Below are 144,179 nucleotides of genomic sequence, written 5' to 3' on the forward strand. Positions count from 1 at the left end.
GGAGACTCTCCTCCTGCGGGCGTGCTTCCTAAGGCCAGTGCTTTAGCCGCCTGGTCGATAGTTTTGCGCACATAGCCATTCCAATTGACTTCATGCAGGGTATGAGCCGCTACGTTCTCCAGCACAGGCACACTGATTCAGTGCATCAATGCGTTGTAGTGCTGGCTAGAGAAAAGCGCATGTACCAGTTTTGCCTGCAATCTGGTTTCTGCATTAGGGATGTCTTGAATGTTGATGCCGTCGTTTGTCAGCACGTCTTCCTTTCTCATCCTCAGCATGGTGTACACATCTCTCTTCAGCTTCTTTTCTATTTTTGGCTCCAGTCCCAACGCCTTCTGGCATTTTCCAGGTTCTTGTGAGAATCTTTCCAGGTACTTGGGAAGTTGCATTTTTCAACGACTCTCCTGGCCGCCTCCTCCTTGGCCACCAAACCTTCTATGTTGTGAATGGTTCGGAACTTTAGCTGGTTGTAGGCGCGGCTCTCCAGAGTGATGCTGTACTGTGCTCTTTCCTCTTCCGTGAATGGAAGTCGGTGGGCACGGTCTTGTTGCGACATCTTTCGTTCCTATCATAAACCCTAGTTTCCATTAGTGCTTCCAAATTTACAATTCACAAAAGAAATCATAGATTAAGAAGGAAAGACTCTATGTGTTTATTGAATGAAAGCCTTAAAATCTGATCCAATGTGGAGCCTTCCCTTTCGGCTTTAACTTTTTGCGTTTTATTTTAAAGTTCTCTTGACATCTTCCTACCTCGCTTGTTGTCTATGCGCTTATGCGTTTTGCTTGATTTTCACTAGTTTTAATTGATCTCTTGATTCACCTTACTGCCCTCCCCTTCCTAGCTTGAGAAGAATCCGTACTAGGATTGAAGGTGTGGGAGGTTGAGGACCTTTGGCAATGGGTCTTAGGAGTCACTGGAGTAGGAACCAAGTGTAAAAATCGGGGTTGTACTCTAACTGAGGCGCGCAATCAAGATCAAAAGGGCGAGTGCCAACATGTGTTATGTAAGTGATAACATCTATTAGGAAGTCGCCGGAGGCACCGCGACACTAGCAATGTGTAGCTCCTCCTCAGTCAGTAGGCGATCGAGGTAAGGATGTCCCTTGATGTGCTCTTCCAGGGGGCGGTTGCGAAGAGTGGTTAACACTCTGTACGAGGTTGGCGCAATATAAGTAGGGTCATACTCCGTTGTTTTGATTGCGCAACGCTGCTCTGCGTTGGTCACAACTTGGCATCCCTCTACTTCCCATTGCAACCTAAGAGTGTACCGGTGCCGCAAGAATGGGGATTCAGCCCCCGCAAGTTAGGATAATTTTGCAATTTCTTGGTCGGTGATGGCAGAAGTGGTTCGCTGATCGTATAACGTTATGAGGTGATGTTTGAGGGCTTGCTCTTTAGAAACCTCGCTGTTGAGCAATACAGTGGTGGAGTTTGCTACCTTTGCGAAGGCAAGTTTGAATGTATCCCAAGAACAAGGCATTGTGAGAATTTTGATTGCAAAAGTCTCGGGCAACAAGCCTAAGTCCAAGCGGTCATAGCTTAGAGCTAGCTCTCTGAAGGTGGCATCGAGCCGCTTAATGCAATCAACCACGTCTTCCCCTGTATCTTTGGCTAGATCTGAGGCCAGTGTCAAAAATGACTTCCGCTGGTAGGAGGGTTTAAGACGTGCTGGTGGTTGGGGTTTGATAGCACTAGAGCCTTCGACAGTGGATAGTTGTGGTTGCGGGTGTGCCTTAGATTGCGGTTGGGCTTCCTGGCTTGGGGCTGGGGGATGGACTGCTACCTTCAGAGTGGATCATTATAGCCGGATGGACTCTAGTGGGTGATGGGTCATGCAATGGTGTATGTCGCTTGGGCCGGTAGGCTTGCTCGAGTCTCTCGGGCATATGTGTAGATGGGCTTAATGGATGTGGGCTTGGGGAGCACTGCAGCTCATGGTTTTGAGGTTTGATGGGGTTGAGGGTGATCAGGCTTGGGGGTAGCATACGAGTGGCGGTCTTGGCCAAGTGGGCTTTGGGGATATATAACCACGTCTTTCCCTCATAGTAGCCTTGCACATGCAAGAGGGCTTTGGAGACCCACCTTTGTTGGATCATGCCCTGATTTCTGTAACTGCGCCTTGGCATCCTAGGTTTAGTGCTTTGGGTCTTATGAGGTCATGTGCGACGACTCCGGAACGGCGGTTGCAACTATTTAGGCTTCCATTGGAACCTAGGCTGTTGAGCCTTAGCTTTTGTTACCACGAGTAGTGGTTCTTGAGAGGTGGTGGGTGGTGGTTGGGCATTACCCTTCTCCTTAGATTCGTATGCTAATAGTCCTATCAGTGTTCGTGCAAACTGTTCCATCGCACGACCCTTGCTGAAAGGTGTATCCATGTAGATGTTGCCTATGGCGAGGTGAATGCGCAGCAACTCATAATCGACGTGGCAACGAGTTTGCTTCTTGAAGGTTCGCCCTAGCAGCGTCCCCGTGCCTGCGTCTTTGGTGTTTGGCAGCACGTAGAAGATCATTGGTACAGTTTCACTCTCAATAGAAACGGCGGCCTTGCACTTGTCGAGAAGTGCATAGGAGCAGCCCCCATATGGATTAAACCTGGCATTAGTGGGTAGTAGTGACTGTTTGCCAAGTTGGGCCCAATGATCGTGAGTCAAGACATTGAAATCCGCTCCCTCGCCAATTAAGGCATTGAAGATGCATGTTTGCCTACCAGTGACCATGATGTGCATGTATGTAGGTTCAACGATTTCCTCATCCATGTCATCGATTTCGGTGATAGTGGCCACCCAGACGTTGACTAGTGGTTCCAACATTGGTGGTTCATGCAAAGGATGAGTGGGGGGATAGTATTTCTTGACGTGGCTGCCATTGAAGAAGCTTATCCTTTCACCGGCTAGAGTCTCGAGCTTGACTTTGCCGGTTTGACTGATCGCACAGACCCTGAAAGGTCCAAGACCCCGAAACTTCATTTTTTGCTTGTGCCCCTTGATTGAGTATAGGAGCACTAGGTCACCTTGCTCGAAGTCGCGTTGCTTGGCATGCTTGTTAAACCAGCTCTTGCGTCGTGCCTTCTCGCATATGAGTGCATGAGTGGCTAGAAGACGAGTCTCCGGGAGGCGTTCGAGCTCTACTAGGCCTTGCATCCATGCTTCCTATCCGTCCCATCGCTCCTGAAGCGCAAATTGTAGGCTAGGCACGAAGAATTCTACGGGGAGAATTACTTCGGTTCCGTAGATCAGCCTAAAAGGGGTCTATCCGACGGCCGTTTTGTAAGCTGTGCGGTAAGCCCACAAGGCCGCCATCAACTTGTTATCGTAGTCGTTGCGTGAGGCCAAGACTACCTTGGTTAGGACATTGACAAGAATCTTATTTGTGGATTCCACCTGGCCGTTTGCTTGAGGGTAGTATGGAGAGGATTTCTGATGGATAATTAGGAAGGTGGATAGGAGACGAGTTATCACTTCATTGATGAAGTGTGTCCCCTGGTCACTGACTAGTTCGATGGGGCATCTAAATCATGAGATCACGTGCTCCCATAGGAACTTGGCAGTTGTTCAAGCATCGTTCTTTCGGGTTGCTCTCGCCTCTGCCCACTTCCTTAGGTAGTCTGTGGCCACAATGATGTATTTGGCTTGAGAATACTGTGCAGCAGAGCTAATGGGTCCCATGAAGTCGATCCCCCATTTTTCGAAGGGTTGTCGTGCAATGACTAGGGTCAACTCCATCTGATCCTTGCGAATCAGGACCTTCGTCCACTGACATTCGTCACAATGCTTAACAAGTCGCGCGGCATCACAAAACAGTGTTGGCCACCATAGTTGAGATTGCAACACCTTGCAGGCCATTGTGTCTCCACAAAAGTGTCCACCAGTAATCCCACTGTGTGCCTCCGAGAGCACATCATGCATCTCATGTTCGCACACGCATTTGCGCATCAATCCATCTTGCCCTAAGCAATATAGGTGGCCTACTATCAATTGGTAGGGTTGGATTTTGAGAATAAGTCGCCTCAGTCTTGCATTCTCTATTGGTCGTTCAGGCAGTCCATGCTCAAGTAGTTGGACTATGTCATCTGCCAATATAGTGTTAGATCGGCCTTGAATAAATCCCTCCCGTTGGAGAGGTTAAAGAGGTGGGTGTCTGGCAATTCATCGGTAATGCCTTCTCCAGCGGATTCCCCTGTGAGGATGCGTGACATATGATCAGCAATGTAGTGTTGTTTCCCCTTCCGTACAACCACAGAGAAGTCAAACTCCAAAAGCAGAAGGAGCCATCGAGCTATGCGTCCTGTAGCGCAAGGTTTGTTCACTAGGTATAGCAAGGCTTGATGGTCTACAAAGAAGGTAAAGGGCGTAGCCAATAGATAATGCCGAAACTTCTTCATAGCAAACACCATGGCCAAGCCCTCTCTTTCCGTCGTCGAGTAATTCATTTCTGTCTCCGTGAGTTGTCTGCTAGCAAAGCTCACTGGATAATCTAGGTTGTGCTCGCCAGGTTGGCACAACACTGGGACTGGAGTGTCACTCGGTGGATGGGTCACATAGGGACCGGGCGGTCTAGGTATACCTGTAGGGTTTATGTCCATCCTGGGGACAACCGGCTTCATGTTGTTAGGCACAGGAAGGGCCAATGGGGCTCCCCTTCCAAAAAGTGGATGCAGTCTATTTGCTAGGTAAGGCTGACCATATGGTTGGGAGTACGAAAGTCTCCTGGGCATTCTGCAATGCATAGTGTCGTGACTGAACCTGCCGCAGTTAGCGCAAGGTCTCGATCGAGGGTCTTGACACTCTGTTGGCAAATGATTTTCTCCATAATACACACATTGGATGTGTGGCCGCGTTGGTTGTCTCCATAGCTCTTGCAACTTGACTATCTCCATCTTGACATGAGCCAAAGTCATGGTTCGTCTCGGTGGCCTTCCCCTTATCTTGGGATGATGGTACTGGTCGCTTACCAGAGGTTGGTGCTCTTTCCAAACCTTGCGAGATGGTTTCTTCTGAGTTGGAATTCCTGGAGCTCCTCTCTTTCAGTTGATCGTCAACTCTGATAGCTTCCTCAAAAACCCTAGCTAGCATGTCTCGCTACAAGCTCAAGTTGGCTACCAAAGCCTTATATAATTCCTCGTTTTGAATCCCGCTGATGAGCACAGTTGAAACTACCCTTTCAGTCAGTCGTTCGCCTGTAGGGATTCTCTTGAAGAGGCTCCTTACGTGGGGTACGTAATCATGAATGTCCTCCTTCTCTTTCTGCTTAACATTCATCAGTCGCACTAGCAGATTGTCGGAGTATCCAGGCTCGGCAAATCTCTTAATGAAGAGATACTTGAGGCTATTGAAGTTTGCCCACTCTGCAGCATCTAAGCTTGTATACCAGGTCCTGCCCTTGTCACCTGAGCAAAGTCCAAACGCTTGAGAACGCTGAGTCAGGTTGCTGAGGCCGTTGGCTTCGTAGACTTGCTCGAACTGCTCTACAAAGTTGTATGGGTCGTCATGGGGTTGGTACTTGTCGAGCTGCTTTGCGACTAACGAGATTTTAGACTGGATCTTAGAGCCTTGGGTTGCTCCTAACCCTGCCAGCAGTGAGGTCGCTAATGCTGCGGCACTTTGCTCTGCTGCGATGTTGTCTAACAATCACTTCATAAGAAGTTCACTCAGCGTTAAGTCTCCTTCTAGGGCTCTCTCATGATCCGTTTGGTTTCTGCCGGCTAAGTTCAGCACTCGTTGTACCTCACGCAACTTCGTGCTTTGCCTTTGATTCCTGACCTGTTGGTCTCTACTATACGCGGCTATGCCTTGCAACGCCTTATGGGCTAGCTTCCTCTCTTCTTCTAAGTCTGTGATGATAGCATTTGCTATTCGACCGCGGTGCTCATATCAGGCGTGCGCATCGTAGCTGCTGACCAATTGTTGAATAGCCTCTAGGAAGACGCCCAAGTCGAGTTCCTCGTTGGACGTGCGGTCCGAGCTTTCCTCCACCATAGTGGGTTCTCGTGCTTCATCAAGCTATCGATCGAATTGAGTGGGTTTGTCAAATCCCCCTTGTTTGTGCCACTTGCTTGATCCTACTTTGTGTGTTGATGGTTTGTCTCCGTCCGCGAGTTCTCTCCTATTCCTGGGTTCCTTGAGTGGCTTATCTTAGTGAGTTCCTTGACTTATTAAATATAGTCCTCAAGTTATCTCCACTCCATGTGTGTGTTCTTTCTGGTGCATGTGTGTTCAATCAGGCTTTCAATTTTTCTTAAGTGCACTTCAAGTGCGGAAATTCAAGGTAAGTGCGGCAAACAGCCTCTAAGTATCTCATGCACCCTCGGGCCTGATAGGCTTTGTAGATCAATTCTCTAGCCGTCTAGGCGAGATTTAGGGCCTTTCGACTAAGTTGCCTTGCCGTTTTTTTTTGGCTCGATCATGGTTTTATGGCTCGTGGGTCACCTTCTAGGTCTCTGATTTTCTAGGTATCGCAACAACCCACTCAAACTGTTAAGCGGCCATGCCTTTCAATTTTGTCTACTCGGTGCGTCAGAATCAGGCTCTAATCGTCAAGAGGGCTCACGACAAGTTGCGCTACGGAGCTCCAGTTGGGTCAAGTCAAATCTCTGAGTCTGAGTTAGGCACACACTCGGCCCAACTGGTGCGAATTGCAGGGCCCGAGCGAGTGACTTGGACGGGCCAAATTGCGCCTGTCCGAGTGCAAAAAGTTTTTTTTTGTAGGCCGAAGTCCGAGTGGAGTGACTTGGACATGCCAAGCCAAATGATGGGCCGAGGGCCGAGTCGGGTCCTGGGCCAAGTGGACCTCGAGCTGAGTGGACTTCGAGCCAAATGTAGGTTTGGTCAAAGGGCCAAGTGGAGTGACTTGGACGGGCTGAGTGGAGTATCGGGTTTGAGGGCCAATTAGGGTTTTCGGGTCGAGGTCCGAATGGGCGGGTCTGAGGGCCGAATCTAGGACTCGGCCTAACAAGGGCCATTCGGACGGGCCAAACGCGGCGCGACGAATACCGTGCAATGACGATTTCGATCAAATCTCCCTAGTTAGGCAATCATCCCTTGCATAAACTTCCAAATCCTAGCTAAGGCACCAAGGGAAGTGATTGGTATACTTGGGGTGAGCGGTAGGCTCTCCGACGACGTGATCGAATCAAATCTTTGCAGGGGCTCTCTCTCTCTCTCTCTCTCTCTCTCTCATTGCAATGGTTGCAAATGAGCTCTCCCTTGGCCTCCTGGCCCTTAAACCCCTTCTCGGGTAGGGCTTTGACACTCTCAATCACTCACTTGCCGACATTAAGCATCCCAAACTAGCTTTTTACCATTTTTTGCATGTTTTATGCCCTGTTTTGCCCTGTTTGCAACAGTAAACCCTACCCTTTCCCAGTTCGATTTCCTAATGCTATCCTACACTAAATGCAAGGAGAATCTAAAGCAACAAACTGACATGATCTCTCCCTATTTTCCAATCATTAAACAAACTAACTAACCCAAAATACTTACTTGTTTCAAGGATCAAAACACCCAACTTAGCTTTGGAGATCTCTTGGGTGTCCTTGCTCCTTTTCCATCTTCTTTCTACTTTTTCATTTGTCCTTCCGCCTTCTCGGCTTGGTGCTAACACTTAGCAAGTTTACACTTTGTGACTACATGTACAGGTATTGTGGTACTTTCATATTAATCTGTTATAATGTTGTAGACTTGATTCTTTTGAGTGGAAGAAGAAGAAGATTTCAACCCTATCTATTTGTATTCTTAAGTCGCCATTGCTTTTGTGTATGGATCCTGGGTTCTTCATCTCTCTTAGCTAGGTAGGAGATAATGCAATCAACTTTATTGAAGCTCTTGAATTAATAAGACTTCCATTAAGTCTTGTAGTTGAGTAAAGAGGCCAACAATTTAGGTTAGGAGTTGAATAAAAGATCCAACTAACAGGACAAAGGTTTTAGAAACTTTTTCAAGGAAGAGAAACTTCACTTTCACTTGAAAGAATGTTTTCTTTGTATCCCTATCATTTGGCAATATGCACTCTATCTCCATTGATGTTTTTGTTTCTTGTTTGCTTATGGCGTTGGTTGAAATATTATGTTCTTTGAATAGATGTAATATGCTATGCAAACATTTTCTTCTTTGCCATCGATATAAAATCCAAAGAGGTGTTGTTGACTTTTGTAATATTGCATCAATGGCCCTTTGCAATTTGACTATCACCTTACTATGTTTTATAAAAGGTACATTACTACTGTACTTCTACTTTATTGTTTCATTCAAACCAACATAATTTATCATATGGAGACAATAAAAATAATGGTAGGTTCAACATTGTCGTCACTGTGATAGTTTTAATCTCCAGATAGCTTTAGCCTATTTTTGGATGTGCTTTATACATTCTCCTTTTATGCTTTAATGTGTGAATGTAAACACACATGCTATGTAAGTGTGATTACAAAGATGTTGGCATGAGGAAAGCACGATTGCCACATGATAATGCAAAGTTTTCTTGCAGGGCAACATAACATTTGTTGCACACACATGAGGTAGTATGTCATTGTGACAAACGAAGTGTGCCCCCTTGATCTTTTGTTGCGAATGAAAAGGAAAATAGTCTATAAAATGAGTGAGATGTAGCCTCATGAGCTTCACAAGGCTACTAAGATGTGTGGCCAATTAGGAGTTATAGATATGAATATAGAAAATTGTATAGGCTATAGTTTGTAGCATTTGTAGAAATCAACCATAGACTACATACTATAGACTAAACTATAAGCCTTACCTTTGTATATATGGACTATAAACTAAGAGCCTTAGCTTTGGAATATCTCAACTAAACATACAAGAGGCACTATGTTGTAAATATCTCATGCACTTTATAGTCCATATTTGTAATCGATGTGTAACTCCTATACTATCCTCTAATTTATAATCTATATCTAAAATCTATAAAATCTAAAAGTTATAACTTATGGTGAAATCCTACTAGCTCAAATGGCAAAGAGATGGTGTGGTAAAGCCAAAGTCAAGGGTTTAATTTTCATGAGTAGTGTTAAAGGCACTTTGTACAATATGAAGAAAAGAGAGACTATGGTTCCACTAACTAGTCATTAGGATGGATGTTGTAATGGGACCAACTGTTAAGTTTATAGTCCAAAGTGTCTAGGTACCCCTTAATTTGAAGTTTTGATGTAAACCTTGTCATTAAATTAATACAAATCCTTAGAGCCTCTAAAACTTATACTCGACGGATCTACCAAAGCTAACTCCCAAGCCTACATGGTGGCCACATAGATAATCCCAAATTCCCTATGTTGAAAAATGAAAATTTATGACTTTATTTTATGAAAAAAAGTGTTTCCCTAATTGCTTCTCTCTCTCTCTCTCTCTCTCTCTCTCTCTCTCTCTCTCTCTCTCTCTCTCTCTCTCTCTCTCTCTCTCTCTCTCTCTCTCTCTCTCTCTCTCTCTCTCTCTCTCTCTCTCTCTTCATGCATTGAAAATAGAGTATAACTTGGTGCCTTTTCACTACCATCCATGGAGCTTACTCTCTTGCACACTCAAGATAGAGTTTGGCAGAGGTGCATGACTGCAATTGGATAGGTGAGCTTCAAGTATGTAAGGGTTCAATGGTCCACCCTCCTCTCGTTTCAAACATACCTATGAACAAGGTAGCTTGTCACGCACAAGAACAATTTGATATTGTACACCAACTTGGTGGCAACCTTACTCCAATGGAGATTCTTGCACATCAATAGGGATGAGGATGGGAAGATGGGCACCATGAGAGGCATCATGGGCTTGGGTGTTCATTTGGTCAGTGAGACGGAGGCCATTCCCATTGCCATCATTGCACTCACATCTCTTTTCACTTTGCCCTTTGCCAAGGTCAAGATAGCTATGCATGTGTCCAAATCCTACATGAATAACACCATCTTTATGCTCATTGGCTCCTTCATCTTGGCTGATGCAATGGAGCATTACAACCTCCATAAGAGATGGCCCTTATGATGATAGTTGTGTTGGGAGGAAAGAAGAAGGCCATGGATCCATGGTTGCTCCTCCTTGGCTTCAGCATTGGTCATGTATTCATGAGTACATGGATCCAAAATACCACCATCACTGTGATGATGATGCCAATTGGTCTTAGCGTGCTCCAAAATACACGCTCTAGCAGCTCCCACACTGTGGCTATCTCACATTTTTTAAATCTAAGTATATAAAGTGTGAATCCCAATACAATCATCCTTGGGTTATGGTTATATGAGTGTGTACCTGTATGCATGTTGGTATGAGTGTATTTCATGATGCGAGAATGAAGCAGGTCTCAATGAAGCACTTACACCATTCACGATTTTGAAGTAAGAGATCCATTAATAGGTTCTTTGTTTGATTTCCTTTGAGTTTGTTCTAAATCCATACTTTCATGGATACACTACCCCTACCCCTTTGCATGTCTAAAAGCAAGCACTACCTCGTGGGCCTTACCTAACTCAACTCCCTCAATCACTTGAAGGCCTATTTGATGAAGCACGTGAACTCTCTCTTAAGTTACTCTCAACTCTACACCCTTTGCCACCTCCACCTCCAAGCACTACCCTTCATCCACCTTTGTTGCACTATCGACCTCCTTATGTCCATCCATAAGCTCACATCATATTATGTGGGATATTTACATGAGTAAATTTGTAATTGTTCACTTGAATGAAATGAGACTAATAACACCTAATGTTCTTTGTGTGGATTTTATGAGTGTAATTGAAATTTAAATAATTATATTTTCATTTTATTGAACATCACCATGAAAGTAGAATCCTCTAGCTCCAATAAACCACAAGTTTTGATATAGGGTTATCTCATATATAATGCTATATGTAGATTTTACGAGTTCTCATATTCTTAGCCTTTGTTTAAGATACGATTTCCAATGAAGCAATAGCTCTTTATAGTTAGAATGTTTAATAAAGCTCATTAGCAACAAATTCGGAAGTAGATTGAGGCTGATCTAGCACATATGCTTTGAGTGCTCATTTATTGTAGAGACTTCTTCGCACATTCATAGGCTCTTAGAGTTACTCTCAAGGCTTACAAATCCACATGATGTGTGATATGGGCTATGCCATATGTAAGGAGAAAACTTTGCATTATGCCATATTCAATGAAAGAACTAAGACACGACCTAATATGCCTAATATGAGGGAGAGAGAGAGAGAGAGAGAGTGAGCTCCATTATTAGGGTTTTTAAATGTAAAAAGCTCGAGGCACCCACTCCAACTTGGATGCCATAAACCTTAACAATATTCTCCTACAATTGCTTATATTCCATGAAAGAAACATGTTTGAAAAGTATTATTTTGAGAAAATTTTTTGCCCTGCAAAATTCAAAGCAAGGGATAATTCACACCGCGCAAAGTACGAAAGTGGGCATGCCAGCTAGTAGCTCCTAATTTAACATCGCTGAAGCAAAAATCCTATCCTTGACATTCAATTAGTTCAAATCCTTTTGAATATCATTCGACATCGGAGAAGCCAGGAAAGTTTGAATGTTTCCACCAAGATCTTGGCCATGGCGACGTTGACGGACGTTCCTAGGCTTGCCATTTTGATCATCATCTCCACCGCCATCGTGGAGTGCTGCCAGGCCAGTGCTGGTGACCAAGATCCAATTTTCAGGTAAACTTGGCTTTTTGCAATCGTTGTCGGTTGCATTACGTAGTATCACCAGCCGCGTTGAGTTGTTACACTCTGTTTCACGAGATTTGCACTTCACACGAGAGACGGTCTTTTGTGTCAAATATACATATGCCGAAGTGCGGCCACAAGAATTGCTTAAGATGTATCGTTGACATTAAGGAATATGCCCATCTGGCTTGAAAGCTGAGCTCTACACAAGGAATCTCTTTGGGGCAACTTTCTACACAATTTTCACATAAGAAGTCAGCACTGAACCTGGAAGAATGGCAATTTTGCTCAAACAATGTTAGGGTGGAGATGTTGGCCTGTGCCTTTGTTGATGGTTGGGCTGTTAGATTTGGGCCCATAGAAATGTTAGAAGAGCAAAACAAGTAGTGGAATAAAGAGAGACACATTATTGATGAAAGAGCTGATCCACAAAATGTAACCATGAATAGAAAGCCACTATGATAATCAACTAAATCAAGCATATAATGGTCGAGCACCAACTAACACACTCTAGAAGCTCCCTCTCTCCACACCAAGAACATACAAAGATATAAGACTATTTTTACACTCCCTACTTTTATGGACAAAAATATCTGTTTTCAATGCTAGATATTGGGTGGCCTGCACATAGTCTATTGCTAGCATTTTTGCCTTTAGATTAGGCTAGTCGGCCAGTTTTATGCTAGCATGTGAAGATATGGACTGGACTAAAACAACACAAGCTTACCCAATCACTCGAGGATGTTGATGATGAGGGAAAGGTGATGAAGTATCATGTGAAGAAGGTTGGTTGTGTAATCTGCTAGTGAAAAGAGCTTAGGATCTGTCTAGTGGTGCTCTATACAATGGGATGCATAGTATGCTATATGTTGGAGAATGCCCATGCAGCGGTGCCACTTGGACATTATTTCTCTTGGAAAGATGATGAAATCATGCAATGCACAGGGAAAGATACAACAGGGGGGGAAGGCCAATGTCGAAGACAAGTGCCGAAACTTGTAGAATACTAAGAAGGGAAGGAACCCCCTCTCAACTTGGATGTTGATGCCGAAGAAGGAAGAGGAGCTTGAGGATGTCGGCCTTCGTGTGGTGCCAAGAACCATGTGGATGAAAATGGTGAAGCATCCCTACTAGAAGAGCAAGGATAGAAGACACCACCACGACAATATCAAGAGAGATGCTGCACGATCCGCCGCGGGAGGGGAAGCTGTCATGTTGATAGAAGAGCAAAACTTCAAGTAGATGGAACCATGAAAGGAATGACAGGCATCTCTTGTTTCCAGTTTAGGAAAGATGGGTGCAAACTTGCATGTGAGTCCTTCACTGAAATACAAAACCTTGCACAAGAGGTCAAAATATGCAAGCACAGAGCTGAGTAGTGAGATGCTCTAAAAAACAAAACTAAAAATAAAAGAAAGCAAAGTTAGGTGCAATATGAGTATGTATGTATACAACGGAAGTCTAAAAAGAGAAAGGCTAAGTGTGTGGCCACCATTGCATACGGTAAGGTGGAAAAGTGGTCCTAGAAGACGCAGTGAATACCCTAGGATTGGAGCATAAAGTACAATAGGCGAGTCACTAAGAGACCAATCAACTATTTATTGAGGAGTGGTGAAGAAGATAGGTTGTTGAGGCTATCCATGTGCCACATGTTCAATAGCCGTTGGGGCAGATGGAGTTGATGGTCTAGCAGCAAAATACGTAGCCCCACTAGACTAGCCAGTTGGAGTGGAGGTAGTTGCAACAGTCTGCTGTGGTTTTCTAGGAGGAAGACCCTAGGTCTTGGTACGACATTCCTCATCCATATGACCAGTTGATCTCTAGCAATGTGTGCAAAACCTATTTTTCTTAGGAATTTATTGCCCAAGGGGTTGTGTTTCTTTGGTTCCGTCAGAGGAAGTGGTGTCACCCTTGTTTTGGCTTGCCTTCATATCTTGCGAGTTCTTGCCATTGATTGGTTTCCTCCCAAGGAAGAGGCAACTAACCCTCACTCCTTTGAATGGATGTGTGTAGAGGACTTCTTATGGACTTGATCGTGCAGTCTTGCGTAACATAAGAACTAACACTCAAACTCGTAGAAGGTTGGCAATCTAGGGAGTGAGATAATGTGTTGGATAAAATGGAAGTATTTGTTTGGTAACTTGTTCAAGAAGAATGTAACTTGATTGTCGTCTAACTTCAAGAAGCCAGTAGTGGCAAACTCGGCGAGTAACCATTGAGATTTGGCCAACTTGACTTTTATATCATCTCCTTCCTTCATGGAAAATTCGTGAAGCTCAAAATTGAGATTGATATGTCGAGTGCGATCTCGAGCCACATAGTGGTCAATGAGATGACTGCAACGCTCAAATGCAAGGGAAAAATGCTATAATTGAGAGTGGAACTCGAGAAGCAACCCTTGCATTGACTCAACATTGGGCGTAGCATTGTAGGCTCTCCGTTGACGGATGTGATTAGGGTGAGCTAATCGAGGATTTGGGCATAGGTTCGGTACCAACAACGAGATCTTAGAGTCTCCGAGATTCAAGCATTTGTTGCATGAAGTTTGACCAAGTGGTGAAATTCGACGTGTTAAAGCGAGTCTTATTTGTGAAGGCATTCTTGGCCATGGCAATAGGAGTAGTAGTGCTAGGAGATAGAGAAGGTGTGTAATGGAGGTAGGGTGGATAAGGGGATAAGGTGGGGTAGTGGAGTATACTTGGAAAGCAATCCCAGAGTGTCCACCATGTATACGAGAAGTGTGCACGGTGGCGCCAAAGGTGGGCATGGTCGGACTAGGTATGGGTGTAGTAATCGCATGAGGAGCCCAATGTGGAGGGATAGGGATACAGGGAGCAGAGGATGGAAATACTTGTGTAGGAGTGACCCAAGGGATGTGTGACGACAATCCATAAGCAAAGGAGGGATATCCTTGTGTCTAAAAGGTCGTATGGGGGGTTTGTGAGTGTTTAGGGGTAGTAAGGGGGATACCCATCACAGTCATCCTAGAGTGAAAAGATGTGGTAAAGTGGAGTAGGTGGAAGGTAGAGTGTTAAAGGGTAGCATTCCTCCTAACGATGCACCAAGAGGTGGAGTGAATGGAGGGTAGGTAGATGGTGGAATGGTGAATGAGAAGGTGCTAGGACTGGAGATGGAAGATCCAATCCCTAGTGTGCTTTGAGCGGGAGTGGAATGTAATCCAAGATTTTGGAATTAAGATATGAGTAGATCAGAATGTGGAGAAGATAGTGGTGGGATGGGATGGGAGGAAGTTGAGAAGTATGGTTTACTTGCTTATATGAAATAGATGGTAAAGATATACCTGATAGAGAATATTTGCTTTGAGAGCCTCCTCTATTAAAGTTAATATATTGAAAATCATCTAGATCTTGCACAACAAGAGAAGAAATAGAAGAGGGTTTTGGCTCATACAACTCAAAAGGCTTGGCTGAGATAAAGAAGATGGATCGCTACACACTGAATGTCGCGGTCCCTCCAAGATTTAGAGAGGTGGATAGTCTCACCAATTGGTCTAGATGGAGTAGTAGCACTCGTTGGAGGATTGTAAACCAAATTGTACGTGATGCGCAAGTACTCCTTAAACTCTTCATTTGTAAGGTGATCAAAACGAGGAGAAGAAGACGGTAAAGGTGAAGGTGTATCTACCTTCTCCTTGACACCATAATACGTTCTTGGAGCCTCCAATGATGGAGAAAAGCCTGACAGGGCGTCAAAGGATCCTTAGAAGAAGGTGCATGAGACATTATGAGTTAGAATCAAGTCGCGTGTGAGTCTTGCACAAAGACTAGCCTCCACAATCACCGTTGGATTCTCTTAGAAGAGCATTGGCTTTGATGCCATGTGAAGATATGCTAAGGTTTGCATTGAGGAAACACAACATGTACGACCAAGGTCGAAACACAAAGGCTCAAATAGATACAAGCAGAACTCAAACCCTAAATGCAAAACGCAAAACACAAAAACTCAAGATGCAAACAGGGAGACAAACACAAAGAGAAGAAACTCTGAAGTGAATGAATGCTGTAAATGAATGTAAGAGTGTACAGAATGCCCAAGGGTAAAGCAATGTAGTGTCGGAGAGTGATGTCCACTGGAGATGGGTCCCAAGTGCAGTAACCACCAGTTGGAGATGAGAGAGTGCTGAGTAATGAAGGGCAACAGGCTAGTCACCAAAACACGAGTTGGAGGCTGGAATCTAGTAAATGCAGCAGTATACCACGAGAGGAAGGTTGAAAAGTGATCACCTGAGGCAGAGAACTGTCAGCCAATAATAGGAGAGGTGTTTGTTGATGTAGATGGCCTTCTGGACAGCAAAAACATAGGTACTGCAGCAGTTGCTCGGTGGGAGAGATGGCAGCAGCCTATCGCCTGTTGGCACAAGATGCTGAAAACGCAGGCTGATCAAGTGCTATGGTGATGCAACAGATGGAGACATCCAAACAGCAGGGCGATGGTGGAGAACAGGTTGCCTAGGGCTGGATAGGGATGGGCTGCAGTCGGTGATGGCTGGATAGCAGATGGTAGGTAGCTGATGGCTGAAATCTGCGCGGTAGAGTGAGAAACGTGTACCAAAGGATGAGGTTGAATGGTGGGCAGCGTGTCCATTTATAGATGTTGAAGGTTGCCCCAAAAAATTAGGGTTTTGGGGGACCATTGAAACTCTCTTGAACTGCACACCAAATTTGCATTTTTCATTAATTAAGCATGTTTGAGGCTATTTAAAAATGCTAATCAGTTGTAAAGTGTATTTCACCTCAAAATGGCCGATTGCATTACTTTATTCATCATATTTGGGGTAGTCAATTCTAGTCATTTTCAACTATATATATATATATATATATATATATATATATATATATATATATATATATATATATATATATATATATATATATATATATATATATATATATTGGGCAGGTTGGAGGCAACATTCATTCATCATTCTTCTATAGGTTCAGCACACTCTTTCGTCACGAGCTTGATTCGGTGCCCTCACTGACACCTTGGGCTGTGTGTAGGGAGGACTAATTAATCGGCCATTGTGTTAAGTTTCCATTCAGATTCAGTGAAGATTATCACTTCATTCTTTTCTTTCTTGCTATCTCTCTCCTTTATTTGTGTTTGTTTTTCTATTTCGTTGCGCACTCTCAGATGGTATCGTTGCCTACGTGTGGATGTGGAGGCTTCCACAAGAGGAGACCATATCTAGGTGGGTTGTTTGAAGCAAATTTGTTGTGGAGAATGTGATCCTCTTGCTTTTTACAGTCCTTCTACTAAGCGTGTGGGACATCTACAATCTTCCTTTGCAATATGTAGCTGATTTTCCCTCCGTTTGAGTATCCAACACCAAAACACAAATTTTCTAGTGCGATTTCAGGTCTATCACAAAGATGGAGTACCACTGGTTCAATGCATTTGATGACTCTTATTAGGAGACCATATTTTCCTTTGAAGGTAGGCGTTCTCACTAGGTAGAACATGGTGAAGAGCAATGTGAAGAATGGAGATTAGAGTCTCTTTCTGAAAGGGAGTATCATTTTGATAGGTCTCAAAGATAGGAGTGGCTTTGTCCTCCTACTTCTTTACATGTCTCACATAGGGCCCATCCTTTTAGCCCTTATATTGCCATGATGATGACACCCTATGTAGAGGCACGGGTTCTTCCTTCCTTACTCGAAGAAGATTGACTTGATGGGTTGAACTATTCCCTTTGGTCATGCAAAGTGGAGTGCATCCTCAATGCTTTTGATCCATGGGATTTCATCACTACTATTCCTCACCCCGTCGAGGATCCCACCATTGGTTCTACTATGGACCAAGCAACTCTATGGGATCAACTCAACTCTCGAGGTAGGTCCTTTTATGAATGAGTCTACAAGATGCTGCCCTTGTTCATGTATATAGATTGTGGATAGCCATGAAGGTGTGGATGAAGCTCTCTTCTCTCTACCATTAGAAGAACTTTGCCCATTGTTACTCATATTACTCTTGAAAAGAAACTCAAAATGCTCTGTTGTGACGACTTTCCTTCTATGAAGGATTGTATCAACAAGATGGAGAATATATGGACGAGCTTGCTTTCTTAGGATGGAGGACATCTTTGGAGGATATGACAATGGTTCTTATTATCTAGTTGCCATCTCCTAAGTATGATGCTGAAACCAGCTTTCCTTCTCGGATAGAGTGGTAAATAACCTAATTAATCATTTAATTATAGCAATTAACAAATTCACAAAATTGAAATGCACACTTTACAATATAATCTTGGATATTGGACAGCTTGTTGGTCCCAAGGCTAGCATCCGTTGTAGTATGTTTTTAACTTTTATTGCAAATGGATGGAGTACAAATGAGATGCTTTGACCTCCTCTGCTAATCCAAGTGTCTCTTTGCTGTCGAAATTGATGAGCAAGCCTCCAAACCAATTTGCCCCTTGCTTTGGTATTCACCTTGCTCCTTGAAAGACAAATTCAGCCCAAAATCTGATATTGGGTGGCTGGTTTTTTGAATCTCTTTGAAATTCCTCAACTTTAGCTGTTGGAATTCATGTCCTAGGCCCCAGTTTTGAGTATGCATCTCAAAGCTACTGTCAAAACTTTAATTTTTGCTGTAAATTAGGATTTACAGTAGAGATTGATTGAAATCTCTTCCTCTAATAGCTCAAACTATTGGAAAATGCTGAGATAATTTAAGAGATGACTGGGGGATGAGAGAAAATGTTGTAGAGAGAAATTTCAAAGTTTCATCATGAGAAACACTGAAAAGCTACTGTTGCCCTGCTCAAATAGCCATGGAAGCTGTCACCTAAAGCTTAGGACCACCAAAAAGAGGCTTGCCTCCTCCTATATGCTGTCATCTGCACCAAAAGGACCTTGGACTGCTGTTACTTACTCTTGGAGGGCTTCAAATTGCTGTCACATGCTATAGGATTGATCCATGGTGGCTGCAAATCACATCGGTTGTCTTTTCTTGCTCTCTAATAGCCTCATTTTCTCTCACAATGGTTGGAACAAACTTGCACCAGCTCCTAAAAACGTTTTTTTCACTTGCACGGGCAACTTTTGCCAAGTGGCAGCCTTTTAATCCCATTTTTCAGTATTATTTAGCTTATTAAATTAATTTTTAGAATATTAATCTTGAAAATTAATGTAATAATTATTCTAGTGTTAAAAAAATAATTTCACCAGCTAATAATTAAATTGGCTAGGCCAATTTGTCTTCCAAGTATCCTTGAGCAGTTATTAGCCCTTGGATTGCATTAATTAAATAATTAATGCCTAGTCTCTAATGTTACCATTGACATTAGTGGCTAATAAATCTGTCTAGATTGACACTGGATACCACCTAGTACCTATTAGGCATAACTTATTATAACTTTTGACTTTGACACCAAATTGATATCTCGGGGTCGTGGGTTACACATTATGAAATAATTAATTTGCACCTCATATGTGCAAGTCACATTAGCACATTTGATTAACTTTTAATCAAATGCGAAGCAAAGCAATAAAATTTCATGTCCTTGTGATAGATGCTTTTTACACGAGTTTGCTTACCTCTAGGGTACATGAGACTTTTCTTCGGAAGGAGTTAGCTCCACTTGTCTTGGAGCATGACGAGTAACTCAAAGAGATAGGAGCTAGTATATCCGGTTTTACTAAGGCCTTTACTATAGGTATAGGAATTGCTCAAATGAAAATTCTATTTACTAGTAGAATATACAAGAGAAGGGTGATGTCTCTCTTATGGAGAAAAAGGATACATGGTTGGTTGATACTCTACTAAGGCAAATAAGGAAAATCAATCTCGAAAGGCATCTCAGGTGAATGTTATACCTAATAAATCCTTATAGATAGAACTCGATCAGAGAAAAGTAAGCTTTTTATGGCTTGGAGTAAGATTGCTAATCAGCCCGTTCTCATTCATTTTGGTGCTACATATCATTATATCTATGCTTGGATTGTTGAAGCTTTACATCTACCAAAGGAGAGATTTGGAACACCAGAAATCTTAGGTGTTTTTTTCAAGAAATGGAATCTTATGTTACTTCCATTTTTGGAAAATTGCGGATTGAGATAGGAGATTATGTAGATCATGAGGGTTTTGTCATGGGAGATCTTGGTCATTGTGATGTTGTATTAGGAATACCTTTGTATAGAACAGTAGACCTAGCTATTGATTGGAATCAAAATAGATTTAGATTTCCTTGAAAGGGCAAAAATATATCTTTTGATATGGGAGTGAAAGGAAACTCCAATTCCATCTTATCCCATGTACAAATTCGTAAAGCAATGAAAAAGTCCATTTTCTCGTACTTGATTTTTGTAAGATTCTAACAAAGAGTCCAGAATTGAAGAGTCCATCTCAAATATGAATGATGAGCGAAGAAATTTCTTAAAGGAGTATGGAGATTGTTTTGTAGACACTTTATTTGATGAGTTACTATGAGAGAGGCGAGAAGATCATCGCATTGATCTCATTCTTGGGAGCTTACCTCAAATAGACCACCCTATTATGTGAGTCCAACACAATAAGAGGAGATTATGAGCCAGGCGAATGAGCTCTTGGAGAAGGGTCTTATAATTCCTCACCTTTTTGTTCTCCAATCCTCTTAGTGTAGAAGAAAGATGGATCTTGGTGCATGTGTGTGAACTATAGGGCCCTCAACAAAATCATAATTAGGAATAGGTTTCCCATTCCAAGAATTGATGATATCTTAGATATGCCCGATGAATCCAAAATATTCAACTAGATTGACTTGAAGAGCAGCTACCATTATATAATGATTGCTCCTCAATACATAGTTTTTATCATATGCATATGATTGCCAATGTAGATGTATGAAATCTAGAGTATGATATCCTGTTTTAGATTTGACATTTTTTTTGAGGGGGAGGGAGGTATGTGCGCATGGGAACTACTAAAAAAGACACAAAACTTGACAATTTTATGGACTGTGTATAGACAACATCATATGTTAGCGGCCTACTAGTAGTGCTTTTGATTGTGACTTGACTCAAATGACTGAAAATCAAAGTCTGAATTTTCTTTGGCAAATTAATGGTGTGTCTTGATTATACCAGAATCTAAAGTTATTGAAGTATTGGAATTTTAATTTTTCATTCAACTTATTATTTTAGTTACTCTAGATACATTTTTACTATTTTTCAAAATTAGGGCTTTGAATCATACTCCAATCATACGTTCATACTCGTCTGTGTATAATGTATGATTGCCATATGAAAAACTATGCCTCAAGATGTTCATAAAACAACATTTAGGACAACTTGACCGTCATCGAATTTTGGAGAGAAGGCTTGAGGATGAGCTTTAAGCCCCTCGCCTACATCGAAGTTTGCATCGTTGCGAGTCGCTATAAAGATTAGCTTTAAGCTTCTCGCCTATTTTTAAGGTTGTCATCGAGTTCCTTGAAGTGACTTTTGAATTCGAGCTTGGTGCTCCTCACCTTCCTCAAAATTCTTCCCATAAAATCTGATTTTCTCGATTCCACCTTCTTCTTTTCTTTCTCGGTTTGAATTGGATCATATCCGAAAGTCTTTTGAACATGTATCTTACCTATATCTTAATTCAAGAATTTGTTTTCTCATTCGACTTGAAACTAAACTCTTCTAGATAATTATTTTATGTTGAGTTCTCCCATCTCAAAGTGTCACTGCGCGACGAGCGACTTTCACAAACCCCCGCGCGAATCCCGTGCAACATCTGGTGAACCCAACATGAAAGCGTCGCTTCTGATCATCAAGATGGGAGATTCTTCAAACAATCCACCTTTATCATCAACTACTTCTTCTTTTTCGACTGATGAGATGAAGACTTTATTGCAAACTCCTTCTTTAGCCATTATGATACAGAATCAACAGATGCAGTTATCTATGCAAAAGCAGCAGTAGTTACATCAACAGCAATTGGATCAACAACGAATGATGCATCGAGAACAAGAGCATACGCATGGTGAGACCAAGGCGATTGAGGTTGTGGTTAGTGAGCGCAAATTATTTGATGGCCAGAATGTTTCAGCCTATATCAAAACCTTTGAAAGCCAGATGTGCTTCTTCGGAGTTCCAACCAATTCGAGCAATTATTTCTTATAGCTTGTTACTCCTGCTTTGCAGGTTAGAGTGATAGATTTGTTTGTGCAAGACTCTAACTGGAATGTTTTCAAGAAAGCACTCAAAGATGAATATTTCTTGGAGGATTATGGTATTGCTATGTGGAAGACATTCAAAGAGTGGGTCTATCAGCCCAACAAAGGTCTTGTTGCTTCTAAGTTGTTGCGGGAGTTTGAAGAGCGATATAACCAGTTGGATGGACTAGAGCAAAGAGCTCTAAACTCATAGAAAGTAGAGTTATTCTTGCAAGCGGCTGATCTTGTACTTCAGAATGAGTTGGGAGAGCTTCTTGAAGATCGTATGCAGCCCATGGGATTGAAGACAGATTGGGAGGATGCTGTCGATGCGGTCTCTATACTGACAAAGAGGCGGAGATGGAAGACTCGCTTGCAGAACGGAATGTAAACACCATCAGCAATGTCTTCTCCTACCACGACCTCTCCTACTTCTCCTATTGTACCATCCACTACTTTTCCTATTTCTCATCCTATGTCTTTGTCTACTTCTATGCCTATGCCTATGCCTATACCTATTCTTGCTGTGGTTGTCAGACCATCTGCAAAACCGACTATCAAAGATATGGTGGAAGAAATTTCAAAGAACTTAAAGGACCTTCAAATTAAGATGACTAGAATGGAGCAGCAGCCACTTAGTCTAGCTCCAAGTTCAGCCCTAACGTCTTCTACTCCTACAAATTCTTCGAGGAATGATCGTGTTCGCCGTTGCATGTGGTGTGATAGTCTAGAGTAGAAGGGCTATCAAGATTTTGAAGAGGCGAAAAGGCTAAAGTTAGTAGTCTGGAAGGACAATATGATATGTTTTGGCGATACAAAGCAGTCGATTAAACCAAAATTTGGTAAAGGTGGTATGAAGAAATAGTTGGAGGAGCCTCTTTTGCACTCTTCTTATGTGATGCGAGAGGTGGCAAGAGAAGCTGTTGACTATGGTCTTCAGTTGGAGCAGTTGCCGAAGGACAAATCTCCTTTATGGTCCTCTGCATTGCACACAGAGAAGAAGGGAAAAGCTTCATCATCTAAACTTTCAGCCATAGGTGATGTGATCAGAAAAGGGATTGGATGGAATGATCGAGTTTATGTCTTTTCCATCTATGCTTATATGGCGAAATCTCAAGGATTTGAAGCACTTGTTGAAGAGAAGTGAAAAAAAAGACAATGATCAGCCTAAAGGATCGAAGAGGGTATCTAGGAGGAGTGATGCAGTTCTTCAGCCTTCTTCTTCAGGACCGGAGCAGAGTATGACTGATGTTCAGAAGCCGAAAGTATAAGAAGATCAGAAAGCCCAAAAGACAAAGGATCCAAGGCAAAAAAAGCAACCTGGATTCAAGTTGCTTTCCAACATTGAGACAACTACGGACTTGAAAAAGGTACTTGAGGATCGGATTCTTAACTATAAAATTGAATCTACTCTTAGAGAAGTCTTGGGGATTGCCAAAAGATAATTTCATGATGTTATCATCGACATCATTAAAATAAAACAATAGGTTATTGAAGAGCTGACACAGGGTATGATCCATTGAGAGTATTTAGCTATTGCCGAGGCTATTCTCTATGGGTTGCGGATTGAGGAGATTGATTTTGATGAGGAGATTATTGAGGAGTCTACAAATGGAGCCCGTACAGTATGTTGAGAGTAAAGATGCACCTAGATTGGTGCCTTGTAGCTATTTTTCTAGTAGCCGTTGGGTACGGAGAGTGTAGTCAAGCTTGGTGAGACAAAGACTTCCCGTGTTGCTCTTTTGGATCATGGCTTCGAGATCAATGTCATAGTGCAAGGTTTATATGATACTGGTAGATGGCCAGTTGATGTGGATCATGGTTGGCGCATGCGTGCGGTCAACAACACTACAGGAGATTTGTATGATGCTTGGCAACTTGAAGATTTCTATTGGAGATGTGGGTGAGTCTTATCATTTCTTTGTATAGAACTCTTGTTCTTATCCTATTATCTTGGGGTAGCCATTTATTATTGAGTCTCGGATGGAGACTAAGGTTTTGGATGATGGGTCTGCCTATGCTCGGATCCAAAGCAAGGATGGAAAGAGGGTTGTCCAGTTCATGACAATTTGTGTCAACTATTAGCGGAATAAGGATTCTTTGAGGGATTCCCCTCTTCTAGCAAAAGAGCCGAATTTTTGTTAGGTACCATTGTCTTGCGAGACCATAGTGGTACCAGCCGGGGAAAGCTCTTGCCTCCTGGCAGTGGCAATTTTTCCTCATGTGTTTATGGTGTATCCACTGAAAGTACTTTGTGTTTTCAGCATATTTCTAATATGCCTAGAGCTGCTAGGTAGTATGTGAAAAGAAAAGAAAAAGAATTGAAACTTGCAAGTGTTTTACAGGAAGAAGATAGGGTAGATGGTCTCTATTATGGACTTTCATGCTTGAATACTATGGAAGATCTTTCAACATTGCTGAAAACTAATAATCAAGAGTTGCCATTCTCTGGTGATGTATTGCGAAATTGCTGATTTCATACTTCAAAAGAATTTGGGTGCTGAGGATTCTATGCAAAAAGTATTCTTTGCTGAAATATTTCAGCAAAAAGAGTTGGATGCTTCTATTTATACATAGCAAAAATTGTGTTTACTAGGGTATTTACAACAAGGGCTCAAATTTACAAGTTGTAGCAATGAAACCAGAGTTCAGACAAAATATAAGACAGTTGACAAGAAGGTTAGACCACTTGCAAGACCGCTTTCTTTGGACAGTGATGAGATGATTATGAGAGCTGCTATGCAACCTCCTTTACGAGATTCTGTCGGCATTGGTTACGCATTTTTAGCTGAGACACTGAAAGAGATGAAGATTGGTGGGACTGAAGATTTTCTACTTCCAGAAGAGGTGAGATGTTTTGAAGAGATGTTGTGCAGACATGGGAAAGCTTTTTCTTTTTTCCCACATGAGATTGGATGCGTTGATCCTAGGGTTGTGACACCTATAGTTATTTTTACTATCCCGCATGTCCCTTGTTTCTGTCTTTTACATTTTATTCTTTCCATGCCTTCAATTCTTCTGCAACAAGTTATTGCAGAGTCATTAAGCTCAGCTGCGACAGCGTCGGCGTTGCCCTGGGGAGGCGGTTGCACAGTTTACATCGTTATCGAGGCATCTTGGAACTTCATCCTCCTCCCCATACTCATCATGGACGAAAGTCCACATAGAAATCTATGTATCATAGACTGCCTTCATCATTTTAAAAAAATCCCCTACATGAGGTATTAATGCTCATTTGCATTAACAAGAGTATAATTTCGTTCTTGGCACCTGTTGTAACACCATCGCCATTTTCTTCTACTACGCTTCCCACGCCGGGACCTTCTCATTTGCCATGTTACAAAGAAGAGTTCGTCAAAGAAGTTAGTGAATGGAGCATGAACGGCTATGGCTCCATGAACAGCCTCATTCTAGTGAGATCAGACATGAAAAGTGATTACTCAACGTGGCGAGACAGCCTCATCCTCGCATGCGCAATTTGTGCAACAATTAGAGCACAGGCTTGAGCCATTTTGAGATGGCGTATCCCTCTGTTGTTTTTCATGCATTCACGGCGGCATCCACAGGCTGTAGCAAAATTCAAAGCACAAGTGCATATGTGGCCCCGCCACAGCTAAACCTAATAACAACACAGGAGCACTCATGGCAAGCTTTGAAAATGTAATACTAAAAAACATGAAAAATAGAAAAGCTAAGGCATAAAAGCCTTAAGATTTTTTAGAAAAGCTAAAAGCATATCAATGCATGAGTTTCTTGGAAAACTATAAGAGGGTGCTCTTAGGGAGATTGGATCATCATCACAAGTGTGAAAGGCTTGAGGTTGAGAGTGAATCCCTCGGCTTCTTCGAAGACCGTCATTAAATTTCGGAGTGAAAGCTTGAGGATGAGCTTTAAGCCCCTCGCCTACATCGAAGATACCATCATCGCGAGTCGCTATGAAGGTTGGCTTGAGATAAGCTTAAAGCTTCTCGCCTACTTTTGAAGATCATCATCGAGTTTCATGAAGTGGCTTGCGAGTCGAGCTATGAGTTCCTTGCCCTCTTTGAAATTCTCAACATAATTTCTACGAGTGGCTTGAGTTCGAGCTTGGTGCTCCTCGCCTTCCTTGAAGATCTTTCCATAAAACTTGACATTCCACCTTCTTCTCTTCTCTCTCAATTCGAGATTTCGCCCTTGTCTTTCTCGAGATTTTTTTGATCATATTCAAGAATCTTTTGATCTTGTATCTTGTCTATCAAAGAATTTGTTTTCTCATTCATCTTGAAACTAAAATTCTTTTGGTTAAGTATTTTACGTTGAATTCTCCCATTGCAAAGCGTCCCTGTGGCGAGCAACTTTCACAAACCCCTCACGTGATTCTCGTTCGTGAACTCCTCACGCGATTCCCGTATGACATCTGGTAAACCTGATGTGAAAGTGTTGCTTTTGATCATCAAGATGGGAGACTCTTCGAATAATCCACCCACTTCATCCACTGCTTTTTCCTTTTCGATTGATGAGATGAAGACTTAATTACAAACTCTTTCTTCAGCCATTATGATGCAGAATCAACAGATGCAGTTATCTATGCAGTAGCAACAACAATTACATCAGCAAGCAATTGGATCAACAATGAATGTTGCATCAAGAACAAGAGCAGATGCTCAGTGCGATCGGCGCCATCAGATGATCAAAGAAATGGGAGCTTTTGGTGTGTTAATGGCGGTGATGTTGAAGCCGCAAATGATGTTGATAATGCCATACGATGGGTCAAAAAGTAGAAAAAGAGGAAGTCGGCTCATCTGCAGCAGGAGGCCAATTGTCGAGGATTTATGTAGGCGCCTACGAGAGACGAAGCGCTTCCTTGTCAAAGCGGTTGTCAAGAGGCTAGGCATGGACACCATGCAGAACCTCGTAACCGAGGTAGAGGTAAAAGAGAGACACGGTGGCCAGCTGACCAGTGAGTATCACGATAAGGCCGGCAGCATTACTGTCTGATCGCGTCGATGCCGCACTCTTGAGGGAGTCCTTTGGAATGTGCTCAAGTCTCGCTCGCCCCAGGACTACAAGGTTGTCATGGCCATTGAGAAAACCCTCAAGAAGCAGTAATTATTATCCAAGAGGAAGCTGGATGCTGACGATATTATTCATAGCAGCCCCACGGGATTAGAATACATCAAAGGAGCCCCCCCCACCCCCCTCGTGATGAATACAAAAGGCGAAGGAAAAATAGAGGGCTTTCATAGCCACTGTGAAGCCAATCAAGAGTGAGGCCTTCTATATGTTGAATCATAAGATGGCGAACTGATTCGGCGAAGAAAGCATGTGGACGAGAAAAGCGGGAAACGATAAGTTTAATAGCTTTAAGACTATTAAAGTAAAAAGGCTTTTGATTTGGCGCATTAACGTCTTAGGCTGTATTGAAAGCAAAAAGCAAACGTAACGTGAATACTTGAAAAAACTATATAAGAGAGGGGTAAGTGGTGAAAAGGAGGGGGACCCTACTTTCTTGAATTCATATATATCAACTTGAAGGGAGAGAGGCTAGAGGGCGAGGGATTCGGCTAGAGGTCGAGCTTGAATTCCTCGCCCTCTTCGTCGAAGATCTTGCCAATAAGTTCGAGAGAAGGGCCATCAACCAAGTGTGTAAGGCATAATCCACAATCTAGTTGTCCATCCACATTGGAAGCCATTGAACTTGAGGAGTAAGAACCTACGGACGAAGAAGACAAAAATGACATTGACATCAACTCAATTAACTATGATATCAATGGCCAAATAATAGAGCATATATTGTCATCGAGTAATCTAGAAGTAGTAGAATTGATACGGAGTCGATACCCTAAAGAGAGTCCCCCCTCAAGATTCAGCTGTAAGTGGTGTGGTGGCCAAATATGATGGTAGATCACTATCGGGCTAGTTAGGTGAACGGGGGTTGTGATAGCTGCGACGACCAGGCGACAGGACACAAGTTTCTTGTGCTACCATTTGGTTTCACAAACACTTCCACAACCTTTAATAGAATGATGGAAAGTATCCTTAGAGCACAACAGAAGTTTACACGTATCTTCTTTGATGATATTTTGGTTTAATCTAAAAGATGAAGAAGAGTATGCGACACTTGAACATAGGGTTTTAAGAACTCTGTAAACACAAACTTTATGTGAATGGAAAAGTGATTGAATTTTTTTGAGAAGAGATTCACTACTTGGGCTATATTCTATTCAAAGATGGGATTCATATGGATCTAGAAAAGATCAAGGCTATTGTAGAATGGCTAGAATTGTCTTGCGTTAATGAAAATTGAAGTTTCTTGGGATTATGCTCTTATTACAAGATATTCATTAAATGATTTGCAGTAGTTGCTAGACCATTGTATGATTTGACCAAGAAAGCAATGGCATTTCGGTGGACCAAACTAGAGAAGGAAGCTTTTGAAGCTCCAAAGTTCTATATCAGCAAAGGACTTATTTTGATTATACTTAATTTGTCAAACCTTTCCTTTTTGGGATGTGATGCTTCAAGAGATTGCATTGGACTTCCCATGAGCTTGGGCTTCTTAATAAGAGTTGCAGACATGCCTAGAAGAGTTTACAATAGTTTAAGGGCTGTTTCAGCTAGATAACATCATATTCGGAGTGTTTCATTAGTGGAGATAGCTTTGATGGCTGTCTAGACAGCGCAACATTTGATTTCTTTAATTTTCTCACGATGGAAGTGTGAACTTTCTCTTATTCTCTAGCCTATTTACATGCTCCCTAAGAAATTCCCAATAAAATCAACCATTGGAGGTGAAAATTTTGACTAATATGTGTTATAAGCTCTAATTTACAGCAAAACATAGGGTTTGATAGCTACCTTTGATGCGTGCTTAGAATTGAAGGCCTAAGACTTGAATTCTAGTGGTTGAAATTAAAGAATTTCAGGGAGATTCAAGAGGTCAGCTACCCAATTTCAATTTGGAGCTAAATTTGTCTTGCAAGAAGTAGGGTGAAGGTCAATTCCCCAAGCAAACCAAGGGGCAAATTAGTTCGAAGGCTTTTTGGTCATTAATGATAGCAAGTTATACTTGGATTAGTGGAGGAGACTAGTGAATCTTAGTTGTACTCCATCCATGTGTAATAGAAGATAAAGAAATACTGACAAGGTGCGTCAATTTTGGGGCCAACAGACTATGTATTGTCCAAGATTTAAGTGGTAAAGTGTACATTTCAATTTATGTGAATTGTTTACTTGTTGTAATCATTGTTAAATTAGGTTATTACCACCCTATTTGAGGAGGAAGGTTGGTTTCATGGTTTTGTTGCCGGGACACCATCAAATCCCTTGACTTGGTGGGCCCAAGGCACTTGGTTAAAGGTCAGAGGTTTTGCTCTAGTGCTGAAATTGTGTTTAGCTAAGCATTTATAGCAATTATGTCATCTTATAGTGAGAGGGAGAGGGATCAAGCAATGATGATGCATCTCATTCTGAAAATGGACATAATGAAGGGGAAAATGCAATGCCTAATCTTGGAACAAGATTACAACAATGGATAACAAGGAGAAAATGTGGCCGTTGACCAAGAAGCGGGTCCTTCAAGGCCACAAGGTGCTAATGACTAGCAGGATGAAGAATATGATGACCAGCTCAAGACTTAGTTGAAGGCAACAATTGACATCTTTGTTCAATTGGCCAAAGATCCATAGTTTGAGATATTTTTGAATTTTCCCAAAAAGGACAGCGAGGACAAGAAAAAGACATCCTCTTCCAAGGCCTTTGGGTAGCAAGAAGCTCCCAAAGGACAGCCACTGCAGCCAAAAGAGGCACCCAAGGTTGGGAATGAGCAAAAGTAGATGGTACCAGTTGGATTGAATACCCAAATGCAAGGCCATCTTGGTAGTGCCAATCCAATGGGTTTTGGACAGCCGGGCATGTATGCAATGATGGGGCAACCATGATATTTTGGTGGTGGCACTATTTTTCATGCTATGGTGGGTCAAGGATCGCATATGGAAATGTATGGCACAACTCCTTATGGTATGCAACAATCTATGCATGGTGTGCAAGGCCCAATGTATTCAGATATGGTTGGTAATATTCATAACCCCATGTATGGTAGCATTAGCATGATGCCTGGGTCACAAAGTGGTATGTTTGGTACTGTATTTGCCGCATTAGGTGCGTATGGGACTCAAGGAATGAGTGCTGGTCATGCAAATGCTTCTTTTGGTGTTGGTCATGATGCAAGTATAGCAATGCACCCTTTTTGTAGAAGCTAGTGTATGACAACTTGATTCCCAAAGGCTCAGCAAAAGACTATGATGAGGGTGGTAAAGGGGTGAAGTTTGAGTCCTTCAGTAGTGCACAAGAGATGTGTGTCCCAAAGGAGGTGATTGAGTAATAGATGGCCCAAAAGTCGCAAAGGTGTAGGATGGTTCACTAGGTGAGGACATATTGGCAAATTGTGTGGCACTCGGGAGATGGGAGAGTGGGATGGGGGTTAAAGCGCATGGGTGGGATACGTATGTACTACGCAGGGGTCCCCATGGATGGTTGGATTGGGGGATGAACCCCCGCCACCAATGCACCTTCGCGACTTGGCTGTGCAAAAGCAAAGGACCTAAAGGGATAGGATGTGCTTATGTTTGAAGATCTCCCAGTGTGGTGTGTGGTTGGACAAGTGGAGTCTGAAAGGGAAAAGTGAACGATTATGCAGTGGAAGAAGGGGGAGGGAAGGTGGAATCTGAAATGAATTTGTGGATGAAGTGGTTGGAAATCCAAATGATTAGATTCCTGTTGATCATTAGATGGATGGAATTGAAATGAAGAATGAGATGATTCACTAACTTCAAATTGACCTTGAGAAGAAAAAATTGAAGGAAGAAAGATGAAGGAAAACTTATAGCTTGTGGTAACAACTTTTTCATTTCCTCACCTTGTATTGTGTTCATGATATCTATTTTTTTCAAGACTGATGAACCAATATTTGCTTTGAAAAGTTACTTAATCATATGAGTCACCCAAATCTTGCCCAAAGGAGGAAGTATTTGCAAAAGATTGAGAAGTAAATGGCTGCGTACTTGGCTTTGGGGTAGATGACACGTGGCAATTTGGGCGCTGATGCAGATAGCAAAAGTGCAGGTCCTTTGCTGCTATTTTTGGTAGGCAACTGCAGCAAATCACCAAACACAGCCCTAGACAGCAGTGTAGGAGAGCGAACATAGTAAATGAGTAGTGGAAATTAGGCTGAGAAATGTTGTCAACAGCAGCAGAGGGCTGAATAGCAGGCACCTGATGAGGGATAACAGTGGGCAGCAGCTCTGGTTGAGATATCCTACGTGAACGGGGCGTGGACAACAGAGATATGGATAAAAATGTCCTGCAGTCTGCCAAGCTTAGATAACATACAACCAAGAGGATTGCACAATCTCTCTCCAAAGCTGCAATGGCTCCCTTTCTCCAGGGCCAAAATTTGCAAGCAGATGTGTGTATATGCCCATGTAAAAAGGAGTTGACAAAGAAAGATCAGTCGTATTATCATACTTTCTGAATGAAGCTCGATGTTGTACTTACTATCAGTGCATCGAAGTGTTTCTCAGCTGGCAGAAAAGAGGTTGCTGAACTGTCAAAGAAGTTCGGTCTACTGCATTTCACAAATGCCTTAATGACTGTATGATTGCTTTATCTCTGGCCTTACCTAATTTGAAGCTTTTCTCTGTGGCTTTTCTTCATTTACACCACCACTTGTATTTCTTTACCATCTCGTAGGCGATGTCCAAAATTGTTAGCAGTCTGCTTGTCTGACTATTTGTAGGCACTTTAATGTTTTTTCACACCCCAGGATGGTGAACCCTCCACTGTGCAGCATCACTGCTTTATTCACTAGCAACAGGCGCTTTCACTTGTCACTACCATTGCTGGGCTGTTTAGACCTGTTGTAGGTTGAGTTTGTTCTGGTATGATAATGTGTGATAATTGATTACACCTTTAAAAGGTGGAGTTGGCCTTCACGATTATATCTGTATATCAGAGCTAGTGATGGAGAGTGAGCTTTCTTCAGTTTGTTTTCAGAGTGATAAACTACCTGGTTAAACTACAAGCTCCCTTAGTCTATATGTCATTTGTTAAATGCTCAATATTTACCCTGACAAATATGATTGTATTGACTATAAGGAGGCCCAAGGAAGGTTTTTAATACAGTAATTATCTTTCAAAAAACTGCATGGTAACAGAGGAAAATATCTGTAGTAGAAGATATAAAAGCTTGATGAAATCCAGCAATTCCAAAGAATTGATAATTGACAAGTTATTGTTCCACAGGTTCTCTGTACTAGAAGCTATGGTTCTAAATAGCATTAATTGGTTTTACAGTTCTTGCGTGAAAGAATGTGTGGAAACAGGATGCATTCAATTCCTCTGCTTTCCTGCATGTAAAGAGGCGAGAGATGTTGGGACTCAAAATGCTAGTGGTTTGTTGGAACTGAAATTACATGTTTTTAGATGGAGAATGTGGGATTGTCTGGGTGAGTGTGATTACCAATGCATGATGCATCGGGAAACTGAGAGGCGTTCTGAAGGTCAGTTTCCGGTGCAATATCATGGAAAATGGCCTTTTCAGCGAATATTGAGTCTGCAGGTTTGTCCTTCATTACTTGGGTCTCAGTTTTGGAAGTCTAGAATGACAAGTTTTACCCTTATTTACTTTTATTTTATGTAAATTCTTGAAGTTAAAGTTGTGCTAGACGTGTGTAACAAGGCTGCAAAAGGGAGCTTTTAATAACTTGATTGTGGAGAGATTTTGAAGGCTAGCTCATGCGCTTGTAGCATGACAACAACACTGATTGTTTATCGCATATATAACGATGATTTATCATGGCTGTTAGTGTGAGAGTGGGCAATGGAAGAAGGAACACACACACACACACACACACACACACACACACACACACAGAGTAGATAATGAAGGAAGAAATACTGCATTGACTGAAATGTATGCTGAATACAAAGATGTGGACTGATCAGTCTTTGCATGCAGCCCAGAGCGTCAGTGAGAGCACTAGATCAGGCTGAAACAAGTGGCAGCACCAATGTTGGAGAGGAACGGGAGCAAGGTGTGCTGTAACCTGTAGAAGAGAGTGAGAAGAAGAATGATTGGGGGCAGCTGTATATAGCTCCATCTCCCCAAAGCTGGCTGACCTGCTGGCGGCCAGCAAAACTGGCTGATTGGGCCCCAAAAATGGACCAACCTGCACAAAAACGCCCTAAAAGGGCTACTGGCCACCCGAGAAGGAAATGCAGCCAAACACACATGCTAAATAAACTAACAGAGCTCATTTGTCTCTTGCTAGACTCTGATAGGAGCTCACAACCAGGAGATGACAGACTAACATGCTAAATAGGGCAGGCTAACACCCCCTCTTAGATTCTGGGAGGGTTTGAAGACCTAACAATCTCATGTGATGAAGCAAAGAAGCCTTGGGCAGAGGCTTCGTGAAGAGATTAGCCGCATTGTCTTCTATGGGACAGTAGGCTAGCGCTAGCTCTGAATCCATGATCCGCTCTCAAACATAGTGGCACTGAACCTCAATGTGCTTTGTGCGAGCATGAAATACTGGGTTCTTAGCCAAAGCAAGGGCACTCTGGTTGTCCACATGAAGCTTCGTAGGTCTTGTCTGTGGAAAGCCAATCTTCGCCAAAATATGACGGAGCCAAACTGCCTCCATAGCTGTTGAACATAAAGCTTGATACTCTGCCTCTATAGAAGAAAGGGCCACAATAGGCTGCTTCTTGTTGCTTTAAGAGATAGCTCCCGAGCCAAGGGAGAAGGTATGACGTGTAGTGGATCATCTCGAATCAACATTACCTTCCCAATCCGAGTCACTCCATCTAGAAAGAGTGATCCCCTCTCCATACATGATCCCGTAGGATTGAGTCCCCTGCAAATACCAAAGAACATGTAAGGCTACTCGCCAGTGATCTTATGTAGGAGTTGTCACGAAAGAAGACAACAAAGCCACCACAAAAGAAATATCAGACTGAGTGTGGATAAGTCAGATAAGAGAGCCAACAAGGCACATGTAACGGGTAGCATATGAAAGGGGAACTCCATCCGCCATAATCTTGGACTTGGGTTCCATGGGACAAGGAATAGGTCGACACTCGGCCATACGAAACTCCGAAAGAAGCTCGGAGATGTACCTGTGTATTGGGAAATAAAAATGCCCTGTGCCATTTGATAAATCTCCAATCCAAGAAAGAAGAGAAGGATCCCAAGATCCATCATGTCAAACTCTTGCCGCAAAATAGCCCGAGTGTGATCCACCTCCTAAGTGTCGCTCCGTGTAATGATAAAATCATCAACATACAAAATCACCAAAACACATTGGCGACCCTCAACCTTGAAGTATAGGTTGGGGTCATGATTAGAGCGATGGAAACCACTCTGCACAAAGAAGCGGTCAATTCTCTGGTACCAAGCTCGAGGAGCTTGCTTCAGTCGTAAAGGGCCTTCCGCAATCTGTAGAATCTGTAGACACGGTCTTGCTTCCCCTGCACAAGAAAATTGGGAGGTTGTGAAACATAGATCTCCTCTGCAAGGATACCATTCAAGAAGGTTGACTTGACGTTCATCTGATAAACAGGCCAGTGGTGGTGGGCTACAAGAGCCAAAGTAACCCGAATAGTAGACATTCGAGCCATAGGTGCAAAAGTCTCAAAATAGTCCAAACCTACACTCTATGCAAAACCCTTGGCAATAAGCCTAGCTTTGTGCTTGTCCAAGGAACCATTTGAAAGGTACTTGGTCTGATAGACCCACTTCACACCAATCACCTTCTGCTGCTCGCGACGCGGTACAAGCTCCCAAGTTTGATCCTGCATAGCATGTCTCCAAACATCCTGTGCAAGAGCCTTCTCAATTGTAGAAGGCTCGGAATCTTGAAGAATCTGTGACATAAGAGCATAGTTCACACACAGTGAAGTATCCCACTGGGCTTGTAATCGGGCCGATCTGCATGGGCTGGTAGGAGGAGGAAAGCGAGTGACACTTGAATCTTGCATAAGCTTCTTGTAGCACCGAGGAATCGGGATAGACTCCTCTTGCTGTGAGGGAGACCGAGTAGCCTCCGGAACTTGCAAAGCACCTGCATGTGTAAGGGACTCCCCCTCACCAAGGGAAGGTAGATCCTCCTCATCTAAAGAAGGCTCTCCCTTTGTCGGCTGAGTGTCCCTAGAAGACTCCTGAAGGGAGATGGAAGGGGTAGAAAAACTTGATGAAGAAGTAGTCGTGTTTGCCAAAGATGAAAGGGAAGCCGGAATAGAGGGTAGAGAAGGAGGAGGGGGAGGAGCCGAAGACGACGAAGGGGTGGTAAGAGGCAATGTCACGAGGACATGAAAATTTGATACTTTGCTTATGTTTAATTGACATTTGATTAAAGGATTAATCAAATGTGCAATTAAAAGATACACATGTGAGGTGCAAGCTACTTTTTCACAGTTGAAGGCCGAAGGACCCTGTGAAAAAGATGGGTGCCAAAGACAAAAGTTGTAACAAGTTACACTTGTTAGATTCAAGGTGAATTTTGGTGTCAGTTTGCCCCTAGGACCATTAATTGGCCATTAAGTGTCAGTGGTGACACTAGGGACTAGGCATTAATTAATGGATTAATGCTTGTCCAAGGGTCAATTAATGCATGGGACCACTTTGGGTTGGAAATGGCCTAGCCAATTAATTTTTGGATGGGCAAGGTCAATTTTCTAGGCATGGATTAAGGGCTGAATTAATTTTCAGAATTAATTAATTTTGAAAATTAATTAAATGACTGGAAATTGCTGAAAATGGATTAAGAAAGCTGCCACTTGGCAAAACTTTCCCATGCAAGTGGGGGAAAGGCTAAATAGGGCTGAAGGGAGAGGGAAATCTCGTTTTTTCATTTTGGAGCCGTGGGAAAGAGGTATTGGATTGTGGTTGCCAGCTTTTGGGGCCATTTCCCAGCCATTGGAGACCATTTTGGTGATGGAGATTGCATATTCTTGACCTTGGGAAGCTGGCAATTGCTGCTGATGCACTTTGTCCTGAAGATCACAGTCTCTGATGCTCCTATTGTTGTTGGTGCATCCGTTTGGGGGCTGGTACAGCAGGGCAGCAACTGATTTTGATCAGTTCTTCGCGACAAATCTCAGAATTTTCTCTCTCTACAGCATTCTCTCATCTCCTTCAGTTTATGCTCAGCCATTCTCAGCCATTCTCAGCCATTCGAAGGCTACACCAAATTTGGTGGGCTGATCTGTAATTTCTGCAGTAAACCCTCATTTACAGCAGAAATTAGGGTTTAGCTTACCTTGGGATTCGTGCCAGAGATTAAAGGCTCAAGGGATTGAAATCAGCAGCTGATAATTGAAGATTATCAAGGGATTTCAGGAGCCAGCCCATCCCGAATTGATTTGGGGCAGCATTTGGCTAGCCAAGGGTCAAATTGGAGAAGAAGTCCTGGGTGAATCAAGGGGCAAATGACTCAAAAGGCTTGTTGGTCATTTATGACAGCAAGAGCAATTGGTTAGCAGGAGGAGATTGAAGAATCTCGAGTTGTACTCCTTCTAATTGAATGAAAGCTAAAGAAATACCGCAAGGGGCATTAATTTTGGGGCCAACAGGGTGCTTACTGTCCAAGAATGTTATGGTAAAGTGTGTATTTCATTTTATGTGCATTTATTTATTGCTGTAATTAACTCTTAAATCAGGTTATCACCACCCATTCCAAGAAGGAAGGCTGGTTTCAGGCAACTTGGAAGGAAGAAGAGGAACAGAAGGCTGGGGAGGGTCAGTCGATGACGAAGTATCACCTATAAGAGAACCATCAATCGGATCCTTGGAAGCCACAGTCTCATCGAAGATCACATCCCTGCTCACCTTAATCTTTCGTGTCGTCTGGTCATAGAGCCGATATCCCTTCGTGGTCATGCTATAGCCCACAAAGATAAGCTTCCTCGACTTCGAGTCGAGCTTCGCGTCTTCCTCTTCTTATTGTCCACATGGACAAATGCATCACATTTGAAGATGCAAAAATGAGACACGGAAGGCTTTGTCCTAAAGAAAGCCTCATAGGGAATCATGTCTTGTAGTGCCAAAGTCGGAGAGTGGTTGCGGATGTGAATCATAGTAGCCACCACCTCACCCAAAGGGATGTAAAGAAATACCCTAACACAGAAACATAAACAAAAACCGTACGACAAAGCACAGACTGATAAAAGAACATAGTTAGGGTTAGGGTAACTCAGAGACAATGAACACAGTGAATGAATGAAGTGATATGACTACTCAATATACGATGCTCATATAGCTCACAGCCTTGGCTCATTAGACTATGGACAATTAGCTTGACTAATGTTTACATGAAAAGGCAAAGGACAACCAAGAGTGAATGAATATTGTACCTCGAACTCCTGTATCTCAAGGATCAGGGAAGGGGTAATGAGCTGGAGAGTATGTCATATTTTGAACGGATCCCAAATCGTAGCAAGGCAGCCTTTGGATGTCGAACACTAGCAAACGCAGTAGTGAGAAGTTGAATCTAATGCAGACAGTAGTGAGGAGAGAGAAAGACTCAAAACGTAGGCAGTAGGTGAGAGAAATACTAAAAACGCAGGCAAGACAGCTTGTAGGAGAGAGAAAAACTAAAAATGCAGGTTGCAGGAGAGAGAAAGACTAAAAACGCAAGCAGGATAGCCTGCAGGAGAGAGAAAACTGCCAAACGCGGGCAGAACAGCTTGGCGACAGCCTATAGTGTTGGCGATTGCTAGAGGATAGGGAAAACTGCCAGTCGATACCTGCAGTAGTTGGGTGATAGCTTGCAAGAAGCAAACGCAGGGATGTGATGATGTGGCAAGCTGTACGGCAGCAGATCTGCACAAGAACAACAGTCGTTTGGCTAGAATCAGCTCCCAACTGCGTGAAGAGGGCTAGAAATCAGGTGCCAACTGATAGAGACAGCAATGGACAGCTTCGGCTGAGATGTCCTCCGCGAACGGGGTGTGGGCAGTAAGCTGTGCTGTTGAAACACCTGAAATTTGCAAAAAAGAGATTGAGGGCTGAATGGAGGGCATCATACGTATTTATAGAAAATTTGGGCTCTCCCTAGTGGGTTTGTGCTTATGAGACATAGAAACTCTCTAGGATCGCGTTTCTTTTAAATAAACAAGGTTTCTTCATTAATTAAGCATGATTTGGGGTTGTTTAAGTAAAGCTAATGCATTTTTAGCTCAACACCCCCTCTCAGGCCTGACAATGGTGCCATGAGAATAGAGGCCAGTCAAGCCCTTTCTTGGTTTAACTTTTACCCCAAGGTGTCCCACCCCAAAGCAGCCAGAGCATCAGACAAAGGGTGCGCGTCAGCTGCCCAGTGGCCTACTAAGACTACAGAGGTGATGGTTATCTTATCGAGGGAGCCCAAGTGATCACCCCAGAGAGGACAGGGCATCGGACAAAGGGTGCACGTTGGATGCCCAGTGGCCTACCAAGTCCTATAAAGGCGGATGGAATCAGCTATGGACTTTTTTTTTGTTTTGTTTTTCTTTTCTTTTGGGAGGGCTTTTTAGGTTTGATAGATTAAGCATTAAGTGAGGGTTTCAAATCAGTTTTCGTCCTATTGAGTATTCGTGCCTCAAATGGGAGAGTGATAAGGGATGGTCAAGACCCAAGACCTCACAAAACAAGCATCCTATCTCTACCATTATTGGGTGTCGGTGACAAAGAAAATGGCTAAGGTGTGTGTATAGCAAATATGTCAAGCAAGCAAGACAAGCATAGCAAGCAAGCAAGCTGGAAACGAGTGCCTTGGAGACTGGCATGTGCAATGCCACGAATATGGTGGATCCTAGAGTTGACCACTCCAAACAACCGAAAGGGATAAATACGCACAGATGCATTGTTTACATGAACAGAATGCCAATGCATGGGGTAATGCAAAGGGAGATGCAAGATATCATGCTCATGTAATATGCTATGCAATGGTGCCACTGGGACAGTGCCCTTGCAGGGGAATTGTTCACTTGTCCAAGTGCCCTTTTACAATCATGTCATCTTGACAGTGCGGATGAAGTTACAAATGTCCATAATACAATACAAAAGAATAAATGAATGTAATGTCTAAAAAAAAACTGTAAGCATAATCACTGTCACTATCAAGAGTAGAAGCCACCCCCTCTCAAACTAGAAGGGGAAGCAAGAGGGAAGCACCCTCTCCCCGTCAAGTTGAAGAAGTAGGGGAGGGTGTACTCAAGCCAATCCTGGGTAGTAGGTATTAAAGAATCGGCTGGTTGACTGCTTTGGTCAAGATATCTGCAAAATTATTTGATGATGGCACAAACTCTAGGCGAATAGTGCCTAGCTTAACCTGCTCTCTGGAAAAGTGGAAGTGAACTCCCACATGCCGTGTCCGTGGTTTGATGATTGGATTGCCTTGCCCACAAGGGCAATGGCACTCTGGTTGTTGCAGTATATAACTATGGGAGAGTCACATGGAAAGTGAAGCACTACTAGTAAACTCCTTAGATAGATGGCCTCGGTGGTGCCATCGAAGAGAGCCGGATACTCAGCCTTAGCCGTGGAAGCTGCCACCGTCTCCTGTTTACGGCTGGACCAAGAAATGGGAGCCGTGCCAAAGGTAAAGAGGTAGCTGCCATGGGAATGCCGGGTGTCAGGATCTCCTGCCCAATCAGAATCAGTGTACCCCTACAAACATAAACCAGAACCATATATTAAGCCATAAGAATAGATACACCGCAAATAATGCAACACACGAAGATATGCAATCCAACGTGACATCCTAGGTGCTGTGAAATACTGATTGAGTATGCTAATTGAGTAAGCTAAATTTGGCCTAGTGTGAATTAACCAAAGAAGTTTTCCTACAATAGAACGATAGGTATGTTCATCGAAGGACTGCCCTAGGGTATCCTTCGACAAGTGGACAGTAGGATCTAGAGACGTGGCCACTGGCCTGGTTGATCGTGAGTATACTATTCCACGAGCTGAAGTGCATACTTCTTCTATGACACAAAAATACAGCTCCTAGAACGAACTACCTCCATCCCCAAGAAATAAGACAACAAACCAAGGTGTGTCATCTCAAATGCAGCTTTAAGCTTAGCCTTGATTTTCGCTATGTGATGAGTAAGTCATCAACGTATAGGAGGATATAGCTAACCCCCTCTGTAGTAGATCGAATATATAAGTTTGGGTTATAAGGGGTAGAATGGTATCCGTGAGTCTACAAGAACTTATCCATCCTATGGAACCAAGACCGTGGCGCATGCTTAAGCCCATAAAGAGCTTTATGCAAGCAGAATACCTTATCTCTAGGATTCCTTGAAGGAAAGCTCGGTGGCTTCTTCACATAGACTTTCTCCTCCAAGAAACCGTTCAGGAAGGCACTCTTGACATCCATTTGATGTATCGGCCAACCATGGTGAGTGGCTAGCGCGAGTAGCAACCAAAAGAAAGTCAATTGTGCAGTAGGGGCGAATGTCTCTTCATAATCAATGCTATGCTTCTGTCGAAACCCTTCCACGACAAGGCGAGTCTTGTACTTGTTTAAAGTCCCATCAGCTTTTAGCTTGGTCCTAAAAATCCACTTTGTCCCGATGACTTTCTTGTGGCTTGGACGATCCACCAATGTTCAAGTCTCATTTCGGTCAATACTCTCTAGCTCCTTCTCCATGGCCTCTCGCCATTGAGGGTGTTGAAGAGCCTCTTGCCATGTATCCAGCTGACAATGCGCTAGATAATCAGCTGTAAACAACGACGCAAATGATGCCTGAGGAGCAAGCTGAGCAAATCTTCTAGGTCCCTTCGAAGTGGAATCCAGTGGTAGGATCCCCGAATCTTGCATGGTCTGCTAGTACCAACGAGGTAACGGGTCTCGAGGAGGGGGACCTGGGAGTGGAAGAATTCGCGGAAATGTCAGGAGTAGGAAGTAGACCAGGCTTAGTAGGCACGATCTTTGATTATGTGGAAGAAGGAATTGGATCGGAGTCCTGTGTAGAGGACTACACGATATTCCCCTCGTCAAGGACAACATCTTGCCTAACGATCACCTTGTTTGTCCAAGGATCAAACAAATGATAGGTTGCCGCTTCAGAGGAATATCTCACAAAAATAAGAAGATCAGCTTAAGAAGTGAGCTTGCCTATCTTGTTATCAGGTGTGTGTGTGTGTATGCACGACACCCGAAGACTCTGAAGTGGGAAGTGACAGGTTGGGAGCCAAAAAATGCCTTATATGGGGTCTTTTGAGGAAGAGCCACAGTTGGGCATTGGTTGAGGATGTACACCGAAGTGTTAACAACCTCGACCCAAAGGTGCTCAGGGAGCTCTGGTGCGAATAGCATAGAGCATGCCATTTCCCTAGCTGTCCGGTTCCTATGCTCTAAGACTCCATTCTGAGAAGGGGAGTTGGTAGAGGTGAGCAGACGGGAGATGCCATGCTTTTGTAGAAACTCGGAAAACTGGTGGGAGATGAACTCACCATTGCTATCACTCCTCATGTAACCGACACGATGACCAGTCTGGTTATGAACAAGCAGCACCCAAGCAGAAAAATATATGAAAGCATCTAACTTATGTTTGAGAAAATACACCCACATGTATCTGGAATGATCATCCACTATAAAAAAGAAGTACAGCGCGCCGTTCTAGGCGGCGATGGATGTCGGCCCACAAAGATCAACATGAATTAATCTAAGAGGCCCCTCAACTCGATGTGAGGTTTGTTGAGGGAATACGATGTTGCTTCTCGAGCTGACATGCTTTACAGACATCTCGAGCTAGCTTCAGGCGTGGAAGGCCCTTAACTAGCTCACGGCGTGACAACTCATAAAGAGAGTCATAACCAAGATGCCTAAGCGAAAATGTCAAAGGCGCTCATTGTTTGTAGGCTCCCGAGATGTGGCTAAGGCCTGGAAGTTATGGAACACGGAGCCCTCAGCTATTGGCTTGGTCAGAAAATGTGTCATGTGGTATAGGCCATTAGGCTGTGCCTCACCGCGAGCAATCACTAAACCAGTCTGAGAGTCAAGGACCTCGACTGTGGTCGTTGTAAAGAAGATTGCTCGCCCCAACCGGCAAAGCTGCTGAACAGATAACAAGTTCACCCCAAGTTGAGGGACATGATATACATTGTCCAGCGAAGCTAGATCCGGATCCTTGTCAGTGGCAAAACTGACGCAACCTCGAGCGTGAATCTTGACCGAGGAGTTGTTTCCTACGCGGACCTGTCCGGTTGCAGGGGCTTGGGAACGAAAATGTTTGCTATAGGAGTCATATGATGTGTAGCTCCACTGTCCACAATCCAAACAGGAGCTGAAGTGCTTGGTTGTGAAGAGTGGGCCCCTGCAGTAACCTTGTCGAGAGGCAACTCATAGATGTGGACGAGACTCGCATCGGATGTCTCTATGGAGACGATGTGGGCCTCTGCAGACCAGTCAGACAAGCCCTCTGGAGTTGAGAACGTTGGCGACTGAGATGGCTAAGCGGTGGCAGTATGAGTCTGATCTTTAAATTGCCCCTTGCCATCACCCTACCTCCCTTGTTGGGGGTTGCGCGATCGAGGGGCAGGGGTCTGTGACTTAGATTTTGGTGTTGTGCCTCTTGCCTTTGATCGACACTCATCGTCAAAATGGCTAGCCTTTTGACAATGTTAACAATACCTATTCTTTTTAGGTACATTCTGCCACCCAGGTTTTGAGAGATTGGGATGTTCCTTGTGATTCCCTGGATTGATTTTGCTTTAGATTTTGATTTTCGAGTGGAGGTTTGGCTTTGTTTTCCCTTCCCTTATTACCCTTTTTGCGAATGAGCAACAAGAGCCTCCTCTGAAGAGGAATTCATATGAAATTGATCGAACAACCGTGCATAATGCAACAGTTGACACTCAAATTCATAGAATGTAGGCATGGTAGGCTTTGAAACTATACCTTCCACAAAATTGAAATATTTCTTGGGGAGTTTATTTAGGAACAATGTGACTTGATCGTCAGAGGACTTGGGAGTCCTTGTGCCCATGTGGAAATGCGTAAGGACCCATTAACTCGACTGTGTCAGCAAGTATGGAATTCTAGTTTGATGCCTTCGGATTGGAAGATTACTGTTATTAGCTTGTTGCCCAACAGATTGCAGAAAGTATTTCCGCACCTCATTCATCCACGTCAATACAGTTTTATTAAAGGTCGAAATATAATGCACAACATTTTGAATGTTCAAGTGGGAATTGACTATGCCAAAGCTTCTAGCCAGCAGGTTGTTATGATTCAGTTGGATATTGAGAAGGCATTTGATCATGTTAGCTGGTCATTTCTGCAGCAATTAATGTCTACAATGGGTTTTGGGCCCTGTATGATTTCTCTAGTTGATACATTGTCAGGGTGCAGCGGCTCGTATTGCTCTTAACGGAGGGATTACGGAGGAAATTGCCTTATCTCGATCTCTTCGGTAAGGCTGTCCCCTCAGCCCTTTACTTTTTGCTTTGGCAACTCACCCGATGCTCTCATTATTTGATAGGCTGGTAGCTCAAGGTGAGATAGTTGGCTTATCTCTTTCTTGCGGTGACCAGCTTTTGGGTCAATCTTTGGCAGATGATTCTTTTATGTTCCTAAAGGCTGATCGCACTAATGTTATTCGGGCAATGGTGGTGTGGAATCTATTTGCTTTGGCTTCAGGTCTTCACATTAATACTCAGAAATCTATCCTTCTTTCTTGTACGAAGAATGATCTACAAGCCTTGGGCTGGAATGGAGTTGTGATTCCAAGGGGCAATATAACGAGACACTTGGGATATCCTATTGGTGTGGAGGTTGCTCACCATGCCTTGCTGGATTGGATAGCCTCCCGAATTCATGACAAGTTCATGTACTGAAAATCTCAGTGCTGGCCTCTACATGTCAGACTAAAAGTGGCTCAATGCATTATGATCAGTATGATTTTGTTCTTTTTGCCATTGCTTCCTTGGACTAAGAAGTCACTTTTGGATTTGGTCTAGCCTATTAGATTCATGTTGTGGAAAAAGAAAGGCAATCGGTTGGGTCAGGTATGGATCTCGTGGCAGCATGTGACTACTCCGAAAAGGCTGGGGGGTGCAGCTTTGTTGGATGTTAATCTGCATATGGCTGCTTTGAGGCTATCCCTTTTGCAAAGTCTATGTATTCAGTGTCATCCTTGGTCAGATATTGCTAAATTCTTCATAGAAAAGATTGGCATCTCTCATGGTAGCACGGTTATTCATGCTTCCTGGTGGCATGTGCTTAATTCTACGAGGCCTATTAAGGTCTCCAAGTCTTTTCTCTGGATGGATTAATTCTACGATGCTTCGTTTTGCAGTTTGGCATCCTCCGGATATTCATAAGGAGGAAAATTTGCTGCAAGGAGAAATACTGGCTTCCTCAAGGTTGTTGGATTGGCCACAAAAAGATTTGTAGCGAGACACATTTAATTGGATGGCTAGGTTGGGGTTGAAGACAGTCCTTGATGGTGTTATTCCTGGGCAGCCCCGTCTTTATTCTTTCAGGTGTATTCGTCAGTACTTTAGGGTGCCTCATGCATATAGTGACATTTGGTCGTCCATACAGACCAGTCTTCAGAGGTTCTCTCCTTTGCCTGTGTTACAACCATTGTATGGTAGAGGCTAAGAGATGTTTGTGCTTCCTGATGATTTTGAGAAAAGGTCAGCTAATTAGATATATCATCATATGGTGGCGGCTAAGAGATGGGTCATGGGGAAAGTTAATAAGTTATGCGCCTCATCTCCCCAAAGCTGGCTGACCTGCTGGCGGCTAGCAAAACTGGCTGATTGGGCCCCAAAAATGGGACGACCTACACAAAAATGTCGTGAAAGGGCTATTGGTCACTTGAGAAGGAAATGTAGCCAAACAGACATCCTAAATAAACTGACAAAGCTCCTTTGTCTCTTGCAAACTCTGACAGGAGCTCACAACCAGGAGATGATAGACTGACATGCTAAATGAGGTAGGCTAACATGGTTGGGGACACCGTTTGTAATTCTTTATGGAAAGCCTCCTTTAGTACATAGATAAGTTGTCCTTTGTTTTACTAGGAATAAGCTCCTCCTTGCAAACTTAAGTCTTTGCTATTGTTAGGTGAGGTGGTGAATGTAACAAGCGGAAACAAGAGCAGTAATACTTTCTTTGCTTGTACCACATGTGCTTATGTGCTTTGCATGTTGTCCAACCACCTTAACCAAGTGTGAGCATGTTTTGCGGACTTTCCTATGACAGAATTGTGGCTGGCTGAACATCGTGTATGGAACTTTGTACTTAAATTGGATCATTGTATTCATATGAAGGAGGATCGCCATCTTTGTCCCTGGAGGCTGCCTGTGATTGAGGAAGTTTTAGTGCCTCTAATATATAGTGCATGGGCTGTGCATCGATTTACTCAGCAAAGATACCTTCAGCCGTAGAAAAGATAATGTTGCATAATTTGATGGAGCATCCATTAGCCTGAAAAGTCTCATCTAGACTCTTGAGCATTCAACCTCTTGATGCCATTGGTTTGTATTCTGTTAAGGTGTTCTTTTGTTAATGGATGGCCTTTTAGGGTATTTAATTGTTTTTCACCAAAGAGAAGGAAAGTCTATTAATAACACCCTGGAAAGATTTCCTGAAAGCAAATGCAAAGTACAGAATAAGCCCTGTAAGGGACTAGTAAGTACATTGAAAAAATGGCTGGGTAAACAACCAGTCTGGTGCGCTGTAATGCCAGACCATATGTAACTCAAAGTGGAGAAGGTGCTAGTGTCCCATGTTCACATAAAACCATCTTTCCTTCTTACATGCTGAGAGTCACCTTGGAGACTCTACCATGTGCCATGAAGCATATGGATAATGTGTCCAGAAATCTAGGTCCTAGAGAGAGTCTCTGTAGTAGAAATATCCTATAGATCAATGGCATGGCTGTACCTCAAGGTGCAGATGAACTAAGCAATAGTGCTAGCAATTGGCTTCCCTCTACGGTAATATCCCTTGGTCCATTCCACCTACAAGTAGTCTGCATCGTACAGCAGTCGTAGATCACAAATGCAGCAATTCAGTAGTTTGCTAGCTGTAGATGATGTGCCTGATCAGCAGACGCAGCAGAAATCAATGTAGACTGCGCGATGGAGGCTGGAAACAGGTGCTAGACGGATTTAGATAGCAATGGGCAGCTTTGGATGAGATGTCCTTCGCGAATGGAGTGTGGGCAATGAAGCTAGAGGGCTTGAAACTTGCAAAAATGGAGGGCAACCTACCTATTTATAGAAAGTTTCGAGACCTCATACCACACACCGTTTTAAAACTCTCTCGCATTGCACACCATTTTTGGGCTTTGATTAATTAAGCATTTTTGGGGCTGTTTAAGTGGCGATGTTTCCCACAACAACATCCATCACAAATCCATTTGGGCTTCCACCCATCCCTCCCTTATCTTCCATTGCATGCTCGTTTCCGCTTCCATTAAGTGCACCATATTATCCACCACACACCACACCGAGGGGGTTCTGCATATTTAGGCATAGCCTTTAGGACCTCTACATACTCGTTTCCAGGTGGTGTACTGACCTCCCACACACACACTTTTGACTTATCCCTTTGAGATTGCATCCTAGACATACTTGAGTGTAGATTGTTTGGTATTGCAATTTACCTCTATGACATTACCTAGTGGACTATCCGATCATTATGTTGTGCCCCAACCGACATTTAGACAAGGCTATTGTGTCCTAGTGGCTCAACATACACCTGTGGTATCATATGGACCTATGTCCATTTCAATATCTCTGCAACAATTGGCACTCATTGGACATCAATAGCCTATTTCTGCTTATCCATCTTTACCTCCTCCTCCTTTTTATGCACCACCACCACTGCCATCTTATCCTCCATCTTATCTCATCTATCTATCTTCACAGACACCTCATGGTTTTAGTTCCTCATCCGCCAAGCATGCTTTTAGTGACAAGATTTGTTTCAATGGGTCAAACTACACCACTTCGTTAAAATTGATAAGGCATCTCTTAGCTCAGAACCTATGGGATTTAGTGCAAGGGTTGGAATCCCAACTTGATCCTGCACTTGTTCCATACGAGGTTGTCCACTCATGGAAGGCTCGTAACGCCTCCGCTATTGTCGAGCTTATGCAAGGCTTATTGCCTAAGTTTTACTCTTAGCTTCAACATTTTGACTTAGCATCCAAGCATCGGGCACACTTGATTGACCGCTATGCGGCATGAGATAGGACCCGGGATAGGTCCCGTCGCATCAATTTGGATCATGAGCTCCAAAACTTCAAAATCACAAACAAGGATGACTTGAAAGTCAAGTTGGTTGAGTATTGGCGTCTCTTGGTTGAGTTCTTAATCATTGAGTTTCCTAAGTCCTCTGATGATTAGGTTACCCTGTGCCTTAATAGGCTACCACAATAATATTTGCATTTTGTATAGTAGGTGATTTTATAGCTTGAGATGCCCACATTTCATGAGTTTGAGTGTGAGCTGTTGTGTTACGCACGGTTGTTCGATCAATTTCATAACACGTCCTCGATCGTGGGGCCTCTAGTTGCATCTTCTCAGAGGGGGCAATAGGGCAAGGGCAAACAAAACTCAAATCAAAATCAAAATCAAAATAGGGTTTAGGGTTTAGGGTTTAGTTCTTCAATGGTGTACAAGATAGGCTGAAAGCTTTGACTTTCATTTTGTTGGGTGTAAAGGCCCCTTATGCTCTCCTGTGTATATATTACTTTATACATGTGAACTCACCCTAGCGGGTGTAAGTGTACCGTGCCCTAAGTGTAAATACATTCTTTTATTCTTGTGTGTACCACACTAGTACATACCTATCTATCAACTCTCACTCTCACACTCAAGCTCCCGGTGAACCTCGATTGACTCTTGCAGTGACCAGGTGACAAGACTAGCATGTGGGGCTGAGGTAGATCGATATGCGCCAGGCGGGAGCATGACAATCGATGGGTTGGCACGTGGGGCTGGGCAAACACGCGCCAGGTGGGAGCTCGACTAGTTCTTGTTGACGGGTTGACCAACACACGACCAGTGCGTGGCGGGCGACAGGAGATGGAGGCTAGGTGCGCGTGGCGGGCAACAGGATACGGAGGCTAGGTAGCTGACGCAGCACATGTCGGGCTGATGAGAGCCAGGTAGGTCAACAGCCCTCTTTATTAAATTTGGAATTTTAAGTTTTTCTTCCTTCTCTTCTGGGCGTTCACACACATAAGCACAAATCATAAATCTGTGCAAATTTGCCCTTGGAAATTTGGGGCTTTTCAGATTTGGTGCCTCTCATATACTTCAGTGCCTCTAGACCCATAAATTGCAAACATTGAGTGCACGGGTCTTGGAAATTTTGGGGATTTTCAGGTGTAAGTGAAATTTTTGCTCGATTGAGCCAATTCCTTTGGAATTTGTGCACTCTTGGATTCCGGAATTGGGGCTTTTGTAGAATTCGTAAAATTTCTGCAACATTTGCCCACATTTGATGCTCGGGAACATGAGTTGATGCAATTGGGACAGTTTTATTGTAAAAATTTTGGGGCTTTCCACATTGGTGATGTATTTTGAGTTGATTTGAGACTGCACATTGAAATTTGCAGCAGATTCATTGCTGAGTGGGAGAATTTTGAGCTTTGGATGCTTCAAATGTTGTAAAAGGGCAGCTTCTCTTGGTATATGTATTGCTGAATACTCACTATGCAGTGAAACAGTGGCAAATACAGCATTTGGGTCATTGCATTTGGGCATTACGATGATGTATTACTAACGTGGGAGCTGTCATTAATGCAAATGTATGAGATTTGATTCGTGTATATGCTGTAATCAATACTTGAGACTGAAATTACAGCTAAACATTTGCTTCTTGGACACCTTGGAAGTATAAGAGTGTGTACTTGTGTCATGTAGGAAATTTTGGCATATAATTTGGACATAACCACAGCCATAAAATGGGCTGACATATGTAAATGTAACCTAAAGATTAGGTTTAGCCATAGTTTGGCTAGGGTTAGCTATAGCTATAAATAGGAGGACAGCCACTAAAGGGGAACATATTCTATTTTGGAACAAGAAGTTTGGTTTGTTTGTTTCCTTGTAACCATCTTCATTTCCTAGTTAATGACAGTTCTAGCTATGGTTTCTTGTCAATTTCTTGTCATTTCTATTTGATTCTAGGCTTGAATAGGCTAATTTAGTCTTAGGCTAAGATCTCTTCATTACAATGGTATCAGAGCCTTGCTTTGATCCAAGGCAAGCTTTAATTCCATCATTTTCATGATTATGACCTCGCTGGGGAGGTCATTGCCCATGTACAATTTGGCTACAGCATGTACAATTTGATTACAGTACGGTTTGGTTTGGTTAGAACCATGGATTTCTGTGTCTAGTTGATTGGGGGTGACTTGCACAGTAAACCGTAGTTAGAATTGTATGAAGGTGGTTCTTGGCATGATCTTGGTCAAGATGGAGGTTCTTGGCATGATCCAATGGATAATGGTGGACTCCAACTAACTTTGTCAGGTCGTGGTTCATTTTGAGGCCTTTCTGGAGGTCTTTTGGCAAAAAGAAGGCTACAAGCATTTGGAAAAGGGTAAAATCTTCACTACTTTTTTGGAGAGACATGTTTCTTTCTCTCTCTTCAAGCTTCCATTGAAGCTCTTGTGCAAGAAATCTTCTTCCATCTCTGTGGTTGGGAATTCTCTATGGGCTCCGCCGGTTTGGACTCCTCGAGATTAACTTCCAACTTCAAGTCCTCCATCAGACCAGCACAGGGAGCACCTCCAATGCAGTGCCAGGCCACAACATAGGAAGACGAGCCCGGATTTAACCACTTGCTTTGTTTCAATCCGGCTAGTAATCTCTTGCGAGGAGGAAGACAAGTGCTCTGAGCTGCCAAGCAGCCTCGGCCGGCTCAGTCAAAGCGATAGAAGACTGTGGACAGCAGCACCGTAAGCAACTGCCTCATCAGGCTTGATGCTCTTGCAGAGCTCTTTCCCATTGAAGAAATCCTGAAGTAGTTGCTGCACTTTGGGAATCCTAGTAGAACCTCCTATCAAAACCACATCGTGAATGCTGCTCTTGTCCATCTTGGCATCCCTCAGGCACTTCTCCACAGGCTCCATGCATTTTCCGAACAGGTCCATGTTCAGCTCCTCAAACCTGGCTCTGGTAATGGTGGAATAGAAATCAATGCCTTCGTAAAGAGAGTCGATTTCAATGGTTGTCTCTGCAGTGGATAAAAGAGTCCTCTTGGCCCTCTCGCATGCCGTCTGAGCCTTCTCAAAGCCTGGGCATTGCCAATGATCCCCTTCTTGTATTTCCTCGCAAACTCCATCTCATCCATTCCTTCACCCGTATACCAGTGCAAGAAAGCCTTTCTAAGACTGCCTCAGGTGACATGGACCCGAAAAGGAAAATAGCGAGCCCTACCTGCAACGTCTTTTCTGCTCTCTCCAGCGTTCTAGGGGGTCTGAGGCCTCACGCAACGATGCTGTGAAAGGGACGCAACGATGCTGTAAAAGGGACTATGGATTTACATCAAACAGAAAAAAAAAACCTTCAGAATCAACTGGACAAGAAAGAAGTGCTATGCGATGAGAAGCTGAAAGCTGCTTTTGGACAGGACAAATTTACAATCAGTGAAGTGTTTACCCTGATGAATCCTCACCTCACAAAGAAGATCTGAACCCTTAACTTTGCATCTGGCTCTGGTGTACAGTTTACTGTCTATGAGCCTTCACCTGCACTATATAACTAGGCAGCACTGGAAGGGGAATCCTTACTGTGCTATTTCCTGATGTATCTAGATAGGAAATTTAATTCGTGTTCAATGAATGTGGAAGCCATCTTCAAACCTTTTGGTGGAATGTCACAAACATTGGACTTCACATTGTTTGGGATCCATTCTACAAAGTAAGAGGAGTTTTTGTTTTGGACATTAATCATCTGCTCATCAACTTCCTTGGTACTCATACGACTTCGGAACATAGCAGAAGCAGCCAGGTAACGGCCATGACGAGGATCAGCTGCACACATCATGTTCTTGGCATCCCACATCTGTTGAGTAAGTTCTGGGACAGTAAGGGCTTTATACTGCTGTGAACCTCTTGAAGTGAGAGGTGCAAATCCCACAAGGAGTGGTAGATTTTGCAAATTCAGGCTGTTGTTTAACAGACGGAGAGATCTGGACAGCTTGCTCTGCAGTATTTTGGATGTTTAGGATTCCTCCATCAGACATTGCTTGTGCGGTCAGCCTGCTTTGTGCAGCTCCAGCATCAAATGAGGGCAAAGGACAACCACTACTCGCCATCAGCATGATTGTTTGTGCCTTCTCTGCAAGAATGTCATTGTAAACATTAACATTGCCATTATAGAATATGGTGAGCTGTGCATTGCTATGCTTTCTTTGAGGGTCAGATGTAAGCATCCTTGTTTGAGCCCTCGCTTGCACACCAAGCACAGGACATGCCATATTTGAGCTATACAAGGGCATTGAGCTGGCAAGCTTTGGTATCCGTAATGTTCTTGTTGCAAACAGTTGAGCTCGTAGAGTCGCAAGAGATGGAAGTTGCTCATTAGTGATTGACAAAGGCAAAGAGGGATTTGTGCTGGTCTGATAAAAGTCCTTTGTGAGAATGCATACCTAAAGCCGGAGAACTAGAACTCAAGATGTTTGAGTTTTTTTTCTTCTGCTGTATATACAGGACAGGAAGTTACTTATGGCAAGAAATAAGAAAAGGGGTCCTATTTTGGATACCATCAATGAAGAGTTAGTACTTTGATGAATGCAGGGGTGTGAACAGGGCATACATGTTCATTGGCTTTCCTATGGGCAAAAAAGTGTCTCTTTCAGTGAATCTTGACTTGAATGAATGGTGGGGAGCATCAATCTTATGCATATGAGCATGATATGGGTGCAAATAATGCCTATGGCACACACTATGCAGGGTACCAAGGACAGCCAGCTTATGTCATGGATTATCATGAGGAAGAAGAAGTACTAACCCGTCTTTTCTCCTTCAACAATGTTCATGGTACCTACTTATCAAGCCGTATGTTGGATGATCTCACTTCTACAGGTCTATGCTACAAATGCGGAGAGAAGAATGTTATTGGTCATTCAAATGTATGCAGGGCACATCATGTTAGAATTTCAGTTGTCTTAGAATGGCTTACTCCCTTTGGCACCCGTAGAAAGCTTATACCTCAGCAAGAGCTGATGGAAATGAGAAGACAACTCATATGCTATAAATGTCTTGGTCAATGGTCTCCTAATCATGAAAGTTATTGTAGGAATAGTCATTTTGCTACAGCCCTTGTATTAGAGGATTCTAATGCATATGTATCTCAAGTGGAAGTGCAAATTTGTCAAGGACAGCAAGAAGAAGATAAAGATGCTGATAATGAGATTGAAGATGTAATAGGGCAGTTTGAGAAAATGTCACTTAATGCAATACATGCAGGAAATTTTCAAGAGCAAGATGAAAATGAAAATGAAGATGAAGATGAAGATGAAGAAAGGATTGATAATAATGCAGACAATGTAGTCAAAGAGCAAGTAGTCAAAGAGCAAGGTAACGTGGACTACCTAGAAAAAGAAGACAACTATGATGATGATGACATACAAGAGGCCAGCATTGGGTATGATGAAAGCTTTCATGAGTCCATTCATTCCCAACATCATGACAGTTTTAGCAATGCATTTCAGCCTATATCTCATGAGGATATCTATGCTCATGATGATGATATTTATTTTCCCTATGATCCGGGAGCCTATGAGGATGCTTATGTGGATCATGGGCAGGAGTGGTCATATCCATTTGACCCGGGTAATGATACCTATTCTCATGATGATTATTTCATTTATGACAGTTTCTATGATGGATTTCCTTTCAATCTGGGAGAGGGCAGCAGTGACTTGATGGATGATGACCATTATTTGGGTATCCCATATGATCCGGGATAATATTTTTGCCTCTTTCCTATGTCATGGAGCAGGGGACAGCCTGCTGTCATAATTTTCTGTCAGAGAAATAATGCGTATAACTTCATCAAACAGGGCAAATTTTGTCATGGGCTGATAGCTTATGTTATGAACTTTATTTCTAGAGTTCATACGCCCCAATCGGATGATTCTACTGAAAGTTATGCTCATTTTTTTTTCTTCAGCTCCCTGTTTTAGGCCTGTTCACTATTTCATGTCAGTTTCTTCTACAAGTTGAAGACTATCCTTTGAAGATCTTTTCTTGGAGTTCCATTTGGGTTTCAGCTGCTACCATCCTTGTAATCATTGTACTTCAAGCTTTGAGGACAAAGCTTCTTTAGGAGGGGATGGTTTGTCATGTAGGAAATTTTGGCATGTAATTTGGACATAACCATAGCCATAAATTTGGAACAAGAAGTTTGGTTTGTTTGTTTCCTTGTAACCATCTTCATTTCCTAGTTAATGACAGTTCTAGCTATGGTTTCTTGTCAATTTGTTGTCTTTTCTATTTGATTCTAGGCTTGAATAGGCTAATTTAGTCTTAGGCTAAGATCTCTTCATTACAACTTGCTGTTACATTTAGCAACCTTGCTATTGGTTGAAAGCATTCAGCCCTTTATTGCAGTTGTTTATTGTTGAAGATGGTTAGTAGTACATCTGACACAAAGAATCTCTTTGAGATTCGTAAATTCGATGGCAATGGTTTTGATCTTTGGAAAGATCGTATGCAGGGTATACTCTTTCTAAAGGATTGTGATGATACTTTAGCAGAACATAAGCTTGTTGCTTTGTTATATGAGAATTAGGTTAAAATGAATAAGAAAAAGCCATTACTTACATTAAAATGGTAGTCACAGATGATATCTTGGTTGATATAAAGGGGCTTGATATTGCCTATGCAGTTTGGGAGAAACTCAAGGCTACTTATGAGAATACAACTCCTATCAATTAGATACATCTCATGCGAAAGTTGGTCGACTTGAAGCTTGATGAGTCTAAGCCTGCCTGAGAGCATTTGAATGCTTTCACTGGTATTTTGAGTTAGTCACAGGATGCAGGCTTGCTAACTTTTGATCCTAAATTGACGGCTATCTTTTTGTTCATGACCTTGCCTGATTCATGGGAAGCATTGGTTGTCATTGAGCAATAACCCCAACTTGACATTTGATGGTGTGTGTGGTTCTATTTTCAATGAAGAGATAAGACGCAAGGCAAGTGGGAAAAACAGTGAATCAGCCTACAATGTAAGAGGAAGAACTGAAAAAAGATCTAATGTTACAAATAAGAACAAAAATTGTAGCAAAAGCAAGGGCAAATAGCAAGATGTAACTTATTATCAATGTGGTCGCAAAGGGCATGAAAAGCGGGACTGTAGGTACTTTAAAAGGGAACAAGAATGCAAGAAGCAGACTAATGCAAAAAGGCAAAAATAATGAAAAGGATAGCAGCTCTACCCCTAAAGAGATAGAAAAAGAAAATGTGGTATCTAGTGTTATTATTGAGGAAATTGAAGAGGATAAAGATGTTGATTTGTTGGTTGCATTTTCAGATCCACATGCTATGACAGTGGAGGACATGTATATCACTAAAATGGATGTGATAGATGCTTTGTTATCGACTCATGATGGTTTGTCACAATCGTGGCTTGTTGACAGCGGTACTTCATTTCATGTAACTCTATCTTTGGAGTGTTTTTTTTCTTATGCAGAAGGTAACCTTGGAAAAGTCTATCTTGGCAACAATCATGCATGTGATATTTAAGGAATGGGTACCATACACTTGGCCCTTGAAAATGGTCAGGAATTGATTCTTTACGATGCTATGTTGGCCATCCTGACTATAGAAAGTCTACTGTAGGATACATGTTCACGTTTACAAATGATCGTCCTACATCTGATGATGGTGTTGGGTGTAGAGGCCCTTTACGCTCTCCCGTGTATATATTACTTTACATACATAAACTCCCCCTAGCGGGTATAAGTGTACCGTACCCTAAATTTAAATACATTCTTTTATTCTTTGTGTGTACCACATTGGTACACACCTATCCGTCGACTCACTCTCACTCTATCTCACTATTCAACACTGTTTAGTTGTTCTAGATCATTGAGCACCTCGATTAATACGCCTGCTTTGTGCTCTCCCTCTATCTGCTTCCGCTTCAACTCTACAAATTGGTATTAGAGAAAATAGCTCACGTAAGCACGCAATCGTGATCGGTAGCTATTGCTAACACTGTAGTCGTCACCATTGGGACTGACAGGTGTAACAGTCTGTCGGGTTGTGAGAAGTAGGCTAGTAGGTAACAGACGTTAGTAGGTGAATAGTGCAGTTGACGGGCGCCAGGTGACAGGGTTAGGTACAGTCACGACGGGCGACTGCTGCGCGACGGGCGATTGGATGTGTGCAGTCGCGATGGATTGCTGCGCAACGGGACTGGAGGTGTGCGTGCCGGGCGACTTGAGGAGGTGTGCGTTAGACGCACACGCATCATGTCTTTCTTAGAGAGCTAGAGAAAGTCAAGACATCTGCCAAAATCTGTTGTGCACCAAGGATCCTGTCCCCTGATCTGGAAGATAAACTTCTCCCAAGCTGCATGCTTTTCTCCTCTAATATCTCTATGCACCTGCTCCTCATCTTTCAAGGCCTCCACCATATTGAAGTCCCTGTCTACTATCTCAACCTGAGGTAGAGTCTCAGAATTGCCTCCTATGTCACTGAGCATTTGGAACACAAATGGCCAGCAGTCCAATGAGCGTGTCATCCACTGCCACAGAAACCCAAATTTGATCCTTGCAACCACAATGCCCCAATCCTGGACTGCCTGAGTGAAAGAGGGAAGGGCTGTGAGCAGGGTAAAGGGAGCAAGAGTTTAAGAAAAAACATGAGATGAAGTGCTGGTGGGAGGCTGAAAGGATATCAAGATGTCAAGATGAGGGGCTAGTGAAGAATCAGGATGTCAAGATGAGGGGCAGCAGTGCAAAGGCTGGGGGAGGTTTTGCAGTATGGTGAGGCAGTGTGCTGGCTGGGCTGAAGTGGCATGTGGGCTTGCAGGAGAGGAGAAGGGCAGGTGGCATCAAAAGCAAGCTTGGCAAGAGCATGGGAGGGTGGCGACCCTAAGCAGGATGCTCACAGGATGGCAGGGTTTCTTATACTCTGACGATCATAAATGGCCTTGTCATCTGGAGACTTCAGTACATATTGGCATAGTAGCTTCAGATCTCATGCTTGCAATATCCTTCAGCCTTCCATTTAACACTTCAGCTCAAAGCACATATTGAACATAGCAACTTAACCCATTAGTTATTTCAAGCACATGTCTATGTTCTCATCAGCTCTAATCTGTTAGTCAAGCTATTAAGTGAATAATGGTGCACCTTGTATTAGTCTTTGTAAACTTTTGTGATATCTGTGATTCAGCTTGGAATATGGGAAAATGTTTTGTAGGAACCAGCATCAGTGGTCTTTTCAATGGCTAACTTTGCCATGCATCTCAAGGGGTGGCTTTCATTTTTGAACTTGGTTTACCAAAAACTACCACAAAAGTATGAGGGAAGCAGAAGCTCTTATTATGAATATACAAAGTTGTGGATCATTTATGGACTGCTTTCAATGAACTCTTGGTTCTGGAGTACAATTTTTCATTCTAGGTAAATATTGCTATTCAGTATGTGTTTGTTCAAGGGATGTTTAAGATTTGTAGCAAGTCAAATTGTAAAATTCAGGCATGGAGATAAGTAACAAAGTATCCCATCTCTAGAGACACCGAAATTGAGTCAGATAAAAGGGTGCTGCTAATAGTCAACTTTACAAGTGAGCCTTGATGATGAAAATGATCAAATGAAAATCCTAAAAAAGACGCTGGTTTTTTCTGAGACTCAAAGATTTTTTTTTGGCATGTCATTGGTGTATAAGATTGCATGATGCTGTTAGTTTGATTTTCATGTAGTAAGATGTTGTGATGCTTGAATTGTTAGACTTCCAACAAGAGAAATTTTCATGTAATAGGACGTGATGCTTGAATGGTCAGACTTCCAACAAGAGAAATCTAAGTGTGGGTCACCACAATAAGGAAAATGTTTGTACTTCTGTTTGATGAATCCCATGGTCACAAAGGATCTGAACAGCTTATTGAGGCTTCTCTGATTTCAAATCTAACATGTTGAATATGTTTGTACTTCTTGTGTAAGGAATCCCATGGTCACAAATGATCTAAATGGGTTAATTGAGGCTCCTTTGATTTCAAATCTTACATGTTTCAAATGTGTATCTGTTTTTAGAGATGTGAAGGCGACAGAAAGAATGGATTATTTGTCAGCAGTGACAGTAATTGGATATGCACTTATTGTGGCAATAATCCGGACATGCAACCTGAAAATCGAGGCGACAAGAGTTATCGTGGCCTCTCCAGTCATTGCATTCGTTTCAACTCATATACTGTATCTAAATTTCTACAATTTTGATTATGGTATGCGAGTTTTGTTTATCTAGATATTTAGAACCCTGCATGTTATAAGAAGATTTAGTAATTCTACAACTATTTATTGGAAGTCTGTATCCACATATATTGCACAATCAAGAGCCTACAAATGAGTTATTGTGGCCTCTCCAGTCATTGCATTTGTTTCAACTCATATATTTTATCTAAACTTTTACAATGTTGATTATGGTATGGGAGTTTTGTTTATCTAGATATTTGCAACCCTGCATGTTATAAGAAGATTTAGTAATTCTACAACTACTTATTGGAAGTCTGTATCCACATATATTGCACAATCAAGAGCCTACAAATGAGTTATTGTGGCCTCTCCAGTCATTGCATTCGTTTCAAATCATATATTGTATCTAAATTTCTACAAATTTTATCATGGTCTCTGAGTTTTGTTTATCTAGATATTTAGAACCCTTCATGTTATAAGAAGATTGAGTAATTCTAGAACTATTTATTGAAAGTCTGTATCCACATATATTGCACAATAATACAAAAGCCAGAAACAAAGAATTCTTGTTCTAAACTTCATGCATTTTGCTTTTGACATAGCATTTTTCCCCAAAGCGTAAAGTGTGCAACTAATCTACAATTATATATGTTGATGGCATTTAAAGTTTGGTAGGCGTTGAGAGTCTTAGAGTAGGGTAATTATGAAGAGTTTGTCTTAGGAAATGGAGGCATTCTTTTTGCAATTATGCTGTATGTCACAAGCTGGTTGCCTATTTTGGTCCCCCAATTTAGTATTTTGGTTCATGCCTATTTTATCCTTCGATTAGCATTTCAGTGTTTGCGTATTTCGGTTACCTGTTACATCATAGGTTACAAGCTGCACGCTAATGTTGACTTTGGAGTAGTATTATGACAAGTTTGTTATGTGCAACAGAGGCATTCTTGTACTGTTACATTATGAGTTACAAGCTGCATGTCTATTCTAGCCTCTAGAAATTTCAGCCTTGTCTCATATAACATTTTTTTGTTCTGATGTCATAGGGTTCCATGTAGCAGCATGTATAGGTTAGTAGTACTCCATGCACCTGGCACTCTATGCTCGTTGTGGATTTTGTTTTCTGCCTTTATCTGCAGGTATAAAAAGTTCTCATTTGACATCGAAGTCAGCCTCTTCTGCCTCTAATCTAGACTATTTGTGCAAGTTTTTAAAAATATTCTCCTTTTCAAATAGTAGATCTACAGAGGATGGAAGTCTTCATGCAAGTGTTCAATGACCAAATTTAATGATGCAAAAATGAAAGAGTGCAAAGCCTAATGTAAAAAAGTTCAAAAAGAAGGTTTAGGAGTATCACTTGGTTTCCTTCTTTTCTAAATGGTCCCAATGCCAACTATCAGGTCAAAAGCATCCTTTGGCTTTGTGCTCCAGCCTATATGAAGAAGATTACCACTTGTTTATCCTTTGGGGTTGTTGAAGTTGCTTTGTGCTATTTCCAAATCCTCTTTGAGCACGAGTTTAATCCTTGAAAAATCTCAATTTTGGAAGAGGTATTAGTGATGTCTCACAATTGGATACCTAAGAAACTTTATTGAGTACTAAAGCTCATACCACCCTCATAACCCATCATATGACACACTTATTTTTGCAGCATATGTTCAAGGATCATGGCATGCCAGAGGTGATCATCAGTGGATCGAAACCCTTGGATGACCAGTTTGTTTTGGAAAGGGTTGTTTGAAAATATCAGGGAACCTCGCTGAAATTTTCTTTGCCCTTCCATTTGTAGACTGATGGTCAATCTCAAGAGGTGAATTCCACAATGCTAGATCTCTTGAGATGCTATATATTTGAGCATAAGACATAGTGGGAGCAACACTTGCCTTTGGTAGAGGTTCCATATTAGAATCTAGTGCTTAGTTCCAGTGACAAGGCTCATTTGAGGTTGTAGAGAGTGGCAAGAAAGTGCTTCCTATCTTACACGCAAGGGATAAGATCTTTGAGGCTGATCGCTATGTGGAAAATATGGATGTAGCCTATGTAAAGGTTAAGTATGTACTTTAGAGGTCTCAAGAGAAGCAAAAGAGAGTAGCTGATTACCATAGATGTGCTTTACAGTTTTACAATGGGCGATTATTATGTATTGTTGGGTTTTGAAAAGGGAAGGTTGAAAAAGATCAAAGGTAGAGAGAGATTGTATCTGAAGCTAGTATGAGATATAATGGGCCCTTTCCAGTGTTGGAGAAGATCAATGATGTTACTTATTGGCTGAAATTGCCTCCACATTGGCGGATACATAATGCTTTTCATGTGAGCTTGCTAAGACCTTTTCATGGTGAGGTGCTGGAGGATATATTTGCTAGAATTCAGCCAATGGTTGAGAAGGTGGATGAAATATTAATACCTAAGCAGATTTTGGCACATAAAGGGAGAAAGATTAGAGGTAAAGCTTCCAAAAGGTACTTGGTGAAATTTTGGAATATTTATCAAAAAATGCTAAATGGATGGAAGAGAGTGACTTGGTAGACCACTCTTAGTTGTTGCAGCTTTACCTCAATGCTTTTCAATTGGAGCCAACCTTGGATTGGGCTCATTTAGATTCAATAGAGGAGGGGTCTAGAGCATTGCTTGATGCTCAAGGGGAGGTAGCATTTCTACTTTTCTAGTGATGGACAATTCTAGTGTATAGTAGATCTTGAATGTATTCAACCTAGCCAATTAAATTGTGGATGGGCACGACCAATTTTTACTACTGCTAATGGTGCTGAAAATCACATCCTACCATTTATCTTAGCTATAGTATTCAAAAGTCACATGTCTCCCCGTGATTTGTCAACCATTGCACTTGCTTATTGTCACTTTAGATCGCAAGTTGTCCTTTGCTGCCACGTCTGTGGCTCCAACATCACCCCTACAGTTGCCACGTCCACACCTCAGCTCATCAACTTTGTGCTTAGCAATATACTTGTTGCTTCTTGTCGTGTCACGGATCTTTTGGTTGTATTCTATGCCTAAGTAACAACAATGCACTAAACATGCTACTATCGTCATCAGAATATCCAAGAATCTACCATGAACCTAGGGCTTCAACCTCCATTGGCCAAGTTATGTGCTTCCATCTTCGAGCAAGAGTTGAGTTGATGGGCAGAGAGAGTGGTCCTCAATATAGGGACAAACCAAAATTTCGGCTTTGGACCATGTCTTCACACTCAGAGCCATTATAGCATTCTAGCATTATATGAGCAGGTGATTGGTAGAGTATGAACACTCTAGGGTCTTTCCGTGCCTGTTTACTTTACAACTACTCATGCGGTTACCATGTCTATGCCTAGTTAGTCCATTCCCACTTTTGGATGGTCGTAAAGTTGGGCACTCTAGGATTAATTTTGGAGTGTACTCCACTCCCCCACCCTACCCATATTTCCCATCCTATAGTTGGATCAGGTTGCATAATGATGATAGCACCTTCGACGGTGATAGTGGATAGAGACGGAGAGTGCGCCAAGAATGCCTTCATAGATAAGACTTGTTTTAATGGGTCAAATCTCACCACTTGGTCAAACTTCATGCAACAAGTGCTTGAATCTCAGTCTTTGGAACCTAGTTGTTGGTATAGAGCCTATGCTAAACCCTCAATTGGCTCACCTTGATCACATCTGTCAATGAAGAGCCTGCAATGCCACAGCCAATGTTGAGTTATTGCATGCTCTTAGTTACAACATCTTTTTCTCACATTTGAGCATTCGATGTATTAATCTCATTGACCACTATACGACGGAGATTGCACTCCATGTATCAATCTCGACTTTGAACTTCAGGAGTTTTCCATTAACAAGGGGGATGATTTGCCCTTTTTGGACTATACATTGATGAGATCTTGTCTCTATCTTGAGGGGAGGTGATGGAAGAGCCCCATGGGTAGGTACTTGGACACCCTTCAGTCAACCTTAGTAATGTTGAGAAACCCTTCACCCTTCACCGGCAGTTTGCGTTTTTGTGTTTTTGCGTTTTACGTTTAGGGTTTGCAGCCCCAAAAAGGGGCGCCATCCTAGACTGACTATGCCTATTTATAGGCCACTCTCTCATTCATTTCTCACGGCTGATTCATTCAGTCTGTCATCTCTTTTCTCCAGCCTCTCCACTACCCTCACACTCCTTCAGGAGGACATTGCAGTTCGTGGTTCGTGGCTATCTTCATCATCTTCCTTGTGCTATGGCACCCTTGTTCCCTTGTATCACATTCACTCCATGATTCAGATCTTTATCATTCCATTCATCAGAGTTTTTTTCTCTCTTCTCTTCTCTTCTCCATGTTTGCCGAGTTCACTCCGTGTTCCTCCCCACCAGCCCTACTGTCTTGTTGGTACGCCATCTTTTGACATGGTATCAGAGCTGGATCTGCTCAAACAGTGGTAAAGATCCTCCACTCCAGTGAAGGCAAAGATCGGTGGCAGGTTCGGCTTCCCTTTCTCTTCTTCTTGCGTTGCATCAAAATCTCGTTTTTGCAGATTTTAGGTGTTTCAGCTTGCTGCCCACACCCCGTTCGTGGAGAACATCTCACCCGAAGCTGTCCATTGCTGTCTCCATCAGTTGGTGCCTGATTTCCAATCCTATTCACACAGTTTGGAGCTGATTTCAGCCAGGCGACTACTGTTTCTTTACAAACCTGTGGCCGTACAGCCTGCCACGTTATCACAGTCGTGTTGCCTACGTTTTTAGTCTTTCTCTCTCCTACAGGCTGTCCTGTCTGCGTTTTTAGTCTTTCTCTCTCCTCACCTGCGTTTTTCTACTGGTTGCAACCTCTTACTCTGCTGGTTGCATTCTTCTCCCACTAGCAGCTCACTTTCAACCCTTTCACTGGTCTCCTACTCCTTGAGGCGGACATTGCAGTTCGTGGTTCATGGTGGTTGACCTCTTTCTTCTTCAACAAGGCACACTGGTATCCATGGCTTCTTTACCACTCGATGACTAGACTACTGGGTGCTCCTACTGTGGCATCACCGGATACACCACCAATGCTTGCCTTCGACCTTTGCTCCCTACTCCTCCGGAGTACATGCGTCTTCCACCTGGCACTCCTTGTGTCACCTCTCCTTTCCAGGCCGTAGAGATCGTTCTGCATCGGCTATCAGAGTACTATGCTCAAGGCAATAAGACGCATCCGATGCGCACTAAGTCCTGTCCAGCACATGGAGAATCGATTGGTGCTAGGACCTCCTGGAGATCATCGCAATGCCAGCGGTAGTCTTCTCCCACTTATTTTCAGGTACAGTGGCTTCCACGACCTACGGCTCTGCAGTTTGCTCCATCGAGAGACTGTGATTATTTGATATCGTCTCCTCGTCAGTTTGCTCCTTTGAGAGATAGTGGCTGTTCGACTCCTTCCTCTTCTTTGGCTACCCAGTCTACTCCATTGAGAGACAGCGATTGTTGCCCACCTCTTGCTCATTCTGAACCCCACCCTTCCCCACCCTCGACTACTCAGGTTCGAGAGGCTACCTCTGGGAGCTCTTCAGCATCCCAGATACCTTCTTCGGCACGACTGGCGGCACTTCCTTCATCATCAGACATTTCAGAGTCCGCGATCCATGAGTTTTTGGATTCCCTATCTAACTCAGAGGGGGATGTTATTTCTTTGCTCTCAGAGGGAGCATCTACTTCTTCTTCGACTTCAACAGGGGGCTCTCCATCTCCCACCTTAGAGGGGAAACCTACTCCACATGAAGTTCTTCATCCATCCTCTACTTTCTTAGGGTGGTTGTCTTCAACCAGTCATCTCTTCTGCTGATACCGAGGATCTTCAGGTACCACCTAGATCGGGACCTCGGAGGTTCAGCTGCGACTTGGTGATGAGACCTTCGTATTCCTTCCAGTATGGATGCACGGAGCTAGTGGCTTCTCTCCCGAGGTTGAGTTTTGGGTTCTCCAGTTCACTCTGTCTATTGTTCTTTACTATAGGTTACCTTTCTGGTGAAAATCTTGGATCTTAGGAATCCTCTACATCTTCTTCCTCCTCTTTTTCTTGCCTTGGTCACTTGGTCAGCATGGAGCCAACTCCCGAGATCGAGTACGGGTATATCCTTATGGTTCTCGGCACCACACAAAGTCCAACAATCCTCCTATGCATTGCATGTTTTCATCATCTTTGTACTAGGGCACCTGGGCAAGTGAACAATTTCCCCACGAGGAACACTGTCCAAGTGGCACCTGTTGCATGAGCATTCTTTAGCATGTAGCATTGCATCTCCACCTCACTCTTCTCTTGTTCCCCTTTTTGGGTCTGAGAGGGGGGTGTTGAGAAACCCTTCACCCTTCACTCGCAGTTTGCATTTTTGCATTTTTGCATTTTGCGTTTAGGGTTTGCAGCCCCAAAAAGGGGGGCAATCCTAGATTGACTATGCCTATTTATAGGCCACTCTCTCATTCATTCCTCACGGATGATTCATTTAGTCCGTCACCTCTTCTCTCTAGCCTCTCCACTACCCTCACACCCCTTCAGGAGGACATTGCAGTTCGTGGTTCGTGGCTGTCTTCATCATCTTCCTTATGCTACGGCACCCTTGTTCCCTTGTATCACATTCACTCCATGATTTAGATCTTTATCATTCCATTCATTAGAGTTTTTTTTCTCTCTTCTCTTCTCTTCTCCATGTTTGCCGAGTTCACTCCGTGTTCCTTCCCGCCAACCCTACTGTCTCGATGGTACGTCATCTTTTGACAAGTAAAACCAAGGTTATGGTGTTTAATACCACACCACAATAGGTTAGGAGATCAGCATTAAGCTTTACTTATGGGTAGTAGAGGGAGTATGCAAACTCTAAAACATATCTAGGTGTCTTATTTACAATGCCCACCTTTCTCTATGAGAGGCAACATGGACTAGACTAACACGAGGATATATAACATTTGGAGGGTTGGAGAGGATGTGCTTGTAGGCAAAATTACAGGAGCCTTGCACTAAGGTGTGGCTATTTAATACTTTGGTCACATCCACACTATTGTATGGAGGCCAGATATGGGACCTTGTTAGACATTTAGTCATCCCCTGGACGGGCACATGCAGTGTACTGTTGTACAGTTAGTACTCTCGAGCATATTTACGCATTTCCTAGATCAGGTCAGACAAGTTTATGCAGTCACCAAGTGTTTTCGATCAGTTCTGGGCAGTCAGGTAGGCCAGATAGGTTGTGTAGGATGCCATCTGTCATGCAGATTATTTATGCTGCATTTTTATTATAATGCTGCGATTGTGTTTTGCAGCAGTTGGCCAGTTTTTAATGGGCCAACCTGGTCATTTTTCTTTTTTTTAAAAATTACCTATTTATAGGTTGGCCTGCCATTGTTAGTGTCACTTGTCTTTTTATATGGAGAGAGATCTTCCGGCAGAGATACACTCAACAACCCGTTGTATATATCTGCTTTCTTCATTTCAGTGTTCATTTAGTGCAGATTTCTGTGTTCTACTGTCTCTCTCTCTCCCCGTCTTTTTTGTGTTCATTTTCCTTCAGTTTGGTCAAACGCTTCCTCATTCGCTACACTTTGACATGATATTAGAGCAATGTTGAAGGGTTGATTGATTGAGGGCAAACCTGAAGAGGAGATTTCAGCACGATAGAAGTTTTGTTTTTAGTGTTCGAGGGCAAGTGGGAGGGCTGTGCATCGACACAAGGTAGAGATGAGCTGTGAAGCGCGGGAAAGGAGCGAAGTTGCTGATTTTTTGTAGGTTTTTGCTGTTCTTGAAGAAGAACAAGCTGCATTTTCGGTCTTTTGTTGCAGATTTTTCTTTTTCATCGCCTCTGGTGGTTGAAAAAGGTTCGGGACAAGCAGAGGAAGCCCTAGCAGACTAATGATGCTTGTTATCTTGGAGTCCCATGATTTGGACTAATGATGCTTGTTATCTTGGAGTCCCATGATTTGGCGAAGCTCGTGACTAAGGCCATAGGCTGTCCTACAGCCTGTGATGTCTCCAAGCTTTCTGTTGATGAGAAAGTTGAGTTGGCAAAGGTATAGGTACATTGGGACAAACTGAATGCCTACATCTGATCGTTCCTATTTCTCTCTTGCACTCTGGCCGTGATAGCCTATATAGAGTATTTGATTGTTGCTTGGGAGATGTGGCTAGAATTGGATTAGTTGTACAATCGGATGACCGTGATGAAGCAAGTGTCTTTGGAGGTATAGATGTGGATGTTGAATAGCCCAAGTCCGCTTCTATGCAGGAGCATATCAATGAGCTTCGGCAAAATTATAGATCCAAGTTTAGAAGGCAAGGAAGATGATTACCTTAGAGGACATGGCGATAACTCTTCTTTCATAGTTAATGCCCCGATTTAGTGTATTTTATTGCACCTTGATTGCTTCAGGGCAGATAGATACCCTTAAGTGGGAGGAGTTGATTTTGATGGTATTGAACCAGGAGGAACAACTCAAAGGTCAACGCTCCCAAGATGGAGGCGTTGATGGGTCAGTCTTCTCAATAGAAGGGGAAGAAGAACAAGGAGTAGAAGATCAAGCAAGACAAAGCCAAGGAGTCTACTTGTCATGTTTGTGGCAAAACAGGTCATTGGAAGAAGAATTGCCCCCACAAGGACAAGAGAAACTTGCAAAGTGTCTCAAACCACATTGGAATCTTCTTCCATGGAATGGGAAGATCTGGTAGTGGAGGGACAGGTGATGTTGGGCAGTAGGAGGTTACCTATGCTAAGCCCATGGGATTTTAGTCAGAGGCTCTTCCAAGCTTTTTCTTTGAGCTTTGATTAAACTGTAGTCTTTATACAAAGGAAGTGAAAAGAAAGTTGCTTTCATTCTTCTTCCTCTCTTTACTAAAACCATGGAGTTGTACAGTGTACTACGTAGATACTAGCTTTGTGACTAGCATCGTGTTTCTCATTTATTGTCTTACACATTGAAGTTTGGCTGGCTAACAGTTGAATGCTTGTTGTAGTGTGTGAATAGCTAAGCCTGAATGTTTAATAATGCTACATATTTTCAAGTCTGTCTGTGCTAACTGTTGTATGTTGCAACCTTCTCCAGGTTTGAACATGAAAATATGCATTGTCATGGGGGTAGTACAACTTGTTTTATGGACATTTTGGGGAGGATTGGCCCAACACCCTGCAAGACATAAATTGTGGTTTGTGGTTATTGCTGGAGCATCAGCGATGCTACTAGAGGTCTTTGATTTCCCTCCCGTTTGGGGTGTGTTTGATGCACATTCTTTATGGCATGCTGTAACAGTTCCACTTACATATTATTGGTGGAGCTTCATTAAGGATGATGCAGTTTTCCGAACTAACCAGCTCACAAATGTGGTGAAAGGTTCCGAAGGGCGAAAAAAGCTTCGTTAATTCAGCCTATATATTAGCACCTGCCTTTTTTGTTTAAGAGGTTTGCTGTTTTATCACAAATGAAACCCACATTCTCAAGACAGGTGGTCCTTCGTGGAACTCTGCTTAACAGTGTCAGCTTCAAACACAGCATCACCAGTGCTTCTCTGTTAAAGGAGTTCAACAACTTAGGCCGCTCCATTTACACTCTGAATGCTGTACAATATTTCATTTCTTTCAAGGACTGCTGTAGGTGCTTATGCACTTAAACCCGGACAAGGTGACTGCCAGCTCGAGTGCAAAATAATCACAGAGAGGAGGGACTTTGAACATGAAGCTTTTGTGATGGATTTCATTTCCCCAGGCACTGAAATGATTTTGCTGGAGTCAACTTTCTGCAGCAGTCTGGCTCACCGAATTCGCGAAAGTTTTTGGCAGTCAAGGGTGTGCAGAAACTCTGCAAAAGGAGCACCTATAGTTGGCCATCTTTGTCTTGCCGTGTGCCTTGAATTGTTTAGAAGTAAGAGGCAGGCTCTCATTACTTTGAGCTGAAGTGTGTGGGGAAGAGGGTGGAAAATGTAAAGTTTGCACCTCTGCCTGAGGGACAGATGGTAGGGCGGGGGCTTTTCCCAAGGCGTTAGCATTACCGTAATTCAGGGCTATAGTTTATCTAATGACTGGAACACGGTGACATTTTCAAAATTACGGAACCTTGACTGGAATTTGTGAAACGATGAGTACATGGTATGATGGGAGATGCAACCCAGAGATTTCTGAGATAATAGTCCCCCAGATCACATACTGGAGGGTTGTCAATTTGCATGGAGTGAATCATAGTTTAACCGGCAAATGTGGCACTGGTAGTGGGTTGAATGCATGTTGCAGTGTGGGTCGCTCTTCCCTAAGAATAATGCAACACTGCTGACGAAAGAGAGGTTCTCCCTCCGACCAAGGGCCACTCTCCTCTGTGTAACAAGCAGCCTATGAGTCTCAACAGGAATACTCTCAAGTCAATGCAAAGATTTAACACTACCAAGGACAATATATTGGTTCTCTGAGGCGCATCTTGCATTCACCAACTGTATTCTGTTAAAACTCACAGGTGGTCGTACTTATTTCTGAGTAACTCCCTTGGTCGGCAAACCTCTCTTGCCAACCGTGTTGCAGCATTTTTAGGCAAGCGCAACCTGCACTGCAACATGCATCCAAATCCAACCTGCTACACGACTGCCACATTTCCTCCAGTTCGCTCAGTGTAAATTTTGAGAGAAGAATTGTTGGGTCCTGGGCGGGGGCACATTTGCGATATCGTATGCACACACCCCTTCCAGATAATGCGAACATATATCACCAACGATGAGAAATTTCTTGAATGTACTTGCAAAAATTGCATTGCTTCCCACTTGCCCGTAAACACTCACCGATGTTTACTTCATATAAGTCATGTACAGTTGGATAGCTGTAGCCAAATGCTCATCATTAATTCGTGAACATATTGATAGGACATTTAGTTAACCTTGCCATTTTATCCTCTAGTGCTATTGTCTCTCTTGATTTTGCTAGTTATGTTTTTCTTGCATCTCAATCACTTAGACTGCTTATCTTCTGAAGTTCCGAGCTACCCTCACTCCTCTCTTCCACTCTCTTATCCACAATCACAAGAATAGAAGAATAAAAGAAGCAGCAAAAAGCTCAGGTTGCTTCTTTGTAATAGTCCTTTTATTGCAATCACTTATTTTTTAAAATCATGGACAGTCCATCTTTGCATTTGGCATGCTTATCTTTTGCAAATGGGAACTAGGAATCATTGGTTGATGAACCCACTAGATGTAATCAAGGATAACCTCAACTTTATTAAGTGCAACCCCACTTCCTTGACGAGTTCATATGTGGTTTTGTAGAATTCCCAAAAAATACTTATAAATTGGTGTGTTTAGGTGCACATCTAAATGTTTTAGGTGACAATTTGGACTATAAGATACAATGGACTATTCTTTCACTTTTTAGGTTTATAGAGCTTGCTACCTAAGATTGACAATCGAGATAGTTCACAATCTTTGCACAATAAAACTCAACAAGATAGGCTTGGTCTTACCAAACAACTAGCATGAATATGTCTTCATGATGTTATCGCAAAGCAATTTGAACAAGACATGCGCTCATTTAATAGCACTATAGTCTTTAAAAATACATAGAACCCTAAGAGTGCTCAATTGCAACTATTGACTTTAAGGAACATGCATAGTAACTACTAACTTTATGCAACACACAGACAAATATTACTTATACATTTGATCGTTGAAAGGAAGTCCCTTCCTATTAGCATGATTACCATGACAACCCAAAAATTCAAAGGCTAGAGTCATTACCTCAAGGAAGCCGTTGAAGGCCATGTCAAAACACAATTTTGGCTAACATCAATACTAAAGGTGAGTGCCACTAGCAACACTTTGACATGTCCTTAAGTCTCAATATTTTGACATTATGATAAGCATAAGAATTGGATTCTATTCTCCCAATCCCTTCCTAGCCCCCAAAGTGTTGGTAACTACAGTTAAGCTTGGGAAAAGTGTTATCGTATAAACGAGTTGATTGGGGAGGAACATAAACATTTCATAGCTCCATGCCTAAGTTCATAGGATTAGATGCACTTCAATGACACTAAGCTCTTTGTTTGATCCATCTATGTATGGAATTTGGTTTTGTGAGAGTCTAATTCCATTTAAAAAGGGAGCTTTGCAAATATTCAAACCCATTGGGTTGTACTTAAGACAAAAGTCTATGGCTTATTTCAAGCACTCAAGATTTGCTCGTTCCAAATTATATCCATAGATTTTGAGATAAGTCGTTAATAATCAAATTCCCATAATTGATGAGAGATATAATGGCATGCACTAGAGCATTGCTTGTTTAAGAGCTGTCTACTTTAATTTCCGAAAGCAAGGCCTACTTTTTCTCTCATTGTGGGTGATTTTTGATTTAAGATTCGCCATGGTACCTTACCATTGTATAAGCATTGCATGTTGTGCCCTAATGCACGATGCTAACAAATATTGAAATAGGGTTGTTTTTGTATGCTTTTAAGGGTGGGAACAAAAGGATATTAAGGCTTACTTTGCATTAGCAAGTGAGCTTTACACTCGAGGTGTCCTTTGGTGAAGTCCTTGAACTTAACAGGACATGCATTAGAAAGCTCTATAGTGTTTTGAATAGGCAGAAATGTCTCCTCAAGAGTGCCATATTAGTAAGGAAATACATATGATCATTGGTTTAACATTAAGGAATCTGGATAATGAAAATATTTTTTCTTGGAAAAATAAGTTAGATAGCTGAATTCCTCACAAGATAGTGCTCAAGTTGGAGTAGGGGTGACCAGCCCTTGTCAGAGCCTCCCTAAGCTTGTAAGACTTTAGATCACAAGAGCTTCCCTTGCCCACAAAACCATGATGGTTGACAAATCCCTTGACTGCCATATGGATTGCATTTCCTATCTAAGGAGATGGTAAAGCCAGTAAGTAGCACAATGGATTATCAAAAGATTATAAGCTACTGTAGACTTGCATGTAGCTGTAACAAGCAGGATACACATTGACTAGGGGTTAGATACCCAGTCACACTGACCAAGGTATATAAGGTGTAAGAGTCCCAGATTAGGACAACCAGTTATTATCAAGAACATACTCTTCACCTTCATCTCCAACTTCCATGGCTTCTTCCCTTCTCTCCTCTTTTCTGTCTTTCTCTCTCATCTTCTAGTTTTCTTTTCTCTTCTTCTAGCTCTCTTTCTCTCTCTTTCCTCTTAGTTTCATTCATTACGAGTGGTATCAGAGCTTTAGGTTGTGGTCCTATTTTCCTTTCCCCTTTCTTCATTTTCAAATCCCAAAACCCTAGTTACTCATCTTACATGTACAGGTACAACAACAAGGATTGTAGTTAACTTTAGCTTTTTGGAGCAAGCAAGAGCTATGGCTGGAGACTTAGACATATCTGGAGGTAAAACAATTAAAGTAGTAGGTTGTCACTCCTTTTTATGCAAATTTTAGGGGTTCCAGGACAAGTTGGAGGTTCAACAATTGAGGAGGGAAAAACCATAGGTAGTTTTTGTTCCAGACTTCTCTCCCTTTCCCACCAAGCTTTTCCCTCAAGCTTCCATGGTGGACTGCCCCCAAATCCCTTCTTCTTGCTGCAACTAGCCCTCAACCTCAACATTCAGTCACCCCACAAGCTCCCCAAGGTGATTCCTTGCTTGGCAAATACCCTCATGACTAGCATCAACCCATGTGGGACAACAGGTAGTAGTCTGAAAAATGTGGTGCATTTTGCGCTGAGCTACTTGCTCCCCCAGCCCTCAACCCTGCTCCTGCCTTGAGTGGAGCCTTGGTCCAGGACCCCTGGGGCATGCAAACCCCCCTTCCCCTCCAACATTGAAACCCTGATTGAATCCCCTGTTGTACATTGCTTGTGGGCAGCCATTACTGCTCAGTCCAAGCTCTTGATCTAGCCCACAACCTCTGGAGCTCAGCCCTCAGGAGATCTTTCAACCCCTTTTGCCCCTTCCCTACTCAGATTGAAGACATGGAGCTCAACATGCATGGGAGCTTTGTGGGCAGCCATGAAAGCTTCACTTGAAGCTTTCCTCCTTTGAAGCTCAAGCTCGAAAACAAGCACGGGAGTCATCATCATCATCGGGAGCATTCAAATGTTGAAGTCTTCTTCCATGGGAATGCCCCAACCAACTGAGCTTGATTGACGGAGCAAATGAGCATCATGATGAGCTATGCTTCAACGGTCTGCCTAAGTATTGAAGAGGTATGTCAATCTTATCTTAATCTCTCAAATTTAGCCACTTGTTGAGCCTAATCCCTTGTTGGATAGATTAAAATTTTCATAGGCTTAGTAGCTCAATCCCCTTTGCATGCATGCATCATATCTAATCCTGAAAATTCATTGTATTGGCTGACATTAACCCCATTTTTGTCTTGTGACCTTGGATGAGTCTCAAAGTGAATAATAGCCATTGTAATTGGGTAAGTAGCAGCCTGTGAGTCACTAGACTGCCAAGGTAACCCCTATCTCGACCCTTGTTCATTTCCAGCATCTCATGAAAGGGTCCAATGTTGCCTTTCCAATGCATCTCATGTTGATTACTTAATAAAAATGTTGTATGTATACTTTGGCTGAAGAAAAAGGCCGATGCTAGGTGAGGTGGTAAGACAAAAGAGAGGTGACCCTCCTTTACCACTTAAGATCATGAACGGGTGCACAACCCGGCCCGGGAGAAACATTGCCTTCCTCTCGGTGATCCAGAGCCTAATACTTGTATGCAGGTTCAGGTACTTTCCCGTGATCTCCACTTTGCTCACCTTTCGGTGATCTGAAGCCCGATACTTATATGCAGGTGCAGGTACTTCCCCATGATGTCCACTTTCCTTGATGCAATGATCCCCCTTGGACACCCCCACAATGCTAATGGCACCCAAATATGACACTTGAAGTGCATGCAGTCAAGAGAGATGTATGGTAGTGAATTCACTTATGCATTGATGATGGTAGAGAATATGGGTATGAAATGATGCTTGGGATAAGGCTCAGTATGCTCAGGATGCTATTTATGTTGCCAATTAGGCCTCTCTAACTATGCTCATCCATATAAGGCTTTTGCAACAATAAGAGCCAGGCAGTGTTTTTGATCACAGTCCTGCAGGACAGTCAAGAAGATCTTATTGTAGAAATTTCTGTTTTGAATCTAGGAGTGAACCCTATAGCTCACCTCGAAGAGGGCTTTGTCTCCTCTAGTTTGAAAAACCTCCCCAATAGGAGCTACGATCTGGACGTTATACCCATTTTTGTGCTCTAGGGTCACTGTGGAAAGGGTGCAGACCGTGCTCCAAGACATGTATAGTAATTCCATTACAGAAAATTCTGAACATTTTCTGTCACAAAGATTAATAGCTCCTCTTGAAGAGGAATTTGTCCTCTCCGACTTGAAGCAAACATCTCATCAATCGGAGTTTCCTACAAAAAGTTACACCCCATTCACTGATAGCAGGTCCTGTGGACTACATCTAAATGGCTAGCCAGAAAGGCAAAAGCAAGGCCCAAGAGGACACGGCCCTCTCAAACTCGAAGAATCAATAGAGCTTGGAGCAGCTCACTACACTTGTTGCTCAATTAGCTACCACTTCATCCCAAGACAAGGTCAATGACTCTAGGCACGAGTCTAGACATCCTCCACAACATTAGGAGCCATTGCATGGTCCACAGGGTATACTTAGTGTTATGGGAATTCCCCCCTCTACCTATGAGATTGGTGCATCCTCTCATGCACAGGATGAGCCCTTGTTGAATTCCCCCATCAATCATGTGTAGCCAACATCCCATTGAGGCCCTCCCCCACCCTTGGTCGAAATTCCCTTGCTCTCCCTCGAAGCCCCCATGCACCCTATATGACCAACTTGGCAATCATGGACAGCCTGGCTATAATAGACAACATGGGATAAATGCACCACATGGGATGTATGGATATCAAGGCATGTATGGCCACCACAGAATGTATGGGAAGCAAGGGTTTCATGGGCATCGTGGCCCTAATGAATTGCATGACAAGATCATCCTCACAAAGTACAGTTGGCAATCCCCCTCACCATCTGACTTAGAGGAATGTGAAAGGTGAGAAGGATCGAAGCTTGCTTGGAAGTGAGATGCAACCAAATCCAAAGTCATATTCTTGTGCAAGGAGTCTATCTTAGACTGCATAGCCCTCTCCCACCGGGAGTGGTTGTCACCCCTGTGCATAGCCTCGTCATAGGTGAGAGGCTCTCCTGCATATGTAACCAAGACATAATGCATCGAGGGCTCAAATCTATATAGGTTGGACATCTATCTCTAGTAGACCATCTCACGATAGGCTCTGTTGCCTGTCCAATACCCTGGCCACGTGTAACTGCTGTTGTAGGCTGACCATCTGGCTGTGCAGGCTGTACTGGAGCACGAGGCCTCTCTTGGAATATAACCCTATGTATTTCTACCACCTTTTCAGGCTGCCAATGCATCTTGTCTTCATGGAAGACTACATCATGACTTTTCGCAACTGTGGCGGTAACCCATCTTGCTTGCATCTCCATAGCCAAGGAAAATGCATTTGACACTCTTAGGATGCAGCTAGTATGCTTGTCCTTGGGCACATGGCAGAATGCCTCACATCCAAAGACACATAGATGCGCATAAGACGGAGGTTTCCTAGTCCATACCTTTTCTGCAACCTGGAAATCCAAATCACTGGAAGGTGATCTATTTATGACATGCATAGCTGTAGTGACAGCCTCAGCCCAAAAGCTCTGTGGTAGGCATGCATGGCTAAGCATACGATGTACACGCTCCTGGATGGTTCTATTCATCCGCTCAACCAAACCATTCTAGGGTGGGGTATAGGGGGCGGTCAATTGACGCTTAATACCCCTCTCATCACATAGCTACTCAAAGGCACGTGACACATATTCTCCCCATTGTTAGTTCTAAGACATTTCAACCTATGCCCAGTCTGGTTTTCAACCAATGCAAGCCATCTCTCAAACACAACCAAGACTTTTGACTTAAGCTTAATGGGGTAAGCCCAGACTTTACACAAAAAATTGTCAATGAATATCACAAAATACTTTGCACCACCCATAGAGTGACATGGCATGGGCCCACAAACATTTGAATGTACCAATGCTAGGGGCTCACTCATGTGTATCCTACGAGATTTCTTATGCGTATTCCTAGTCTGTCTGCCATAAAGACAATGCTCACATGAATCAAAATATGCATTATCAAGGGGCGATAAGTACTGCAAAAATCAAAAAGAATTTTCATTCTCTTCAAAGATATATGGCCCAAACGGGCATGCTTAAGAGATACATGTGGGATGGAACGGATTGACAAAACATGGTTAATAGAGGACCCATCAACTACAAGAGGATAGAGGCTGCCAGCCTTGGCACCTCTAGCAAGCAGAATTCTGCTACACAGGTGATCTTCCAGGCAGAATCCCCAAATGAAACATGAAATCCAACATCATCAAGCTGCCCTACAGACATAAGATTGCATATAAGCGTAGGTACATGACGTACATCCTGTAACAGAAAAGTAATGTCAGTAGAGAATTGCAGCCGTACATCCCCAATGCCAACAATAGCAAGTGGCCTATCATCACCCAAGCAAACTGAACCAGAGACAATGCGGTAAGAATGGAACCACTCACGGCATCGTGTAACATGAAATGAAGCACTAGAATCCAAAAGTCAGCACTGTGCATACATAGAGTGAACCTCGGTCAATGGCGTAGCGTCACAAGAACTAGATGCTAGTATGTACTCCCCATTGAAGTCATCAGTCTGCATGACATTCATCTCCTCGATTTTCACACTGGATTTTGCAGGTACCATGCTGCGATAAGAGGAATTTTCTTGTACTTTGTCTTTCCCCTTCTCTTTACGCTTCTCATTGCTCAACTCATGACACTGTGGGCATATGTGGCCCTTCTTGCCCCAATGATGACATGTCACATTAGCATTTTTTCCATGAGACTTGCTGCGCGACTTACCACGTGACTTGGAACTAGACTTCTGTGAGTCTGTACCATGTCCATACCCATGGTTATTTTTTCCATGACCATCTCTACCTCTAATAGTCAAAGCAGACAACACAGGAGAGGCATCCAAGTTCTTACGGTTGATCTCTTCCTGCAGAAGAGCACTCTCTACATTAGGCAAGTTCAAAAGAGTAGCAGGAGCAAATAAGGCAGTGCGGAATACATCCCATGACTCAATCAAAGTCCCAAGCAAAAACAATGGAGTAATCTCATCATTAAAGGTAATACCCTCTGCGAAGTCAAGTTCTTGAGAATAGCATGGAACCGACTCAAGTGAGTAGACATCGTCATATTCTCCTTCATGTGCAGGTCGATAAGTTGCTTCAACCAATACATCTGACTTGCTGGACTTTTCTTGTCATAGAGGTTTTTGATATTATCCCAAAGTTGCCAAGCACTCTGTGCTTCCTCAACCACATTGTAATGCACTTGTTCAGTGAGAGACAAGATGAGGGTGGACTTGCATAACTCATCAAGCTCATCCCCTTCGTAATCAGTCATTGTTTCAGGCTACTTGCCATGCATCTTTAGTGGCTTTATATGCAATTTTGCACAATTACCTACCAAAATTGGCTCTTCCAATAGGCATAATTTGTACCATCAAGCTTAGTGATGTTGAAGATAGCACTATCAGTGGGAAAACAACCCATAATGCAGTCCAAAATAGTGCAGACAACTCAAAACTGCTTGCTGTTTTCTGTTGTAAACAACCAAAATACCACAAAAAACAAGGAAAAATGACAACGAGAATTGATAGCTAATGATGCTACCCACCAAGTACCATCAAAAGTACATAAAATCAGGATGATTCAGCATGAAAATTCCACATCAGTCCATGAATTACTGCTTGCTATAATAAATTATAGCAAGGTACAATGAGAGCAAACTATAGGCAAAATCAATGCACCAAGTCAACCACTAACTGTCAAAGCATAACCAACATCAAGCAGACATAAATCAACATATGATAGTCATATGGACAATGATCAAACACCTAAGCATGTCAAATGAATCCGTTAGTAAGCCGGCACACCCCCTGTGTAATAGGGCAAAGTGTACACAACACTGGCAAGACCTGACACAAAGAGGTGTATGCTCAGGGGGTGCAAAGCCCAAATCAATCCAAGTACATGTATGTGGACCACGTCATATCAACCATGCAACATCCAAGTGAAGAAGATCCCATTCAAAAAAAGGACTCAAAGCTCAATAGCATAAACCACCTGCTCAATGTTTGTCAAGCATCCAAAGATGCTCCCACTGGCACAAAAGCTGTATGGATCAAGCCATGAAGCTCAAGAAAGGCATATGATAGCACCAGTGACAAAAGATCCAAGACCAAACATCAATAAGACATCATGACCATATAGGCTCTGTAGCCTCCAATTATAGCATCCATAGACATTAACTGTATCCCAAATACAACTCTGGCAAGCCAAGAAATATCCCAAGTAAGTTTTGGGAATCCAGTTGCAAGCCAAGACAAGGCTCTAGTAGCAATCAGCTCCAAACAATGTAACTAGCATGTGAAGACCGACCAGACATAGGTAACATACATGCCATATATACATCCAAGACAGAGCATCAAATGCATTCCAAAAAGCTGAACTCAAGCTCAAATGAAGATCCAGAACCAAAGACAAACTCAATGTACTACCTTGAAGGTCAATACTTCATTGCATATCCCAAAGACATTGCCCAAAAAACCAATAGGCATAACCAAACATGAAGTAATAGGCTTTAGCCCACCGTTGTATAGCAATGATTTATTGTTCAATCCTAAGTATTTTCAGCAAGAAAATCAGTCCAAAATGATGGCATAATATGGGTCTTGCATCCCCTAAACAATCGGAAATCAATAGGTACCAAACCGGTTAAGTACAAGTGTCCAAACAAGCATAGCATTAGATGCCAATGTTACTTCTGTATAACATGACTGTGGGACTACTGTAAATAGTCCTGGGAATGTAGAGATCAGATCCAAATCCAATGCCAATGATCAAGGAGGCTTAAACACATGTTGGAGACCATTGCCAAGTGCATTCCAAGCCTGAAGAAGCATGACATAGCCATCACTGAGGAGTAGGTGTGCTGTTGTGTTATGCTATCTAGATCAGCCAAAAAAATGGTGTAAATTTTCTTATGTATGCTTTCCCTACTTTACATCCAGGTGGCCTCAATGGTAATGATTAGAGGCTCTAGGAGGTGCCTAGGGAGGCACACAACAAGCCTCAAGTGCCCAAATGCAAGAGGGAGCAAGATACAAGCTCCAAGGGTTTGAATTATGGCTGCCCTGATTGACTGCAATCCGAGAACTAAATAAAAGCACTGAAAGAATACTTCAATACCTCTGTAGCAATGCCCTGAGGGTGCCTCAATAGGCCAGGAAGGTGCTTTTGGGAAGCCAAGGAGTGTCGGGAGCTCAGGAAGGTCGATTATGGCTGCTGGGAAGGAGACCCAATGATGTAGGTATTTGAATGGAAGCTAAGAATGCCACGAACCAAGCTCACAAAGTCATGAAGCCAAGCTTAATACCAGTTAAAAGGTGAGAAGAATCGAAGCTTGCTTGGGAGTGAGCTATGGTGGAGAGTAAGAGCAAGAAGAGAGAGAGAGGCACAAATGGGAACTCCAACAATCACAATGTGTGATGAAGCCTTCCTTTATTCAAACTATCACTAAAAGAATAAAGAATAAAGTGACGGTGATGGGCACCCGCCACCTGCAATGTGTAGTGGCGGGTACTGTCAATGTATACATGGGTGGCTAGGCGGAGGCGCCTTTATCCCCAACAGAATGGGCATTCAAGTTGGAGTCCTACTTCAATATCTACCCTCGCATTGATGATCACAAAATCCTTTTTGCTTCTCTCCACTTGGAAGGATTTGCCCACACATGGTGGTACAATATCAATCGAGAGAATCAACAGTTCAATTGACTGGGAAGATTTTAAAATGCATATGGTCCAAGTTTTTGTGTCTCCTGTGGAAAAAGAGCGGTTGGCAAGACGATGGTACACTTGACCAATGTAACCTCACTCTACATGAATACACAAATCAATTCATGAACTTGACCATGTATGTGGAGAGCATTAGCGATGATGCTAAATTGCACAAGTATATATATGGGTTGTTGTCGACAAATGTCATGGCCCAAAAACCTACCACACTACTCGATGCAATTGAACTAGCTAAGAGATATGCAAGAAAATACCGAAATAATGAACATTTTCAACAAGGTTTTGGATAGCCATGTATCCCTTCACGACTAGTTTCATACAGAGGTGGTTTTCAAGGCACTTCTATACCTAATAATAGCCCCAAAGTACCCACTTAGCTCGTCTTCCGTGCTGAAAGAAAAATGGGCACTTTTGGGACAACATTTGGCTCTAATGCTGAGAATAAGTATGCTGAAAATAAATAGTCCACTGCATCACCTTCCCATGGATCCAGTAGCCAACACTTCATTTCTCCGGATGTTGTGAAGGAACAGAAGGAAAAGGGGCTATGCTTTAAATGTGGAGATAAGTACACTACTGATCATGCCTCCAAATTCACGTACAAGATAGCTAAGTTCATGGTTCATAGCATGTATGTCATGGAAGATTGGCACAATGATGAGGATGACCTCTGCCCATTGACGAGGCCAAGCCTATGGAAGATTGGCATAATGATGAGGATGGCCTGCCCACTGACTAGGCTAAGCCTACGGAGGATGTTGATCATGAGCAGTTCTATGATCCTGAGGATGCATTTCCCTTCGACCCGAGCGGCGATCCATCATGGATACTTGATTTGACATCCTACCCACCTACCACTTCCCTTTGCTCTATCTCCTTGGATGCATGGATGGGTTCCCGAAGCCGCAGCACCCTTCACATTGAAGGAAGTATCCATGGAAAGCATGTCTTCATCCTTGTAGACAATGCTAGCACTCACAATTTTGTCAATAAATCAGCCATTGATCAGTTGAAATGCACCCCTATGACATTACACCACCCCTTAAAGGTCCAAGTAGCAAATGGAGAAGAAGAAATCAACACACATGTATGTCTTCAGTTCCCTTATGATCGGTTGAAAATTATGTGGCATTGGTTGATCTAATTGCCCTAGATATGGGCCCCATTGATGTTGTCTTGGGCTGCGATTGACTGAAACAATTAGGGAAAATTGCTATGGACTTCTCTCAACTCTACATGGAGTTTATGAAGCATGGACAACCCATCCACCTAAAGGGAGTTCAAGATCATGCTAATTTTCAGCTCATTACAGCAAACCAACTCAAAAGGGAGTTTAAGAAATGCTCACAAATCTTTGTTTTGCAATTGAATAATGACAATTCAGGTTAGCCCTCTACAGTATCTAATGATTCAGCCTTTCATGCCTTACTTGAGGAATACAGTGACCTATTTCAAATGCCTATAGTCCTTTCTCCTAAGAGGCAAGTGGACCACCCACTTGATTTAGAGCCCTATTCCAAGCCAATAAACAAGCCCCCTTATAGACTCTCCAAGTGTGAGCGTGAAGAGGTTGCAAAGCAAGTGAAGGAGTTGTTGGAGATGGGTTTCATTGAACCTAGTTCTTCCCCCTATGCATCCCTTGTCCTGTTAGTCAAGAAGAAAGATGGCTCCTTTTGCATGTGCATTGACTACAAAAACTTGAACAAAATCATGGTGAAGAACCGCTACCCCATCCCATGGATTGACAATTTGCTGGATGAGTTAAAAGGGGCATGCTTTTTCACTAAGATTGGCTTACGCTCTGACTACCATTAGATTCATGAGGGAGGAAGATGAGGTCAAAACAGCCTTCAGGACTGATCGTGGACTTTATCATTTTCTAGCGATGCCTTTTGGGTTGACTAACACCCCCGCCACATTTTAAAGCCTCATGAACAAAATCTTACAACCCTTTTTGTACAACTTTGTGCTTGTTTCCTTTGATGACATCCTCATTTACAACAAGTCGTTCAAGGAGCACTTGACACATTTCAAAAGGGTGTTTGAAATATTGAGAGAGCATCAACTCTTTGCTAAGGAGAGAAAATGCACCTTCATGCAGACATTTGTGGAGTACTTGGGACACATTGTGAGCAAGAATGGCATACAGGCTGACCCAAAGAAGGTGCAATGTGTTAGGGACTGGCCCACTCCTTCCACCACCACTTCTTTGTGTGGATTCCTTGGTCTCTCTTCATTCTATAGATGCTTCATTAAGCACTATGCCACCATTACAACACCTTTGACTGATCGCTTAAAAAAGGAGTCATTCTTTTGGGATGCCACTGCTAATCATAGCTTCAAACAGTTAAAGGACATGCTTACTTCCGCCCCCATCCTTGTCTGTCCTTGACTTTTCTAAGCTATTTACCATTCATTGCGATGCCAATGGCAGGGGTATTGGTGCATTATTGTTGCAAGAGTATGGTGTGATTACTGACCAAGAGATGTTGGCCATCCTCCATGCCACCAAGAAATGGCACCACTATTTGTATGGCAGCCACTTTTAAGTAAAAAAACGACCACCGAGTCCTTCATTACTTCTTGACTTAGTCCACTTTGACTCCTAAGCAAAGGCAATGGGTGGCCATCTTAGAAAACTATGACTTTGACATTTTGCACACTCGGGGCAAGGATAATATTGTGGCTAATTCACTCTCTCAAATGTGGGCATGCAGAGTATATCCTCTATCTCAAAATTGCACAGTGATTGGGTTGAAGAGCTTCAAGAGGCTTACCTGTTAGATGATCACTTCAGCCACATATTCTAGAAATTACATGGTGTCCAATATTAGCTCCAACATGGCCTTATTTGGTCCCATGGCAAGATTGTCATCCCACACACTTCCCCCTTCACGTAGAAGATCATGGAAGAGATGCATTCTTGCCCCACTGCTGGTCACTTGGGTGTTTTCAAAACATATGACAGGATTGACAAAAGATTTCATTGAAAAGGCTTATGGAGGGATGCCAAGGACTTGGTGACCAAATGTGTTCCATGCCAACATAACAAGGATAGTACACTTAGGCCCGTTGGCCTCTTTTAGTCTCTCCCTATCCTTGAAGGGAAATGGACTCACATCACAATGGACTTTATCATTGGCCTTCCTGCGACCAAGAAAGGGTGGAACAATATCTATGTGGTAGTTGATCGCCTCATCAAAGCTGCCCACTTTATCCCCACTAAGACCCAATACACTGCCTCTTAAGTGGCCACTCAGTTTATGAAAAATGTCTTCAAGTTGCATGGCTTACCACAAGTCATAGCACATGATCGGGATGCAAAGTTTATAAGCAACTTCTGGCAGACAGTTTTCACCTCCACGGGGACCAATCCACTGCATACGACCCTTAGGCTGATGGCGAGACGAAAAGAGTGAACAAATGGCTTGAGACATATTTGAGGCACTTTTGCCATGATGCACAACAACATAGTTGGGATACATGGCTCCAATTGGCCGAGTTTGCATATAATAACTCCACACAGTCTAGCATTGGAGTTTTCCCTTTTGAGGCCTTATATGGGTATAAGGTTCCCCTCCCCACAATCTTATTTAATGATAAGATCAACCCTCAAAGTCAGGCTGAGTTGGATCGCATGCAAGCTTTACTTCAGCAATGTAAAGTGAACCTTCAAAAGGCCCAAACATACATGAAACTCTATGCTGATGAGAAAAGAAGGCATTTGGAATTCTAGGAAGGGGAATTGCTCCTTTTGAAAGTGCATAAGTCCCGCTACTCGACTCTCAAAGAGGGCAGTAGTAACAAGATGGCCCACCGCTTCTATGGCCCATATCAGATTCTGAAGAGAGTTGGTGACTTGGCCTGCTACTTAGAACTTCCCCTTACCACCAAAATCCACAATGTGTTTCATGTCAGCTAGTTGGAACCATTCATGGGCTCCTCAATGGACTACATGGAAGAACTTCCCCCTATAGATGAAGAAGGTATCACTTAGTATATCCCTGAGGCAATCATTGGGCAGCGAGATAAGCACTTACGATCTTGATCCATTAAAGAATACCTCATCAAACGGCTAGGCCTACCCCTAGAATAAGCCTCTTGGCTCCCGGCAACCATTGTCAATGAATTCCCCTACCTCCAAGAGGCCCCATGGCTTGCAGACTTGTTGATCATGCCCCATTTGACCACCCTCTACTTGCAGATTGCACACTGTTTTAGAACAGATTTGACTTATCCAAATCTTAGGCATGTGCATCCTACATAGGCTAAAAGTACTCATCATAAGCTCCATTTCCACATGTGGTACACCCTATTTGGAGTAGCCTCTCAAAAGTTATGACCCATTTACTTCAACAGGCTGGTCCTAGACAGTATGCTATCCCAAGTCTTTACCCACCCAATTTTCCTTGTAAAAGGACTTAGATTAGTACTCTGCAACCCTCCCTTAGCCCACCCATCACTCCCCTCTACTTCTCCTTGTTTTTTAGGGGGCAAAAACCTTCAAGGTGGCGATGGATTGTAACAAGTGGGATACACACCAACTAGGGGTTAGACACCCAGTCACACTGACCAGGGTATATAAGGTGTAAGAGTCCCAAATTAGGGCAACCAACTATTTATCAAGAACATACTCTTCACCTTCATCTCCAGCTTCCATGGCTTCCTTCTTCCTTCTCTTCTCCTTTTTTTCTTTCTCTCCCTTTAGCTCTTCTCCTCTCTCCTTTCAATTTCATTCATTATAGTAGCACGAAGGATTATATATTAAGCTACACATACATTCTTGCTCACTACCAATCTAGCTACTCTAGCTTAATGTATACATTGCTCGCTACTAATTTTGGTACACTAAACATTCACAAAAGGTTTTAGAAAAAATTCCACTATAATTTTCACAATATGAATTAACAATAAGATCACTCATTGCTAATCTCGCTACTCTAAGAGCTAGGTCACACTCAATGTTAGTGGGGGGGGCATGAAACCCCACTAATGCTCTATCGCACCCAACAACAATGGGGGCTATGGGGTTATTCAAAACCCCTGGGTGCTATCTCAAGGTTTGTTGAGGCAATGCATAAAAAATGATATTTTCCTCCAAATATTCCATTGTCCAATTGGAGTCAACTATCAATCCTTAATATGACCAATCCAGTTTTGAGCTACTCTCCCTCTACCATGTGCAACTACACGGGGTCTAGAACGCTAATACCGCTTTTTTGCCGTTGTGAGTTAGCTCTAACATTCACAAAAGGGTTTAGACAATTTCCCACTAATTTGACACTAGCTTCTATGAGCGAGAGATCACATATCTAACTAACTATGGTTGGGGCCATGGTGACAACCCATTGCTCCCAATCGTACCTAGCTAGATATGCGGATTCTCCCACATGGAAGCACATCATGTTGGACACAGTAGGGAAAAACACACATAAAAAACATCTACGCCTATTTTTTGGCTTGGTTTTCATAAAGGCATCATGGAGCTCAAAATGATACTCTCCAAAAAGAAAAAATTACGTGCATACATATGTGCACATACGCATATTCTCTCTCTGTCTCTCATGTAAGAGCAACTTTTACAGCATGAGAGGGATCCTGTAAAAATTAAATGGCACAACGGATAGAATCTAAGCAAGGATTAGAGAATCAACCACAAATGTGAGAATAACAAAATCTTCTTTAATTCCAAATGAACTAATAGAAAGATGGCAGTGTCCACTTCTGTACTCTGATCATGATGCTTAGATGGAAATCTAGACAGATAATAGGTGAATAGCTTAAGGCTATCTAGAAGAAATCTGAAAGGGTGAAAGATAGATTGATAATGGATTTGGAGGGGTCTTCCTTTTATAGCATGAATCTAGTTGGCCTATTTGACTATTATAAACTTTTCCCTGATGGCTAGCCCTCCTAAGATTAGGCGCCCAGCCTGCTTTTGTAGCCTTGAGACCCCAAAATAAGCATTCCTAATAACTCTTATACCAAGCAACTCAATGCATTACTATATCTAACCCAATGGCAGTGTACAAAGATTACCTTTTTGCCACCATCCGATCACATAGACCTCATTTGACATATAAGTTACGACCCGACCAATGTTGGCTTACATATGGCTTCTCCTCATGGTGGGAGTCTTATAACTTAGAGCACCATGGATCATTGGTGGTGAAGGTGGAGTATTGAGCATATCTAACACCCTTCCTTAATGTCTACTACATCCTTGACCCAACATCGAGTCTATGAAGATGAATTTGAAACAGATCCTTCCAAAGAGCTTTGGTGAAGATATTTGCTCCATTCTCTTTAAAAAATAGAAAAGCTCTACTATCACATCCTTGATTAAGTAATACACATAGTGATATTGGATCTCAATGTATTTAGAGAGTGTATAAAAACTAAAATTTTGGCAAGGGTGATGCAAACTCCTCATTATCACATCTTAGCAATGTTGGATCTTCATGTTGTACTCCCATACGCCATAGGATCCTCCTTAACCATATTGCTTCACATGCATCAAAACAAGTTGCCTTGTACTCTTCTTCACTAGAAGACGATGCCGCAATTGGTTGCTTCTTACTAATCCAAGGGAAGATCCTTGAACCCAAAGAGAAATAATATCCAGAAATGGATTTCTTGGAATTAGTATTACCTATTGAGTTTAAGTCATAGTTCCCCATAATGGAACTTCTAGAATTGTATGTGATACCATAGTCAAGAGCTCCCTTCAAGTATCTAAGCACCTACATCCAAACTTTCCAATGAATCTTCGGTGGTTTTTTCAAGAACTTGCTCAAAACACCAACAACAAAACTTATATTTTGCCTAGTATTGCACAAGTAGATGAGACTAGCAACCAATCTCATGTACCTCCCAATGTGTGCTAGTGTTAATGTATTCTCAATGGATAGCTTCACATTGGCCTCCATAGGTGTAATTATTCCCTTATACTCGATCATGCCAAATGCTTTCAAGATCTCCCATACATACTTCTTTTGAGAGATGAAGCTTTTGCCAGACTTTAATCCTCAAAAAACAGTACAACAAACCTAAGTCTATCATTTCAGAATAGCTCAAAGCCTTTTAAGTTTGATGGATCATATCTTCATACTTATGTGTAATAAGAAGGTCGTCCACACATATAACAATCACTACAAACTTTTCACTATCCTTGTAAACATACAATTTAGTGTCTAAGGCACGTCTTTTGAAATTTAAGCCTAAAAAGAATTTATCTATCTACTGGCACCATACTCTAGGGGCTTGTTAAATGGCCCATATAATGTCTTCTTTAGCGTACAAACTTTGTTCTCAGAATTTGGAGCCTCAAACCCCAGTGGCTAAGCCAGATACATCTCCTCCTTGAGATCATCATTCAAGAATGTTGATTTAACATCCTGTTAATCCTTAGACGAACAAAGTGGAGAATCTGGAAAATCTAAAGTAGAAGACAAGGCCAAGGCAAAAGTGAAATGGAAGACTAAAGTGCACCAAGAAAAATATGGAAACACAAGAAGTGCATAAAAGTCCTAAATCAATGTAACGTGCCTTCTTATTGGCTCTCCAAGCACGTTTTAGCGGTTCATCGAGAAACAAATCTAAGCATCACCACCGGCACTCCCATGGAATGTTTTGGGGTTTGTTGCCTAGGGTTTCCCGAGTCCACCTCGCAATAGAATGTTTGCAGTCGAACCCACTAGGATCAACCTGAAATCTGGGTTCCTAGTTGTCGAGGTCTCCTGATAGCATTCTAGCATCAAGTTTTGGACATTCTACTTTACGCAAAGATACCCAATTCGAAGCAGACCCATGCCACACTTGGTTCAAAGAGAATGGGAAACGAGAGGGATGCATCACTCAACCTCTCTGCCCGTAGGGCATAGTCCCATTTCGTCCCTAAAACGGCATGAATCGGGTTCTAACTTAACTATACCTAAAGTCAACCAATGATAAATCCTTGTGAGAAGCCTCCCAGTTCTCTAGGACCACCCTGACATGGACCTATCGGGGATTTCACCCACCCGCTTCCCTTGATAGCTTTAGTTTTCTAATTAGGTCCTACCACATTTATGTGCGACATTTAAAATCAGCTTCATTAATTAAGCCTTTTAAGGAACATGGCTTGTTCGTATAATTTAAGTACAGACACGAAAACAATACAAGCAGTCCTTTTGACAAACAAGTCCCTTAACTTATCTTCAAGTTAATCTTTTTCTCCTGCCCATACATGAGAATTATGTATCCCTTCTGTCCAACAAAAGTACCCGATCCAAATCACATGGCACCATAATTTCCATCCTTTATCTAGAATAGAATCTTCCAACTCCACAAACATTGTGGTAGTCTACAATTCCGTTTCGATCTAGGCAAGGGGTGTCTAGAGCTCCACTGACCCCAAGAAACCCAAGAGTGAGACACAACTTCTATGGTTGGCCTTTTCACCACTCGACCTTCAGCTCATGAATCAAGCAGTGCCCTCTCGGGGTAATCGCGGTGCGATCTTGGAGATGATCCACCCATGCAAATATCCTTCCTTAATTAACCAATTAAGATTCAAGCATAATCAAGGAAATCAATCTAATATCATATTCTAGTGAAACATTCCTTTATTTCCCATGGCTACTTGTCATTACTAACCTTTGCTATGCTTTTACCATCAAACACAAGCACTTGGAATATTTATCCAAATCACAATGCAACAATCAGTTGATTGTAAAAGCATTTAGGGTGTTTTTCAATCAACCAACAAAACTTATTGTATTTTTTTCCAAACAATACAAGAATAGATGGGATAATAATTCCATCGCATATTTGCTCTCCCCCTTGGAATCAAAGAGCAATTCTATGCAAAATTTACTTAATACTTGCATGCACAATTCCTAATGTTATTCTTTTTATGATTATGCTATTCATAACCCCTGACCAATTGCTCTATCAATGAATAAACCATACGCAACTAAGTGCAAATTAACTTTCCTTGATACATGCACTTTGCAAACTCCATCTTTCAAATATGTGAGAAGAGGCCTATCCCTTTGCATGACCTATTCTCGTCCATCATAGTATGGAGCCTAATGTATCTCATGCGACAATCAAAACAACATCTATCAATTTGGAAATATACATTACTTACAACCAGTACCGCAATTCGATTGACAGTGATGCCTTCACCTGGAGCTTCATTGCTGGTTGTAGGATTGCCATCCACATGTGACATTCTTTGCTTGAAGGCCATCGTCTGCAAGTAGACTCAAGAGATTAAGAAGGCGGAATAGATTCAAGATGGGAGAGTGTAAGAGAAGATGGCTAAGTTGAGGATAGAGATAGAGGGAATTGAGCTATCTCTCTCCCTTGCAGCCTCTTGAGGTAACTCTTCTCTCTCTCTCTCTCTCAAGCATGGCACATCAAAGAGCATAGCATATAGCGGGTCCCAGTCAGAGAGGGGCCCACCCAGACGACTATTATACAGTTCTTTCAGATAGATAGAGTGAGAGCTACTGTACCAGCCTCCAGCCAGACCTTCGGGCTCACACTACAGCAGGCTGAGGACCAGCGTACCCGACGCCGCATGAGGATCCGTGGGTTTCGGACCCCACAGCCACACCGACAGGAGATCCGAAGGATTCTTGATCTACATCGACAGCAGACTGAGATCCGACGACACTCGACACACTGGATCTCAGATCTCCATTTTGCTCTTTCTCCACCGCCGATGTACCACATCCTGCATCCAGGAGGGATCACCTGCTATTAGCGACTTCGACGACTGCTACTACATCCCAGGATAGTATATCTCCGTGCATATGTTACATATACACATCGCACCACTTTATCACAGCCGACAGTTGTTCCCCTATCACAACCGACATTTGTTCCCCCTTTGTAGCCATTATCTGGAGTACCAGAGCTACATACGCACATACACATACACGACACTTATCACAATCACAGCACCGTATTTTCAGTTTCCAGTTTTTAACTTTTCATTCAGCACTTTTATTTTGGATAGCGGGACCTCATCAGTTGTATCACAGTTTGTCTCATAGGCCAGTTTTGGTCTTTAGAAGACGTTAATATAACTTTCTTTCTTTCTTTCTTTCTCTCTCTCTCTCTCTCAAGCTCTCTCTCACAATATCTTAGAGGGGTATCCTTCTTTCTACCTCTCTCTCACAGCCTTTCAGGGTCTCCTTATGCTCCCTTGTGCCTCCCTATGCCTCATATTTATAATGAATTAGAGAGAAGGGGTTGAGACTGAGAACAAGAGTGGAGGGGCTCTTGGAAGAATCAGTGATTTGATGCTCAAATCATAAATTTGATGGTTACATTTGTTCCAAAAGATGGGTAAAACCCTAAGACACTTGTTTAGAAAGCTTTCGGATCACTCCTTTTTTCTCTCCCTGTTCGAAGTGCTGTCTACTGCCTGTAGACTGCGATCGCGGTGTACGCAATTTTGCCAATCACTTTTCTTTGTATATAAAATAAAAATTATTAGCTATTAGTGTTAGTTAGTTTTTACCTTAGTTAGTCTTTAGCTAGTAATCTTACTAACTTATTAGATGACTAACTAACTTTCGAACTAACCAACTAACTTTTATTGCGTGGAAATATAACAATCAAGGAGAAATGCACACAAGTTAATACTTTTGTAAAAGAGCACAAGGCACATCATGATTTATTTTAAGAGTGCCGAGCTCTCACCCATGCAAATTATAAAGGTAGATGGGTGGTAGGAAGAAAGCTAGGAAGATAGGAGTACAATGGGAAAAAGGGCCTAGGCCACGGCCACCCATGTCAAAAAGGGGATAAGGGGATGGCCGCCCATGTAAAAAAGGGGATAAGAGGATGACCACCCAATTTAAGGGATTTAGGGTTTTGTATATAAAGTTGAAAAGTGAATGAGAAGCTCATATTGTGTGTGGCCAAAAGTAGCTCTCTTTTTCTTCTTCTCCTTCTTGTTCTTCTTCTTCTTGCTTGCTTGAGCTTGTGCATGAGAGAGGGAGTGTGAGGAAGTGAGTTCATGAGGGTGAGGGACCGTGGTGGAGAAGCTCTCCATCTTCTCCTCTCTTCTTCTCTTCTCTTCTCTTCTTTTCTCTTGCTTGAGGCCTTGGTTGAAGCTTGCACTTGGATCGTGGAACTACTCGATTTCTTGGGAGAGAGAGCAACTCGATCGGGCATGGAGGTAAGCTCACTACACTCATAGAGAGAGATAGCATGTCGGCTATGTGAGAAGTAGCCATTAGTGCTCGATCACACTCAATGCTTGAACAATAAGCAGCCTGTGGGTCTTAGCAGTTGAGCTTGAGCTTACCTCTATATTTTGGTTCCATTGCCGAGACCAATGGATTCAAGCCTTGAGCGCTTGTGCACTCCGAATCGAGCATTGAAGTAGGGTTTTTTCCAAACCGGTGCTTGAGATAGATAGGTAGAAATTAAGGGAGTTTGAGGAGATATTCAATCTCCTTATTAGCAAGTAGGTTTTTGGTTTCTTGGATTTGGAAAAGCGAGTAGTGTATGTGTTTTCTTTGTGGTTTGGATGCATTAGGGTAGAAAAAAACAAAGAAAAAAAGGAAAACATGCATTAGGATTTTTGCTGTCATAATAGGGCAAGAGGGTTTGATTTGCTTGCCAATTTATATTTTGGAGTTTATTTGCTATTCCAAGTATACACAATCCTTTATTAGGGTTTATTCTTACATTCTGGAAGTTTACGTGACCCCTCATAACCAAAATCATTAGAATCAAGTTGATTTTTGACATCCTGGAAGCTCGTCCACAAGAATCAAACATTATTATCAGAGTCCCATTCCTAGAATTAGACTCGGACCTGATCTGATTCCCAGAGTCGGACGGTCCAATTTTTGGACTCGGACCAACCCATCCTATTTGATTGGACATAACCTGTGTGATTTTGAAAATCAGACACCCCATAATTGGATGTCCGATTCCTAGAATCGGACTCCCAGAATCGGATGCATGAAAGTCCAGAATCGAACACTCCAAAATCGGACACCTATCAAATCGTACATCTGATTCCTAAAATCGGATGTACACAATTAAACCAACCCATAATCTGACCACTCGGTCAGATCGATCAATTGGACCAACCCAAAATTAGACATTCGATTCTAATAATCGGACTCCTGAGAATTGGACCTCTGAGAATCGAATAGAAAACTGTCAAAATCGCATAGCTGAATAGAATACAAATTTGACACATTTAACTGTCCTTTAAATCACGCATGGTGTTTAGTGTAATGGCTCTACGGATGGGGAGACTATCCCCCCGAACCCCTGGAGAGGGGGCTCCTTTGCACCTCCCCCAAGTAGGCTACTGGGGAGAAAATGTGTGCCATGACACGTTCTCCAAATTAGATCCTAGGGTAGTAATGGCTCTGCACAAGCATAGATTCTCACTTGCAAAACATCAACCAAAAGCCCATACTTGAACAAAGACAAACAGAGACCCTAGAACCTCAATGGGCCAATCTAGCCAACAAGGGCAAAAAGGCCACGCCACAAAAACATGTGTGTGTTGCATTCGGACTACATCTAGTCAAAGTAGAATGCAACAACATCAAGCTACAACTGCGCATGACTAGACATGACAGTCTTGATGCACCTTGAACGGTACTGCACAGATGACCTAAGACATCGGTGGAGAATCCACATCTGGTTGTGCAGTTGGGGACTCAAAGGCATGTATCAGAAGGCTTGAATTTATAAGCCAAGACCTGGAAGATGAAGACATAGTGCCGCCTACTAATCTTAGGGTCAAACTCATTGCAAAAACACAGCATAGTGTTAATGCTCTCATTGATGAAGAAGCATATTCTAATATCTTAACCTATGAAGCATGGACCCTACTAGGCCAACTAGAGCTTACACCAACTAATGCAACTCTTAATCCTTACAAGGGACACCCACAAGTACTTGTAACTATTGAAACCGAAAGCTTGCCTATCCTATTCCACGTTTCTCCAAATAGTACTAATTGTGGAATAATCACAACCTTTAGCAAGGGTGACCTCATCAAACCTCGAGGGAAAGACAATGAATGTTCTGACATACCAGGAAAGCCTAGTAACAAGAGCAAGGACTTGTTGAAAGAGTTGATGCAAGCGCATGTTGAACAGAGAGAACCAATGAGTGAGGCCATGCTTGAAACAAGAAGATCAAGAGACAATCCCAAGGATAGGTTTTGGAATTACAAATATCATTGAAGACCACAAAAGAAGCCTAAGCCTTATAGACAAAGGTATCGATGGAGAGCCATCACAATGCCACGATGGATATCTAAAGCATTGCTATGTGCTCAAGGGTATTACACAGGTAACCAATGGATTTGGGTACCAAAACCTGCTACTAAACCACCTTTGTTAGTTGAAGGCAAGATCATATCAAAAGCAAAGAAGCACATGAGAAAATCTAAAAGAAAATCCAAGTCTCGAGGCAAGAAACCAAACATGACTATTTGAAAGGTAGATCCTTAGCCTAGCGAGCTTAACAAGCGAACATCATATGTAACCATCTAGTGTGCACAAAGACTATTAGTGCCCAAGGAGCCTTTGACTTTCCAGAAGGATAATGAGCACCACATGCACAACACTGCTCGTGATAAGGCTGATTTTTCAATAAAGAAAATGGAAGAATCATCTAATAGCCACAATAAAATCTTTCAGCCAATGCCAAGTCCACCTAGGATTCCCAAATCTTCTACACCCTCTTTCCCTAAATGGACACAGAAAGCATAACAACAGTCATCGAGTGCAACTGCTCAATCTCAATCTCTATCTCCATCTAAGCTTCCAAATGTCCAAGATGAGGGACATGACACCATCCTTAGCTCTCAGCCTAAGGATATGCATGTGCAATCCACCGTGACTAGCTCTTGTTTCGTACAAGTGAATGCACAAAGGGCAACAAAAGACATGGCCACTTCTGATCTACTAAAGGACTTGACATCGTAGTCTACCAATAGTGGCCAGCCCACTGAACTAGCCGCTACTACTTCCAATTAGGAATCACAACAGTCACAGCCTTTGGCCGTGATGATGCCCCTTGTGCAGAACATGTCCTTAGCAATTCACCTATGAAAGAGGTGTCACAACCAACATCCTTGACACCTTTAGCACTTCCAAAGCACCTAAAGGCTAGGATTGAGGACAAATCTCTTGAAGATTTGGCCAAGGAGATGGTGCATCTAACCAATGAACTAGGGATTAAGTACCTGAGGAAGCTTGATCACAAGTTGACAGCCATCACACGTGTGTACGTCCATGTGGACATCGGAAGGCCAACACCAGAGCACACAAATCTCATAGCCAAACCCTTAACGTGGGATAAGCAACAACATGTTTGCTCCCACTATGTAGTTGTCATTGAAGAAGTCATAAAGGCCATCCCAAAAGCCACATCTAGAGAATTACGCTTGATACCTTCACTTTATACTGCTCAATGTGTGACAAAAAAGGAAAAGCTCAAAGCAATCAAACGAAAAGGGAAAGAACAAGGTGACTTTGTGTAGAAATGACACTCCAACCAAAGTTTGGCAGCCAAAATTGGCTGACTAAGGACTCTCACTGAGCAAAGGAAAGCTCTTTGGACATTAATACATGATCCCATGTACGTTGTCCCAACCTTGTATGAGTGTTGGTAGCGGTCCATGAGGTCCAGCTTTTTTCCAATGTCCAAAAACATCCCTTGTACAATAAACTGCTTCTAAAAGAAGATCTACACATGGTTAGAATGCTAGGAGTAGGGAGTATGATTCTTGATGTTAGTGCATATATGCCTTTTGCCTCACTCAAGACCTTGCAATCCTAGATCTCTATGCTTCCCATCAATACAACCCTAACTTCTTTAGCTGGTTCCATCCAAGCCTATATGATAGGAACCCTAAATCATCTCTTGGTTCTACAGTAGAGTCACTCGAACTTCCAGAGCAAGAGAAAAACAACTCTAAGAACAGCACCTGCTCTAATAAGAAGTAATGGAGGCATGTTCCAATGGGTAAGGACAAGAGTCTAGAGTAAATGCCCGACCAGGAGCAAATGCCAATGCAATTGGATGAGGAGCTAAATAGAGGGGAATTAGCTAAAGAGCTAGACTCTCCAGAAAGAGAGGTATTTGTACCGTCCCAACCTAGCGAGGTTGTTCAACAGCCGCAGCTATGTCCCATGAGGACACACTAGAGAAAGAGAATGTTGAGGCCCAACCAAGCACATCAATGGTTGACCTAGTCCAGGGTCCCGAGTCTTCAAGGGATACACTTTGATTGCCTAAGAAAAAGAGGAGAAAACAACAACGGTAGTTGCAAGTGGTGTAAACGCCAAGAAGATTGAGACCAAGAGTGCTAAAGAGTTGAGAAATAAAGCATTGATTCCACCCACCAAGGAACCCATTGCCATCTCGCCTAACAATGATGAAAACTCAAACACATCCGTGTGTTCTAATAAATCAAAGCAACCATTACAATCAATGATTGCTTGCAATACTCAATCCATCGACAACAGAACTTACATTGACCAATCAAGAGTGGATACAACACTGTCACAATATGTTGACGAACCTATACCAATCACATCCGAGGAGAACCATGACACAATACCAACAAAGCCTCAGGAGAAGCATGAAAACCCCGAGAACATAAGAAATCCTAGCATTGACCAATCGTGCTCATCTAGGCATGAGCCCTCAGCTATGCTAAAGCCTAGGAAAAATCCCAGAACCTTGCATGATATAGCAATCGAGCAAGCCTTCATAGAACATAGAAGTGTCACAGAGTGCTTGACCAAGTTGGAGGCTAAACTCAAATTATTTGCACGTGCTTACATCTTTGCAGACATGGGCACATTCCCCAGGGAGTAGCTTGAGGAATACTTTTCATATCCGCTATCATGGGAAGAGCAAGAATATCTTAATGAGCACTATGACAAGCTCCTACATGAACGCATGCAACTCATCTTTGACGAGGAGGTCGATGAACTACACTTAACTATGACATTCAAGAAGTGCTTTGCCAACCAAATCTCTTAGAGATAGAGCAATAAAGCAACAATTAGAGGGTCAAACTCAATTTGAAAAATGTTGTTTTGAGAACCGCACTACAATGGCCAAACTTGGAGCCCAGAGTCTCAAAGTAGCGACTAAAGAGACCTGACCTATGTGGCACCAACTTCCTTTCGAGTACTGACTACCGTTTAGGGTATGGACTTAGCCGAAACTAGCCATGAAAACTCTCTGATTGATAAAATTTTCACTGAGGAGGAGCTACATGTTGCAACTAGACTCGGATAAAGTACCATGCTACTCAATGTTGCAAAATATATGTTGTTATTGAGTAGGCTGCCACAATTCCTAGATGCATATGTCACACTCTAGTACAATCCTGAGTTCTACAATTGGTTTTTATCCTCACGAAGTGACATGGATTCATAAACGTGTACATAAATAAACAATGGGTTTTGTGATTGTGTATAGATAATACTAAAAAAGCAAAGCCATCACACACACAAGCAATGATGATCAAGTGCAGGTGATATGCATTGAAGTCAATACCATGGGATTTAGATAAGAGATCTCTCTTTGAGCTACATCTATCCATTATAATTGAAGCATATGACTTACATGTACTCTCACGAGTTGCCAAGTGAATGCAGAATGACATAGGACTTTGTATGAAAGTGTTTGATATCCAAGTCACCACAAGATCACCAACCCCACAAAGAACAATTATGGAGAAAGCGACCAAAATACCAAGAACAAAGAGCCATGACGGAATTCCCATGGGGAAGAGAAAATCACCCTTGCATAAAGCGCACATTGCATTTGAACATGCCCCAAAGCATTGTCATTGGCTACTCTCTCTTGGCCAGACTCTAAATTTGGGGCAAGATTAAGATGGCAAGCTTTCGTTCACGGCAAAAGAGTAAGCAAAGTAGGGCTTAATGGTGGAAATAAGGGGTTTCAGCTAGTTTACATTCAAGTTTACCCTAAACCTAAAAGACTCCATCATGGAGGAGCCAGTTGTAAAACAACTGTTGGACCAGTGCAGTCTACAGAAGTATGTAGAGAAGGTTAGGGGGCATGTTATCGATTATAGCAAGTGTGTAGAATTTCTGAGGAGCTTCGATATCGAAAGAAATTGTGGCATGGTGATGGTAAGAAGAGGAGAAGAAGCTCATCAAGTAGAGGTGGAGTTGAGCCCTGCGATGGTGGAGAAGGCCATGGGTTTATTAGCCACTAGCAGCATGACTAAGAAATGCCAAAGGAGGTATGTGCATAATATACTGGGGTGAGCCGTCACGAATCCAAGAACAAGAGGGAGACAAAGTCCACCAAGGAGTAGTAGGACAACATGGAGAGAGTTACTAATAAAAAGGAGAATGACCAACCATCACAATAGTAAGAGAGCAAGAGGACAAATCTGTGGTGAGTAGCAAGGCTAAAAAATTGTCAAGTCAGGTAGAAAGGAAATATTACACTCTCAAAATCCCCATAAGAAGAACTCGATCCACCTCCAAAGAAAATAGAGAGCTTCAAAGGATGGAGAAGGAATCGAAGAGATTAGAAGAAGAGCGCAAGCAAACGCCAGAAGAGGAGGAAGAATGACTAAGGCAAAAAGGGAGGAGGAGATTACTCTAATGAAGATGGAATCAAAGATTTAGCTTACAAGCTAGCACACCACTGCAACATGGACTCCATGCCATGAAACCTAAGCCTAACACTGGCTTAGGAGTAGAAAAGAAATGTGCTCCCCTAATCTCAATTAGTTGAACCTCATAGGAACTCTCCTTGCTAGGGGCTTGAGGAGCCAAAACAAGAAATGCAGCTACCTCAACAGGAGCCATTGGAGCTGGTCCACAAAGAAGGGTGTGACTCTAAATCAAATCAACGAAAGAAAGAATGAGTGCAGGAACCAAGCCCCCCCTATGGCCACAACAAGTACAGTCAGAAGAGAAAAGGAATCCATGCCAAGCCATGCATTCCTTGTGGTAAATCTCTTAGGCCCCCTTGGAATGTAACTACTGTAGAGCATCATGATGATGTCTAGCATGCCCCCTCCCAATGCATCTCCAAAACAAAAAAAAGAGAGAAAAAAAAGAAAAGAAAATAGAAAGAGCAAACAAACAGAGACTCACACAAAGAAAAGGAAAGAAACAATGAGCTTTTCCATGCATATCAAAGTGCCACAAACACTGCACCTAGGGGTCCTTAGGTTAGGCATGTCTGGTGGCCTTGGTCGGCCAGCTTTGTGCCTAATCCCCTAGCCCTTCTTGTCCCCCCAATTCACACTTAGGGCACATCAAGGGTAGGACACACCTAGGGAGTTTGTGCTCACCTATGGTTAGATCTGTCTCCCTAGGTGACACCCACAGCACCACCCCTGTACACAAACTAGGTCCTCAAGTGTGGGACAACACCATAGGCTTCCCTAAAGTTCAATCCAACTCCCAGTTTTACTGGCACGGACACCATGCAACACTGCATAGTGAGGTAGATGCACCCCTAGGTAGTGCACTTCCTTTTTCTTTTTTTAAGGTATACTCAATAATGGTGATCAACCACCACCACTGACATTGAAGGCCCCCACTACCTGATCAAATCTAATATCGGCCTCCACAATCTAATCTTGGTATCAATGAGATCAATTATGCTACATCACATTCTCAAACACACAATTAATGTCTCAAGAAGCCTTTGACTGTACTTCTCCTCAACATTGACAAATTTTTCCACCCCATTGAACCCTCGCTTCATCCACACATTGCTACAAGAAACCTGATAGATAATCTTTTAAGTACATACCATTTGAGTATGCGTGTACACTCACATAATATCTACACCACAATCTATACATAGTTTGGATCCTCAAGTGCAAGACAATACTCTTAGCTTTCTTAGAGTTTGACCTATCTCCCAAACTCATCAAACTACGTCTTCTGCACGATAAGAAGACTAACACTATCCCCTAGGGAGAGACCATGTGAGAGGTCTTCAATTGCGGGTATTAAAGACTCCAACGAAAGTACAGTCAACTCTTTGTCAACACTCAACTTTGAACTCTTGTACTTTATCATCATGCAAGCTTACCAAAGAATCTTCACGCATAGAATCCCCAAAAACCAACACTTGTGCCATCCATGAGTGCAATTCTCGACAAAGAACAACCACATTACCAACTCCAACAACCCTATCACTAGCCAACTACGCCAAAAACGTGGCCCCAACCAATGACCTTCATCTGAACCACCACCAAAACTCCTCCAAGGCAAACCACAACAGCCCCTTCCACCCACGCTACCTACAATGGCAAGTGCCATGAGACTAGCACTCGTATAGGAGGGGGGTAATGTTAATCCTTAGATGAATAAGGTGAAAAATCTAGAAAATCTGAAGTAGAAGACAGGGCCAAGGTAAAAGTGAAACGGAAGACGAAGGTGTACCAAGAAAAATATGGAAACACAAGAAGTGTAGAAAAGTCCTAAGTCAAGGAGAAAGGAGCACAAGAAAAAACACAAGTCAATACTTTTGTAAAAGAGTACAAGGCACATCATGATTTATTTTAAGAGCTCCAGGCGGTGCAAATTGTAAAGGTAGATGGGCAGTAGAAAGGAAGCTAGGAAGTTAGGAGGACAATGGGAAAAAGGGCCTAGGCCACGGCCGCCCATGTAAAAAAGGGGATAAGGGGATGACCGCCCAAAAGGGATTTAAGGTTTTATATATAAAGTTGAAAAGTAAATGAGAAGCTCATTATTGTGTGTGACCAAAAATAGCTCTCCTCTTCTTGTTCTTGCTTGCTTGAGCTTGTGCTTGAGAGAAGGAGTGTGAGAGTGTGAGGGAGTGAGTGTGTGAGGGTGAGGGATCATGGTGGAGAAGCTCTTGATCTTCTCCTCTCTTCTCTTCTCTTCTCTTCCCTTATCTTGCTTGTGACAATGGAGCTTGGAGCATGGAGCTTGAGGATCAAGCTTGCTTGAAGCTTGCACTTGGATCGTGGAGCTACTGGAGTGCTCAGGAGAGGGGGCAACTCGATTGGGCATGGAGGTAAGCTCACTACACTTGTAGAGAGAGATAGTGTGTCAACTATGTGAGAGGTAGACATTAGTTCTCAGCTTGAAACCCTTGAACAATAAGCGGTCCATGGGTCTTAGCAGTCTCGCCTCTAAACATCCATTTGGTAAATTGGTCGCTTCTTATGAGTGGCCACTACAAGTACGGTGCAAATAGTGGTCATTCCAGCAGTTGATGAATGATTCTTGAAAATCAAATCCTTCAACCTGTCAAAATCCATGTGCAACTAATTTGGCATTAAACTTCATAAGCTTCCATCAGCCTTGTACTTCACCTTCTAGACCCACTTGGTGTCAATAATCTTCCTATTTTCTAGCAGATCCACTAACTTCCAAGTTTCATTTTTCATTATGCTATTATACTTAGCTTGCATAGCTACTCTCCTTGCTACATTGGTAAGTGCTTCTTCCAATTTTGCTAGCTCCTTTAGTTCTCTCATAATCTTAGTCATCAAGGCCATATTGATTATGCAAGAAAAAGCCTTTCTTTGCTCCTATGTTCTTTGAGACCTCCTTGGTCCATTTGCCTTTTCCTCAACAATGGTAGATGTAGAACTAGTGCAATCATAGAACTGCTTTACCTATCGTAGCAATGGCTTTTTTCAAGTGATGTGATTGTAAGTTGGTGAACTTTCTCCTCATCATTTGAAGATGATGCTTCCTCCTCTTGAGGGTAGGGATAGCACTTGGGATAGATTCATAGTGGACTATTTCTTCATTGGATGCCAAACTGAAAGAACTTGCATTCTCCTTCTCCATTATATGTGGCTGCTCCTTGAACTTGACATCATGGTTCAATAGGATCTTCTTTGCCTCTCGGTTACACAATTTGTAAGCCTTTTGCTCATCATTATAATTGAAGAAGATTCATTTCACGCCTTTTGGTTTTAACTTGTTTCTCTTCCCTTTGAAACATGTGCATTACATTCATAGCCAAAATTTCTAAATTGTGAGATAGATGGTTTCTTACTAGTATAGGCCTTGTGAGGAGTTTTTCCCTTAAGAGTCTTTATGTAACTCCAATTGAGAATGAGACTACAATATTAACAACTTCTGCTCAAAACTAGTTAGGCAATCCCTTGCCTTTAAGCATGCACCTTGCCATTTCCACAATTGTGTGATTTTGGCATTCAACAATGCCATTTTGTTGAGGTGTATGAGGAATCGTCAATTGATGCTTAAATCCTTTACTCTTGTAAAAGTTTTCAAACTTCATTGAGTTGAACTCACCACCACCATCCATTCTAAACTTCTTCACACTTTGCCCTATTTCATTCTCAATAAGTTTTAGCTATTCTTTGAACTTACCAAAATCTTGAGCCTTTTTATGAAAGAAATGCACCTACATCTTTCTATTACACTCCTTGATAGTAAACTTAAAATAAGAAGATCCCCCAAGGATAGTGTAGGCATTTTACTGCACATCATGCACCAAGTCTTGAGAAGCCTTCAATTTGTTCTTGTTTTCTTGTGGAAATGCCTTTCTCTATTGCTTGCCCATCATGCAAGCCATACGTAGTTCCTTTATTTCAGTTATTAGTGCAATTGGGTGAGCAACTATACCTTGCTTATGCATTTTCTTTTACATTGCAAAACCAATGTAATCAAATCTTTCATGCCAAAGTTTACTTGTGCCCATACTAGTGGTGGTTTTAAGAGAACTTAGCTCATACATGTTGTTTCTTCTTTCTCCTTTGACAAAAATTTTGCTAGCTATGTCGATAATTTCTGCACTTGTCTTGGTAAATCTCATGTTATGGCCATGATCAATTATGAAAGTAATTGATAATAGACTTCTCTTAATCTCTAAAACATACAACATATTTGAAAATGTATCGAGTTCACTATTTGTAGCAACAAATAAATAATATCTAGGCCTTCAAAAGGACATTTTGCATCGTTCCCAACCATCAAGTGATGGATTCTTGTAGAGGCTGCATGGAATTGTATAGGCCCTTCTTGTTAATTGTGTGACAAGAGGCACCATTATCCAATACCCACCATGAGTTAGTGGTAGATACTTTTTGTGCCGAGGAACACACTTCCTCAAGGTTCACTATGAATAACTCAAACTCTACTTTAGCCATATTGGCTATCTCCTTCCCTTGTCTTCAGGGTGCTATTCTTTTCATATGCCTTCTTGACAGGTTAATTTGCGATTGCATGCCCTTTCTTCTTGTAGTAGAAGCACTCTCCTTGAAAAATTTTCTTACGATCCTTCTTATTTTTGCCACCATTGGTAGAGTAACCACCTTTACCTTTCACATTGGTGAAGAATGTAGTATCTACATTGTTGTGACCTTCTCAAACTTTAAGCCGCAACTCCTTCTACAGTAATAGTAGAAAAAATTCCTCAAATATCAAATCTTGTGGTCTTACCACCTCAATGTTTAAAGAAATTATGATTTCATCAAACTTTGGTGGACAAACCCAAAGGTACCTAAGATACCTCTAAACTAGCTCCTCACTAGTCTTTTGTTTCCCTGCACCAGCCTTCTAGTCATGCAAATAGTCAATTTAAGTGATAAATGCTTCATGTAATGAAGGAAAAAATGGATTTTCAAAAATTATTTGAATGACCATTATCAATTAGAAGAGAGCCAATTGTGCTTAGAGGGAGAGAGATGTAGGACATTACTAGAGGAGTAAAGGAGGATCCTTGATGGCATTGTAAACACTTTTTGGTTCATTTGACAATTTACTAAGCACTTTTAGCTTAGCTCTAGTTTTAGCATTAATTGTAATCTTATATTTTTTCCCAACAATCATTCTAGCATTAGTTGTAATCTTGTATCTTTCTAGAGCAATCATGGCTTCATTGTGTCATGGATTAATGTAAGAATTTCTCCATGGCATGGCTATGCATGGCATTTCCTATTCAATTTCCTTGTTTCCCAGCATTAATTGTCAATTTAATTTCAATTAGAGTAGGTTTTCTTTGCATTGGTATCAGGTCTTTAGGTTAGATCATGTCTATGGTCATTGTCAATCATTGATTTAGTTGTAGAGACTAGGATATAGAATTGTGGTTAGATTTTTGTCACAAGCATGGTTAACTCTTGTAACCGTGACTAGGCAAGGTTTACTAGAGCAAACCATGATCATTTTGGTGGTCTTACTGACAAGATTCTTGAAGAAATGGTGGACTTCTTGTTATTTTAGTAGGTTGTGACCTCTTTGAATACCAAGTTTGGACCAACCTAGACAAAGTGGCACTCATAAAGTTTGGAGAAGGTTGGAAATGTGCTTACTTTTTGAGGAAACCCTTACTTTCCTCTTTTTCTTCAAATTTCTTCAAGCTCCATGGATAGTTTCACTCCAATCTTCTTCCCATTCTTCTAGATGTTGAGAATGGCTACAAACCTTGATTCTTGTGGTCATTTTTTGCAAGATAAGCACCATACATTCTGCCTATTATGCCACGTGGATAGTTGTAGTCAGCACAAAATGCGCCACTCTTTGCGGGTTGGAACTGGCAGTCTTTAGTAGGTTTCATCTCCATTCTATGCTTCACAAGGTGATTCAAATTGTTTCTTTCACACTTGAGAATCATGGATCATCAAGATTGAAGCCTTCTATGTATCAAGAGGTTAGTAATGAAAGATCTCTCTCTTCTTTGTTGAGATATAGGACAACAATTTAACATTTCATCTTTGAAGCATTTCCAAGCATCTCAAGCTTATTCTCTCAAGCATTAAGGCATCTCAGAGCCTTCCTCAAAGTTTTGTTCTATCTCTTCATCATTAAAGTTTGATCATCCTTCTTCCATGCCTATAATAAACATGGTAGCATGAATAATGTTTGAAATTCCGATTACATCATAGTCTTTTCAAGGGGATTTTGGCCCTCTAATCACTTCAAGGTTCCTCCTCTCCATTATACCTCAAGGTTCAGCAAATATTCCATCATCTCATCAAGATTGGATGATATTTCTTCTCTCTTGAACACATTACAAAATAGGGTGCCTTGAAATGTGCTTGAAATCTTGGTCTATTGTGCTCCTATTCATGGGGCTTTTGTGCCATTTCACTCTCCAGGTATAAGAGGAATCTTATTCAACACAATCTTGGCTAGCATTGTTGATCCATGCAAGGATCTTTGGGAATTTCACTCTCTTGAACAAGGACAACATGCATTATTCAAGAATTACTTCAGATTTTTGACACTTGTTCATAAAAAAAGCTTACATCAAAGGATTGGAGGCTAGATCAACAATTATTGAAGTCTCTAACCAATGATTCCACTCTCTATTAGTGAATTTGATCAGGTTTGATCATTTACAACAAGAGGCATTTATGAATCAGTGATTGATCAAGGAGGGATTGATTGTTTGCTCATTTTAGCTTCAACAACCACCTTCATCAATTACCAAGTTACCATTAAGCATTACACTCTCTAATCTCTCTTTAATCCTCTTACTTGGCCTCTCCAATTGCTGAAAGATAAATTAGGAGTAATCCTTGATAAATTTTCTTGATTGGGCAACATATAGAACTCACCTAGAACTATTTGAAGTAATGTTTTAACTTCTTGCTACAATACACTAATGGAATACTATCATTTAATGCTCTAAGCTAACTTTTCTTGATTGTCTGTCCATTTTTGTATCCACCGAGAAAATCATATAGATGGTAACTGGAAAAATACTTGTAATGTAGTGAGTCACTGCTACAAAAGGGTGAAATCCCTATCACTTTCATTTTATTTTAGTCCATTTTCTATTCCCACTTGCCTCTCATTGAAAGAAAGAAATCTTTATGTCTGCCCCTCCATTTCATGAATTGTTTAATTAGTCTAGTATGCCATTGCTATGTCAAAATGCATATGAGGAAAAGCAAATTACGAGTGAGGTGTGAGCCAAAAGAGAGGTGACCCTCCCTCACAACAATAAAGATCCCAAAGGGGTGCACCACCTAGCTTGGGGAGGAAATTCATACACCCCTTAAGTCTTCGAACCCATGCACATGCCCATCTTGCCATTTTATGCCTCACACAGGTACAACGCTATGGATGATTGAAGATGGTACATTGGCAATGAATCTGGGTCTCATTTTGGCATCCCCATAGTGATCCTACTTTATCTTAGCACTATTATAGGTTTTTAGGGTGTTTTCATCGTAAGAGGGCCAAAGTAGGGTATTTAATATACTAATCACAGGTGTATGATAGATAGGTACATGCACTTGCAAGTGGTATTTTCCCTTTGCAATAGGGTTAAAATAGGGTATTTAATGTTGATTATAGGGGTATGAGAGATAAAAACATGAACTTGCTAGTGGTATTTTCCCGTTACAGGTGATTTCCAGCTAAACATGGATAAGCAATAAATTTCAAACAAGAATTCAGACTTTTTTAGGTACTTGCAAGTGTTTTTTCCACTCTTGGAGTGGTATTATAGTTCATACAAGCACCCTACATGTGTACTTTAGTGTTGGCACAATCAAGACCACTTACAAGTGTATTTATAGGTGTGAATTGTTCTGGATAGATTGCTAATTTTGGTTTTAGGATCAATAAAAGGCATTCTAATGAAAAATAGTGACCATAGATGGATAAGAGACTTTATTGCCAATGATTCAAGACAAAAATCACTGAGTTTAAGCCTTGTGATCAAAAGACATTGCATATTTTGTGTCTGTTGCTCACTAAAACAATACAAGTACCATGACTAAAAATAAGAAGAAAGGCCCTATTTTAGAGACAATTCAATAAGAGGAATTATAATCTAGACCGTAAACTACATATGAGGCACTCAATGAAGATCTTGAAGAAGAAGAAGAGTTGAGTTCTACAAATGGTCAAAGATTACATGAAGTTGATAAGATATGAATGATATAAATGGGGCAAATGTTAATCATGAATCATTAAATTCAAACAATTATCAACAAATGTATACTAATAATATCAATGTCTTAATGATAGTATTCTTTACCTTGCCATGAACCTTGATTCCAAGTTAGACAAATTTCTTGAAGTTCAATGGGACTTAAATCCAAGTTTGATGAGGTGATGACCTTGTTGAGTGAAAAGTTGGTTTCTATAGAAAATCCCAATGTGCAAGATTCTCCTATTCAAGAAGGTCCAACCCCAAGAACTAATGCTTAGCAAATGGGAGTTGATTTTGAGGTTGGGGACCCATCCAAAGTCAAGGAATTTTGCTAGCCATATCAGTGAAAGTATAAGCAAAAGGGTCATATTAATTCAATATTTACTCTTTATCCACGAGCTAAAGAAGAAAAATGCAGCCCTTCATTTGGAAGGGTATGCTCATATGTGGTGGTGGTATATCACAAAAATAGGGCAATTATTTTTGACTTGGGATGCATTAAAATGAGTTATGATAGAAGTTTTCATCTCATCATTGGAAAATAAAAAGCTAGAAAGGCTTCAATACTCTTTACAACAAAGGGAGCAATCTATTAGAGAATATTCCAAAGATCATCTATGTAGTAGCCGCCAAGATCAAAGGAAATTTTTTCCATAGGGTCATAATACTCATCATGGTTGTCCTCTTCATTCCCATCCACTACTTCACAATTTATCTCATCCTCATTTTGCATGACAATAGCATGTGACTCTTCTTCTAAATAATCCTCAATGATTATAATGACTCTTGCATTCTTTGCCTTAAATTTGGATTTATGATCATCTATCCAATTTTCTCCAAATTGAAAACATAATCATTTATCAAACATGTACTTCAACTTGTCATTGATAACATGTTTCCCCTAGGCATTGTTGGCTGAAACTTTAGTGTTGAAATTAGTCCTCTTTTGATCAACTTTCCCATCAACATTAGGTCTGAAATTTTGGCCCTACTTGGATGCATATGCTGTAGGAAAAGTAGGAATTTTGCTGTAGGTCCTTATTGGCTTTCTATCATTTCTAATTCCATCTCTTGCATGTCCTTATGATTATACAATACACCTTAAAGAATAGATACCCTATCCCTCACATTCATGATATCTTGGGTAAATCAAAGATGCTAAAGTATTCACCAAGATTGATCTTCATTAATCATCAAATTAGAAGGAAATAGAGGATGAGTATAAGACATCTTTTCACACTATGCTGGATCTCTATCATTTCTTAATGATACCTTTTGGATTATCCAATACTCCTACTACCTTCCAGTCTTTAATGAATAAGATACTACGGCCTTTCCTTTATACAACAATCCTTGTATTTTTTTATGATATCTTGATTTATAGCAAGAATAAGGAGGATCACTTGTAGCATGTTAGAGAAGTCTTTGAGCTCTTGAGGTAGCATAGATTATTTGCAAAAGAGTCCAAGGGCACTTTCGTGGTGAAGGAGGTGCAATATTTAGGCCATATTATTAGTGAGAATTGTATTACAATACATCCTAAAGAAAGTGCAGTCCATAAAGGTTTGGCCTACTCCAATCAACACTACTTCATTGCATGGATTTCTTGGACTCTCTTCTTTCTACCATCAATTTATTAAGAATTATATCCATGTTGCATCATCTCTTCCTGACATGTTAAAGAAAAAAGTCTTCTTTTGGGATGCTATAATAGGAGCTTCAATGAGATATAATCTATACTTATTTTAGCACCTTTTTTTTTCCTAGACTTTTCTAAACAATTTACCATATGTATTGATGAAGTGGTTGAGGCATAGGGGTTGTTTTAGTTTAAGACCATGGAGTTATTACTTATGAAATCCAAAAGTTGGATGAAAAGGAGAGGACCCTACATACCCTACATGTTTATTGAGCACATAAACAACAATATTAAAGTATTTGAATTGTGCCTCCAAGAGCTTTGGTAGCAAATTCTATGTAATGATGCAGAGGTAAAGGAGGTGGAGGCTAGCCTAAGAGTGAATCAATGAATGTTGCAATGTCTTGGTGTCAGTGAGAACATAAAATGACTAGAACAAGAGGTTGATATTGAGTAGGTATACTCACAATGTGCTTTGTTTTGGTTTGTCCTTGGTAATGCCTCTTAATCTTGTGGGAGCACTTCGTGGTTTTGGATACATTTGGTACTCTTGAAACCCTTTTAGTACCATCTGGTGCTCCTTGGAACACTCTAGTTGATCACCTTTCTAAAAAGCTTATTGGTGTAAATTGTGGCTCTTTTTGGTATATTTTGATATTTATTGTACTCTTTGGTACATTTGGTCCTATTTGATACATTTGTTTCTCTTTGGTGAATTAGGTTTATGGGTTGCATTTGGTACATATGAAAATGTAGATGCATTTGGTGGTTTTTGGTTCTCCGGGATTATTTACTATTTGGTGAAATTGGCGCTTTATTGCTTCTTAATCATTTTGGAGCACTTGGTTGTTTTGGATACATTTGGTACTCTTGAAACTCTTTTAGTACCATTTGGTACTTTTTGGTAGTCTCTTTGGTTGTTTTCATCTTCACTAAAAAGTTTATTTGTATTGCCTTATGCTATTTTTGGGATATTTTGGTGGTTCTTGCACTCTTTGGTACATTTTAAGCTCTTTGGTACTTGAAGCATTTGGTAGAACTTGGTACATTCTTTTTGAACCTTCAATACAATTGGTACTTTTTGGTGGTTTTTGGAACCTTTGGTGGTATTTGAACCTTTGGTGCAATTTGTGCTTTTTGGTATTTCCTCTTAATCTTTTTGTAGCATTTTGTATTTTTGGATACATTTGTTACTTTCAAAACCATTTTAGTATCATCTAGAGCTTCTAGGTACTCTCTAGTTGTTTTCATTACTATAAAAGCTAACTAGTACTACAATCTCTTTTAGGTATATTTTGGTGGTTTTTGTACTCTCGATGTTCTTAAAGCTTTATGGTACATGAAGCATGCAGGGTGTTGAATTTGGTACATTTGGTACCTTTGGTAGTAAATATTTTCTTGTACTCTTTGGTGTTTATTGGTACTTCCTTGTGCTTTTTTTTTGTATAAAGATTCCCTTTGGCATTATTTGTAGCTATTATTGATATCATTTGGGGGACATTTGGTACTCTTTGGTACGTTTGATAAATTGGTGATCATTGCAACAATGGTTGGTAATGGTATAATGGTTGAAAGCTTTGATACTTGCAGCTTGGTTCCTGTGCTATTATGTTTTTGTAAGTTTAATCCTCTTTATTTCTTTCACTTGACAGTCACAATATGACAAGCTAGAGGCCTCTTGCAAGGAAGGGCATGTCCACGTGGATTTTTTCAATCAAATTATCATTGACATGAAGGAGGGGAAGAGGTTCTCACCCTCTTCCCAAGCCACATATTGTAGCATAAGACCATCCATGTGTTTGGTATTTATGTTGCACGCAAGGAGTTGATGGATGCATCACATGTTGTGGGTAGCTTCATGCTTGAGTGCCAACATCAATACCACCCCCTTTGCTTCAATGCACTTTTTCATAGTGGTGGATTTTGTGTGAAAGAAGGGTACAATGTTGAAGTACCTACAGTGTCAAAGGCATGGATCACTAGGCACTGTAGTGTGAAGAGTAAATTGGCACAATTGTCCATCACAGCTATTTTACATGCGGATTACAATGCTGATTAATGTGCTTAGACGTTTGGGATTACATGTGGTTATTGTGGAGATGAGAAACATGTGTTTAAGGTTGTCAAATATGGGAAGACTACAAATAATGTGAAATATGACGGGCCACAATTGACAAAATATACTATACGAGTCTCATGTTTGAGGAGTAGTACAATATATGAAGAATATGAGAGATGTCCCACAAGATTTGGACCTAGGAATTGGTGCTGCTAAACCTAAGAAGATCAAGAATGGCATGCCAGATGTGGAGTACCCTAGGGTTGAGAAAGGCTCTTTGATTGATGAGGCAGTGCCATATGCTATTGGATTTGAGGGAAATTTGGATGCTATTGATACTAGAAGTGGGGAGGGGGTTGCTCATGGGCCAAAGGGAAGGGGGGGGGGGGGGGGGGGCGGGTTTTGACAAGAAGGAAAAAGATGCCATGGAGGGCATGGTTCTTGACAGAAACAGAAAGGTGGTGGATGAGGCTATGAGGTTAGAGGTTTGTGAAGAGACTATTGAGAGAGCCAGTACAAATATAGGGACAGTTGAGGGTTTAGTTGATAGCCTAGATGGTGATAGTAGAGGAATTTCCAAGGCAATTTTTGATTTAGAGATGGCTAGTGTGGCAGCAAAATCTCCAAGCAATTGCACCTTTTTGGAGCTCTTTTTTGAGGTAGGGAGAAAGTTTCCTCGTGGTTGTTATATCAAGCCCCATGCTTGTAAACTGTAACTAGTGTAACAACATTATCATTTATATAATGCATATGGGGTTTTTTTTGTCTCCTTCCATCACCTTCTGTTTTAAAACATGGACATTATACCCTATTTGCCTTGTACACTCTTTTTGATCCTAGAATAGACATTTAGTTTTAGAATATAGTGCCAAAGTCATATTGGGCTCTATAACATAGGGCTATTGTCTAATACCAAGATGGAATGTTATTATAACCACACTTGGGCATTGTGTGGTTCTCACTTTAGCCACCCACGAGAGTTATAGCTAAGAGATAGGAGGAAACTTCACCACTAGGATGGGGCTCTCTCACTTGGTGGTGACCCATGTCGGGTTTACACCACATGCAAAATACCACCAAGAAATAATGAGCCACAACTCCCTTAGAAGGTGCCTCCTTCACATGGTGGTCACACGTTCGAAGCCTCTGCACATGATGGTGACCTCCTCAATATGTTTCCCCAAGATACCATAGTTAACATTGACATTTTTAAATCCTACAGATCACCACCCACAACATCATATCACACTTGGCACTTGTGGCTCTCACCCTCGCCACCTAGGAGGGTTACCACCACAAGAAGTAGGAGGGAACTCTATACTGTGATGGAGCTATCGATTGATGGTGACCCATGGGTGGTTCATAACATATGAAGGTCACCACCAAGCAATGACGGGCCATAACAACATGATGGTCATCTCCTCAACATAATTTTCCAAGATACCATAGTCAACATTGACATTTTTAAAAGCCTGGAGATCACCACCTATCACCACCCGCAACATTATATCACAGTTGGGACTTGTGGTTCTCACCCTCACCACCCACAAGGATCACCACCAAGTAGTAGGAGGGAACTCCATAGCCATGTTCTAGATCCAACATTTTTACATGGTATCAGAGCCCAATCAGACATGGCTCAACTCTATAAATCACACCTTCAACTCCTCTCAACCTTTGGTTAGCTTAGCTTGACATAAACCCTTCATCTTCCACCTCCATCTTCACTCTATCTCTCTTGGCTGCCATAGACATCACCTACCTACCTCTATTGGAGTAGCCATATCTCTTCAACTAGGCCATATCTTTTCAAGCTTTCTTCTTGAGAGTTGTTCCTTAGGTCAAGACACATCTGTCTAGCTCAAAATTTCTTGACATTGTGCAACATACAACCCGATATTACTAAAAAACACATATATGGTGCAAATTTTGCTACTGTAAATTGGACCTGTTCTCTCTCCCTATTGTGAGCATTATTCCACAAGTTATCATAATGCATTTTTTGATCATATAGGTGACTTAATTTAGGTAAGAGGACTTGAGAAAATTCCACTCCAGCAGAGAGATATTAGAAGATTAGTCAAAGGTGGTATTGCAGGAAGCCATACCTAGCATGTTGTGCTATTCAACTGAATCCGCCATCATCATGCCTCACAATGTCAAGGGTTACCATAGGGCTTTTGAAGTTTATCATGCGGGCTAACTACTAACAAAATTTCAACTCAAATGGTCCACTAGGTGAGCTGCTACATCCAAAATATCAGGTTGTTGTCCTAAAATCATAACTGCCAAACCCATAGTCACTTACCTTCAAGCTTATATTTTTACTTTTTTTTCTTCACCAACTGAACTCAAGCAAGGTTCTGACGTTCAAATCCACTGAGTCACTAAAACTCCAGCAATATTTTAGTATCCAACAAGCAAACCTCAGAAAGCTTTTGAAGATTTGAAGCTTTCACTGAAGGACAAGCATCAAGCATAGTGAAATTTAATGCTACCACTGCTTGTGTTTTTTGCAAGTCAACTTGGTTATTAATCAACCTCAAACAAGTGAAACCATTTTGAAGTTGAGAATATTGATGAAAATTTTAAAATCTTAAGAACTCAAAGCTCAAGAAAACAACATTAAGTTTTACTAGTACTACATAGTGTATTTTTCACACTACTTTCACTTGTGATTTTTGACACAAATTCTATGCCAAGTATGAAGTATCTTGAGTGGTTGTTGCTCATGAAAAAAAAAATTATTCTTGTTGCCCATTTGCACTACATGGAAGACTTGTTTGGCCCACTTGCAGGAAGACATGGAGATGCCTACATCAAAGAACAATCAATGACCTTATTTAAAGACTCTGAGCACATTCATGTTACCTCAAAGATGATGATATATTTCCTTGAGGGGGACATGAAGACTAATGCAAAAAAAGTCAATAAATACCATGAAGAAGAGGACCAAAAGATGAAAGTTGCAAGCAAAGCGGAGAATAATAAGAACAAGATCAAGCATGAGGACCCTAAAGCTGCAACAAGCAAAGTGAAGGACAAGTACAAGATCAAAAAGAGCAAAGTGGACTACATGAAGAAGGACAAGAAGATTAATAATGACATATCTAAAAATGCTAAAAACCATAAGGGCCTGTCGGTCCTTGACCCAAATTTTTACTAAAGCTTGTAAACTCCTCTTCATGTAACCTTGTACTACGGCCTCTGTACACTTTGAGGCCCCTGTTATAGCCTCTAGATGTCCACCATTTCTTTGGTAACCACACTTAGCCTTTTCTACAATAGCCTCTGGTATTTACCATGTTTGTGGTGTGCCCACACTTTGCAAGTGGTTGCTCACTAAAGCCTCTACACACTTTGACTTCTTGGGTTGTGATTGAGAAGGGGTGTTGAGAGATTGGCAATCACACCTAGCTTAGACTCTTTGTATGGAGTAGTGTGGGCTCAAGATGTAGAATTCCATATGCACAGTGGTGGAAAGTGTAGCCTGGTCTATTCCTTTAAAGAATTGTACTTGCTCTCATTTTGAATGAAATGTCATAGTATTTTTGTACTTCCAGCAAAGTGAATGTGTCATTGTCAATACACAAGACTGTGTTTATGAGTCCAAGCTTCCATCTTGGAACCTAAATCACTTATGTGACATTTGATCTTGATGTCTGTTACCTCATGAGCTCACTCTTCCTCTTTCAACCTCCATAGCCATGTTCTAGATCTAACATTTTTGCAATCGGCCAACAACACATAATCTTGCTCATCCGACATTGTAAATGTAGGTAGGCAAGCATGCCTCCTTTCTCAGCATACGAATCCAACAATAGCTCATCCTCTAGGTCAGTAGGGGCATTAGGGATGTGACAAAGATTTGCCTTTGCTAAACAGCCTTCGCCTCCTCCTCCTCTACATTAAAGGCTACAATCTCCTTTTTCTTATCAACCTCTCTAATAGTAATAGTATGTTGTCTCGTGTCACTAGTGCGCATTTTTTTTAAGTCCCTTGCAAGTCATTCTCATCCGGTAGGAGTTGCAAGTAGCAAAGGAAGAATGTAGTAGACAACGCCTCTTTAAGTGTACTGGGCAATCTTCTGTGCCCTTGTGTGCACTAGTAGGTAATTCGTCCAGCACCCTATCTAACTTTCTCTTAGTGACTTTTTTGGTTTTAAAGCCATCTAGGTGAACATATTCCTTTGCATCAATAGTCACTATGCTAGACAACATGATTCTTCAAAATTCCTCCATTTTCTTAGCCAAGATGTTCCCAAAGGAGCCCAATACTTTCTCAATAGAAAGTGGTGAGTTGAACATGCATGACAACTTAGGAGTGAAAGGTGAGAAGGATTGAGCAAGAGAGCACGGAGGTGAGAGCCATGGTGGATGGAGTAAGAGCAAGAAAGAGAGAGACTTCAAATGTGGAAACTCCAACAATTACAATGTGTGACTGGCCTTCCCTTTATTCAAATGTCACTGAAAGAATAAAGAATGAAGTGATAGTGATGGGCGCCTGCCACCTGCAGTGTGCAGGTGTCTGGGTACTGTCAGTGTAGTAATACACATGTGGCTAGACAAAGGCGCCTTTAGCCCCAACAACCTCCCACTTAAAGGTGATTCTACCTCAGTGAGGAGTGAGGATACAAGAGGATGAGGAAAAATGTCATCTCATCCAACGCCCATCAACTTCTTAAGGAAGGCAAAGCGCTCTATAGAGAGGCTTTTCGTGAGCATGTCTACAGGATTCTGGTCAGTGAGATCTTGACAAGGTCAATAGACTTGTCCTCAACAACCCCATGAATGAAATGATACCTCACCTTAATGTGTTTTGTCTTCATATGGAAGACTAGATTCTTGGCTAACTAGATAGCACTCATAGAATCCGAATGCAATGTAGGGATAGCATCTGCAAGCAATACCAAGGTCAGCAACCAAATGACCCAACCAAATGGCCTCCTTGCAAGCTTCAAATGGCTATAACATACTCGGCTTCTATATAGTAGAAAGGGCTGTGCATTTCTGCACCGTGGACATCCATGAAACAACACCTCCAACAAAAGTAAAGACATAGCCAGAGGTGGACTTTCTACTATCTACATGCCCTGCATAGTCAGAGTCAGTCCATCCCATGACTCATGTATCTTGGCTGCCATAACATATGCACATATCAGTAGTGCCCTTCAGGTATCTCATGATACCCTTCATGGCATCCCAATGCCTCTTGCTAGGTGTAGCTATATAATGTGCCATAACACCAACTGCAAAAGCAATATCTGGATGGGTTGCTATCATGGCATACATAAGATTGCCCACTACTGATGTATAGGGAATCTTGGCCATCTCATCCCTCTACTCATTTGTCTACGGAAAATTGGCTTGTGATACCTTCACATGAGAAGGAAATGGATAGCCAATAGGCTTTACATCCTGCATATGGAAGCACTCAAGGACTTTATGAATGTACTCTCTCTATGATAGATAGAGTAGTCCTTGATGCCTATCATGCATAATGCGCATACCAAGAATATGAGAGGCATGTCCCAGATCTTTCATCTCAAAAATCCTCTTGAACTAAGCCTTAAGAGCATCTAGCTCATCATGAACTTTCCTTGCCAAAAGCATGCCATCCACATAGAGTATCAAAATCAATACAAATATATCACAGGATTTCTTTGTGTACAAGCACGAAACCATATAGCCATGTGACTGCATAAATGCATCGAACTTATAATACCATTCCCTAGGTACCTGCTTCAAGCCATGAAGACTTTTTCTTAATCTACACACTAGGTGTTCCCTACTCGGCTTTACAAAGCCCTTAGGTTGCTCCATGTAAATCTCACCATGCAAGTCCCCATGTAAGAAAGTTGTCTTGATATCAAACTAATACAACTCCAAGTTAAGCTGTGCAGCCAAAGCCAAGACTAAGTGTAAGGTGGTCATCTCAACCACAGGAGATAAAATCTCATCAAAGTGCATCTAAATCAGCCCAATCATCATCATCCATATTCTGGGTTTAATACCTTTGTTTCTTAGTAGCTTAATTTGCAAATTTTTGTACCGAAACCTACCATATTTGAGATTTCCAGTAGCCATACTTGGTGCCATCCAACTTGGAAATGTTAAACAAAGCCATATCTTTAAGATGATCGACCATAATGAGTTAAACAAAGGCAGACTATGTAGAAAACTATGAGTTAAATAGAGGTAGACTTTGTAGAAAACAACATGTTGTGATTAGCAATAAATAGGCCAAAACCATTGCCAAAACAAGTTGAAAATAAGAGAAATTGCTAGAATGACTAGCTTTCCACCAAATAGTACCAAAAGTACATTAAAAAGGACATGATTAAGCTCAATAAATACATCATAGTCCGCATAAAATAGCTTGTTGTAATAAATGATAGCCATGAGTAAATGAGAGCAAACAGTGAGCTAATAGAGATCCAATGACAACAATGGCTGCCAAGTCCAATCTTACATCAAGCAAGCATAACAAAGACACTATGATAGCCAATGAACATGATCCAAACACCCAAATGTGTCAAGGGAGTCCGTCAATACAATCGATACATCCCGTGAGTAATAAGCAAGATGTACACACCACTAGTGGCAAGATCTGACAAAGGTCAATGTATGCTCAATGAAGATGGATCAAATCAGCTCATAAGCATCCAAGAGCAGACATGGAAGCATTTACCAAGAAAATATCATAGTCAAGGACATGTAAAAGATCCCAGTCTCAAATCTCAAGTAATACCTCAAATGCGTAACCCGCAAGCTCTGGGTAAATCCAAGACCATAAGCATAAAGCTCCCACTAGCGCAAAATTCAATAGCAAATGAGCAACCAAGCTTAGAGATAGCATGTAAATGCATAAGATATCTCATAGCCAAGACCGTACATCATGAGAGCACAAAGAGCATGTAGCAGTCAAGCATTTGGCAGCATCCAAGTACATTATGTACCAACCCAATTCAATCTTTGACAAGCCAAAAACCATTCAAAAGAGGTTCCAAAGTATCCAAGTACAAGCCCAACTGAAGCTTCAGGTGGCAAAGAAGCTCAAACAATGTAGGTAGCATGCATCACTCACATATGCTTCAAAGCATGTACCAACATGTCATGCATAGACCATAGGTATAACCTCTATCACAAAGCATGCCAACGTAGGCCAATTTCAAGCAAGTGCCAACCAAAATAGAGCTCAAACAAGGCTCAAAATACATTCCAGAACCATCCAAGACATTTTCCAACCTCCATTTGCATCCAAATAGTCATAATAAGCATTTGGGAAGCACTCGAGACCAATAGGCATAACATAACCTGAGTTGAATAGATTCAGACTTGCTCTATTATAGTAGTAAATTCACTATCAAACTAAGAATAAACAGGGCCAAAATCAGCACCAAATCAATGGCATATCATATGCATAGCTTCCCATAACATCTAGGCATGATTCGGGTACCAAATGGCATCAATAGCTAGTACCAAGCAAGCAAAAATCAAATGCTAATGTATAATTGTTTGGGGATGCATATGGACTGTTAAGACACTCTTGGACTGAAGTATATTAGACCCAAATGTCAATGCCAAGTTCAAGCCTTCAATGACATGGTTGAAGCATGCTCCTACGCCTCAAATGAGACCTTTGTGTAGTGCCAATGGCCTGAAGAGGTGCTTGAGATGAAGTCCACATTTTTTATAGGCTAAGAAAATGGGGCAACTTGTTGAAATCATGTTTTTGATGTTGCTGAGGGAGTTGGGCACTACTTGATGGTTAGGGAGCTTCTATGGATCCCAAAAATGCTTCCCAAGAGGCCTCAATAGGTATAGAAGAGAGAGAGCTCAGTTTCAAACCTTCATGGGTTGAGCCATGGCTGCATTGTTCCTCAAACCCTGTCAACTGAATTAAAGAGTGGAATGAGAGCTCCAATACATGTAGATGAATGCCCCGAGGTTGCCCAAGAAGACCCAATGCTTGCTCGAGAAGTATGAGACCGACCAGAAGCGTGAAAGGTGTGGCTATGGCTGCCAAGAGTGAAGACAAGAGTGTAGGTATTTGAATGAATGCTAAAGGAGTGCCTGACCATGTCCAATTCCTCTAAGAGCCAAGCTTTGATACCAGTTGAAAGGTGAGAAGGATTGAGCAAGAGAGCATGGAGGTGAGAGCTATGGCGGATGGAGCAAGAGCAAGAAAGAGAGAGACTCCAAATGTGGAAACTCCAATAGTCACAATGTGTGACCAGCCTTCCCTTTATTCAAATGTCACTAAAAGAATAAACAATGAAGTGATAGTTATGGGCGCCCACTACCTATAGTGTGCAAGTGCAGGTACTGTGAGTGTAGTAATACATGGGTAGCTAGGCAGAGGCGCCTTTACTCCCAACAGGGAGCATGAGAGTGAGTGCTAGCAGAGGAACATATATAGCTTTTCATTCAGGGTCTCCTCCACATCATCGTGCGTGCTTTCTATTCTCCCTATTGTCATATCTCTTATATGTATCACATCTCTTGATATACACAAATGCATCTTTTAAAATGGCAACCACCAATATCCAAATCTAAAAGCTTTTTGTGCAGCAAAGTGCCCCCACACACAAGCGGAGTCATTACACTCTCTAAGATAAATGGAACCTCATTAGACATGACACATCAATGATAAACATTGTCGACCCCTTATTGATATAATGTTTTTGTAATCAAGGCAAATTTGAAGGCTCGATGCCTATTTTTACTCTTTTCAGCCTCCTTCGACAAAGTGGATAGATAGTGTGTTATGGCAACATACCAAGATGGAATGGAGGCCATATCCATTTTGAATAGACATTTTGAATAGATTCTTGAGGTCACTACCTTCAATCAATACTTCCTTCATCTCCCCAAAATCCACAAGACATTCAAGGATGCCCTAAAACTTCAGTGACTTACTCTCAATTTCATAGTCAAACTTTTGCAAAGTGATCAACCACTTCACTAAGGTGGTCAAGTGGCTACAACTTATTCATCAATAGCCTCAACCCTTTTGCCTTTGAAAAAAATACAACATTTTTATACAGGATGTAGTGTCTGAATTTCTTCACTGCAAAGACTAAACTCAAGGCATAGTTTCTCCATATATGTATAGCTTATCTCGAACACCCCCAATTTGTGATTGGAAAATGCAATCAGATGGTACCACTTCTCCTCCCAAATCTAGGCTAAACAGTAGTTGATACTATACATCGTAGGTGCTAAAAATATATAAAATATCTCACCTTTTTTAGATGCTTTCATGACTAGTGCGTTTGCCCTTTCTTGCTTCACATTCTCAAAGGATACTTGACACGAATCACTCCAAATAAATAGATAGTTAAAGGACAATAGATTCATCAATGGCAATGTCCTCTTAGCCAGTGTATTAATAGATCATAGATAATATTTGGCTGATGATTATACAAAGTTATGCACTTCTCTAGGAGTACATGGTGAACTCATAGCGATAATAACCTTTATCTTTTTAGGATCAGTCGTAATACCAGCCAATCTAACCACATGTCTCAACATCAATCCATTGGGCACTCCAAAGACACACTTTCTTGGATTGATGGCAATGTAGAGCTGACTACATCACTTGAAATATTTTCTCAAAATAATCAAATGTCTCTCCGGTATGGTGGTTGCTCCCAGGTCATCAATAAATTCTTTTAGCTCCTTTGGAGAAATATCACTAAAAATTTTATCAACTGTACGTTGCCAAGAACATGGCACATTGCATAATCCAAAAGCCATAACATGATATGCAAAGATACCAAATATAGTGGTAAATGTCACTTTCAACTTATTATCCTCTGTGATAGCAATTGGTTATAACTAGTGAAGTAGTCTGTAAATGAATAGATATCCCTACCTGCTAATTGCAACTTCGTCCCATCCACCATAGCAAGGAAAAATTGTCCCTATTGGCTCCAATCCCTCTCACTTCCACTCTACATTGGGCTCCATGGTCAAGTTCAAACTTGTTGTCGTACCCAACATTAAAGGCAAACATGTTGCCATGGAGGAGACCATCGATACCACAAGTGAGGAGGATACATCTATGCAACCCTTGGTTTAGAACTTATTTGACTTCTCCATCAGTGGAGCACCACTAAGCACCAAAGTAATAGAATGCCAAAGAAAAGTAGAGGATCTAGGTGCTATAACAAGCAATGCTAGACCTAAACTATGGGATTGGAAGGTGAAGTCCGACCTTCTTTGGTAGCACATTCTAGAGGAATAGCAAGTCAGAGTAGCCCAAGAGATAAAGAAGGCCTATATTTCCCATCTGGGCTAGGACCCATGCCTTATATCAAAGCATTGCTGGAGTGCTTGCCTCCAACCCAAGACTAGAGTCAAGAGGGAATTATGCATGAATCAGGAAGAAGAATCCCCAAATCCTAATGGTCTAAGTAAGGATCAAGGAGGCACAAATCCTAATGATGATCCACTCTTTGAGGACCCCTTTGTTGGCACCTCCAACATCTTGAAGTTAGCCAATATTAACTAACTCTAAGCCCACCTCACCAAGTTCGAAGCCCTCTCCCTCAGGTGATGGCATCACATCCATGCCCTCCTTAGTGCCAAATCTAGGCATAAACTAGAACTTGAAGGAGTCCAGGTCTACCTCATCCAAATACCTTCAACCATGACTAATTGTAGCAACAAATCTAATTCAAAGCCATCTACCTAGAGAAGCTAGTGGGGGCAGATCTCATCTACCACAACATCCCACAATCTCCCCTCTAGACTCGCATCTCAGCTTTGGCCCTTATTGCTCCACCTATGCTAACTGATTTAGAACCCGATTAATAAATGGCAAATAGTAATCTTTGACAGTTTGTTTATTGAGCTCCCTAAAATTTGTGTAGAGCTAGATTTAATTTTTTTTCATAATAGCTATCGACGAACACCACTCTTTGTGTTGTACAAGATATATCAAGCCAATCTTATGCAAATTTTGTAGCTCCTTAAATAATATGTCTCTTAGCTCAAAAAGGCATATGCCTCACTTTTTATCAAACAAGATGGCTATCTTCCTTCAAAGGAATAGTGTGCATAGCCAAGACTAGGAGGAATACCCCTCAGCTCATCATAGCTCCATGCAAAAATATCACGAAATTCTTGGATCAAGAATACATATTCCTTCCTCTCTTCTAAACTGAACATAGATCCTAATTTACTTGATCATGACTCATTCAACGTATCAAGATCTAGCTCAATCACATATGTGTGTCTGATTCTATCTTGAACTTCTATCAACTCATTTAGAGTCACCTGGTAAACATCTTATATAGTGGACCCCTCTTTGGATTCATCACCTAAAAAAGTCTCATTGCTAGAAGGATCCTCTAATGCATCTAATTATATCGAAGATAAGGGTACTCTCTTGCTTTGAGGAGTTTTAGGATATGCATCCAGTATTATGCATTTGGCACCTCTGCCAAAAATTAGATGACCAACAAGTATATCAACTTGACAGTCGAGTTACAAATACATGGTCTTTCTAATAATACTTGATGGCTTGGCTGCCCTGCAAAGCTAATAACCCTAAAGTCCAAAATGCATTCCACATTAGCAATAGTCACGTGGAATTTGGTAATGCAACCTTTCGATTACATTAAACTATCATTAGCCACATTAGGAGATTGTGGAGACATCCTTTTGGATTTTGATTCCTAACCTTTCCATCAATTCTAAACTCATAATGTTGATGGAGGATTCTTTATCCATAATGGCATGATCCGCATATGTTGCCACCCTCAGGTAATGCTTTTTACATGTTTAAACTAGTCATCTTTGACACAGGCTATTTCCAAGGGTTCAATTATATACTGAGTGCAAAGGATCTTCTTAAACTCTTTACGTACTCCTAGAGATAACTTGATTAGTTGCATGAGATTCATATCTGGCTTTACCTCACAAAGAGAATTGGCTAAGTCAAATTCATGATAAATAGCAATGGTTTTCTTCTCCCACCAGACTATTCTTTCTATTGGTCTCATTGAACAGTCTTAAGTGCCTCTTTTTTAGCCTTTACCTTCTTCTTTGGTAGCTTCTTATTGGAATTAGCTTTTCCATCGGTAGCTTTTAGAGGACCGGCTTCCACATCAAGGATAAGGATTTGCATTCCCTTATCATCTTGTTTAGAGTCTGCCAGCCGACAACAAGGGGGGGGGAAAGAATAAGGTGGTATCCCTTCTCTTTTAGGATTGGGGGGGAGGGAAGAGGAAGTGAGGTGGCACACATGGCCTCCCTCCCCTCGTTATTGTCACTGTCATATTCTTCTCTTCTCCCATCATCATCACCTTCCCCCATCATCATTGTCTTAACTCCCCCTTGCACATCATCATTGTGATCCTCTCCTTCTTCGTGGCTGTCGTCCTCTGCCCGTTGGCACTGTCGTCATCTCCTCCATGTTGGTGACTCATCTCCCCTTTCCATGTCGCCATCATGTTGGCTTCCCTCTCCCTTTGTTAGCTATCGTCATTGAAAAGGTGAGGGTTATATAGAAAAAAAATCAATTTCCCTTTAAAAGGAGGGTTCTATGTAGGGGCAAGCAGGGACATTACATCCTGTCCCCCTTAGAGAACTCGAGATGTCCTCATCTCAGAAGGAATTGGTGATTTCATTCTAGAACCTATGGTGTAGGACCCATCACGCATTCATTGCGACACTTTAATTACTCATAAGCATATGGTCTTTTAAAACAACCACTTATTGTATTAGATATATCCGAGTCTGGATTACAAGAGAAATTTTGTAGTTACATCTCATGAATATCTTCTAGGTTTTTCCTAAGTATCTGGTTTTTCCTTGTAGGTTCAAGTTCTCTTTGAGTTCTGTTGGGGAAATTGAGGTAGATATGTCCAACGTTATGGCACTTAGAGCATCAATGTTTAGGGTACTTTGGACATTCCCTTTTGAAATGACCTAACTCCCTGTAGTAAAAACATCACAGAGCTTTATCACCTGCGATCACAATATTCCCGGTCATCCTTGGCAGGATTTTCTTCATTAGATCAAATTTCCTTAGGATCCTTTTAGTAGATTGAAGTGATCCTTTATCTTGGAAACTCTATTCCCAGATTGTCCTTTCCTTAGTTCGAGACTGAGCTCCATGGACAATCGACTTTGCTTGTAATACTAAAGAATACTTCCAAGCTTCGACATTCTAGTAAGACCCAATCTATATTAGTCAAGAAGAACACTTAAGGAAAATTTATTGCAAGTTATAAATGTCATTCCTTGCTAGAGTATCTCTAATTATTTGCAAGTTCTAGGCTCAAAATTGATGCAACTCGTATTACTGGGTTAACTATAGTTACACGTGTAAGTTTTATTCCCATATAAGTTGTGTTACATGTCGATAGAACTTCTAGGATTTCTAATCATCTTGAAAAGGTGTAGTAGGCTTTAGGTCTTCATTTGACTCCTCTATATATCCATAAACTACACTTATGTAGCTTCATTTCCTTGGAGGCTCAATGTCTTCCGGACTTAAGTCAGGACAATCAACTCGGATGTGTCCTAGCTCATTGCAGTGGAAGCATTGACAATAGGGATACAGATGTGCCCTATCTCTCCGTGCATATGGCATCTCTTGCCCTAATTTCAGGAATCCTCTTTGTCACAATTGCTCAAATTAATTTCTTGAACGATTGGCTTTGCTCGAAGTAACGCATCCTGCAAGTCTATTTAACATATTTCTTCAAGACGGTGGTCTAGAGGAGTGTTTAGGCCATGACAAAACATGGATAGTTGATGCGCAATATCCATATCCATAAATGGCGTGTATTTTAGTAGGGTTACAAACTTCGAGTAATAGGCTTCCAAGGTTAATTCCAGCTGCTTGAGCTTGAAGAATTCATTCATCCTCAAAGTTTGGTAGGTTGGTAGAAGATATTATCCATGTACAACATCTTTCAGTTGAGCCCAAGTAACATTGGCTTCAAAAACACCTTGATCTTTGCACCATTGCTTATAGCATATCCGAGCCAGCCAACTAGCTTCAGTTTGGCTATCATTACTTGATTAGTAGAGGCAGTTCGCGAAGCAAAGAAATAGTCATCCATCGACTCAATCCATATCTTTGCCTCTGTGTTGCAATGTCTATTCCTTCTCCATCACGCGTACTTAATTTGCTTGAGAAGGAACTTCTTCTCTTACATGACAACATTCGTGGGTGCAAAAGGTGCCTGACAGTCAAGCCATACTACTTCGGTTATTTTGTTTAAGATATAACTACAAACCATACATTAATCAATTACATATCATTACAAAGTTTCGCTCTGATACCAACTATAATGTGCCGCCTATCGGCTATCCAAGCACATTTTAGTGTTCCTTCGAGAAATGAATCTAAGTGTCGTTGCTGCCTGGAACTCCCATGGAATGTTCCGGAGTTTGTCACCTAGGGTTTCCTGAGTCTACCTCGCAACAGAACATTCGCGGCCAAAACCACTAGGATCCACCTAAAATCTGGGTTCCTAGGGATCAAGGTCTCCTCACTGTATTCTAGCCTTGGGTTTTGGACATCCTACTTTATGTAGAGATATCCAATCTGAAGCAGATCCATGCTATACTTGGTTCAAAGAGAATTGGAAACGAAAGGGATGTACTGCTCAACCTCTTTGCTCATAGGACATAGCCCCATTCCAGTCCCCTAAAACAACATGAATCGGGTTCTAACTTAACAATACCTAAATTCGAACAACAGTAAAACCTTGTGAGAAGCCTCCCAGTTTTCTGGGACCACCTTGTCATAGGCTCTACCCATTGGGGTTCTACCCACCCACTTCCCTTAATAGTTTTAGTTTTCTAATTAGGTCCTATCACATTTATGGTGACATTTAAAATCGGCTTCCTTAATTAAGCCTTTTAGGGAACAGGGTTTGTTTGCATAATTTATGGCACATAAACGAATATAGAGCAAGCAATCCTTTGACAACAAGTTCAAACAAATTCCTTAACTTATCTTCATGTTAATCTTTGTCTCCTACCCATACAAGAGAAATTATGTATCCCTTCTATCCAACAGAAGTACCTGGTCTAAATCACATGGCACCATAATTTCCATCTATTATCTAGAATAGGATCTTCCAATGCCTCTAGATGTTGGGCTCATGGCAATCTACAACTCTATTCTGGACTAGGCAAGGGGTGTCCAGAGCTCCACTGACCCAAGGCAACCTAGGAGTGAGACACAACTTCTATGGTTGGCCTTTTTACCACTCAACCTTCGGCCTATAAATCAAGCAATGCCCTCTTGGATTGAAACACGGCATGACCTTGGAGATGATCCACCCGCGCAAAATATCCTTCCTTATTTAATCCAATTAAGAATTAAGCACAATCAAGGCAATCAGCCTAATATCATCTTCTAAGAAAACATTCCTTTATTCCCATGGCAACTTGTCATCGCAGACCCCTACCATGCATTTACCATCAAGCACCAGCACTTGGAATAATCATTCAAATCACATCCCAACAATCAGTTTAATGCAAAAGTATTTAGGACGTTATTTGATCAATCAATAAAGAAATGGTATTCTTTTCCAAACATTGCAAGAATAGATGTGTTTACATTTCCTTAGCAAATTTGCTCTCCCTCTTGGGATCAAACGGCGATACTATGCAAAATATTTCTTAACACTTCCTTCCCTCGATTAAGGCATAGGTTTAACTGGACTCTAACAGGCCTTGCATTGAACTAGAATCTAGGGTTTCTTGTTATTCGGGCTCTTAGGCTATGTACTTTTGAAGTATCCAAACTTTAAACTGGGACTTTCCTATTCACGATTCTTAATGACTTTTTTTTTGCAATTATGCTACTTATATCCCTTGACTAATTCTTCCTCATAGTTGCCTTATCATCAAATAAGCCATATGCAACTAAGTTGGGTTAAAAGGAACAATCAAAATGCCAAATCATAACAATAGGGATAAATTCAAGTTACTCTCTTACATGACTTCATGCGCATAATGAAGCGATACAACCTATGCCTCACAAATAGAGAACATGGCAATTAATACCTGGGTATTCGAAGAATAATTATTCGTAACCAACATTGTATTCACATTAGTAGTAAGGTCATGACCGGTGGCTCCATTGTTGACGAGGGATTGCCGTTGGTACTCGTCTCCCTCAGTTTGGGAGCCATACCTTCAGCCTATAAATCTCTCTCTCCCTCTCCCTCATCAAAGAGAATAGTGTGTCAAGGAAACTCTCTTCTATTTTGAAAAAAGGGGGGGAGATAAACCCACAGAGATGAGGCTATGGGTGATCATGTGTGGTTGTCCTCTAAGGAGGGGAAGGGGAATGGGATCCTTCAGAGAGTCTCTCTCTCTCTCCCTCTTCTTCTTCTTCTTCTTCTTCTTCTTCTTCTTCTTCTTCTTCTTCTTCTTCTTCTTCTTCTTCTTCTTCTTCTTCTTCTTCTTCTTCTTCTTCTTCTTCTTCTTCTTCTCTCTCCCTCTTCTCTCTCCCCTACACGCCAGCAACAAGGGGGACGAAAAGAATAAGGTGGTCTCCCTTCTCTTTTACAATTTGGGGGTGGGGGGTAGGGGGAGAGGAAGTGAGGTGGCACACGTGGCCTCCCTCCCCTCGTTATTGTCACTGTCATCTTCTTCTCTTCTCCCATCATCATCACCTTCCCATGTCATCATCATCTCCCCCTTTCACGTCATCATCACGATCCTCTCCTTCTTCGTGGTTGTCGTCCTCTGCCCGTTGGCACTGTCGTCATCTCCTCCACGTCGGTGACTCCTCTCCCTTTTTTGCATCCTCATCATGCTGACTTCCCCCTCCCTTCATCAACTATTGGCATTGACAAGGGGGGGTTATATTTTAAGAAAATTCAATTTTCCTTTAAAAAAAGGGGGGAGGGTTCTATGCAGGGGCAGGCAGGGACATTACACCTCACAACTAATAGGGATTCCTAAAACTAGCTACCTAGTAGGCTAACATAATAGGGTCACTAGGACTACCCTCTAAACAGCTCTTAAAATACTTAGCAATGTCGTTACAAGAGGCAAACAACTAATCCAACCTCCTTGAACACACCTAACCTAACCCTAGGACTTCATGCCTTGAATGTTGGTCCCTAACAAAAGAAAAATACCCCACATACATATACACTCATATCATAAAAGGAAAGAACTCGTAAAGAAAGGATATCTTACACTTGTAACTCTCACTTATTCTAGAATTTGGTAATGAATACTCCTTGCTCTTGAAATCTATAAGGGAAAGGCTGGACAAGGCTCGTCATTGCCCACTAGAGGAAGGTGGTATGTAAAAGTGTTCGTAAAAGAATATGCCCCTCTCAACCAGTGCCTCTTTGGTCCTCCTCTTATAAATCTCTTTGCCAACAGATCTGTAGATGACATCAAGAACATTTAGCACACATTCTACTTGCTACCACTCTCACACACTTGATGGATACAAGTCTGTTAATATCAAATTATCTTGTTAGTTATAATGTGAATAAGAAACACAAACCTTCATTCATATCAGAAAGTAGATGCAACCAAAATGCACCAACATTTGGGTCTATGGAGAGGGAGATTAGAGGCAATGGGATCATGGTGAAGTTCCTTATGCATGAAAACATGTTCCATGTGCACTTCATTGATTGTCTTCTTGGAGCCACAGCCTAAAATCCATTACCCTACCCTTCTAGCATGATAAAAAAGGGTTGGCTATCGAACATCTCTTATGCTTTCTTCGTTGTATGATTATCCAACTTCCCTTTGTTATGGTCAAGGGAACCCACACCTGTCCTACTCATTGTACATTGTAGGTGGCATATGTCCATCATTATCACTTCATTCTTTATTCTTTTAGTGACTATTGAATAAGTGAAGGCCAGTCACACATTATGACTGTTGGAGATTCCACATATGATGTGTGTGTCTCTTGCTCTCTTGCTTTCTCACTATTGCTTCATTCTTTATTCTTTCAATGAGACTATTGAATAAGCAAAGGCCATGTTTGTTTGCAACAATGTCTTGATCAATAAATGTATTTTTGATATAATCCCAGATATCTTGCCATCTACCTATGCCTTTGCAATATATGTTGTGGCTAATTTTCATGTTGATTTTCACAAAACAAAAGTCATTAATATAAGGATGACTACTAAGTCACATGTTATGGGTCAAAAATTTGTCGTCTCTATACCTTCCTAGACCAGTCCACTACAATGACTCTATCACCTCCCTCCAGACCAGCACCAACTGTTATGTTGCTCTTGAGTCTACTTGGCTTCAACAATCCAATTCTCAAGAATAATACTCCAAGCCTGCTGTCCCTGAGACATCTTCTTAATAGCCATGCATGCAAGTCATAGTGACTTCTCCCTCAACCCCTCCAATCCAAGGCCCCCCTCACTTTTCAAGGATGTTATTTGATCTCACATAATTGTAGGCCACCCTTTCTCTTCATCAAATCCCCACAAGGCTCTTTGTAATAATGCTTCCAATAAATCCCACTAGCTTTTAGAGAAGGGGAAAATCATAGCAGTAAAGACAACTATTAGAGATATGAATGTTTTAATTAACTTAACCCTTTCTACAAACCCAATGTTTCTCTGATCTTTTTGGACATTTTCTCCTCAAACCATTGATAGCTCTATGCCATGGTCATTCCAACCCCAATGAGCACTCCTAAGTACCTAACAATCCTCTCTTTGGGTGCCATTGTAAACCCCAACTATTGATAACATTCAAGGTTGTCATCCCAAGACAAAAAAGGAGCTCTTACTTCTCCTTGTTTAAGTATGAACCTGAGAGCTCAAAAAACTCATTAAACCTTTAAGAGTTTATTTACTGACTACTACTCAACCTTGACTATATTAGTGTTATCATCTACATACATTTGGATGCAGAAATGTTGTCCATCTAGGAGGACCAATGGTTTGATACATCCCACTCTAATGGACTCGCTAATGTTGCATAATAATGGGTGTGATACCAAGGCAAATAGAAAGGGGTAAAGGGCATCCCTGCCTTATACTCTTTCTCACAGAAAGCTTTTAGAAAAGTACCATTCACTAAAATCATACCATAGGCATTGCTAAAGAGTGCACTAACTGTCTTGATAAACATATCCCCAAATCTTGCTTTTCCCAGTATAAGCAAAATGAATTCCTAGCATACTCAATTGTAAGCCTTCTCCATATCCATATTCATTAATATGAAATCCTCCTTACTTACTATAGCATAATCCATGCCAATTATTAAGGCAATTGCTTTAGACGTAATCTTGTAGAGGGTGTCCAACATTGTCAATGGTCTCCACTAACATGGTTGCCTCCTATCTTAGGACTTGGAATCAGCTTTACTAGCCCTTCATTCACTTTCTTAGGCATTGTCCCTTCACTTCTGATCTTATTTAAAAGGTTGGCTAGCCCTTCATTCACTTCCTTAGGCCTTATCCCTCCACTTCTTATCTTATTTAAAAGGTTGCACAAATTAGTTGTAGACACCTCCACATAACCATAAAACACTCCACTAGAAAGCCATTGAGCTTAGGAGCTTAGCCTTTCTTCATAATCTTCATGACTTCATACACCTCTTGCTATGTAAATGGCTTGCCTAGCATAAGACCCACATCTGGGTCAACTTCCTTCCCCATCTTGCTTAGAAACTTTTATATGCAGGCATTAGAACCATTAACTTTCTCAAATGGCGAGCTAACATGGTGGAGAGATGTCTCTAGAACATAGACACAATGTCTTATTCATCTATCATCTCATTTCCTAACTCATTCTCTATCAAGAAAATTGACTTAACTCTTCCCTTGCTTTTCAACATTGCCAAATGTGCTAGCAAGGAGGCATCTCCCATCCATCTACCTTGAGCTCTTAGTTGCACCTTCAAAGTAGCCACTTTGTCATTCTCTCTTTTCTGAATATAATTCTTTGTATTAAGCAACAAAAAGGCTAAAATGTGGTCCTATGGGTTAAGAACCATTGCCACTACTAATGGATTGGCTCTGCAATGTACACATCTTCACCTATCTCCCTGCTGGCTTTGGCTTTAAAGAACCATACATTTAGAGAATTTAGTCACTCTCCTCACGCAATAATTTCATTTCATTGTTGGGTTAGCATGATAGTCTTTATCCAAATTCCAAGCATTTTTTGCCCTAGCCATGTACCTTGGCTCTTTGAGAAAATTAACATTTAATCTGAAAGGGGGGGCACTTATTGGACATTCCAATGGCAATTATTCTACATGTAGCCATAATCAGAGTGTGATCATATGCTAATAATCTAAATGCATGTATTTTAGTTCCCAAATAAACCCACATGCCCTCATCACTAAAATAAAACCTATCCAGTCTTGCACCTCTCTCCAAGTAAGATATGCATGTCTATTATGCCAAGTGATATTCTTGTTTGGCAAATATAGCCACATCTATCCATTTTCTAGCATCCATAAGAGTTCTCCATGCTTCCTTCTCCATATCCACCATGTTTCCTGATCCATGCCACTAGTCGTCACTCTCTATAGTCATGTTCTAGTCACCAAACATGACTGAGGCATGTGTAAGTTGCAATTGACTAAGTGAGTTTCACACTTTTGGCCTCCTATAGGAAGCATTAATGAATATACTAAGAAGTAATCTAAGGTTTCATTGTGGAGATAGAATCTTACTCCAATCACATTAGCATTCACATCTTTCAATATCACAATAGACTACATGCCATCTCTGACAAGCATGAGTGTAACACCCCTTCCTCTTTCTATGGTATTGCCAAATGTAGAGAAACTTGGAATCCGTAAGTCTAGATTAACTTCCTGACCAAGCTTAATTGCTTATAGACCAACAATATCAAGCTTAACTCTTCTTACCAAAGCTCTAATAGCCACTTTCCTTTCTTTAGAGCAAATCCCTCTCACATTTCATGAGAGGATTTCGAGTCTCTAAGACACCTTCTACATTAAAACTTTATTTGGCAGCCCCTCCACATCCACCAAAGGTGCATAGATGTTAGTAAACACATAAGCACCCTAGGCCAATTTCTTAATGGACACCTTGATATTATTGTTCTTATTTGTAGGTTTGCCCAAACTAGTTCCCATATTCACCTTCCCCTTGGCTTTGGATTGTGGTCACCACTCCCTGATCCACCTTTATTAGAGTCTTATACCAACAAAATCAATCTAGCCCCTTCAAATTTCTTCCTTCTCTCTTGGTTGCACGACAACCATTTCCAATTTTCCCTTACTTGGCTTTGAGTGATCTTTTAGCTGTCTTTATTGCATCCTTCATCATTAGAAACCATCTCCTTGCCTTTCCCCTCCTACACATTTGTATTCTTAACATTACCATTATGCTTCTCACCCTCAACACCCTTTTCCAATTTCTTAGGGCATGCCCAAGCAAAATGCTCGGGCTACCTACAAAAATAGCATACATCTAGGAAATTTTAAAATCAAACTTCATATAGCATTGCCTCTTCTATCATAGATCTCCAAGATTTGAGGAGGATCCACGTGCCTATCCCACAAGATGCATGCTCTGCACTCACCTTCAGAATTTGATACAATTGGGAGGACACACAAGACCTTGCTAGGGTAGCAATGGATCTGACTTCTATCTCAAAGATAGCATGCAATTTGGGAAATGTGACCCACACAGGGCATTCAGACAGAAGAACCTCCTCCACAAAGAAAGAAGTAGACCATGGCAAGCTATAGACCAACTCTCCTCTAAAATCCATCGAGATGAGAGAACTCGATTGCGTTCAACTTGTGAACCCACAAATATTTGGTAGAAACCTTTTTCAAGAAAGCGATGATAAACTAGGGAGAAATGTGCCTCAAAGGTGTTTTTAAACACCTCAAAAATTCTTCATCTAAGGGCAATCAACCCATGAGATAGAGAAATAGTCATGCTAAGGAAAAACCATAATACCTTTGGCATAAAGCCTCCATTGGAAGATACATTTCAACCTTATGCACCTGCCTCTCCTCCTTGAGAAGAACTCTCCACTAAGCCTTAGCAATCTTATGCATATGTCGCTCATGAAATCTTGCATCATAGCTTGTGCTCTCTCATTCTTTTCATTCACTTGTTCTGGTAAGTCTCTACAATGGTGGTAAGTCTCTACCTCCATTGTAGCTCCATTCTCCTTCAGAATCTTCTACAGAGAGGCCAGGCTCATTGCATCTTCATCTCCTCCATGCTTAGCCTACCTACATGCATGTAGGTCGATGGCCCCAAGTATGCATCAACCTACCTTGCTAGTATCATGTGATTCCTGAAAGGGAGCGACAGATCAAAGGTTGAACTCGAGAGCTATGGCGGGAGAGCAAGAGCAAGAAAGGGAGAGAATAGAAATGGGAACTCCAACAGTCACAATGTGTGACCGGGCCTTCCTTTATTCAAACTATCACTAAAAGAATAAAGTGACGGTGACGGCGGGCGCCCGCCACCTGCAGTGTGCAGTGGCGGTGACTGTCAGTGTAGTAATACACGGGCGGCTAGGCAGAGGCGCCTTTACCCCCAACAACCTCCCACTTAAAGGCGAATCTGCCCCATTGAGGAGTGAAAAGAAAAAGAAAAAAGACAATACAACATGTACACATGTACAACAGGATGAGGAAAGATGTCATCTCATCCCACGCCCATCGACCTCCCGAGGAAGGCAAAGCGCTCTGTAGAGAGGCTTTTCGTGAGCAGATCTGTAGGATTCTGGTCAATCGAGATCTTGACAAGATCAACAGACTTGTCCTCAATGACCCCACGCATAAAGTGATACCTCACCTCAATGTGTTTCGTCTTCGCATGGAAGACTGGATTCTTGGCTAACTAAATAGCACTTATAGAATCCGAATACAGTGTAGGGATAGCATCAATACCAAGGTCAACAACTAAACGACCCAACCAAATGGCCTCCTTGCAAGCCTCAATGGCTGCAACATACTCGACCTCTGTAGTAGAAAGGGTCATGCATTTCTGCACCCTGGACATCCAAGAAACAGCACCTCCAGCATAGGTGAATACATAGCCGGAAGTGGACTTCCTACTATCTACATGTCCTGCATAATCAGAGTCAGTGTACCCCACGACTCCTGTATCCTGGCTACCATAGCATATGCACATATCTGCAATGCCCTTCAGGTACCTCATGATACCCTTCACGGCATCCCAATGCTTCTTGCTAGGTGTAGCCATATAGTGTGCGACAACACCAACTGCAAAGGCAATATCTGGACGAGTGGCTATCATGGCATACATAAGACTGCCCACTACGGATGCATAGGGAATCTTGGCCATCTCGGCCCTCTGCTCATCTATCTGCGAACAATCAGCCTGTGATACCTTCACATAAGAAGGCAATGGACAGCCAATAGGCTTTACGTCCTGCGTGCAGAAGCGCTCAAGGACTTTATGAATGTACTCCCTCTGCAACAAGTAGAGGAGTCCCTTATGCCTGTCTCGTCTAATGCGCATACCAAGTATGTGAGCGGCCTATCCCAGATCTTTCATCTCAAAGCTCTTCTTGAGCTAAGCCTTAAGAGCATCTAGCTCATCATGAGCTTTCCCTACTATCAGCATATCATCCACATAGAGTACCAAAATCAATAAAGAACCATCATGGGCTTTCTTCGTGTAAAGACACGGATCCATAGCACTCCGGCTGTAGCCCTAGACTGCATAAAGGCATCAAACTTATGATACCACTCCCAACATGCCTGTTTCAAGCCATAAAGACTTTTCTTCAATTTGCACACTAGGTGCTGCCTCTGCCAGGTTCTGCAAAGCCCTGAGGCTGCTCCATATAAATCTCATCATGCAAGTCCCCATGTAAGAAAGCCGTCTTGACATCCATCTAGTGTAAATCCAAGTCAAGCTGAGCAACCAAATCCAAGACTAAGTGCAGGGTGGTCATCTTAACCACAGGAGAAAAGACCTCGTCAAAGTCCACACCATGCTCCTACTTTAAATCCTTTGCTACCAATCTAGCTTTGTATGCCGGCTTGGGGTGTCCAAGGATACTTTTTAGCTTGTACACCCACTTTCATGGCAAAGCCTTCTTGCTTGTAGGCAAGGAAACCAAATCCCAAGTGTCATTCTTATGTAGGGAGTCTATCTCAGACTGCATAGCCCTCTCCCAGGAGTGACTGTCACCCCTACGCATAGCCTCATCATAGGTGAAAGGCTCTCCTACATCTATAACCAAGACATAATGCATCGAGGGCTGAAATCTATCAAGTGGACATCTGTCTCTAGTAGACCGACCGTCTCACAGCAGGCTCAACTACCTGCCCAACTGCCTATCCAACACCCTGACCATGAGCATCTGCTGCAACTGTAGGCTGTCCAACTGGTTGTGCGGGAGCTCTTGGCTCCTCCTGAAATATGACCCTGCGGATCTCAACAACTCTCTCATGCTGCCTATGCATTTTGTCTTCATGGAAGACTACATCATGACTGCAGATGACTTTTCGCACCTGCGGATCCCAGAGACGATAACCCATCTTGCATGCATCCCCATAACCAAGGAAAATGCATTTGACACTCTTGGGATCCAGCTTACTTCTCTTGTCCCTGGGCACATGGCAAAATGTCTCACATCCAAAGACATGGAGATGCACAAAAGAGGGAGGTTTTCCAGTCCATACCTCCTCTGCAACTTGGAAATCCAAACCACTAGAGGGTGACCTGTTTATGACATGCACAACTCTACTAATTTAAGCATACTGCGTACATGCTCCTGGATGGTTCTATTCATCCGCTCAACCAAACCATTCTGGGGGGGGTGTAGGGGGCAGTCAACTGACGCTTAATACCCCTCTCATCACATAACTGCTCAAAAGCACGTGATACATACTCACTACCATTATCTATCCTTAGGCATTTTAGCCTATACCTAGACTGGTTCTCAACCAATGCAAGCCATCTCTGAAATATAGCCAAGACATCAGATTTTAGCTTAATGGGATAAGCCCAAAATTTTCGTAAAAATCATCTATGAATGTAACAAAATACTTTGCACCACCCATAGACTAACAAGGCATGGGTCCACAGACATCCAAATGTATGAATGCCAAGGGCTCACTCATGCGTGGCCTACTAGACTTCTTATGTGTAGACCTAGTCTGTCTGCCATAAAGACAATGCTCACATGAATCAAAACATGCATAATCAAGGTGCGGTAAGTACTGCAAACCAGAAAGCATTTTCATTCCCTTCAAACATATGGCCCAAACGGGCATGCCAAAGAGATACATGTGGGATAGAACCCACAGACAAAACATAATCAAGGGAAGAAGCTGATACAATCAAGGGGTAGAGACTGCCAGCCTTGTTACCTCTCGCAATCACAAGTCTGCCACGAGTGATCTTCCATGCAGAGTCTCCAAAACATACATGATATCTTGCATCATCAAGCTGTCCAGCTGACATGAGACTGCGTGTCAAAGCAGGTACATGACATACATCTTGCATAACAAAGCTGCTACCAGAAGGAAACTACAGCCTAATATCAGCAATGCCCACAATATCAAGAGAGCTGTCATCACCCAAGCACACAAAACCCGAAATAGTACGGTATGAATGAAACCACTCTCGGCAAGGTGTCACATGAAAGGACGCACCTGAGTCCAAGAGCCAACACTGTGCATACATAGAGTGTATCTCTGTCATCTGCGAAGCACTAGAAAAAGCTGCTAGGATATAATCATCATCATCAATATTCTCAGGCTGCATAATATTGATCTCTTCAATTTTAACACTAGACTTTGCAGGTATTATGCTGCGATCAGAAGACTTATCCTGCACTTTGTCTTTCCCCTTATCTTTGCGCCTTTCATTGCGTAATTCATGGCATTGTGGCCTAATATGGCCCTTTTTCCCACAATGGTGACAAGTAACATTTGCATTCCTGCCACGGGATTTGCTACGTGACTTCCCACGAGACTTGGACCGAGATTTTTGAGAATTCCGTCCACGGCCACTACCATTGCCATGCTTTCCATATCCATCATTCCTGCCTCTAACTATCATAGCATGAGACACACGAGAGGCATTCAAATTCTTATGGTTAACCTCTTCTGCAGAAGAGCACTCTCAACATCAGATAATTTCAAGGTAGCAGTAGAGGCACATAATGTAGTGCGGAATACATCCCATGACTCATTAAGAGTACCAAGCAAGAAAAGAGGAGTGACATCCTCTGTAAAAGTGATGTCCTGCGAAGTCAAGCTCTTGAGTATGGCATGGAATTGGCTCAAGTGAGCAGACATAGTCACATTCTCCTTCATGCGCACAGATCCATAAGCTGCTTCAGCCAATACATCTGACTCGCTGGACTTTTCTTGTCATAGAGATTTTTTATCTTTTCCTACAACTGCCATGCACTCTGTTCTTCCTTAAAGACATTATAGTGAACCTATTCTACGAGAGACAATACAATAGTGGACTTGCATAACTCATCAAGCTCAAGCCATTCCTCATCTGGCTAAGTTGCAGGCAAATGCCCGCTTAACCTCAAAGGTTTGATCTACGATTTCTGCACCAATACCTGCCAGATCTAGCTCTTCCAATAAGAGTAATTCGTACCATCAAGCTTAGTGATGTTGAAAATAGTATGATCAGTGGACGAACTTGCCATAATGCAAGCTAGAAGACTGTAGACAGTTCAAAACTGCTTACTGCTGCAGAAAATGACCAAAAAATCACCAAAATCAAGGAAAAATGGTGAAGAAAGTGGAACCAAAGCTGCTGCCCACCAAGTACTAGTGAAAGTACATCATTTCAGAGTATTTCAGCATGAAAAATCCATGTCAGTCCATGCATATATGCTTGCTATAATAAATTTCAGATTTCAGTAAAAGAGAGCTAACAGTGCCAAAATCGGATCCCAAGGCAATCAGATACTGCCAAGACCAAAGCCAGCATCATGCGGGCATAGCATAAGCATATGATGGTCGATAAGCATGAATCCAACACCCAAGTATGTCATACAAACATCTGCCAGTGAGTAAGCACACCCCCTAGGCAACGGGGCAAAGTGTTCTTGCCACTACCAAAACTTGACACAAGTAGGTGTCAGTTCACAAAGATACGGATCCAAAACTAAGACTTAGCTCATAAGCATACAGTGAACCAAGACATATGATGTATCATCCCAAAAGGTAAGAAGTCCCAAAGTCTCAAGTGTCTGTAAGCTCAATAGCATGTAACGGCTCAATGCATAAAAGTACCACTTGCTCAATGTCTGATAAGCATTCAAGAATGCTCCCACTGGCACAAAAGCCGTATGTACGAGCTCAAGAGATCAAGCCAAGGAAAGACACAGTACTAATGACATAATTTCAAGACAATACATCAATAGTACATCCCGAACATGTAGGCGATAGAGCATCTATATGTAGCATCCATAAGCATATAAGATATCAAGTACATCCCAAGATACAACTTTAGCAAGCCAATAAATAGCTCAATTAAGCTCTGAGAATCCAAGGTCAAGCCAAGACCGAGCTCCAGTAGTAATAGGCTCCAAACAATGTAACTAGCATGTAGTAATGGCATAGGCTAAGCTTGTCAAGACCGGTCAGACATAAGCAACATACATGCCATAAGTACATCCAAGACAGAGCATCCAAATGCTTTGCAAAGTGAGCTCAAGCTCAACCAACAATCCCGAATCAAAACCAAGCTCTATGTCAAGCCCCAAGTGTCAATACATCACCATATATGCCCGAAACATAGCCCGAAAAGCATAGGCATAAGTATACATGAGTAAAATGACTTCAGCCCAACTATGTACAGCAGTGATTTACTGTTCAAAACTGAAAATTTCAGCACCAAAATCAGCTCCAAATGGTTTCCAAGCAATAGGCATACATTCCCCTAACATCCGGGCATCAAACGGGACCAACCGGGCATCAAATGACAATGCCAAACAAGTTGTAGCATCAAATGTTAGTGTAACACTGTCATAAACTGCCTATGGACTGTTATGATAGTCCCAAAGTAGTGTTAAATCAGTCCAAATGCTATGCCAACATATCAACCATCAAACCAAGCATCAAAGCATGTTCATATGCCCGAAATGGAGCCTTTCCAAGTGCCAATGGAGGGGGAGAGCTGTTGTTGTGACTGTCAATGCTGAAGACACATATGGGAGGGCTACGTGATTCCACCAACTATAAATGCTGGTCCTAGGGCTGCAAAAAATGGTGGCCAAGCTTTGGAGGAGTCCAGTTAAAGCCAAGAAAGGCCTCAAACAAGCTCCAGCAAGTCTTGTTCAAAGGCATGTGAGATATGAAGCAAGGGAGCTTCAATGGTGGCTACCCCAATCTTGTTTACAACCTGTGAGACCTGAGAGCTGAAGTAAACCCTGAAGAAAATGATCAAATGCCTCTAATGTAATACCCTGAAGGTGCCCAACAATGCCAGGAAGGTGCTCGGGAAGCCGAGGAGTGACGGGAGCTCGAAGGAGTCGAATATGGCTGTCGGGAAGGAGACCCAATGCAAGTAGGGAGTCGATGGGATGCTGAGAATGCCACGAACCAAGCTTAAGAGTCGAAAAGCAAAGCTCTGATACCAGTTGAAAGGGAGCGACAGATCGAAGGTTGGACTCGAGAGCTATGGCGGGAGAGCAAGAGCAAGAAAGGAAGAGACTAGAAATGGGAACTCCAACAGTCACAATGTGTGACCGGGCCTTCCTTTATTCAAACTGTCACTAAAAGAATAAAGAATAAAGTGACAGTGACAGGCACCCGCCACCTGCAGTGTGCAGTGGCGGTGACTGTCAGTGTAGTAATACACGGGTGGCTAGGTAGAGGCGCCTTTACCCCCAACAATTCCCTCCTCCCTCGATCCCACTCTATTCTAAGCTTGTCATCATATGCCACCTTGATCATATGTGTGAGCAAGTATGTGAGTGAGTGAGTGAGCGAGTGAGTGAGTGAGTGAGTGTGCGTGCGTGTGCATGTGCATATGTGTGTGCGTGCATGCGTGCGTGCGCACATGAGTTTGCTACCTAACATAACTAAGCCATTAATTATATGGAATTGAGAGACTAATTTATCAAGTTACACTCGCAAGAAATGTTGACCTACAAGATGGGTGAACACTCCCTTACAGCTATTAGGATTGAAGTTCAAATATCTAAGGGGGGTAGTGGACTCTTCAAGATTCTTGGGGGATCTTGCGTGCACACAGACACACATAGATTTTCTCATCTTATTTCACAATCATATTTTGCATATCTAAGATACTATATAAAAACATGTATGTATACAGATAACATTATTGATAAGTCCAGCATAATCTCTCAAGAACTTGAGAGGAAGATTGAGAGATAAAATGTCACTTTTGCAATCATGAAGCTAAAACTTTGATTTTTCATCTTCATATTTCAACTAACTCCTCTATTGGCACATCAAATGAGTAAGTTTGGGATCATTCCCTTCACATAATATGTGTGTAAATTTGGAGGGAGCACTACATAACTTCAAGGAAAAAGTGAGATGAAGCAAGCGTGCTGTAAGGATGGGGATTAAACTTAGAAGCTTAAGTGCAAGGTAAACACGTAGATCTACAAGCGTACTACTAATGCACGCATGCACACTGCACAGGTCCGATAATGAGTAACATGGGTACTAGAGCAGAGCACTAGTAGTTTATCAAAAAAGAGATGGATAGGACAATGGCACCCTTCTATCCTTAACCATGGCAGAGTCCCCATCAACGCAACCAGAGTTTTGGGGGAACCATGGTGGAGGTATTTAGCAATACCAGTGGGCAAAGAACCCACCCCTCTCTATTACAATAGTAATTGCCCCAACATGCCGTGAAAGAGGAAAGCCCCACACCCGCGGCCCCGGCCTATCTGCCCCCACTCAGGCAAGAAGTCCCCAAAGACATCGACAAGCTACAATAAGAAATGGTTGGCAAAGGTGATGTGGGAAGCTCTAGCAAGCATTCTGACCTTTTGCCACTGTGCCAATGGTCAACTCCCCCCCCTTTCGCTCCCCAACCAATTTCGAAGAAGAAGTAGACCAAGAAGGTACGTTCACTATACAGATCCCTGATGATGGCATTTCTCATTGGATAAAAGAATATCAAGCCAAAGTGTTCTATGGTATGTGTCATGGTCCGCGTCCACCAATAGAAGTCCTCGGAGTTTGGATGAGGGATCATTGGCAACCCCTTGGTGTTAGGGTGCTACATGCTAGGTATCTCCCCAACAACTATGTCCTTTTCCTCTTCAAAACCCACCAAATAGTTGTCCATGTCATGTCCTTTGGTCAATGGATGCTTAAGAGCTCCTCGTTAACCCTATTTAGGTGGGAGGAATCCTTCGACCCTCTCGATCCTAAACCCAACAGAGAACCTATATGGGTCGAATTCCCCAACCTCCTAGACCATCTCTACCCCTTCCTCCATTCCATAGCCGCCCCCGTAGGCAAAAGCCTAAAGCAAAAACCCTACTCGGATATTAACCCGAGATGGCACCCCCAAATGCTAGTCAAGGTAGACTTGAGCAAAAAATTGTGCAACTCCGTCCTAATCAAGAATGATAGTGGAGCGGTTCTAAGAAAGCAAGAAATTGCTTACAAGAACCTTCCCAATTCTTGCTTCAAATGTCACAAACAAGGCCATTTCATTAGGGACAACCCCGAATGGGCTAAAGAAGAGGGCACTAGTAACTTGAAAGCAGGGGCGAAAGAAATCCTAGAAGCTGGGGTCAATAAGGGCAAATTGGATAGCTTTCAATTAATATAGAATAAGAAATCAAAACGCCCCAAACCAAAGGGCAAGGCCAAACATACCTCCATTTCAACCTCTAACAATAGATATTCCCCACTACTTATGAGTCTTGAGGACTTTGGAACATAGTGCAACCCTAAAGGTAAAACACACCCACTAATGTCTGAGGCAATAGATTTGGACAACAAGGAATTTATTGATGGTCGTTAGTTTTTTAACGAGACGGCTAGCTCTATTGATGGATCAAAGAAGGGTTTGGAAAAAAATCCCCCTCCACATGGTGAGGCCTTGCAAGTAGGATAGAATTTAGAAGAGGAGGAAGATAGTCTCCCCTCCTCCAACCGTATGGTGGGCCTTCATGAGGCCACTCTCCCAAATAGAGAAAGTATAGAAGAGCACATAGAACACCACTTAGGGCATGAGGGCCCCACTCCGATGAAGACAAATAGCAGCAGGAGGAAGCGACGACATTCTAAAGTAGGAGTCGGGTTGAGTAGCCCTGTGAACACTCCGGGTAAAGACAAAGGTAAGAAACCAAATAAAGTAGATAAGAAATCAATAACTTAAAGATTATATCGTATAATTGTAAAGGACTCTCAAAAAAGTCTAGAGTGTTAGTAATCCGTATTGGCTACATCTGAACGCCATTAACCCTAACATCATCTGCCTCTAAGAAGTCAAAACAGTTGGTGAGTGGTTGGAGAAAAACCTCCTAACCATTAAAAAGGATTTTACATGGCACTCTTCTAAGCATAAGGGGGAGTTGGAGGAGCTGTAATTGGAGTAGGCTCCAAACTACAACCCTACATCCAAGAAGTTCTCCTGGATTCGGGCAACTATTGGGTTGGTGTTAGGCTCAAAGACATAGAGGAGTTTGCAATTATCTCGGTATATGCTTGGGGAGCAAATAAAGATAAGCCCAGAATATGGGACTTGATTAAAATCCTAGACTGTCTTATTACCATCATAGGGGATTTCAACTTTGCTGGAAAACTAGAGGATCGATTTGAAGCTAAGGGAAACATCATCTTAGGTAAGGAGAGAGACTCATGGCTCAATCTCAAAGGATTCCAGAGCCTCATCAAACCTAACCCGGAGACTAACTTCACTTGGTCGACAAGGGACCCTCCTCAGAAAAACCAAACTAGATAGGTTCTATGTCACAATAGGACTGATGTCCACCTTTATGGATGCCAAGACCAAGACATGGCACAACATCTCCCTCTCTGACCATAAACCAGTCCAACTTACTCTTTCCACTACATGGCACACCATTAGAGCGGGGTGGTTCCATGCTGACTAGTCCTTATTTCAGATGGACTTTGTCTAGAAATCCTTGGTGGATTCCGTGAGTTTATTCCACAGTGGATTTTGCGAGGTTTTTCAATGGATCTCGTAAAACTATATTTATTTGTTGGGGCTTGTACACAATGTGGATTCCTTGTGCGAGAAGTTGACGGGGACACCTGTCCTTTTCGGGTGTCAAATTAATTTAATGTACACGTGGGTGATTCCACAAAATACATATCAAATTAATGGATGTTTATGAGTTTGGAGTACACACTCAAATTAACTTAAGGTTAGGACAAAGTTCCAACCTATTTAATTATTTATAGCTGAAGACTGCTAGGTATTCACTTTTTGGGTTTTATCTTATTATTTTCTAACAATTGTTAATGCTTCAGTTGATGTGTAGAGCAGGCGGCGATGGTGTTGGGTAGCACTGGGTGATGATGTGAATTCAAAATGCCTAGAAGATTTACTATTTTTGATGGATGTGCACCTTATCGCTAAAGGCGTGGCACCAATATTTATTTAGGTGCACTTATTTATCAAATCGCTTGACAAACATTTATTACTTTATATGCGCATAGGCGCTCGATTAAATATTCCATTATTTGGTATTTGTATTTGGGCACATGCCGACTTTTGGATACCCAAACACCTTACTTTATATTTGGGAAAAAGCAAACAAAAAGCATGCTAATTGTCAAGTGGGCTATTTTTTAAGCTTGGTGATAAATAAATCTATAAACACATGCCTTGTGACGCGCTCACATAAGGCATGGGGGGAGATTGCACCCAATTTGTCTTTTTGTCTCATGTCATGCAAATTCTCTTTTAGCTTTTATGAATAATTGTAGAGTTCTTTGTTCTTGGGGACCTTCCAGCATTCACTACACGTGCGTACAACACCCGATCTCACGCATACAATATCATAGCAAAGCTGAGATCAAGAGCTTCCAATCGCTTACCATCACGAGCGAAGGCGAAGCTCCTGGAACGAATGGTCTCTACAGGCTATCTCATGACGAACTGTCAATACAGGCGTGTTCCTGGCAGTGAAGAACCCCTTGCTATGCTCTCAGATTGCGAAGGACCTCTCCTAAGAGATGGAGGACCACCTCTGAAGCTCCTTTAAGTCGTCATCTTGCAACAAATTGTTAGACTTATTAAGCCATTTATATAAATCTTAAAGTTCTAAGCTTACACAAAGGCTTCAAATTCAATCTTCAATCTCCTCCATAGCGAGTGTTCACACTGTGATATTCTCAAACCGGTCTTCAAGCCTCAGCAAGCCTCTGTTCCCACCTACAACTTGGCAGAGTTGATTTATAGCAAGCAGACTATCACACGCAGTCTATGTAGAAGACTATTTCTCTTGGAAGAAGATCATAAAAGTGAAAAGCCTTTTTAAAAAAAAACAAGTCTTGTAAACCCAAATTTGAGCTACGCTCATCCTTCTAACGAGATTTTGAGTGTGTGAGGTTGTTTGAGATTTTTGCAGGATGTCCGATCATCACATGGATGATTTAATGGGCGAATGTGATTTGCCAGAGCCGACTATGGAGAAAAAATTGGACCTAATTATGATGCAACTTCAAGAAGAGTGAAGAGCAAATCAAAATTTGCAAGCATAACTTGCTACACTTCAATGATCTACTGTCAATCAAGATAGAGCGTCACCTGAAGATGTTATTCGATGTACAATTGATGCGACACTCGATGCACAATTTCTCAGGAAAGATGCCAAGATAAGTAAAAGAAAATTTAAATTCCGTACTTTTAATGGACAATGTGATGGCAAAATTATTCTTACTTTTATCAGTCAGTTCGATGACTATGTTTATGAAGAGCAATATGCTGAAAAAGATAAACTAAAGATAAACTTAAATGTGTCACTAACTATCTAGCAGACATAGCATCATTATGGTGGATTATTGTCCGCAAGAGTGTTGATTGTCCCTCTACTTAGGAGGCCTTTCAAAAGAAATTTTTGCAGAATTTTCTTCCACCTCAATTCTATGAAAAAGCTATCAAACAATGGGATCTCCTACAACAAAGAGATCCTGAATCCATCCCGCAATACACTAAGCGTTTCAAGAGCGCCTTACTTCAACTTCGAATGCTTGAAGATGTTCTTGAGGTGATCCACAAGCGCAAGTATATGTTCAGTTTGCTTCGTCACTTCTATGCAAAATTGAATATGTTCAAGCCAAAGACTTTGGAGGATGCGATTTCTTTAGCGCATGATGCGGAGGATAAAATTCACGGATAAGAAAAGTGACTACAACAATTTTCAATTAATGGTAACTTTAGTTCAGAGCAATTCAATTCTAACTTCCAAAGATTCAATCAAAATCACTTTGTTCCTTCTTCTTTCCATAAACCTTGTACTTGATCTCATGCTTTACCATCAAATACAAATTCAAACCCTAAGCCTTCTCTCCAGCCAAATCCCAACATACCCAAATTTCGAGCCCTTACCCAATAATGTCTCCAAAGCAAAGCCTATAGTTTGTAACAAGTGTCATCAACCTAGACACTTAGCATTGAACTGTCAATCCAAGAAGCAAGCTGTTCAAATCAATCACTCGAGAGCAACTGGAGACGATGACCATGAAGATATGCCAGACTTCACTGAAGATGACGATGATATCACCGATGCTTCAAATACTTTACCAGGTATGCCAAATCCTCATTCATTATTAATAATGAAATATTTTGTGCATGGTCAAGAAAAGATTGTTTTACATGATTATGGAAGCACATGATTTTATTTATGCAAAGTTGGTAAAAGAATTGAATTTACCTACTATTCCAACTCATTATTGTAAAAAGGCTACATTCTTAGGCACTAGATATAATGATACACAAGAAGTTCATAACTTAGAGATTAAAATCGGTGATTATGTCGAGCACTGAAATTTTTTGGTTGTGCCTTTGCAAGCTACTGATATTATTTTAGGAATGCCTTGGCGTCACAAATATAATCCTGACATAGATTATTCCACACATTCCATGAAAATTCATTCTAACGAAAATCAAATCGCATTACATGGATTCCACACCTTTGATCATTTTCTACTGCTTAGTCATAGACATGCCAAATGTGCATTGAGAAAAGGTAGTAAATCATATTTAGTATGGGTGAATGAAATTGAAGCTAAGGAAATCAAATGCATCCTAGGCATGCACAATTTCTTTCACAATTTAAAGATTGTTTTGCTGTTTATTTACCACCCGGTTTACTACCTACACGTCCTGAAAACCATAAAATAGACTTAATCCCAAGTTCTCAATCACCATGTAAAGCATCTTATAGACACGACCAGATTGAACAGAAAGAAATCCAAGCATAAGTTGAAGAACTATTGAACCGAGGACTCATTAGGCCTAGTAGTTCTCCTTTTGGTGCATCTGTCTTATTAGTCAAGAAGAAAAATAATACCTATAGGATGTGCATTGACTATCGTGCCCTAAACAAAGTCATTGTTAAGAATAGATATTTGATTCCTAGGGTAGACGACCTCATGGATAAACTACAAGGGGCCACTATTTTTAGCAAGATAGATCTCAAATTTGGATATCATCAAGTATGATTGGATTCACCTAGCATTTTCAAGACTGCATTTAGAACTCAATTTTGTCATTATGAATTTCTTGTTATGCCTTTCGGTTTGACTAATGCACCAGCAACATTCAATCATATGATGAACCGCATATTTTTAAAGTATCAGAATTGTGTGATTGTTTTCTTTGATGATATATTGGTTTTCAGTAAGAATGAGAATGAGCATTGTGAACATGTATCTTTGGTTTTCAAATTGTTGAAAGAGAATCAATTGTATGCTAACCCTGACAAAAGTGAATTTTTCCAAACCCAAATTGAATACTTAGGTCACATTGTTTCTTCTGATGGTATTCGTGTTGATCCTAAAAAGATAGAGGCAATTTGGAATTGGCCAATCCCTAAAAATGTGCATGAGTTATGTTCTTTCTTAGGTCTTGCCAGCTTTTATAGAAAATTTGTAAGAATTTTTTCATTGTTTGCATTGCCTTTGATGAAATTGTTAAAGAAATGTGTTGTGTATCATTGGTCTGACAATTAGCAAAAGTCTTTTGATTTGTTGAAACATGCTTTAGCACATGCACATGTTTTGTAATTACCTGATTTTAATTGACCATTCTTTCTAGTAGTCATTGATGCTAACGGATCGTGAATAGGAGTTGTCCTCATGCAAGATTCACATCCAACAGCCTATTCTAGTTGCAAACTTAAACCTACTGAATTGAAGTATTCCACCTATGATAGATAATTGTTAGTTGTAATACAAGCTTTACGTCAATGGAAACATTATCTAATGGAATCTAAATTTATGATCAAAATTGACCAGCAAAGTATCAAGCATCTCCTT

The 144,179-nt window shown here is 41.8% G+C and overlaps 1 protein-coding gene across 2 annotated transcripts; it reads left to right on the top strand.

Moving 5' to 3' along the window:
* Positions 1-11,407: 11,407 nt before the first annotated feature.
* On the top strand, positions 11,408-67,333 carry LOC148026101 (uncharacterized). Of its 2 annotated transcripts, none has more exons than XM_087693353.1 (5): positions 11,408-11,638; positions 32,256-32,391; positions 56,237-56,439; positions 57,070-57,257; positions 66,259-67,333. In XM_087693353.1, exons 1-5 carry the CDS (start codon positions 11,532-11,534, stop codon positions 66,570-66,572), a joined length of 948 nt encoding a protein of 315 aa, XP_087549479.1. In that variant the 5' UTR covers positions 11,408-11,531; the 3' UTR covers positions 66,573-67,333. The 2 variants fall into 2 exon arrangements, with proteins under 2 accessions (XP_087549479.1, XP_087549478.1); XM_087693352.1 differs by having other exon boundaries at positions 11,410-11,638; positions 32,127-32,391.
* The last annotated feature ends 76,846 nt before the right edge of the window (positions 67,334-144,179 follow it).

The sequence above is a fragment of the Lygodium microphyllum genome, chromosome 14 (genome assembly GCF_053477565.2).
Source record: "Lygodium microphyllum isolate KBCC chromosome 14, Lygodium_microphyllum_v1.1.10, whole genome shotgun sequence".
Lineage (NCBI taxonomy): Eukaryota > Viridiplantae > Streptophyta > Polypodiopsida > Schizaeales > Lygodiaceae > Lygodium > Lygodium microphyllum.

What these genes read in the sequence shown, in the direction of transcription:
- LOC148026101 (XM_087693352.1), top strand. Translation starts at nt 11,532, where the DNA reads ATGGCGACGTTGACGGACGTTCCTAGGCTTGCCATTTTGATCATCATC. An exon ending in GACCAAGATCCAATTTTCAG is followed by an intron (nt 11,639 to 32,126) that starts GTAAACTTGGCT and finishes TTGGTTTTACAG; the next exon opens with TTCTTGCGTGAAAGAATGTG. An exon ending in AGCGAATATTGAGTCTGCAG is followed by an intron (nt 32,392 to 56,236) that starts GTTTGTCCTTCA and finishes AATGTTTTGTAG; the next exon opens with GAACCAGCATCAGTGGTCTT.